This window comes from Glandiceps talaboti, chromosome 12 (genome assembly GCF_964340395.1).
Source record: "Glandiceps talaboti chromosome 12, keGlaTala1.1, whole genome shotgun sequence".
In the NCBI taxonomy this organism is placed as follows: domain Eukaryota; kingdom Metazoa; phylum Hemichordata; class Enteropneusta; family Spengelidae; genus Glandiceps; species Glandiceps talaboti.
The window spans coordinates 5,194,503-5,316,398 of NC_135560.1; the positions used below are offsets into that span (position 1 = coordinate 5,194,503).

Consider the following 121,896-nt stretch of genomic DNA (forward strand, 5'->3'; position numbering starts at 1 on the left):
AAATATGGATATATTCAGATTAAAGCAGAGCCGTCAGAAACAAATAATACACAGCTCAAAAGAAAGTCTGTCAAAAAAAACAAGAAACGAAAGTTAGAAATACGTGTAACAAGTATTGACAGTGTAGCCAAAAAATTAAAAGAAAAACAGAAAACAGATGAGGCTGCAAATGTAGAAGATGGTACAGATTACTGTGGAAGGATGCATCGGAGAAAACGTAAAACTACTGAGAGAGTTGTTGGTATTGTTGATACACACAAAAGTGGAAAAAAACAGAAAATGGTTGAAGAGGACGAGTCAAGTGATGAATCCGGGGATTCCGAAGAATTAGAAGAAACAGATGGAGAAGAAAGTGAAGGGAATAATGAAGATGAAACCATGGAAAACATTGGGAATGCAGTTGATGCTGAAAGGGGAAAAGATTTGGACAGTCTCTCTGACAATACTCAGGATGATATTTCCAAGACTTGTGGGAATGAATTGGATAATATTCCAACCATAACTCACCTGTCTGGTGATAAATGGATTGCTGCCCATGACGTGTACAAAAGATTCTTTCACAGTGTCTGCAGTTATAAAGTCTTCCTTGATGTGCTGTTAAATGTACTGTGTGTTGCCATGGACAACCAACTAACCAGCATGACTGGTCTGACAATGATCAGCGTGTCAAATATGAAAGAAAACATGCCCAGATTAATGTATATGTTAAAAAGTAATCATAACAAGGAAGGAATCAGTCACGAGTTAGGAACAGAAAACCGTATCAAAGGTAATGAACTTGTAGGCCATCCTCAGTCACCTGGTAAAGACATAGAAGGGCGAATTGACACATCCAGAATTGCAGCAATTGAGGAGATGAACGATGGCAAACAGATGCATGATGATACAGAGAAGCAATTCCAACATGATCAGACAAAGGACAGGGACTCTGTACCAACTATTCGTAGCATATTGCACAAAACCATCGATAGTGAATTTCGCAAACAATACAACTCTCCATCTACAGGGCTACGAGAGCTATTGATTAGAGGGAGGGTAGGTGGACACCAACAGAGATTTGAACAGGGCATCGCTAAGGATGACAGGAATCTTGAAAAGAATGAAGATAATGGAAATGTCTTGGATGCCAACAGGCATACTTCTAGTAAGTACTAAAGAATATATTGTATGTGGTACTTTAAGATGATTCTGCACTATTATGATTGATATTCAAATTTTCCATTCTTTCATCACATTTTAAGTATAACTGTAATACATTGAGTTGTAGGGATCACAGCTGATTGGTATGTCTGTCTGTCTGTCTGTCTGTCTGTCTGTCTGTCTGTCTGTCTGTCTGTCTGTCTGTCTGTCTCTGTCTCTCTCTGTCCAACTGTGTGTCCAGCAGTCTGTCTCTCTCTCTCTGTCCAGCTGTACATTGTATGTCTGTCTGTTTCTATCTGTTTGTCTGTCGTCCAATGTGTTTGTCTGTTTCTGTTTGTTTGTCTATCCTTCTGCCCATTTGTTTGGCTGTCTGTCTCTGTCTGTCTGCCTGTCTGTTCATCAGCATAACTGAAATGCATATACATTAACAAATACATTGAGTTGTAGGGATCACAGCTGATTGGTCTGTCTGTCTGTCTCTGTCTGTCTGTCTGTCCATCCTTCTGTCAGTCCAGCTGTCTGTCTGGGTGTCTCTGTCTGTATGTGTGTCTATCTGCCCATTTGTCTGTGTCTCTGTCCATCCATCCTGTCTGTCCAGCTGTCTATCTGTCTCTGTCTGTCTGTCTGTCTGTCTGTCTGTCTGTCTGTCTGTCTGTCGGTCTGTCTGTCTGCCGATTCGTTTGTCAGCCTGTCAGTCCATCAGCATAACTGTAATACATTTAACAAATACATTGAGTTGTAGGGATCACAGCTGATTGGTCTGTCAGTCTGTCTCTGTCCGTCCGTCTTTGACCGTCCGTCTGAGCCATCCATCTGTCTGTCTCTGTCTGTTTGTCCGTCGATCCATCCATCCATCTGTCTGTCTATTTGTCTGTCTGGTTGGCTGGATGACTGTTGATGTGTCATCTAAAAGAGCATCTAAAGTGTCAGACACTAAATTATTGTTCTGTTCAATGACTCTGGAAATGTCCTTACATTGTATGTCTAGAGGGAGGGAATTTGAAAGTCTGGAAGTTTGTAAAACCACAGATATGACACATTTGTAAACAAGCACAAGACAATCTGACAACAGTTATGCATATAATAGTGTATACTTGTGTGTATTTGACAAGTTTTCTGAATATGTTCACATTTGTTTTTTTCAGAAACTGCCAACCATGAAAGACCTGTGGGGGTTTATCAAACAGCGCTATCCGAAACTGCCAATCGTGAAAGACCTGTTGGGGTTTATCAAACAGCACTATCAGAAACTGCCAACCATGAAAAACCTGTGGCGGTTTATCAAACAGCCCTATCAGCACTACAACAGTTAGAAAGAATGCATTGTATGCAAACACTTGAACCACAAAATCAAAGACAGTTTAACAGACCATCAACTGAACTACCCAGAATGAATCCAGCGGAGAGATATAGGCACCCTCGTCACTCACAAATGGAACAACCCCCAGTTTCTCAGTATCAGCAAGCACCATTACACAAAACTGGTCACACTGCGTACTCTCAGTACCCAGTTTATGGAACATTACCAAATCTCACACACGCTGAACAAGATGGTGTTGATAAAATTGGACCATGGCCATCGCATCATCCACATAGTGAAAACAATCTTCAATATCAACAAGCTATGCACCAACAACGAGGGAATCCTATGGGCCAGCAGCAGCAACAACAACAACAACAGAGAATGCACCAGCCACCACAACAACTTACTCAGCCACCACAACAACTTACTCAACAACCACAAGTCCTAAATCAACAAAAACAAACTCATCAACAGCTGAGACAATCTAGAGAGCAAAGACACAACCCTAATAAAAAGAGCGAACAAACTGAACACAACCCTAACCAACAAACTACTAATCAGTATAAACAACAGTATACTCACCATCAAAGTGTACAACAACAACAACAACAACAACAACAACATCATCAACAACAACAATATCATCAACAACAACAACAACAACAACAGTATGCTACAGGTCAAAGAAACCAACCATCTAGACAACAACAAGACCAACACGCACTGCATCAACCATATCCACATGTTGAGTTGAATCACATGCACAGACATCCAGCACATCACAATATTCAATATCCTCCAAACACTGCTGCATTTCATAGATTTCGATGTCCTCCTCCCAACTATTATGAAAGTCAACGTTATGGTGCTCAGCATTTCTCTTCTGAAAATATCCCACCTTTCATACAAAGGCACTTAGAACCACCAATCATTACTGGTGGTAGAGAAGCTGATTTCCAAAGGATGTCAGGTCAGCCAGACTACTCAGGTATTCCTGGAAAATCACAGAATTGGGACAGAAAAACACACTGGAGACATGAATGGCTCAACAAATTTGATAGAAAGGAACAACCGACAGGTGTACACTTTGAATTTGACCGTTCCCACAAACCTGATAACATCAACCAGAATAGGACTGGTCTCAATGAGACAACTATGGACAAAGTAAAACTTCCAGAAAACAGTCAGTCTTCTAGTACTGAATTAAAAATTGGTGCAGTATTTTCATTGATGGATTTGGTGCCAGAAATCCAAGCCAAACTAATTAGTCCGACAAGAGATGCTTTGCAAAGTGAAAGTAACCCTAGTGAAAGAAAGTCAGACAGTGGTAATATTGACACTACAGGAAAACCTGGTGATTCATTCAGTTCGTACAGTGCAGAATCAAGCCTTCCCTCTGCTATGGTTAATGAGTCAACGCCTCACATTAAAACCAATGATTCAACTAACACTGCATCAGTTCATGGGTCAGATGGTGTGGTCAATTCTGACAATAGCAATACACTTTGTTCTGTACCAACTTTCAGAAACAATGCAAATGTTTCTAGTCATAGTGATAGCTTGATCACTCAGAGAAGATACTCTAATGATATGGCCAATGTTCCACCAACAAGAATCAATGATTTACCAGTAACTGAACCAGTTAGTTTGCAAGGAGTGGCAAATAGTGGCAACAAGGTAATGGAACCAGTTGGGATGGCAAGAGTTGGTAATAGTACAGACAACATAATTGAACCAGTAGTTATTGTGCAAGGAGTGACTGATAGCACCAATATTGTAACCAGACCAGTTAGTGTGCCAGGAGAAACAAAGATTGCCAACAATGTGATTGCACCAGTTGGTGTGGAAAGAGTTGCAGACAGTGGTAACAGTGTACTTGAACCATCAGTTAGTGTGCAAAGGATGGCAAATAGTGTCAACATGACAACTTCACCAGTTTGGGTGCCAGGAACAATAACCAATATTTACAGCATGGCTGGACAAGCTGATATGCTAGGGATTGTGAACAGTAACAGTACCAACTTAACAGAACCATCAACAGTAATAGTAGCAAGTGCATTAAATACAACAGTACCATATGGTGTACCAGCCAACAATCTCCCTGTGAGTAACTATTTGAATGGAGCCAATGTGTATGGTGGCGTATCACCCCTGAATGTAGACTGTGGAAACATGCCAACTATCACTTCATCACAAAGTGGAACCACAGGTACCATTTCCACTAAAGCTACTACAGTAAAAACTCTACTTTCATCTATGCCTACTGCTATGAGGAATTCTAAACGTATCCGGGGAAGTACAAATGAAATTATCCGTTCACTGTTACTACAAAGAGCATCTCCAAATGATAGACCACTGCAAACTGACTCTAGAGGGCGATCTATTGATACTTGTTCATCAAATGACAGTACTGGATTGAGAATCGAGTCTGTATGCTCTCTTAGCGAGTCAGACAAGTTGGCATCTGAGTTATGGCCTGGTGATACCAAGTCAGGAACAGACATGCTTGATAATTGTGAAATAGCAAGAAATATACCAGTCCATTCTGTGAACAATTCTGCAAAAGACCCTTGTAGTGAAAACACTCAAAAATTGAATGCCAGTGCACCAAAGGAGGATTCAGGCCAGGGACTTAAAATCGACTTTGTCTGCTCTTTGTCAGATATATTCAGAAAAACAACAGAGAATTTAGGGAAACCCCCACATGAAGTATGGAATAGTTGCCAAGATAATCCACAGAATGTTAACAGTTTACCACAAGGTGCAACAGTAGAAGTGACTTCAAATGACATCAACCCAGAAAAACTAACAATACCAAGAAGTGTTAGTACCAGTCAAAATGATACGATTGTGGCTAACCTTAGTACCAAGGGACAGGTTGCTGTGAGTGAGAGCCTTCCTCAAAAACTTACATTACCACAAAATGTCAGAAACAACACAGAATTGTTGTCAAACTCTGAGACAGAAAAAAACAGATGTTCCGTATTAGCTACAGAGGAAGATTTGCCTAGTCCAGGGTTTATGATGCAAAATATTCAGTTTGTATCTAAAACAATTTCTTCTGTTATGAATGATACAAGTTATATGAATGTTACCGATGTTAGGAGTTCTATAACTGAATCATGTTCTACAACTCAGTGTGAGGATACAGATGGTCCTGGCAGTACATCACAAAAGATTCAAGAAACCAGACAAAATTCATCCGTTAAATTTCAGGATTTATTACATGAAACCATCTCAAGGTGTTCAGGTAAGGTTTGCATACTGTAAATGTTATGTATTTAGGGACGGTCGCACAATGTCGCACAAGCTCAATAAATGAACTTCGTTCGTTTAGGACAAAATGACACCCCCCCCCCCCCCCCCCCCCCCCAATCCCCTAAATAAACATTCAAAATTCAACATCGACATGTTATACTATGTAAACCACGATGAAAATTGTAATGGTCACACCAGCACAAACCCAGCACTGTATATCACATTAGAACTAAATTTTAATCAACATATCAACATTACACTAGTAAATACAAAACCTGTTATCATCAAAGACGGGAAAGTTTTCAACATTCGGTTAGGACATTGATGTTGGAGAGAAAGTGCAAAAATGAAGTTCAGCAATCACATTGACATCAAATCCCCTCCCCGAACGAAGTTCATTTGAGCTTGTGTGACATTGTGTGATCATCCCTACAGTTCTAAACTTATTTTGGCTTATTTAGAAGAAATAAATTTATGCCATAAAATGTAAATTTTAAAATATATTCATTTTCATGGGTAACTTTTTTGTAACTATGGTAATAAAGACAAATTAGTTTGATTAAGTGAGAATCAGAACAGTATCTTACTATAGTTATGTAGTGCGTGGTAGTCAAAATGTATTTATCCACCAAAGTAAAGTTGAGTTTAAACCATGAAAACTTCTCATCACTTTTATTTTTGTGTGCTTAAATCATGATGAATCAATATCCCATTTGTTGAGCATTCAGTTTTAACTTTTAGCAAATAAACCTTGATTTGTTGATAGAATTATTATATTTTTTATACTTTCAGGACACATAATTACACTTGATGTTGAACCATAATGCCATTTTCATTTATTGCAGCTCGTGTTGAAAGAATTAAAGGGTTGAAAAAGAAGTTGTCGAGGAAGACACAAGTCCTGAATCCGCCAAAGATGTAACAGAGTAGTTGCCAAAGAAGTTTACAGTGTTAGCCAACTACAGTATGCTGTATTAGCCAGTACAGTGACAGTAAACTGTGGTGAAGTTATGACGTGGTATCTGAATTATGACTTGCATTGTTGACGTGTGTTATAACAGTATTTTATATAACTATATCATTGACATACTGTGTAAAGTAGATTACCTAGTATAAATTTGTAGCAATACTCACACGTTGGTAGAATGAATAATGTGTCGACAGCCTTGCAATCATGTGTTGGTTGAGTGTCTATCATGTGTTGGTAGAGTGTCTGTCGTGTGTTGGTAGAGTGCCTGTCATGTGTTGGTAGAGTGCCTGTCATGTGTTGATAGAGTGCCTGTCATGTATTGGTAGAGTGCCTGTCATGTGTTGGTAGAGCGCCTGTCATGTGTTGGTAGAGCGCCTGTCATGTGTTGGTAGAGTGCCTGTCATGTGTTGAGGCATGGCCACGTTTAATAGAGTTTTCAAAAGCCAATGTAGTTATGCAGTTGTTGATGACAGAACAACGCTGTGGTGTCTCACTCATCATGAGCTGAAAGGAATTCAAAATGAGACTGACATGATTGTAAATGCTACTCTGGTAATCAGGGTCTAAATTTACTAATATAGACACACATTAAACTATTGTAGCAACATGTTGATATAAGGTATTGAATGGATGTTGGTTTAATTATACTCACAGTAGGGTGGCATTTCTGATGACTTCCATGATCTTACAGGGTGTATTTTTAGGGACTTCCAATGTTTACACTAATTTAATCACAGGATGATTACATTCACACCACAGAGGAACCACTATCACCCACTTGTGTAATCTAGACTAGTTATAGTTTGTGACCAAGACCCCGATTGCCAGGTAAGCTGTTGTTCAAATCAAAGGAGAAGGCTAATAACTGATGTGTATACAAATACTTCGAATGTATCTATTTTTGCCCTTTTACTTAATTTATTCTAGTCTTTAAGGTATGCTGTTACGGAGCCAGCACCACACATCGGTCAACCCCTCTCAGGAGAAAGGAGGCTGATGAGGGCGGAACGACACAATGTATCGTAGTCTAATTTTAGTCTATTTACCAGAAACAAAGATTGTGCCAAAATAAATCACTAACACTGAGTAACTACAAATAGTAGAGGCAAATTTATTTATAATTAGGCGTGAGTCAGTGCATTGATTTGCAAGACTGAGTTAGATATAGATATACTGAAGTCAGTATTCTTTTAACTATCTGTCAAAATAAAGTGGGGCTAACGTGAAAAATATTCCTAGTACTGAAAGATTTAAAAGCCAAAATATATGCATTTATAGTGTGTGAAATAAAATGAATCAAGTCGCTGTTCCATCATAGTTTAGCCCAAACAAAAAAATTATGTGTTTCTCGATAACCTGACTAACCCTAGTTTAAGCCACCGACCCTAAACATTTTTTTTAAACATTTAAAACAAAAAGATAAATTCTTTGTCTTCTTGACCTTCGTGTATGTCTGTTTTCTTTCACCAGTGATGTCTGTACAGATTTCATCAAACTATCACAGACATTTCGTTTGTATTTGGGTTGAAGCAATATTTTTCAAAAATAATAAACAATGCAATTTAAAAGATAAAATAAAATGAAATAAAATCACAACCTACCTACCCTATTTTCTGAGGCCATGTTATCGGAGACACACAATTATGTTGTTTTTTTCACCTTACTAAGATCATAAAATGCCAGTAAACAGGAAATAAATTAATTTGGTTTAATGTTCAAAGGTTCAAACTGTTGTATGGTGAAACATTCATCATTTTAGCCCCCCCCCCCCCCCCCCCTCTGTCTATCTTAGAAAATGATTACTTAAATATAATTGTACCCCTTAGTATAGCAGATATTTAAAATACAAATTGTATCCCTTTGTATGGCGGCAGATATTTAAAGGACAAATTGTACCCCTTAGTCTGGCAGATATTTGAAGTACAAATTTGTACCCCTTAGTATGGCAGATATTTGAAGTACAAATTTGTACCCCTTAGTATGGCAGATATTTGAACTACAAATTTGTTCCCCATTTGTATGGCAGATATTTGAAGTACAAATTGTACCCCTTAGTATGCTAGATATTTGAAGTACAAATTGTACCCCTTAGTATGATAGATATTTGAAGTACAAATTTGTAGCTATAGCATACAGTAGAACAGACTTTGTGTCTATTTATGATATTTTAATATATTTACATGTATACTCTTTCATATCTGATATATTTTCAATTTATACATTATTTTGTTATTTTTCATGTGGCAGTATGCTATATGAACTGCTATGTTGCTTTCAAATTGTTACATTTCATGTGGCAGTATATGAACTGCTATCATTGCTTTGTTATTTTTCATGTGGCAGTATATGAACTGCTATCATTGCTTTGTTATTTTTCATGTGGCAGTATATGAACTGCTATCATTGCTTTGTTATTTTTCATATGGCAGTATATGAACTGCTATCATTATTTTGTTATTTTTCATGTGGCAGTATATGAACTGCTATCATTATTTTGTTATTTTTCATGTGGCAGTATATGAACTGCTATCATTATTTTGTTATTTTTCATGTGGCAGTATATGAACTGCTATGTTGCTTTCAAATTGTTATTTTTCATGTAGCAGTATATGAACTGCTATCATTGCTTTGTTATTTTTCATATGGCAGTATATGAACTGCTTTGTTGCTTTATTTTCATATGGCAGTATATGAACTGCTATGTTGCTTTGTTATTTTTCATATGGCAGTATTATATGAACTGATATGTGCTGTTATTTTTCATATGGCAGTGTATTAACTGCTATGTTGCTTTATTTTCCATGTGGCAGTATATGAACTGCTATGTTGCTTTATTATTTTTTATGTGGCAGTATATGAACTGCTATGTTGCTTTCAAATTGTTAGTTTTCATATGGTAGTATATGAAGTATGTGAACTGCTATCATTGCTTTGTTATTTTTCATATGGCAGTATTATATGATCTGCTATGTTGCTTTATTTTTCATGTGGCAGTATATGAACTGCAGTGTGGCTTTGTTATTTTTCATGTGGCAGTGTAAATATTTGAGATGTTCAGTTGTCGTACTTATAGCACATGTATTCTAGACTATAAGCCAAACTAAGTGTCATTTGATAACTGTGTCTAGAGGAGTGAAAAACTGCAAACACGCTTAACCAGAAAACCTGTACAGGGTAAGTGTAGTCATTCAAAAATTCTCAGACTATACACATATGAAAGCTGTGGCATTTTGATTATCTATTGGCAAAAAAAATTGAACATTCCAAAATTAAAACATCAGTTCTTTACCAGCCATGGCTACCTTACAGCAAGTCGGAACCTGGTGTGTGTGTTTAGCTTACAGAAATTGAGTCATAGGTGTCCAAGAAAGTAAACATTCCATGACACATAAAATTGGTGATAGTAACCATGGAATAACCATAGCTACCATAGAATAGCCATGGCTACTATAGATATAGCCATAGCAACCCTGAAAATATCCATAGCAATGATAAAATAGCCCTAGGTACAATGAAAATAACCATAGCAACTTTGAGTGTATGAGTTTGCAACTTTGCTCATTCACGATTTTTTTCAATAAACTAACCCGAGAGAGCACATCCAGAGCACATCCATGTCACGTCTCACTGTACAACATTTTACCCACAACTCTCTCTGATTTGTAGTGTTGGACATCATCTCCTTGAAGTCAGACAAATCTCACCAGTGTATAGGGTTTTCTAAAAACATTTTTTCCATTTGGCAAGCGTAGAATTGCCACTGATGAGTTTCCGAATACCCATTTTCATCGGTTCTGGTATCAGTGATTTATTGTAGAAGGAGTAGCAATTTTAGGAATTTGTCAGCAGATTTTCTTGAAAGACATGCAGAATATTTGCGACCAAACTAAGGAAAATATATGCACCTGTTATGTCTTTGCCAAAGATATAGATTTATTTGAATAGGTATGACAAAAGAAATTTACATACTAAAACTCATCATACACACTGACTACCCAAGTTATTGACACTTTGACAGTGAAAAGTGTTTTATTCACAGCACATGCTTAATTTAGTTGTTAGTTCATTTTTATCCAAAATTTAGAACTTTATTTTTGATTCCTAAGCGTTCTTTTGCTACATATTAATTAAACTTAATTACTATGCTTAAAATGTTGAAAAGTATGGATTATTGAAAAAGTTATAAAATAAGGAACCTCCAAGCATACCAATCAGAGAGAGTTGTGGGTAAGATATTGTACAGTGCGTCTGGTGATCTTGTTTATCTACTTTATGTTTATATACATTTGTACACCACTATTTATAGATATATATATATAGATGCAGATATTTGTAAGATGTTTATGAAAAAAATAAATATTTTTTAGCACAACTGAACTCTTCAGTAGTTCAGTAGGGCTATAGGTATCGCAAAAATGTCTGTGTGTGTGTGTGTGTGTGTGTGTGTGTGTGTGTGTGTGTGTGTGTGTGTGTGTGTGTAAAGTCAATAACCGCTTGATCAATTGTATTTGGTAGGAAGATTACTTAAATCATGTGGATGGACAATTGTTCAAATGAAAATGATTGCAGCAGAGATGTGTTTTTTAGGTTAAAATGATTAAACTCCTAAACTACAGTGCTGGTTGACCAGGTATTTAGTTTGGATGTTCTGTGTGACGGGTAGATGAAGGGTCATTCAGGGCATGGTGATTCTGTCAGTGATATGCAAATTAGGTATCAAAATGTGACTTTTTGGTCAAAAAACTTTAATTCCAAAACTAATGGGCAGATTGGGCTGAAATTTAATGGGGATGCATTTGGGGATGTGTGGATGAACACACTGACACAACTGGCCCTAGCAACCATGGCTATGCCTTTAGCAACAGCCAAATGCTAGTATTCTTTGCAGAGATAACAACATTGTTGGGTGGGCAAGTGAAGAATTAGCAGCAGCCAGATGCAGAGGTAAAAACAGGGATGGGTAGGCAAATGAGTAAACATTCATTAAATGTATGCAAATATGCCTAGCAACAAGAATATTCCCATAACAACAGCCAATTGATGGTAACTCATTGATAACAAGAGGTTTATAGATAAGGGAATAAACATTCAAATAATGTATGCAGATATACCGAGCCCGTAGACCATGCCCGTAGCAACTACCAAATGATGGTGTTTACGGCAAAGGTAACAACAGGGCTGGACAAGCAAATGGATAAACAATTGGCAATGAACACATATATGCCAAGAAACTAGCCCATGCCCATAGCAACAGTAAAATGATACATATTGCAAAATAACAACATCGATGGTTAGGCATTTGGATAAATATTTGTTTAACAAATTATGCAGTTGTGATACAATGCCATTGTCTCTATTTTGTCCCAAACAGTTACATGTAAATATCTTTTGTCCCTTTTTATATTGTGTTCATATTTGATTTCAAATTATCAAAAGAGTTGCGTGTTATGTAGTCTTTTAACAAGAAATCACAAATAGTGAATTTGTTAATGTAAAGGTACAGTGGTCAGTGTCATTCCAAGTTGTCGACTTTCACTTTCTTGTTTTTCTGTTACTAATACTTGCAACAAGATGCAACTATAGAAATAAAACTTATAGAAATGTTTTGTTTTGATTTTCAAAGTTTGCATTGTTTGTTGTGTGTTCTTTTCTCCAGTGTTAAGCATGTTTTCTATTTGAAGGGAAACAAAACAAGAGACTTGTTTTACCTATCAACTTTTTCACCCATATGAAACCATGAAAAGTAATTGACACCAATCTTGGCTCACTTTCTGGTGACCCACATTACAGTCATTTCAAAGGAGAAAATATGAGTTAGAATTATTGCTGATTGCCAAGGAACACTATATTGAAACTCTATGTCACCTAGATATTGCTCTCCCACAGGTCTACCTCTTTCATTAGCAGACAGAATGTAAACAAACAAAGGATATAGAGGCAAATATAGAAATCGAGCTGTATTCACCATATCAGACTTTAATCAGATTACATATTTATTAGATGCACACTGAATATTCGTGACTTTATCTAAATGTAATCAGCATGTATGAGTCAAGCAATTTCAGTGTGAATCTAATAAACATGCAATCTGATTAAAGTCTGATGTGGTGAATATGGCTGTATTTCTTTATGTACCTCAATTTCCTTTATTTACGTTTTGTTGTTCTAGGAGTGGTCACTGCCTTCCCATGGCGATCACCGGGAACAACACAAGTAAAAAAATATGTGAGATGGAAATAGAGGCAAATAAAGAAATCAAGCCACTTTTATCATATCAGATTTTAATCAGATTGATAAATATGTATGTCTTCAAGGTCCTGCGAGGCAACAGTAGAGAAATATGGGAACAATAGTGGTGAAATAGAATTTTAATTTGATGTTTATTGGCAATCGCGCAAATTCTATATGATGTTAAATCATGAAATGACTCCCTTTATTTCCTTGAGTGATGTTACCCTTTAACTGCTATGAAAGGACAAAGAACACTTTGTATTACACAATATTTGCTGGCTCCAGCCGTTGGTCCACTTATGTACGAGTAACACTGAAGTAAAGCACATTCTATATATGCTACACTCATTTATAGCATTCATATTACAACCCATAACACCAAAGTAAGGCATTTTCTGTATGCACCAAAATCGTTTATAGCATCCATATCAAGTGTAAAAGTATACTGTTTCATTTGCTCATTGACCACATTAGAAAGGCCACATGCTAGGCTTGTAAATAGACCAATTGAAACAGTATAATTTTGCACTTGATATGAATGCTATAAATGAGTGTAACACATAGAGAAAGTGCTTTACTTCAGTGTTACTGGTTGTAATATGAATGCTATAAACTAGTGTAGCACATACAGAAAGTGCTTTACTTCAGTGTTACTGGTTGTAATCACTCGCTACCCTAGAGAGAGAGAGCATTATATAAGCAGAAAAAATGCCTGGATCTTTCAGATTATGATGGCCCCACTTTTGATAGGAAACAGAACGATTACTGGCCAAACTACACCTTGAGATTTCAGAATGTCATACTGTATGCATGCTATATAGCTGAAGAAACTATGAAATATATATGTTACACTTTATAAATTTATCACAATATCTTGATGTGGGTTACATGTCTATGAGGCCTTGTTAATGTCACTTTTCTGGGTGGTTGGTCCATTGCTGTTAAGATGTATTTTGTGAACAAAATATATCAAGCTTAGTAAACTGTAATAGGATATATGTTGCCCCTGACAACTGACTGCTGTGACTTAGTTTGAATATAAAATGTGGGTGGATATATGAAAGTAAGTGAGAGATGAGGATGCACTTTAATGGTGAATATCATCAAGTCATCACCACAAAGAAAGACAAGGTAGGAAATACAACTAGGCACTAACTTGCCCCAGTTATTATAGCTTTCAAAACAGGGCCAGTTCCGTTATTCAGCTGTGAATTGCAAAATATATGATTAATTGTCTAGTACTACCAAGTGCCACACCTCCCCACTTCAAGAATTTCCCTAATTTAATATTAATTTTGATAATCATTTTAGTGTTTTTATTTAAAGTCAAGGACATAAAATAGCAAGTTGAACTAAGATCACCATGGGCCACCCCCACCCCCCAAACAAACAACAAAACAAACATGCACAATTTTCTGTAGCAAGTAAGTTTAATTTTTGAATATAGTTATTTTTCAGCTCTCATTCTATGGTTGCTGTTCAGCTAGAGGCAATGCATCACATCTAACATGCAGGTATTGCTATGTATCTGTTATCTTACGACACATTTTTATTCTACTTATGATGATTTATACACATTTGTATGTATCATATCAATCATATGATGAGAAGGATTTGTAAATTATGACATCTCATTACAAGCACAATTTTAAAATAATGACTTTGTATAGACTCATTCTAATGTAATAACCATTCTACTCTGTCAGACGTTAACATATGACCTATCACGATAGCTCATCATTTTCACATGAATTATGACCTAGCAACACAAAATCAAACGCTCCTTCATTGGTTCGAACTTCTGTCACCTGACAACGTAAAATGTATAGGCGCCTAGGGGTATCAGACTACGCATCTTCGTTTTAAAACTCGCACAAGCCTCGTTGTGGATGTAAAATGGTGGCCGTCGAGTTTTACCGGTCTGCTGATCGCGTTCTTGATTTCTGTGTTGTAAATAATTCACAGCTGTTCATTTATGAGGAGAATTGATGTAGCCAGGTCTTCGGAGCATCTAGACTACGACCCTGGTTGACATGGTATGTATTAGTTAACTATTCAGTGACTTTTTTATTGAAAATATATGAACTTGTACGGCTCGTGATAACACGCGACACGTTCAGGCAGCTGAAATCGAAAGCGTATGTAGTGGCTGAATAGCATGGCAAGACGGTATAGTACCTAGTACTAGTACATAATATATCCGTTTTCCGTGACAGATTTAGTCGTAGTGATATTTTGATGGTATACCGGCATGAGCGTCATTGGGAGCGACGATCTTAATTTATTGCTACTACTAGCCAAGTGTACACATCAATATTAGTGAAGTCTTTTCCGGGAGTCGTGTAATATTATCGAACGTAGAGGCGGAACGTAACACTCTGCAGACTGCAGCGAACTCAGTTTCCTTGCCTTGACATGACAGTCCAAAGTGTTCATAGGAAGTCAAAAATCAGATATTGGTATTATTAGATAGTTATAGTTAACATCAAATTTAAACTGGAATTATGAAATACAAATGAGGGGGATATGATTGTCAGATGAGTTGCTATTCAAAATATTATGTAGAAAATGTTAGTCACATTGATTGATCAACCATGTCAAAATACATTACTGGATACTGAAAGTCATGGTGACATTCAATATATATATATACAAAATCAATGTCAAATTGATATTATGACATAAATATTTGATGGAAATTAACTGCAGTAACTGTAGCGGTTTTGCTCCGTCACTCTCCGTTTGCAAACCCCGTAAGAAAGGCAAAACAAAAATGTTGAGTAACACAAAATATAATATGAAAAAGAATAAACAAGTATTGCAAATAAAAGAAAGCTACAATTATTGAAGATAGAGGGAAATACGCCTAATTGAGTCAATGATGCATGCAGTAATTGAGACTTGTTAAAAAATTTCTAATTTGAATATTGAATTATACACTCATCTCAAGTCACAGTTCTAATGGCAATTGAATTCAAAACATGTAAGTCAAGATCACCTTGACATTATAATGTCAAAATTGAAATGTCAATTTTTGATGTTAAAACACAGTGCAGCAAGCATGTAACTGATTGACTGAACGATTGATCAATTTAATGATTATCTTTGTGATGAAAGAAAACTTATTTTTTTGTGTGATATTGATCAATGGACTGATTGATTTTTGCGGTGATACAAAACTTTTTATCTTCTTTCCTTCCCCTTAGCTAGTTTTCTCTCTTCCACCTGTGTATAATTCACTCTTTATTGACTATTTAGAATTAAAATAAAGACACCTTGTTCATTACCTCCCTTAAACACCCATAATCTTATAATTACCAGGGGATCAGCTACACCAACAGTTTGCTTTATCTCATACTAGTATCTTCTGGGAGATTATCACACCAAATAAACACTCAATCATGTTAGTCCTGTGCAAATTTAATTTTACTGTACTGGTTCCCAGACACTGAACTGTGTCAGTGATGTAACTAAATTGTAAAAGTAGGTGGTGATATCTACAAATATGACTTATAAATCGACCTAATAATGGAACTATATTGGTTGAAACAACAAATTTTAAAAAACATTCTTAAAAAAGTAGCTGGCAAACTGTTGTAGAGTAGCTGCTTGTTTTCACCTGCTACCAGCCCTTATCTACATTTACCTGTGGGTAGTGAGTCTGGTCCATTGCATTCGTGTACAGAAGGGATTACAATATATGAAAGATAATTGTAAAACATGTCAACAACAAACAGATTATCTTTCCTCTGGGTAATAAGAAAACAGATTATCTTTGACTACAATTTGCATGTGTACAGTATACTGTTTTGTAAATTGTAGGACAATGTATACATGTAGTAAGCCCCCCCCCCCCCCCCCCCCCCCCAAGAAAAAAAAGAAAAAAAAAGAAGAATATTTGTTTCTGGCCAGTGCATGCATCACTTGTGTCAGTCTCTTTTTTGTGTGTTTGTGTGGCCCATGCAGTCTGCAGATCCATAGGGAAACACACAGATAACCCTCTCATCTTCAGTGAAGACAACTGCAGAGCCAATCATGAACAAGCAAATGACATCTACCCCACATACACATTTGCTCTAAAGTAGTAAATAAAAAGAACAATAACTGTCATAAATAGTAGACTGAGTGACAGGTTTGTTGAGAATAAAAATAAATAAAATGAAATAAAAAATCTGTCATCGCACCATTACAGACAGACTGTTCTGACCAGAAACAATCCTTTTTTTTTTTTTTGCATAAATTAGTAAGTTTATGATTGGTTCTCATACCCATTTGATGTACTTGTACCTACTATAAATATTGAATGTCCTTTTTTAGGCACAGAGAGGCTGGATAGAGAAGACTTTTAATAAGAAAGAATGTGCCAAATTTATTGGTCAAGTTGGAGAATTACGAAGGTAAGTTTGATAACACTGTCAACTCCAAGTTACAACTTGTGTGTACTAGCTGTACATCTGTAAAGATGCCTGTCATTGATGTCAATACAAATATCTCCAAATACATCACAATGGCAATCTGATTAAAATCCTATGTAGAAAGAGGCACTCATTCCTGGAATAAAAAATGGAAAACAAACGACAATATATGAAGAAAATAGGAGTAAATAAAACAATCTAGCGATATTCCTACATCAGATTGTAATCAGATTGATCAATATGGTAAAAGATTACATTTCTTTGCTGTGCCAAAATATTTGTCTTTTACACCAAATTCCAAAATGATCTGATGTAGTAACATAAAAATTGTTATCATAAATGGTGAAGTCACTGCAATTGCAGAAGTCTACCATACTAAACTGTGAATTTTGATAATTTTTCATTAAAGTATGCAACCTCAAATTAGAACATGTATTATTACATATGTACCAGAGATTACTTGCACCTGTGCACTCACATACTAGTGGTATTTACACTGCAGTGCAATACCGAAAACATTATTGCATTTTTGCATGCAAATGATATGTAAATGTGGATGCAATTGTTCGCTCTCCACGAAAGCCCATGATTGATAGCGTAATTTTTACGGAAATTTGTTGTTTTGGATAAACGTATGTAATAATAACAGAAACCAATGCCGCATGAGTGCCAGTGTGGGTACTCAGGGGTATTTGCACTCGAGCTTGCAGTGTTTTCTGCTGCAGAGAACACTGCAAGCACTCATGCAAATATGCAGAGTATGCCACACTTGCAATTTTGCGTCACGAGGTTCTGTCATAGTATTTAATCCCATATATATTTCAAAATGTTGAAGAAACATGCAGCCATTGATTGAATTGAAGTGAAGTACTGTAGCCTTAATGTAAATACCAGATAGTTGCCATGACAACATTTCTATTGATGGTGTCTTTTCACTTTTGTTGATAAGATGTGGATGTGGGAGACTGTTTGGAAATCATGCACACTTGACTCAAACCACACATCTCAGGGCACCATCTACAGAGAAATGGAATACAGATAAACATACAGTCAGTTCTCCTACGGATAGTTACGGTTTCCTAGAGTTTCAAGGTGCTGGACAAGCTAACAAAGCACAGGTAAGTGAAAGAATGAACTCATTACACCAGATGAAAAAGTGGTGAATTCTGATGAGGACTGTGGATAGAGTTCACTGAAAACTATGAATAATTGAATCCCTAGTCTTGACTTATTTAATTCTTATGTCACAAGTCACACAATACTAATAGACAAATTGTAAATTAAATATCTGATCTACATGTCTTCACATGAAATGCATGTCAAAACTATTTGCAAACAAAATCCTAATGCAATTTAATACAATTTACAAAACATATCTGCTTTTGTTTAAGAATTTGGTTTGCAACTTTATTTGGTTTGAATTTTTGTCTTTAGCGTTTAAATTATGTTTATGAGGAAGAATAACTATAACTCAGAAAATTTTCACTTGGGACTTATTTTCACTTTAAATATTTCTGTGGAAAACAGTATGTATAAACATAGACCCTACATTTAGGGTCTATGGTGTAAGTAAGTGTTGACTATTACTTATTGTACATAAAAATAGAGTGTACAAGTAGGATCAGTAATTCTTAAACATTAAAATTGGTACAGCTTGAAGACTGTTACTTGTAGTTGTATATGTCAAAATGTCTAGTCTTGATAATTGGTTTTCAGTATTTCTCTTCAGTAACAGTGACGTATTTGAATGTATGTAGATAACGTGGTGAATAGAAGGTTCTAGACTTTGTAGTCTTATCATTCTCCAATTTTACTACCTACCTAATCTTTATGTGTACTGAACCAGACTTTATCAATGTCTTGATCTTTTAAAACATACGGTGGCAGTATCAAAGTGTTCTACTTTATACCAGCTTTATTGAGCTTCAGATATAAACACTACTTGACCATTTATATAGAATTGAATATTAAATATATGTCAATATCATAATCTATAAAGTAATAAAATAAAGAAGGTTATTAGCACTGTATGACTTTCATAACAGGTAAATAATGTAATTACATATCAATATCATATCAATATCGTAAAGACCAGGGTTTCAATCCCAATTTCGTGCAAGGGTGCATTTGTTATTGGGTCAAAACAGTAAATAAATAGGTTATCTGTGATGTGAGGCCCCACAAGAGATAGGGGAACACCAAATTTTGTAGACTTTAAATAACACATGATGGGTCCAGGCTTATCAGCCTGTCCTAATTGTAGAGAAAGGGCGACGAGACCTGTCCACAACGGCTGATCTGTCAGTCTGCAAGTTTTGATATATGGTGTATTGTTGTGTAGCAATGGCATTTCAGATTGGCTTAGAGGGAACACTGTTTTCACATCTGATTCTCAACTGCGCTATAAGGGTTTAGGAAATTACAAATTCACATTATAATATCGAGCCCCGCTAACACTTAGATCGATCTCCCATTCTGAGTGCATGGAATTTTTATATTTGGCAAGTTAGCAAAAAAAAAATATGAGGCGACACAATCTGTGCAAATTCCTCTATCATTACCTATTGTCTGTTTTTGTCTCATTGCAGTATATTCGTCTTTCGGGTGATACACCACCAGATGCTATTCTCCAGTTACTACAGAAAGAATGGAAACTAGAACTACCCAAACTAGTCATCTCAATACATGGTGGTATACAGAACTTTGATCTACAACCTAAGCTAGCTAGAGTATTTAGAAAAGGTCTTCAGAAAGCAGCCAAGACAACTGGTGCTTGGGTTTTAACTGGGGGCACCAATACAGGTACTGTTCTACTCTAAATATCAGTTTATCATGAATGCTAAGAGTGGCCTTGTGTATGTTTCTGTTTTGTATGACCCAACTGACCGTGTGTTTCTTAAATCTGACCATCTACCCCCTCCATCACACCAAAAAAAATTAAAATTAAAAAATTAAATATTAAAAAAATTAAAAAATTAAAAAAAAATTGAAGAAAAATAGCATACCACCGATAATGGTCAGATGACAATACTTCAAGAGTGTATCTGGATGAAAATTATAGAACATTGTTAAAATTTGGGACTTTTAGAAGTCAAACAGTTCATCGGCAATACAATATAGTTACAAACAGTTCATAGATTCCTTCTGACTTTAGTGGTAATTTCTAAGACATCCAGATTGTTAACAGTATTACTATGAATTGAAAGAATCATGAACATGGCCACGATGTCTTTTTTGAAACTCTCCCCCCCCCCCCCCCCCCAAAAAAAAAAAAAAAAAAGTAAACAAATAAATAAAATAAATAAATAACAAGGGTCATAAAAAATTAGGCAAAAGTAAAAAAAAATGTTTGTTTCTAATAACATGACTTCATGGAATATGGTGGGTAGGTCAGGATTTTATTTCATTTCATACATTTTATTTTTTTTCAAAGACAAGATACTCATTTGTCACAATACTTCCTTAACAGTTGATGAGGTGTAAAAGAAGTAAGACAATTATATGATTTAGAAGTAGACAAACACAATAATATGCAGACTGTGCTGTTATAGGCTGAAATGATGTATAATTTCTCTCTGGAATGTGATTTTAAACAAAATTAACCAAAGATACTTTAGCAAGAAAATCTACAGGGAAATAGAAGTAAATTGTCATTTTACATGTAAAAAAATGTAAAATGTTTAGTGTGTGTGTGTGTGTGGGGGGGGGGGGGGGGGGGGGGGGCTTAAACTAGGGTCGGTCAGGTTACCAGAAACACACTATTTTTTTTATTTGGCCTTAAGAGTCTAAGACGGTTGTACTTGTTAAGAACATTTTATTTCTGTGTCAGAGTTGTTGTTTATATTGCATACTGTGACAAGAAACATACAGTTGAGTGTAACAAGGTCATATTCCACTTTATATCTGCTATGTTGTAATGAAAGATTGTTGTCCCATGGATAATAAGGTCACATCACACACACACTGCCTACTTGCAATAAGAAAACCATTGACCTCAGCATAAAGAGGTTGTCAGGTCAAATCATGTCAGTGACCTTGTTACAGTGGTAAATTGTTATATATAATCCCATGAAAACAATGTTAGTTTTACGTCATAATGCTCCGAGTATGATTCCGCGGACTAATACAAATTCGAGCCGGTAGGCGAGAATTTGTAGTCCGCGGAATCATACTCGGAGCATTATGACGTAAAACTAACATTGATTTCATGGAATTATATATTTATCACATAACTAAGTATTTACCCGTATTTTTCTAAAATTTTAAATTGTATTTTACGAATACTGCATCATTTCATCGCACTATATTCTTCATCGCATATTTAAAAATGGCGCCCGATGGTTATGCAAATTACATAATCGCGTGACCTGTCGCGAGGTCAAGCTTACCATATGTATGGTATCAGTCATACTGTTGTGTGGTTTCTCAACCAAAATTGTCGGGTTATAACCTTGCGATGTACATGTAATATCGAATTTAGTTTGAAACGTAAGTAGAATTGTCTGAATACGATTTTGTGCCGTCATTTTATTCATATTTTCTCGGGTTGTGGAAGTTCGGAGATCGGAGCTCGATGAAAAATCGGAAGTAAGCTTGCTGGCTGCTACATCGATAACCTACGTGATTTTTAAATAGAATAAAATGTATCAAATAAAATAAAAGGACTTCTACGTATCAAACTCATGCCATCCAAGGATATATGTAACGTAATGTATGCATTTACGTTTTGAAAGCACATAATTATTACGATAAACTTGATCATAGCGTAGGATTGACATGAACACTCGACTCAACAGTACGGAGAAAAAATAGTTCGGTAGAACAGGGGTGATATGCTCTGAAATCACCCCTGTTTGACGTCACACAGTAGAAGATATGCACGTATTTATGTGATAATAATAATAATCCCATACAAATTATGAAATAAAAATATGAATATAGCATTTTTTATTATCCTATTTATACAATTTAAATTATTGATGGTTTCAATGAGGCATGCTTTGTCTTTTTCAAACGTGATGAAGTATGACAAACATGAATGTTTTAGTAACATGAGGAGTCAATATAGTGCAGAAATCCACTTACATTGCGTGGTTGATCCATCTCATGCCGTTGATCACATTTAGATGGCTTATACTTGTCTAAGGCTTAAAGTCACTTTGTTTGGAGCCTGCAAGCTGCTGCTAATGGCTTTGATGTGATTTGGTTTGATTACAATTTACAGGTCTAACATCTAACAGTACATGTTCGTGATGTATTGAACTTTGTTTTCGTTTGGAGCCTGTAAACTACTAATGGCTTTGATGTGATTTGATTTTATTACACAGGTCTAACTGTACATATTGAGTAATGTATTGAACTTTGTTTTCGTTTTGAGCCTGTAAACTGCTAATGGCTTTGATATGATTTGATCTGATTACAGGTCTTACAGTACATGTGGGTGATGCATTGAACAATAGATCAGTTACTATGAGAGGAAGAACAGTTACCATAGGAATAGCACCTTGGGGTGTATTACTCAATCGAGACAATTTGTGTGGTAGAGATGTAAGTTCATAATTATTAGTCTTGTAATTTAATATGAAAACAGTGAATTTCTGACTAATTTCACACTTATTACTTCATTATCTATATTCCCATGCTATTTGATTTCAATACCTTGTAGAATAGTTTTGGTAAACACCCTGGTAAAATACCTCAGGAATGTCAGTAGATTTTACTAACGTTGAATACTGCTCTTGAAGTGGCATAAACTGAGTTTATAAACTTTTTTATATGAGTGAAAATACTTAAATAAGACATCGATTAAAGTGTTCAAGTATAATGTTAATGTCAGTGTATGTCTTTGATGTCTTTTGACATTGTTATCGCATTTGAGGGCATAAGAAAGACTTCCATCACATTTAGTATACATACCGTATGATAAATTATTACATATGTACCAGAGATTACTTGCACCGGTACATGCGCATACTAGTGGTATTTTCACTGCAGTGCAATACCGAAAATGTTATTGCATATCTGCATGTAAATAATATGCAAATGAGGATGCGATAGTTCATTCTACACAAAAGCATGTGATCGTATAGTGTCATTTTGATGGAAATTTGTTTATTGATAAACATATGTAATGATAACAGAGCGCCAAAGCCATGTAAGTGCAAGTGTGGGTACTCAGGGGTATTTGTACTTGTGTTTGCAGTGTTTTCTGCTGCACTTTCACTTGCTACGTTTATGAAAATACTGCCACAGAGAAAACACTGCAAGCACTCATGCAAATACCCTGTAAACACCACACTTACACTCTCTTGTTATGGGGTTCTGTCATACCAGGTTTATTAAGTTTTCCCAATATTAGTGAAATCTGAAGTATACTTCAGTAGGTAGGATAATAGAAGTGTATTTGTTGTATGCCAGTGTGCCAAAACATGTAGACTTGGTGTATGCCCCTAATGGACTGACAAGGTAAAACTGAGTTGAAATGATGTGATAGCCCTTATTTTATTTCTGTACAAACTGTAAATTACAAACAAATGTATTTATTTACAAAAGCAAAAAAAAAAAGGATACAAACATGAGAGATAAAGCAAGAAACAAGACTGCAACATAAAGGCAAAGGAGTAGGAAAAGTGTGACACTGCTCAAAATCGGACATTAGTCAATGTCAAAAAAGTATTATAACAGTCATCAAGAATGCTGTGATGTAGGTGGTGAGGTCACGGAACTTGACTGTCATCACCTTCCTAGGGGGTCAGTTAAAGTCTATGGTTGAGGTCATAAGTAATGTGAGTGAGTATGCTTGTGATGTGGCCCTTCAGGGAGAATTTTACATTCTTGTCATTCATCATGTATCAGAATTACATTGAGAAATGTTAGCACATTGATAAAATATTTAGCCATCAAGTTTCTAAATAATGAATCTATAACAATTATAAATCGATAGAATTTCACTTTTCCCTAAATACACTGTTTGTTATTTGACCAAGGTTTTACAATAGTTATTACTTTCCTATGACATGTTTTCAATGTTTTAGAATTCTAATTCTTATCAAATGACAGGTCACCTTGCAAGTTGCACTTATTAGCTCTTATTCTAAATGACATGTATGCTTATTTTCATGAATTGTTTGGTTCCAGTTACCCAACCCCACCTAGTTTTTCACTGCCGACCCTAAACTTTTTTTCAACATATTCGAGAAAAAGAAATTGCAAAAAATTGTGATTCAGAAGAAATAGTGGATGTAGAAACTGACATCAACTTAAAAAGACAATATAAAACTGTTCTTCCAATCTATAATGGCTGTACATCTGATGTGAAGAAACCAATAACATAGAGACCATATTTAAAACAATGGAAAACATAACTTATTTAATTATCTGAACTAGACACGCACATGAAAAAAATAATTCTACCTACCCCACCTATTCTAAAAATGAGTGTAATCGGAACCACACAGTTTTTCAGGGCTTATTCCTTCGAAATGCTATGATATGAGTTGAAGTTGTCTATACAGTAAACCATGGAAAGACACTATTATTCATTCACTGGTAAAACCAGTAACATTTATTCAGTTCAAATAAGGCAACAATATGGATGAATGCAGATAGAAGTAGTGGTTTGAAATATGCAGGAGTTGTGTGATATTTATAGATATGCAGTATGAAATCTATACCAGACATTTTATGGAGTTGTAGTTATACTCTGCAACTCTAGAGGAATTGATTTATTTTGATAAATCAGTGGGTACACCTGACATTTATATGATGAACTCAATTTGAGGTAATGAATACTTTACTGGAAGCAGTGTGTGGTCAGATGAATCATGTAATGACAGATTGACCTAAAATATAACTAGTATGACACCATGCATCAGCAAAGTTGTACACATTCAATGAATAAAATGAGATTTATACCCAAGTGGTTCTACAGCATGACAATATCTGTCTACGTCATTGTGATGCTTGAAAATGAAATAGGAGTCAAAACATTCACGATCGTGTTACTTCCTCATTTTTTCTTGAATCAAGCTTGCATAGGTAGAATTGTATTTATTCCCTTGGTATTTTTCTTCATTCATTTGGAAAATACTCCTGACTTAAGTGTTACTTCATCACTTCAACTTGTAGCATAACAAGGCTCCTGTTGCCACTTGAAATTTCCCTGGCTGAATAAAGAGAACTAACATGGAATTATATCTAAGTATAATGTATACCGACTAGGTTACTCAGGGAAATAGTTATACTACTTAGGTTAGTCTTGATATATAATTGGACTACTTAGGTTAGTCTTGATATATAATTGGACTACTTAGGTTAGTCTTGATATATAATTGTGCTACTAATTAAGGTTAGTCTGAAATATAATTGTGCTACCTAGGTTAGTCTGACATATATATTACTGTACTATCCTATTACCAAACCAGAGTGACTATACATGTAGTTTCAATTAGGCAGCACAATGGTGTATGTCTCATACAAGGTATTTTGTTACAAATCACATAAAACAAATTAAAGATACTAATACCATGCAAGTATATAGGCCCTATAAAAATGTTACATTTTGTCTCAATGTGAACTGATTCAACCCAAAACTGTTTATTTGTGTTCACAGTGAGAGAACATGTTACAGTAACATTTCATTGGCCGTGTGCGTTGTCAGTCCATGCATTTTGTTTATGTTATTCATAACAAAAAAAAAATGTGAGATATAAAAAACATGTTGTCTAATTCAAACTCTATACTATAGTCTTTCCTTATTTGGTAGTAAGTTAGTCTGAAATATATATTACTGTACCACCTAGGTTAGTCTGAAATATGACTCCACCAGTCTGGTAATTTTACTTCATACGTAGGCTAGTCAGAAATATAATTTTACCACCTAAGTTAGTTAAGAAAATCACAACTTTTCACTTCTTATCACTTGAGTACCTTCACAAGTCTGTTTACTGAAAAAAATATGTGTTTCCGGTAACATGACCGACCCTAGTTTAAGCCACTGACCCTAAACATTTTTTTTAAACATTTAAAACAAAGCTATTAGAAATTCTTTGTCTTCATGATCTTTATACACATCTGTTTTCTTTCCCTAGCGATGCCTGTAAATATTTCATCTAACTAGCACAGAAGGGGTACTCTGACCAAATTTTGTTTGGTTTTGGGTCGAAGCTATTTTTTTCAAAAATAAAAACAATTAAAAAGGCAAAATAAAATAAAATAAAATCCCAACCTCCCTACCCTATTATCTGAGGCCATGTTATCAGAAACAGATGTATGAAATTTGAATAATTATGATTTTGAACAATTCAAGAGTGTTTGATCTCCTCCATCTTGAATTATACTCTATAGGTTATTTATTTTATTATGGACTTCTTATATTACAGGTAGTCCAACCATATTACACTGTACCATGTCCAACATCAAAAGGTGCCATACTGAATAGTAGTCATACACATTTTTTACTGGTTGATAATGGGACAGTGGGAACATATGGTGCTGAAATTATGCTGCGTAGAAGACTAGAAAAATACATATCTCAACAAAGAATTAGTTTACGTAAGTATTCAACGATTCTTGCTGAAATCTAGAGAAATTACAAATTTCAGTAAAGAAATCAATACTTCTCACTGAAATCTAGAAAAATACATAATCTAAGCAAAGAATAAGTCAGGGCTCGAAATTCCCGCCGTCCCAGCGGCCCAGGGCAGGTGATAAGTGGTGATGGGCCGGTAAAATTTATGCACACCTGCCCAGTTGGGCCGGCGCTTTTTTTTGGAATACTTTATTATAAACTGCTTATTCTAATTTGGTCAATAATTGTTACCGCAATCGTTTTGGGGTTTTATTTTTTGTCGATTTGTCTCTTGTAACTTAGCTTGTTTCGGTCAAACCTAAGTTTCTTCATTTCCGCATTGCCTAATGCCAGAATGCAATGACCTTTCAACCTCTCCATATATGGACATTCGCGTCATAGGTACATATTGGTTTGATTTGCATATCAATAGCAACCATGTGTTTCACTCATGAGCCATGTCATGTCACATGTGTTCATGAAGTAGTATTTACCTCAGTGGGCCCTGACCTCGAAGTAACGTTACGTATACTATTAAATGAAAGCTGTTGAATAAACATGAGCTTATTAAAGTTTGGATTTACGAAGTCTTCAAACAATGATACTCCAAATGAAAAGAAGAAGAAGCAAGAAAGAAAAGAAAGTGAGGGTGGTGACGGCGAGAAAGCTGGGAAGTTGCGTATGGAGAGTGATAATTTAGTGGCAATACCAAGTACATCGAAAGAGACTGAAAAGTCACACAAAGATGATGACGGAGATAGCAAATCGACAACGTTTTGGAAGCAGGATGAAAGGAAAAGAAAGTGAAAATTCCGTGAAGAATGGGAGAAAGAATATAAATGGTTGAAAAGAGAAGAGAAATATTGGCGCAGTTCACTGAGTATCGACTCATTAGATGCGTTACTACGTATTGTATTGGATGGGCCAGATAGTGAGGCTATGTTGCGATCAGGGCATTAGACAGGTGGCTCAATAGTGGTACTTTAATGGCCGTACTTTAATACCGTAGAAGACTTGATCTAAAGGACTAGTAACAAAATTAGTGAAAGGTGAATTGGGCAGGTAAAATTTTGGTTGGGCAGGTAAACTTTTCAACCACCTGCCCAATGGGCAGGTGGGGAAAAAAACGAATTTCGAGGCCTGCAAGTATGCAACACTTTTCACTGGAGTATTTGATACCATCAACATTTCCATGTTAATCAAGAGTGAATTTATAGTCCACTTGGATCCCAACTGCAGTAAAACAGCATAAAATAACAATGTGACAATATCTATTACATTTACAGGTAGTCGTCGCTGTGTACCTGTTGTCTGTGTAGTAGTAAAACAGCATCAAGTTACAATTTGACTGTACATTACATTTACAGGGAGTCGTCGCTGTGTACCTGTTGTCTGTGTAGTAGTAGAAGGTGGACCTAATACAATCCGTTCAGTTCTTACCATGGTCTCTGATATGCCACCTATTCCCATAGTAGTTTGTGATGGTAGTGGTAGAGCTGCTGATCTGTTGGCTTTTGTACATAAATTTGCAGGGGATGATGGGTAAGTATACATGTTTTTTGCATAATTTATGTACAAGGTTGGAGTAATGGTAGTATATAAGATTTGAGCAGTGGTTTACTTTGAATGAATGCACTTCGAATGTACAAATAATAAGAATTGAACAAGTGGAATCATGATGGTTGAATAGTTTGAGTGGCTGGCTTGTAATCCGCAAGTTGTCTGTTTGCTAAAAAAAATCCTCAGAAATAAGTGAAAATTTGTGACCATAGTGAAAAGGTAAATTTGAACTTTGACCTTTGATTTTTGTACACGAAACTGTATTTTACCCCCTCGGTGTGTCATGAAAATAACAATCGTTTAATTTCTTTGTTGACACCATGACTTCTGTTACACATGCATGTAAAGGTGTATGCGAGAGTAAGTTGACCTTGTTCTCTTTTGACCCTCTAGCATGAGGGAAAATGCCAGTTCATGTGCCAAGAATTTATGTTTGATTTGTTTGTGTTTTGTAGAACCATGCTAGACACTCTGAGAGATCAACTCCTTGTTATCATACAGCAGACATTCCTGTTTACCAGAGAACAAGCTGAGAGATTGTTTGTAGAATTGATGTTGTGTGTTAGGAGGAGAGATTTGGTAAGTTTTTCTTGTTGTCAGTGTCAATTGCATGTATACAACTTACAAGTATGAATTGTCAAAAGAGATTCTGATTTTTCTATAGAAGATTAATTTCCTAGAATTTTGGTTTCGTTTGCTCTTATGAAGTCATCCTTAAAGTCATGGAATTTCAAACCACCCTTGGAAAAGCATGGAAAACTGTTATTTACTTGAGGAATCTCTTTGAAAACTTTTAGCAAAACTACTGAATTTTGACTGTAAGTGGGGCTTTGATTAATGTTTGAAATTCTGTTTTATTGGTTTCTATGACAACAGATCACTGTGTTTCGACTTGGTGACAATGAAAGTGAAGATATTGACTTAGCCATCTTGACAGCATTACTGAAGTCACAGAATTCATCACCTGTAGATCAACTCCAACTCGCACTGGCATGGGACAGAGAAGACATTGCCAAGAAACAAGTATTTGTCTATGGTGTAGAATGGCCTGTAAGTTCAATTGTTAGCATGTCAAGTTCTCTCTAGGCTTCATCTTGAAGTGCACAAACCCTTGAAGAAGTTAGAAGTATTTTTTAGATCGTGTAGCAAGCTTAATTTGTGCCAAACAAGATTGTATCAATCAATAGTCCCAGGGTGATATGTTACTTGGACTTTCATAAGAATTCATGTCATTATGAGTGAATGTTTACTCCATAACCATACAGATTGTTACTTCATTTTTAGCTGTAAAGAAGTACTTGTTTTACACCCTACTTCATTGCTACATTATTGTACCACTAGAAAGCACTGTTGTAAATCTTCATCCACCAGAGGGCGCTGTTCATTTAAAAGGTCCCTCATATCTGTAATTGTGCATTGTCTCTTACAGGAAGGTGCATTGGAACAAGCTATGATGGATGCCTTGACATTTGACCGTGTTGAGTTTGTGAAATTATTGATGGACAATGGTGTCAACATGCAGAGGTTTTTAACGTTTGCTAGACTTGAGGATCTCTTCAATACAGTAAGTCATTCTAACTGCTTTGTCAGAAACTTTCAAAAAAATGTTTCAACAGTTATTTTGACCTTATAGGTTTGCATACAGTGTTTTTTAGGTAAGGTTTGTGACCCACTGTTACAGAGGAATTTGGTGAATTTCAGTACCTTGTACTATAAGTTCAGCACAAAACCTTGATAACATATCCTGGGAGTTCACGTAGCTTCGATCAACTTACCACACTTGACAGAAATATTGGCAGGTATGATGGAATATCAACATTTCAGTGATGGCAGAAATCAGCTATCCTCCTTAAATTAGATTTCATTTTTACTTGTTTCAAATAGTCACACTATAAAACTGTCATGAGGAAAATATTTTCACTACGAGTTTGATTACGCAAAAAAAAGGACTAGAGGAGAGAGAAAAGTGAGAATAAATACAAATGTAGAACATAATATTTCACATATAAATAGAGACAGTGTGCCAAAGTCTTAGTAATAAAACTTGGGGTTTCTTTTGAGTCACCACATAGTAAGGGGTGGAGCAAAATCAATTTTTTTTGTGGGTCACAAGAAATTGCTGTGCATTAGTGACATATCAAAGTGACTGAGATCACACTGTATACAGGTTTCTTGACACAGCATGTAAACTGATAATGTGATTTATACTGCAATAGTCTAATAAAGTATATCATATATAACGTATATGTATCTATACATTTACAGGTTGGTCCTACTTCCACATTACACTACCTGGCAAGGGATTTACAAAAGGTAAGTTGTCACATCCAACAGAGCTTTTATGTTTGAGTACACAAACAGCTTGAATTACAACTACTGAACATCATGAAAAAATCCGTTGTGGTGCAGAACAGGTAAACAATTCAATGCTGTTTTTTGTGCTCTTAGACTGCAGACTGGGTTCTGTATTGACTTTTTCACAGTTATACTTTTGAACCAAAAATAGTTTACATATGAATTGTGTTTTTAAGTGATAACTTATAAAAGGAAACAGAACTCAGTTGTTACTGAAAGTTTTATGCTTTTGTGATAGACGACGACTGAAAATTTGACTAAATATTATCTTGTCACTTGATATTTTGATCTTATGAAGTTACTTTATATTCTCAGAGTGTTAATAACCATCAGAGCTACACACTGGTTGATATTGGATTTGTTGTGGAACATCTAATGGGTGGAGCCTACCGATCTCTTTACACTAAAAAGAAATTCAGGAGTATTTATCAGAATTCACTTCGGAACCAAACAGTTAGGGTGAGTTGTGGATATTATATCCCTAAATCCATCAAAGTGCACTGGGCACTTTAATCCTGACCTTGTGGACCTTAGCAAATAAAGATTTACCTAAGGGGCCTTGCCACTACGAGTCCAAAACCGAATGGTGATTTGAATGTTTTGAGTCATATTTTGAGTATTGCAGAACCACTGAGAATGGGTTGGAGTTTTCTTGAACAGAGTAACAGCAAAAAGTGTAAAAAAAAATTATTTCTGAGACCCAAACTATGTTAACATAACCTTATATTTTCAAATTCCACAGGCAGCGTTGTCACATGTGTCTCTAGCTGACCCTACAGAAATCAGAGTGAACAGAAAGACTGAAACATTTACTTATCCCTTCCATGAATTGATGGTGTGGGCAGTGTTAATGAAAAGGCACAAGATGGCATTGTTTATGTGGCAGCATGGGGAGGAAGCCCTAGCTAAGGCCTTGGCAGCTAGTAAACTATACAAAGCAATGGCTCATGATGCTGAACAAGATGAAATAGAAGTAGATACAGCAGAAGAACTCAGGGCACACTCATCGTAAGTACAAATCTGTACTTCATTTCTCTGTGGTTTAGTTTTCTTTTGTCTTTTAGTTTTCTTGTGCTGATATTAGTGTTTGTTCTAAATTTTGATTTTTGTTATATTGTACGTAGATATCAGTGTTTATGATGTCATATCAGTCTTTATGATGTCATCACATCAGTGTTTATGATGTCATCAAATAATGTTTACAATGTCATCACATTCAGTTTTAATGATGTTTTTACATCAGTGTTGATGATGTCATCATATCAGTGTTTATGATGCCACCATATCAGTGTTTATGATGTCACCATATCAGTGTTTATGATGTCATTATATCAGTGGTTATGATGTCACCATATCAGTGTTTATGATGTCATTATATCAGTGGTTATGATGTCATTATATCAGTGTTTATGATGTCCTTATATCAGCATTTATGATGTCATTATATCAGTGTTTATGATGTCCTTATATCAGCATTTATGATGTCATTATATCAGTGGTTATGATGTCATTATATCAGTGTTTATGATGTCATTATATCAGTGTTTATGATGTCATTATATCAGTGTTTATGATGTCCTTATATCAGCATTTATGATGTCATTATATCAGTGGTTATGATGTCATTATATCAGTGGTTATGATGTCATTATATCAGTGGTTATGATGTCATTATATCAGTGTTTATGATGTCACCATATCAGTGTTTATGATGTCATTATATCAGTGTTTATGATGTCATTATATCAGTGTTTATGATGTCACCATATCAGTGGTTATGATGTCATTATATCAGTGGTTATGATGTCATTATATCAGTGGTTATGATGTCATTATATCAGTGGTTATGATGTCACCATATCAGTGGTTATGATGTCATTATATCAGTGGTTATGATGTCATTATATCAGTGTTTATGATGTCATTATATCAGTGTTTATGATGTCACCATATCAGTGTTTATGATGTCATTATATCAGTGTTTATGATGTCATTATATCAGTGTTTATGATGTCACCATATCAGTGGTTATGATGTCATTATATCAGTGGTTATGATGTCATTATATCAGTGTTTATGATGTCACCATATCAGTGGTTATGATGTCATTATATCAGCATTTATGATGTCATTATATCAGTGGTTATGATGTCATTATATCAGTGTTTATGATGTCACCATATCAGCATTTATGATGTCACCATATCAGTATCTATGATGTCATCAGTACACATTACCATAACCAATCATCTGATGAAAACTTACGATACTTGCATACAGCAAAGGTTTACTCATCGGTTCAAACCAAATGTTCAGTTTTTGAGATACCAACAAATTACAAGAATAGTGACTAAATGATTGTTATGGGTTTTTAACTATCATGCTAGCTTTTGACGTAATATAAAATGTCCTTCTATTTGCCTTGCAGTGAATTTCAGAATTTAGCCTTGCATCTACTGGATCAATGCTACCATTGTAACAACTTAGTGACTCAACAGTTGCTGACATATGAGTTGAAGAACTGGAGTAAATTGACGTGTCTAAGTTTAGCTGTGGCTGCTAATCATAAAGAATTTATTGCACACCCTTGTTGTCAAACTTTACTTAATGACATGTGGATGGGTGGTTTACAGATGAGAAAGAATACAAGTCTTAAGGTATGCAGCATCTCACTTTTCCCCAAAAAAGGAACATTTTTATAACAAATCTCAACAGAGGGAAAGATTTTGTTTGAGCACACCTGGTTTCATCGAATCCATTATGCATATTGTGCTCTAGTATGCCTATTCTGTTAAGGTAAGAGGTGTCAAATTCGAATTACGTCAACAATGCAACTTTCGGCGCAGACTGAAATGGGCGCTCTTGTAATTGTCAACATTTGAACGCAAAACAAACCCGTGTTTGGAAGTGAAGTGAAGTGTTATATGTTTTTCGATCGCTGTATGTACTCTTGAATTGGAGATTTAGGGTGAACGGAAGGTAATTTCGTATGAGTTTCAGAAGTCCTAGAATTAGCTTTACTACCATGACTTAAAGAGGAACTGTCTTATAAACTGTCTTATAAATGTTAGACTTGATGAAATGTATCAACAACCACACTCCCTATATTACCGGTCAAGCAAAAACATTCATGTGCGAAACAGAAAAATTGGAGTCGGCCATATCAAAAAGATAACACTATGCCCAGTGTCTGACGCTAGAATTTCATCTCTCATGCTACTAAATGTCATTGTTTAAGGCGGGTTGAGGTAGCATGTGGCATGCTAAGGAGTTACCAGAATAGAACACCAACAAGGGAAAAACCATTTAAAACATTGAACATTCGGAACTTCTGAAGTACATCGAGGCCATAAAAAGGGCTGATTACACGAGTTTGCTAACTATTGCACAATTAACCGAATACATCTGAATACATCCAAAACTTTCTACCTGAGATATCCCCAGGTCATAAATGTGTGTGCTTCTACACATTGACGTCATCCAAGTTGAGTACCCCCCCACAAACAAGCAAAAACATTTTCTTTTAATTTCCTCCTTAGTTGCTTTGATTTCGCCTGCTCAAAATGAAACATGACACTTGGAAACTTTAATTGCATTATTTCAAAACAACGACTCGTATGGTATTCACATGAATTTACATACTGACCATAATTCCATATCACCATTAAATGAAGTACAGTGTACTTTGTTTGGGTTTTTGCTTTGTTACTATGGGAACCAGATTTGCTATTCATCGTTTTGGAAGCATATCGCTCGATAGGTCAGCAGTGTCACCAGAGCTAGAGGGTGATTGATGGGGTCAAAGCACTAGGTCAATCATTTGATTGTTTGTGCGCGTTTTCTCAAACCATTGATGTCTTATCGATGCTAAACCCATGTTTGTCATTACAAGTAAAACAACAATGATAATTATTAGAAACCGTATGACCGATCGTGGAGAAAAAAAAGGTGAAAAAGCTACTTCTCGTATTTAAAAATGGGGCTACGACCGTATGACCAATTGTGGACAATAGACAGTGAAAAAAATACTTCTTCTTCACTGGGCTGTGACCATGCGACTGGTCATGGACAATAGACAGTTAAAATTTTCTTCTTCACTGGGCCAAGACTGTACGACATACCACCTAGTGCACCTTAATTATGAAGAGGCATTGGTACATTATATATATGTAAAAAGTTAAACAAGCTCATTTTAATTTTTGTCAAAATTCAACAATATTTCATAAAAAATTTCTGTCAAAAATGTCTAAATTTAGATGGGGTGTGGGGTCACAATTTCAATTCTAGAATTTAAACGGACATGGTTACCCACTATTATTTTGTCACTGATAAATAGCTGGAATAATACATTGTACACATACAGCATAAAAAAATAATCTATCACAGACTTTTATCCTTTTTTGCAGTTTTCTTATATTTTTCTTTAAAAATCGTAAAGCAGCTGGGGATAAAATAACATAGTATTTTATGAAATAATGAAAAGAAATTACAAACAAATACGTCTGGACATAATACACATTGCACTAAAATGTGTAAGTTCATTAAGTGCTCCAGGGATAATCTTTAACTGTCAAAAATTATGATGGAGTTAGTTGTTGTAAATCTACTTATTTCGACCCAAAACAATATGTGTAGATACAAGAAATGGTCATTATCTTGAAATCAAAGGTGGTGACATAGTATTTTCTTTGCATTTTTTACATATTCAGTTATCACTGCTTAGGTATGCAAAGTATAAGAAAAATCTATCGACTTTTTTTGAATTTGACACCTCTCCCCTTAAGGATCTGGCTCTGTAGAAATGCAATGGATTATGCCATGGTGTTATTTATATAATGAAATAATTATGTAAACTGTGTGTATTTGAAAACATGATGAGAACTTTGACGGAAGATGGTGCAAGTATTGTTTGCTGCTACAAAAAAAAGGGGGAAGTGTGAAGCTATTACAAGGTTGTCACTGATAGGAACATTGACAAGTCATATATTTTATTACTTATTAACAATACAGCCAACAGATGTGATTGTTTCCTTTCTTTTATAACCAATCACAATGAACCTGAACATATTAAGATCATTGACATTTCAAGGAAAGACTTGTTTTCATAAGGTAGAGCATACATTATACCTACATCGTGAGTGGGAATAAGATGCCATGTACAAGACCATCATGGAAACTTAGACAAAATAAGGCCTCAGTTACAAACTTTAACACTTCCTGATTGTTTTCACTCTGCAGGTCATCATGGGTATACTACTTCCACCATCCATTGTAACATTAGAGTTTAAAAGTAAAGAAGAGTTAGAATTGATGCCACAGACCATAGAGGAACATTTCCAAGATTTACAGGATGCAGATGATAAGTCATCAGTCCATGATGAAGAAATGGAGATGGAGGTACAGTAACTTTGATTCAAATGTCAAATCTCTAACCATGAATTATTTAATTGGATCATCATTGCTTTTGATAAAGGAAAGTTCTCCACTCTAACTTGAATAGTCATGTAGTGAATAAAAGTTCTTGTTAGTCTGTTGATAATGTTGACATGGCGATCACAATCATGGTGACCATAAAGCACAGAACACAATTTACGTGTTCAAAGGAAGCATACAGTGGAACCCTATGGAACGTGATAGAACCCTATGATGCATGAGAGCAAGTGTGGTGTACTCTGGGTAATTTCATGAGTTCTCTCTGCAGCAATACATTCACAAGCAAAATAAGTGAAAATGAAGCAGTGGTGGTGATGGTGGTGGGGTGGAGTTGTGTTGGGGTATGTATGTGTGTGTGGGAGGAAGTGGGGTATATATGTGTGTGTGTGTGTGTGTGTGTGTGTGTGTGTGTGTGTGTGTGTGTTTTCTGATTAATTTGAACATTTGGTGACAAAGCAAAATCTTGTCTTACCTTATCCTAGCTTGACCAACCTTACTCTTACATATATGGTACATATAAGACTTTTATTGTGCATTGTGTTTGTACATAGGATTTACTGAATGAAGAAGGCAGTAAAGCAATGTCTAGTGGTATTGTCAACGTAGGGCAGAAGGCAGCTATCATCCTTGGGGTACAAAATGATGGAGGAGACAAAGAAGCTATCAAGAAAAGTTCACTAAAGTTGGGAAAGAAGATTTATGAATTCTACAATGCACCTGTGTCCAAGTTTTGGTCTCACACTGTAAGTACCACTACAATGCACCTGTGTCCAAGTTTGTGTCTCGCACTGTAAGTACCACTACAATGCACCTGTGTCCAAGTTTTGGTCTCCCACTGTAAGTACCACTACAATGCACCTGTGTCCAAGTTTTGGTCTCCCACTGTAAGTACCACTACATGTAATTTGTAATCATAAACCCAAACAGCCACTGTTTGGAGGAGAGCTGTTACAATGGTTCTGTCTGTCTGTCTGTCTGTCTGTCTGTCTGTCTGTCTGTCTGTCTGTCTGTCTGTCTGGTTCTTTCTGTCTGTCGGTTTGTCTGTCTGTCTGTCTCTCTGTCTCTCTGTCTGTCGGTCGGTTTGTCTGTGTCTGGTTCTTTCTGTCGGTTTGTCTGTCTGTTAGTCTGTCTGTTTGTCTGTCAGTCAGTCAGTCTGTCTGTCTCTATCTGGTTCTTTCTGTCTGTCTGTCTCTGTCAGTCAGTCTGTCTGTCTGTCTGTCTGTCTGTCTGTCAGTCAGTCAGTCAGTGTGTCTGTCTCTGTCTCTGTCTGTGGAAGTCTGTCAGTACATCTATTTGTCTTATCAGCACAGTCTTGTGTTCATTAGTTCACACCTATTTGTCTGATATGTATTGACTGTCACTGTTACAGTAACTAATCATTCATTTGTTTCTAGTTGGCCAATATTGCATTCTTTGTCATCTTCAACCTTTGACCTCTTCATTTCTAGATGGCCAATGTAGTGTTCTTTGTCATCTTCAAATCTGACCTTTGACCTCATCATTTCCAGATGGCCTATATACGAGTGTGAAGCTACCATCATATTCATATTCATATTCATATTCACTTTCAAAAGTTGACCTCTAGCTCAATGTGAATATGATGATAGCTTCACACGTTCATCATCAGATTCGAAGTCTTCCGAATGGGTACGAACAAGCGTTCGGCAAATCACATAAATTTTTATTTTTTATTATTTATTTTTAATGAGGGCAAAAATAGTTGACGAAACAACTAATCGAGTTTTGTCCTCAGAGAAAAAACAAAAACAACAACAACAAAGCAAAACAAAACAAAACAAAAACATACATATCACACAAATCCGGAGAAGTATTTAACTAAATTCGGAAACAATGACAAATCTTAAAAGAAAGAACAAAATGGTATACATCAACTAATACTGGCTAAGAAGATGGCTTTTGAAATTAGCTTTGAATGTACTCCGACTTCGAGTGTCTCTTATATGGGAAGGGATAGAGTTCCAAATTTTGGCCCCAGTGAACTTTGTGCTAAATTGACCGTAATTATTGTTGTATTTTGGGATGCTTAGATCATTTCGCTTCTGTTGCCTGGTGTCGTAACAATGACCTATCTTGGAAAAGAAATTTGAGAAGTATGGCGGAACATTGCCATTGATCACATCGTGAACAAAAATTCCTATTTGCTAATCACGTTGCTTGTATACATCTAGCATTAGGAGGCGTTTAAATAAGGGGGGAGAGTGGGTGTTGTAACTACTGAAGGTAATTATGCGAGCAATTTTCTTTTGGATGATTAGTATATCTTTGAGGTAAGACTGATATGTACAGCCCCATACTTCAAGTCCATATGACAGATGGGGAAGAACAAGTGTATTATATATCATCAAAAGAATATGCTGAGGAACTGTATAACGAAGTCTGTACAAAATACCAGTTAGCTTACTCATTTTTTTCTTCACTTCTAAAATGTGGCAATTCCATAACATTTTACTATCCAAATATACTCCAACATAAGAGGTATTACTGACAAAGTTAATAGCCATATCATTCAACTGAACTGAACCTTGTGCATTATGAGGTTTGTGTCTACCACCAATGAGTAATGCGTGTGATTTAGCAGAATTTACTGTTAATTTGTTCACATCACACCAGTTTGTAACATTTGCAAGGGCTGAGTTTATATTGCTGGTGTTTGTTGATGAGGAACACTTCTCAGGTGAATGAAACAGGTTCGAATCATCGGCGTAAAGCCTAAAATTGAAAATATCTGAAGAGTTTGGTAAATCATTTATGTAAATGAGGAAAATCCTTCATTGGCAGGTTGAAATCATGTGATTGTAGTTACTTTTCACTTGATTTGCGTGGATTTGCCAGAGTATCCAATTTGCACCATGAATTATTGTTGTCATATAAAAAACTAATTTGGATGTTTAGTATGCCTTTCCCATATCTTTGAAAATGAAATATCAATATTTGGGTGTACAAAAAACCTGTATGAGTAATGTAATAAAATACGGCTTGGCTGGGTGTGTTTTGATTTCCAGCAGTGTCGCTATCTTTGAAACCCTACTTAACCCTTACACTGGTGAAATTTACACAAAATAGTGTTGTCAAGACCACAATTATCACAATGTATGTAGTTCCCTTGATCGGGGAGGGTCAACGCAATCGATTGTAAAAATTATGGTCCATGACAACAATAATTCATGGTGCAAATTGGATACTCTGGCAAAAATAAGAAAAAAGCATGCAAATCCAAGAAAATCAAGTGAAAAGTAATTACAATCACATGATTTCAACCTACCAATGAAGGATATGTGATTTACCGAACGTGTGTTCGTACCCATTCGGAAGACTTCGAATCTGATGATGAACGTGTGAAGCTATCATCATATCCACATTGAGCTAGAGGTCAACTTTTGAAAGTGAAGATGAATATGAATATCATGGTAGCTTCACACTCGTGGCCTATATAGTGTTCCAAGTCATCTTCAAATCTGACCTTTGACCTTTTCTTTATTTCCAGATGGCCTATATAGTGTTTCTAGTCATCTTCAACTATGTAGTATTGGTTCATATGGATTCCATGCCACATTGGCAAGAATGGTACATCATAGCTTATGTTGTCACGTTTGCTGTGGAGAAAGTCAGAGAGGTGAGTGAGTTCATATCTGTTGTGAAGTAGAAATGAATTGAGAGATTGTCCACATGCTCTATGCTTGTCTCTCCTTCACTCCAAAAGTGTCTATTTTTTCATCCGTGTCTGGCTGAATGATGATTACATACTCTGTTCTAACAATGACAACAAAAAGTTGAATGATGACAGCATATACTCATAACCATGACAACAAAATATGACTGAAAGTGACTGCATTCTCTGTTGTAACTATGACAATGAAGCTCCTGAATAGTGATTGCATACTCTATTGTAACCATGACAACAAAAACTATTGAATAGTGAATGCATTCTTCTTTGTAACTATGACAACAAAGAACAACTGAATGGTGATTGCATTCGTTGCCATTACCATGACAACAAAAAACACATCAATGACTAAAAACTACTTCATTATATTTTACAGTTATTCATCACAGAGACTGGTGGTAGTTTTGGTACAAAGCTGAAAGTGTTTTACAACGATTATTGGAACATTGTGGATACACTAGCAATAGCATTTTTCATAGCTGGGGTTGTTCTTCGCTTTATTCCAACTACGTTAGCTCAAAGTAAAGTTGTATACTGTGTAGCTATTATCTTTTGGTATATCAGACTTCTAGATCTCTTCAGTGTCAACAAATACCTTGGTCCGTACGTCACTATGATGTCTAAAATGGTAAGTACCTTGGTCCGTACATCACTATTTGACGTCTAAAATAATGAGGGTTCTTTCAACCACTACAAGTCAACTATTATCTACTTCAGCTCTTTACGAAAGAGGAAATTTCAGTGAAATACTATTCCAAAATGTTTTCCTTATTATAATTCAAAATGGCCTACAAACTGTGGCACTGTCACTCTCTATTGAACAATGATAGATTGACTATTTCCAGGATGCTAAACAACCTAATATCTGCAATGGTTTTAAAAGGACACAGAACAAGCTTTCATAGGCAAAGGTTTGGGTGATTCAGGCTACTTTGATATTTAAAAAAGTATAGTCTTCGGGGTGCATATTGCCATGAAAATGTTTTCACTCCAACATTCATAATTCATTCATACATGTAATAGAAATGAACTTCAGATGTTCATCATTTGATATCTCAGATGTTCACCATTTGATATAAGTTTTTGACCAGTCATTAAACTTTGTCTCATACAAAAACATTTTTGTGTTATTTTTTTTCTCGTGTAAACATAGACTGGAACCTACAAGTGTTTGTAAATGTGGTGCTTTTAGGGAAATTTAATGAGGTATATGAAATTGCCTAAAACTACCATTCTTGGCTTGACATGTTGTATTTTATTACGTAGCACAGAGAAAGCATTCTTTAATCCAACATCCTTTCCTTTTCTAAGACATGAACTGACAAGTGTTCATTTCTGGCTTATCATATTCAACAAACCACCACATTTCTTATCACATGATGTGACCACTCTTCTTATCTTGGATTGATCACTTTGTTCATGCTTATCACATCGACTGGCCATTGCTTAGTTCCACACAATTGATTTTATCTTACTTATCACACTGTTCTTATCACCTGGTATGACCACTCTTCTTATCACATGGTGTGATCACTGTTCTTATCACATGGTGTGACCACTCCTCTTATCACATGGTGTGACCACTCTTCTTATCACATGATGTGACCACTCTCTTTATCACATAGTGTGACCACTCTTCTTATCACATGGTGTGACCACTCTTCTTATCACATGATGTGATCACTCTTCTTATCACATGATGTGACCACTCTCCTTATCACATAGTGTGACCACTCTCCTTATCACATGATGTGACCACTGTTCTTATCACATAGTGTGACCACTCTTCTTATCACATGATGTGACCACTCTCCTTATCACATAGTGTGACCACTCATCTTATCTAATACATTTCACATGGACTATAAAACCTTGTTTGTTGCTCACCTTCTTCCAAGTACTTACTTATCCCAACTGTATCCATGTATACCACAGGTTATTGATATGCTGTACATATGTGTGATATTAACGGTGATTTTAATGAGTTTTGGTGTCGCAAGACAAGCTATCAAACATCCCAATGAACAATTTTACTGGACCTCTGTCAAGAAAATCTTTTTAGAACCATATTTCATGTTATATGGTGAAGTGTATGCACCAGATATAGATCGTAAGTGTACGCTTTGGTTGTTAATGAAATTATTAAATTTATGTATTTTTAAATGAAAATGTTTGCATGTTAATATTATAATTGAAATCCTAAATTTACAAAAATGTGTATGTTATCCTCTGATAACTAGTATAAGTGAATGGAAATGTTATGAAAGTTGCAAGCAATTTATACTGTCATGTAATTTAAGCAACAAATAACTCAAACAGTAAATATAACTTGCAATCTTTGGACCAAATCTTCTGTGTATGGCTTGATGTTAATAAATCATTTTCTGGAGGAAAACTATATTTGAATATGTGTGTGTGTGTGTGTGTGTGTGTGTGTGTGTGTGTGTGTGTGTGTGTGTGTGTGTGTGTGTGTGTGTGTGTGTGTGTGTGTGCACGCGCATGTGCATGTATTTTCATGGACATGTTACATTTGCATACATACATACATACATACATGTGTATGTTTGTATGTGAATGATATACGTTAAGTGAATCCATGTGAGTGTCACTGTAGGTGTGCGTGTTTATGATTGTGTCTGGAATGAATGAGACTTCTAAGGATATCATTGGAGTGAATTATACCGTAGTGTAACATGTGTTTTCAGGATAAACTATCTGACTCAGTGATAAGCTATCAGTCACTTTGATGTGTATAACCTTGTTTTCTTTTTTCAGCACCCTGTACAGAAGATGACCCCTTAGCACCACAGTGTTCTACTGGTCACTGGATTACACCTTTGATTATGACAATCTATTTATTAGTTGCAAATATCTTGTTGATAAATCTACTCATTGCTGTATTCAAGTAAGTACATTCAAAATTAGTCACACCCTAGTTAGCTCAGTAATGTTGAATCTATTTCATGTCACCCTAGTTTATTAAAATTTTATATTAAAATTTGGTTCTTTGCCACCCCTAGCTTACTCACAAATGTTGTATCTGCTACCAACATGTCACTCTAGTTCAAAAACAAATTTGTGGCACAGCTGAACTAAAAGAACAAGAATGCTAAGAAATGATAAAGAATATTTTAGGTTGTGTGTGTGTGTGTGTGTGTGTGTGTGTGTGTGTGTGTGTGTGTGTGTGTGTGTGTGTGTGTGTGTGTGTGTGTGTGTGTGTGTGTGTGTGTGTGTGTGTGTGTGTGTGTGTGTGTGTGTGTGTGTGTGTGTGTGTGTGTGTGTCATCAACTTCAAAGGGCAACAGTCAAAGGGCTCTAGGCTGATTACATTACAATGATACATGGCGGGAATATTACTACATATATTGGGTAACCACTCAAAACAAAATGATTCCAATATGCAGATTTGTTGAGAAAACATTTTCTTTTTAGTAAAATGACTACAAAAGTAAAATAAACTTACAAGGCAGATTAGCCTTATTGTGTACATATTGCCATTATCTACCAGATTTCATTATGTCATATACTTCATCATACATTTCTCTTCTATTGTTTCTCAGTAACACATTTGCCGCAGTCAATGCAATATCCCGACAGGTGTGGAAATTTCAACGTTACCGTCTTGTCATGGAATATGAACAGATGGCCGTACTTTCACCACCTATCATCATTATTAGTCATTCATACATGTTTATCCGATATCTGTTTCGTCGTTGTCGTAAATTCCGTCCAACAACACTAGACAAAGGACTTAGTGAGTATTTTTCTGATTTCTCAGTTGTTACTTTTAAACCCCAATGTCTGAATTCTGTGTTCTTGCTGTACAATTACTTTATTAATGGAGCCATAAGGATTACTTAGGATTAATATTTTGTTCTGGGTCAATTTTTTCTATATCTCTGCTAAACAACTGTTTTCTCATCAATCTCAATGCGACATAGACCTTTAAATTTCTGTGACTCCCTCCAAAATTACACACCAAGTATCATCTGTCATCATGTGATATGCCATCACCTGACGGGTGAGTGGATTAGATTGGAGAGTGGGTGAGTGTGTTGGTTGTTTGGTTTGTTGAAAGTCAGCTTTAGCTCCTTGGTAAAGTTTACAATATTCATAGAAATATATCCACATGAGTCCAAACTTCCAAATGTTATTAGTGTTTACAAAAACAGATCATATTTATTTCGACAGAGTTATTCTTGTCTGATGATGATGTGGAGAAGTTGTTTGATTTTGAAGAAGAGTGTATGGAGCATTATTTCCGTGATACGGAAGATAAACGAAGGTGTTGTAATGAAGTGATGGTGACAGAGACACATGAAAGGTAGATGTAATTACAGACATTTGTAGACCAATGTATTAACTGATGACCATGTACTGACTGTTATAGACCAATATATGGATTGATGTAGTCTATTGCACAAACTGATGTAGTCTAGTTATTATACATGTAGTTGTTTTCCATGATCTCTCTCTATCCATGTATTGTCAAACAGACAAATTCTTCTGAAAATCTAGCTATTAAAATCTCCTGCTGGGGAAAGGGTGAACAGTGCATGCGTCAGTAGTAATCCATGACATGCCGACAGGCAGTTGTAATTGGTTAGTTCATTCAGTTTACTACAAACTCAAGCTCCAGTCTTAAAGTAAGTCATGTGAGGACATGATTAATATCATCATGTTTATATCAACGCTCCAAGTCCAATAGCATTAAACTACCGCTGTCGGTGGTAAGAACGGCATGCTGTGCTCGAGATATCCAATTGACTATATGGTGGAGATGATCATAACATGAATAGTTACTAGACTCAGACAGATGTAGATAGTGCATAGACTGATAACCAATGCACAAAGGCTGCCATTCTGTGTAATTCATTCACTTGATCAAATGATAACAGTTGTGTCAATTTGTCAAAAGATGGAGGATTATAGAAATGATGTGGAATGCATTTTGACTTAAGGTATGCAAAGAATAGATGACATTTCAAAAGAAAATGGTATTCATCCTGAATTTCATTTGAAATGCCCTGCTGTTTTGTATCCTAGTTGAGTAAATATTTGTACACAAAATAATTCTTGACAGTTTGAACAATTTAGTTTTTTGTTTTTTGTTAAAGAACTGAGGCAATGGAACTGAAACTAGAGGAAGTGAATGAGAAGAACAACAGAACCAGACTATCTCTACAAAATATGGACCAAAGATTAGTTAGACTTGAAGAAGTGGCTGTACAGACAATGTCAGCTGTACAATCTATACAACTTTTAATGCAGGAACAAACCTCACGAACTCTACAGATTATGACTTTGGCTTTTGATCAAAGTGAAATCAATAATGCTGTAGAGGTTGCTATGACAGCACAATCTACAACTCAACCAGGCCAGAGTACAGTAATTGCAACACAGAGTGGTGTAAACATGCAGCAAGGCCAGGTTAATAGAAGTGATGTAGTGCCAACTCACTCTTCCAGTACAAAGCATAAAACTGATAATCCTGCAAAAGTTGTAACGGGTGAATGCTCAGGAAAGACAACATCAGCAGATAGTGATGATACACCAACTATGAAACAGATGGAGAAAGATGACACTGTGAAGAAAGATGAAGAGAAGAGGAGTGAACTTGTCAGACTACCAACCATGAAAAGTAAACTGGAAAGACAACAAACTGTGCAATCAGACCAAACACTGTCACCGGAAGACCGCGAACCAGTCAAACCAACCAACTCTAGGAAACACTGCAGTACATTTGTACGCTGGGCATCTATGCAAGAGTCGGCTCATTCCTTTGATTCACATTCATCCTCTGATGACGACGATGACTTCCGTCCTCCAAGGAGACAGATTTCTAAGTTTGGACCAAATATACCATCAACTACACTACCAAGGGTAAGAACACCTTATGAAAGTGATAGACCAAGTACAAGCAGAGGTGGATATTCAAATCTTGGTAGACAAATGTTGCTGAATACAACAACTGCTGGACTGATGCCAAGACAGACTGATAGTAGGAGAAGTTCAGACAGTACAATGTCACAGTTCAGTTACTCTCATGAAGAGATGGGCAGACTACAGATCCCTACACCTAAACCTTACACAAGTATTCCTACATATTCCAGTATTACAGATGCAATTGATACTAGTATAATGGATGGCTTGCCGAGTAACAGTCGCGACACCCGCCATCCTTTCTATAACACTATCACAGACTCCATCGATACAACAGGTAGTGAGCGGCCAAGCCCGCCCGTCAGTCCAGCTTATCGCAGCAAGTCACCTGAGTATGACATTGATAGGTATAGTTCACGATATATGATACACCGATTCTCACAGGACGAGTCGGCACATTTAAAGATGGCTGAACAGAGAGACTACGACTTGATGGAGAATGAAGTTCACGATACAATACACCAGTATAAGTCAGATAATTCTACAGAGATTCCAACTCAAGGCCAAAATCAGGTCGAGTTCAAAATTGGTGGAAAGAAATTAGTGAAGAGATCGAAAAATAATAGTCAATCTTAAGAATACAAAGAGACTTATATAAAGAACTGTAAATATACTTTTCTGTGTGATTGTCGTGCTGTAAACCTAGATATTTTCGCTAGAAAATTTTACGATTTTACAGTCTTCAGCTAATTCTCAAAGACTAATTTTTACTAATTACCAGATTGGTACATTGTTTTCAAATGTAAGAAGGCATTTTAGTCACTATTTTAAATAGTATTTATTTTTGTGACTTTGTTTTCTAGTGAAATTAGCGAAAATAAGTCTTTAGTGAAAATGTCCAGGTTTACAGTACATTATGTTCAAGAGAATTTCATTTTGATTCTGCCAGCCAAAGGGTGAATGAGCCTCAGGGACAAATTGCCCTGAAAATCAAAAGTTATTCAATTCTCTCCAAACTTTTCCATATGAAAGTTGTTCCTGTTCCTTTTGAAAAAATAAAAATAAATTTGAGAGTACTCTTTGTTGTTTTGAAGGAAATCACCATTCTGTTATTTCCCCATAGAGTTTATAGTACTTGGCGGCCATATTGGATTCTAAAATGACTAAACTTTGATATCATTTTTGAGCTCTTGTTTCAAAAATGATTTGGGCCCAGATTATTTTTATTTGATTTCAGTTGAGAATAGGTTGGTGTGTTGCTGAACAGAGTAACAGTAAAAGTTTAAAAGAGTTTATTTCTGAGGCGCATTTCACTTTAAGTGAAGTCTTCTCGTAACTATCCTACTACCATCAGCATTGGTTCATACAACTTGCATTGTTCATACTGATGGTCAGATATCATCCATACTTACTTAGTTACCAGGCTTTCACCAAACTCCTATGTTCTATGGTTTCTTTGATCCCAGATTATTGTTATTTATTTTAATTTGAGAGTAGGTTGGTGTTTCCTTGAATGAATTAACAACAAAAGTTTGAGTTTGAGTTGGCTTAGAGTTGAAGGAACAAGGTGCACATTTTGGTCTTGTTTTCACTGCACTGGAAATTCATTTGTTGACATTACTGTATGTTGTGACTATGGAAAAATAACACTTACAGGGTAGGAAAAATCTGCCTCCAGTAAGAAATTGGAAACAAGGCAAATTGATCTAAAACAATAATTCTAATAACCAATATTTTCAAGACAGGTTTACAGCTTATTAGACTGATACATTTGTCATTGGTTGTGTTCCTGTTAACCATTAGTTAAACACAACTAAAAATTGCAAATATGGAACAAAATTTATAATTTACTACAACAAAAGCAAGAATGTTTAAGGAGTGTACACAACAATAAATCATTAAGTCTAACATCTCATGTGTATTAAATACACTATAATATTTTTAGCAATATAATAGTACTGAAACATAGCACATAAGTTTTTTATCTCAAGATATCACTGGTGACAGGGTAGACTTACTTCTTCCTTTTTGTGTTTACTGTGTCATACTTATTATGGTATTTTTCCCTCTCTTTGTCGGTGCACATTTTTGGCTGAAATAAAGTTCCAATATAATAGTTTACCAAGGCTTAGATTTGAAGGAATAAGGTACAAATTTTGAAGATGTTTTCACTGAAAATTCATTTATTTGAAATTACTGTATGTTGTGACTACAGAAAAATAACATTTACAGGGTAGGAAAAAAATTGAAAATTTCTACCTCTGGTAAGAAAGTGGAAACTGGGCAAATGCTTTCCAAGGTTGTCATTTTCCACTGTTGAGTCATAGAAAAGCAATCTAGGCAATCAGGGACACCATTTTTAATATGTTACTCAATGTTAATATGTTGTTAATCTGTTTGAAAACTGTTCTGAGCTTGACAGATACTGTAAGTGTTGTCCACAAGATATTTTAACGTATTTGACTAGTTCTAAAAGACTACTTTTTGTACATTATTGAGCTTTGTACTCTTTAGTATGTGCAGAAGACATTTTCGCTACTACATATTAGTGCATTTTTCATTCTTAGCAAAATAAATGAAAATAAGTCTTTAGAGAAAATGTCCAGATTTTCAGTATATCACATAGGTATATCATCATGTCAATCTGTTTTATCAAAATGTCAGCTGGTTACATATGTCTGTCAGTGAGTTATATTTACATGTATATCAGCTTTTCATTGAGCTATATCAATATGATTATGAACTGTATCAGCATGTTATGTAGCTATATCAGTGTGACAATGATCTATATCAGTATGTCATGTAGCTATATCAATATGATTATAATCTATATCAGCATGCCATGTAGCTTTAGCTCTATCAATGTAATAATGAACTATATCAGCATGTCATGTAGCTATATCAATATGATTATAATCTATATCAGCATGCCATGTAGCTATCAATGTAGCCATCATGTATCTATCAATGTAATAATGAATTATATCAGCATGTCATGTAGCTATATCAATATGATTATAATCTATATCAGCATGCCATGTAGCTATATCAATATGATTATAATCTATATCAGCATGTCATGTAGCTGTAGCTCTATCAATGTAATAATGAACTATATCAGCATGTTAAGTAGCTATATCAATATGATTATAATCTATATCAGCATGCCATGTAGCTCTATCAATGTAATAATGAACTATATCAGCATGCCATGTAGCTATATCAATATGATTATAATCTATATCAGCATGCCACATAGCTCTATCAATGTAATAATGAACTATATCAGCATGCCATGTAGCTATATCAATATTATTATGATCTATATCAGCATGCTTTGTAGCTCTTTCAATGTAATAGTGAACTATATCAGCATTCCATGTAGCTATTTCAATATGATAATGAACTATATCAGCATGCCATGTAGCCATATCAATATGATAATGAACTTATCTGTATCTTTGTCAGCTATACCAATGTGTGCCATTTAGCGTTATCAGTACATGACAATGAGATCAGTGCTGGTAATTGAAGCATATAAATCTGTAATCCTCGGTATATCAGCATGCTACTTTAAAATCGATGTGCCAATAGAATATATTGAGATATAATAATAAATAAGCCATATCAGTGTGTGATTGAGCTATATTGAACTGTCAGTAAGCCATATCAGTGTGCCAATGAACTAATATCAGTATGTCAGTGAACTGTTGTGATTGGTAAATGAGTCATATCGGTATGTTAGTGAACTATATTGCTATGTAAATTAACCATATCAGTGTGTACATTAGCTATAATATTAGTATGTAAATTAGCTATATCAGTATATAAATTAGCTATATCAATTTGTAAATGAGCTGTATCAAACAAGTATGGTAACTATATAATAAAGCACTGCACATTTGCACCACAAGTAACACTAAAGGCATGGTGCATGCAATATTGAGGGGAAGAAAACAATTTTGTACATAGTTTGTAGGCAATAGACTTGTTCACCTTGAAATGAATGAATCAGTAATAACTTGAACAAAAATAGTAAAATGCATATTGTATTTACAGAGAAACAGAGTGTAAGACACTTGTATCATTTACTATGTATTCTATATATATATGTATTCACTGTCACTATGACTTTAGGATAAAACTGTTGTCCATTACAAGTTGTTGAATTATCACTAAGTAGGAAATGCTTGTAGTTACAGCCATTAGGGCTTTCATGATTAAAAACATCAGTTTGCGTCCTGTATAAAAGGTGAAGGTTTAGCATAATTTATAATTTTGTACGTCGATGTCATCTACTTGTTATACTTTAATTTGGAATTGATAATGGAAAATCAAGGTGGCACAAGCTGAGTTTGTAAGATGTTTTACTCGACTTTTAACGTACTTTAAGTTTCAATTAAAGTATTCTACTATAATGTTAATGATGGTGCATACCTTTGAAGGCATGATCATCTTCTAGCATCATTAGTATAGTTCTAGGCATAATAGGGTTTTCCTCAAAATTTTAGTCCTGGCATACTGAATTATTACTGTAGTCTGTAAGATACATTATGCCATGCCTATCAGCTAGTGCTGATGTGAAAGGGATTGACTGATGCACGAGGGCGTCCTGTCACAGCGTAGCTTACAGACTTACTAAAGTACGTCATCAAATTGTTTGGTTTGACTTCTGCCAACAGCAAGTGATGGTTAAGTATGCTTTGACAAGTAGAATACTACAGGTTCCATTTTAATCTGCCGCAAGAATTACCCAAAGAATGTACAAACTCAGTTTATGTCCCAACCTTACATGCACACCAACCCCTGGGCAGGATTGGTATGTTGTTAAAATAACATAAACTTATAGTCAAAGTGCCAATGAAAGGAGCAAAATGAAGATCTTTATCAAATCGTACAATTCATATAATTTTCTTTGGAGAGTCAACAGATCAAAGTAGTGTAATTTTTGTACAAATCCAGAAAAAGAGTGCAATACTATTATTATATGTATATATAGCAATTGTTGGCATTTAGTTGAGATCCACTAGATAGTCCTGCTAGTGTCTTATCTATGCACTGCCTTAGAAATATTTTTGTAAAATGCAGAGTATGCACCATATACAGAGGAATGTATCTCTATATTATGTGTGTTGTTTTGGAATGTTGTTGGTTGACATAGTAACAGTGTACTGTTGATGTTGTTGGTTGGCATGGTAACAGTGTACTGTTTTGACTAAAACACTTTTTTCTTGCCACAGTATGTACTGCACATTTACTGGAGATCTCGATTTCAAAGTTTTACTCCTTACATGACAGGGTTTTTAAATTTTCTTGTTCTATGCACTTGTTTGTCTGTCTGTCTGTCTGTCTGTCTGTGTGTCTGTCTGTGGTTTTGTCATACAGTGCATGATCCAAGGTCAGTGGTTATTACATACCTTCACATACTTTGCCATAGTTTCAGATAGCAACATCTGTGATACTTGCCAGACAGGTAAAACTTATATTGACAACATGCAAGATGAGGAAAATATTGCAATTCTTACATCAGACTCCAATATTGGCATTCTATCAGAATGAAATTTACAATAACCAAAATCAACACGTATTTCCCAGTATATAAAAACATTCACTTGGCATGTAATAAAAATATTACAGCAGCTGCTCTGATATGAACTTTTGCATCAGGATATTATCAATTCTCCTTGCATTGGACAGATTACTATCAGATCCTCAGGGCTAGGCTCAAATACCCATATTTGGGAAGGGATATATGCTAATAACCTCTATGATTGAATTTGCATATGGTAATACTGATTGATATATATATATATCTTGAATAGATGCATATGAATGGGCCTTGGCTTGTGCACTAGATAGTTTCACTGTTGTAGAAGACACCTACCTCATGAACTGTTAATGCATTAGATTTTTTGTCTCTCATTTCAGAATCTGACATTTTACTATATCGATTATAATATGCAAAGTAAGACATGTTGTTTGTATGTGCGTATGTTAATCATTTACTCTGTAATCACTTTTCTCAGATTCCAGTCTTCAACTGTTGTCATCGACTGTAAGGTACATCATGTCGTTCTGCCCTCACTGGCCGCCTCTCTCAAACGGGGTTGACTAATGTGTGAGGGCACCTCGTCACAGTGTACCGTACAGACTACTGTTGTCACTACTTGTTTTGTTATAAAGTATACTTATACATTTCTGGCTGTTTTCAAAAATAAATAAACTTCACATCAAACTTCTATGTATATGTAAATCCTCTCTGTAGACAACACTTGAAAATTGTAAGTCAAATCATACCTATTTCTTGAAAGGATTGGTATTAGTTGATAAATTTCAATTTTCATGTTTATATTGTTTTTCTTGGCACCTTATATTGGACTATCTCAGCATTTTCATTTTTGTTTATGATTTTCAGAAAAAATATGTTTATTAAACACTGAAAAAAAAAAGAAAAATTATATATACTTTTACAAATGAAAATTTCTACTCCCAGAACCAAACATTTCTTGGTAGTGAATCTCAAATTTTCAGTGATGTCTCGTCATCTCTTGTCAAGCGATTCACTACAATGGGCTACTGTCCATTTGGGATATCAAGTGCTTCTGAGAAATTTTTGGCTGTGACTAGAGATTTTCGGGTGTAACTATGAACTCAGAGTCCATTCATTCTCATATTATGCTTTTATCGATGTATGAGTTGTATAAGTAATTTGATTATTTTAAGTAGTCAAGTATATTGAGATTTTTAAATAGATGATACTGTGTGCTAAAATAGTGTAGTGTAGGTATAAATTGAGTACATAAATGGCTGAAAATTCAAAACTTTTCACACCTAAATTTGATTTTTTTTTCAAGGAAATTATAACATGTGACTCTAAATGCCAAGCATTCAAGATTCCATATTTGCATTAAATATGTATTTTAAAATGGCACAAGCTGAGTTTATGAAACAATTCTAATATAATGCTAATGTTGATGTGTGCCTTCAAGGCATTCAAACTTGTCTTTCTGACATTGTTAGCACCGTGAATGGTACTGTAGGGATTTTTGTTATATTATAGTATGTGTATACTTACTTGTGTTTGTGAAATTGCCTGTATGTTATGCCTGAATACAAGGTATGGTGGTGTTCTGCCTATACCATTTAATGATGGTTAAAAATATGCCAGTAAATGGAATACTAGAAGTAACATATACAGCAACAATTACCCCAGTAAACATGTGAACTCAGCTTCAGACTCTCTCATCAGTCCTCGGGAGCATCGCTATTAGGTGTTTTGTATGTACAGATATTTACCGCATAATTGTACTAGAATATCCTTGTACTGTGGACCTTCATTGACTACATAGGGCTAATCATTTGTTGACGTGTTACTTCTATGCTCTGTGTTATTCCAATATCGCAGTAACATGTCAACAAATTCTTAGCCCTATGTTGTCAATGAAGGCCCACAGTACAAGGGTATTCGACTATACAGTAGATATTGGTATATAGAAAACAGTCCTTTTACCAATGCGATGCTCCAAGGACTGTGAGAGAGTCTACCTCAGCTTGTGCCACTTTAAATCATCTAGGTAGACAAGTGTTCGGTCAACCAAAAAGCAACACTTCTCACTAAACTGTTACAACGCTTGCTTGTATTGTACCGAATGTTTCAGTTTATGGAATACTATTTGACACGGTCGGCTATGTGGACGTCAACATTCATAAGCAGCCTTGCTAGCTTATATCTCAATTAGATCAATACATGTTGAATCCCTCAAATTTATTCACTTTAATGATGCACTGTTTGATCTTTAACTTTCAAAAAAAGGTTGCTGATAAAGTCTGTTGTTAATATCGCCCCACACAAAATTACGACTTGATAATATTTCTAATGGTTATTTGACAATTTGTCACTGCAATAAATTTTGTTCTCAGATTTTCATCAAGTTGTAATAGTTTAGTGAGAGTGTTATCAATTCTGAACTGAAGAAATGGAATTTTTACTTTCAAAGAGAAAATCAAAACTATAATATACAAAGGCAATAGTGGATGTGGAAAGGCAGGGATATTTATATTTATACCAATTTCATGTGCCAAGCTGAACAAAAACACATCTGTGTCATGACAATGCTTGTTTACATCACTGGTTCTGCTGTGTTCAAAATATTAGTCAAAACATTCAAGATTGCCATTACTTTCCCCATTTTTCTTTAATATTATTTTTCTTTAGTCAGTAGGAAAATACTGTGACCTAAAGGGTTGTCACAGACAAAGCCCCCTTAGGCCACTCGTATTTTCCTTGGCTGAATGAAGAAAAATATAGGGGAATATTATCTAAGTACAATAGAGTTTAAATGTTTTATGATGTGTCTGAGCTAACAAATATGAATTGGGATATGTTTTTTTTGTTTTTGTTTGATTTATATACCATACATATATTTCTTTTAGAAATGTGTATGCAATTTCAGTTAAATAATTTATCCAGCAACGTATCCTAGTCCATTTTACATTTTAGAACTGAAACTAATTGAATGAGAAAAGTTACATTAGGGTTAGGGATTTTAAGATCCAGAATTGTGTTGATGAAGTGAGTGTAAGAAGCATTACTATGAAAGGTTTTGTCCTCATTTGGGTTCAGTGTCCTTCAGGTATGCCTCAATAACTTACCATTCACAAACTTTCTATGTTTGAGTTTTATGGAATGTTCGTTTCAAGTTTATTATTATCATTTTTCATGAAATGAATACAGAGTTGCATTTTTTTTGTCATTTCAGCAGAAATATTATAAAAGACTATGTCATATTTCTTCTCATTTTGCTTGATTGTGTTGTTTACTGTAACCAAGAGGTGCTATTTTGCAAACAAGTTTCATGTCACTTAGAAGTATATACACACACGTATGTGTGTATACTCTCTAGACAACAATCTAAATAAAGGTTTGTGTATTCTACCAGAGAACATGTATGAGGAATCCATTATTGGCTATAGTCATACTGTTGATTACTACTATATATAAACACTTTTGACCCTACACATTTTTTACACCAAAATTGATTTTGCCCCGTACTACTCGAATTACAGATCTTGTCTTGTGGTCTCGTGTAGAGTGAGATGTCATAGTATGAACTAAATCAAGTGCAGCCTGAATAATGATCGTCATAGCGGAAGTTTCTGTCAGAACTTAACGTTTGCATCAATCGACCATTGCCAACTACCTGGATAGGCTGGTAACTGGTGAATTATCAAATACACGGATATATTTCACACAAAACCAGACTATGTTGAATGTGTAGTAACTATCAGTATATTGACATTGACTAAAAGAGCGCCCTCAATGACATCTTTTTTTCGGTCAACATCCAGTGACACTTTGATAGTTCTGTTTGCAAACAAATACCAAATATCAACAACTATTCAACCTATGTACAAATAAAGACGATTAACATTTTTTTCATCAAATAACCAAAGATATGTTCAAAGATATCATATAGATAGTTTAATAATTATCAAAGTATGAGGTAGAGTACAACTGAAAACTACAGCAGGGGCATCCCCGTGTTACAAAGAAACAAAACAAACATATACAATATACTGTATGTTTCTATAAGATATATTCATCCATACAAAGTGTGGTTTGTATGGATGAGATATATTATTACCCATGCATTTATTTGCTTACTTGTTTGTAACACGGTTTTCCTGCCGTCACGTGCCAAATTGTACCGTGTCGATATCAGTGCTTTCAAAACCGACACAACTAAAATCATGTTTGATAGCTTTAGTATCATCTGATCTTTCGTACAAATACTTGAGAAAATGTTGACGAGTCGGTATTTGTCCGAAAACTTCAACAGCGCGCAAGCGGAGCTAGCAAGAGTAGACTATGGCGCCACCACTCGGTACATTTCAAAGGTCTCGTAAGTCTATCTCGTAATTTGCGAGATTTCAAAAGCCGGAAACTAGCTGTGGTTGACGAACACCACGTATCCTGTTGGCAACCTCCGCTCGACCAGGAACTACATACGTAAACTTTTCTGTGTTTTCAGTGACTAGTGACATTTGTTTAGCCTGTCTCAGTTTTCCGTGTGCTGTAACTTCCAGAGGACATCAAAAATATGTGCGCAGCAAGGTAACATCATCGTAGGCTGTCCCCGTGGTGTGTACATTTATTTATCATTTGCTGCAACTTACGAAGTGCCCGGCATCATGGAACTTTCACTGAAATTTCTCCTGCTTCTAACAACGTTACTTGTTTCGTGTATCTTTGAATTTGTAAGATGTGCCCATTACACAAATGAATGGGCTGTACATATAATTGGAGGCAAGGAAGAAGCTGACCGACTTGCTCACAAATATAATTTCATAAATTTAGAAAAGGTAGGTGATATGGCATCATTTTATAATTAATGTGTATGAAATCATATGACACGCGTTGATAATAACATTGATGATTTCATTTGACATTTATTATTGATGAGTGTAATAAGAAATTTTAGTTCCGCCAGTAAAGTTTAATACATACGTAGTGATGGATACTTTTTCGAAAAATGTGCTTTCACTAATTCATTATATAATACATATACACATGTATACATTTTTTATTTATTTCTAACATATGGTGGAACTGATTTTAAAAGGTAACCTTCTAGTTATGAGTTTATTTCCAAGTACAAAGTTCTGTTATAACTTAAGATCATTAATAGCCAATAACATCCCAGAAATATATGCCATACATGTACATGTATATAGAGCAAAACTACATGTAAACATGTACCAATGTTAATAAAGTATGGATCAGTTTGTTTAATATGCATACATTTGTTTTTTTGGCACAAGTATTCAAAGTATGGGATAAGATAAAAGTACTTTCTATGAATAAAAGTACTTTCTATAAATAAATGTAATCAGAACCACACAATTTTTTTTACGCCGACATCGGTTAATATCAGTATGTCCTCTAAGACACACCAGTCAGTCACGGAAAAAGCAATTTCTTGTGACTTACCAAATACAGTGTTCCCCTTAGTCCTTACTATGTGGTGACTTTCCAAGAAAAATAAGTATTTGTCACTTTTTACTCCCATCAATTAGTTGAAAGGCACACCCTGTTTAGCATCACACTTTTAAAATGCTAATTTATATTCAATAAGTCAGTTAGTAACCTTGAGAATATATTTTTAAGTTTCCACTGCTCAGTCATTCAGATAATTCCTTCAAGGTTTAGCCATGTTTAATGTGTTAATAGAGTACACACATGTTTGTACACTCCACAACTGTCAAATTTGTTGCTGGTACTGTAGACGCTTAAAACAAAATACATACAAACAAGAACAACAACCATGACAGAAGTTACAGAGAGAAAGACTTTGAATCTTATTATTTAGTATCCAGATACATACATTTATAAGTGTACATGTACAGTGTGATGTATATAAACGAGCTGAAGGCCCTATTTAGTCTACTGAATTTCATAACCTAACTACCATAGAATCTGACCTTAAAAATGATAACAGATAATATGTACAATCGCCAGATCAGAAACCAGCCAAAATGTCACTGATTGTAAGGTGGTGACATCATGAATCTCAGAGTACATATCTGAGTATAACTACGATATCTGAAATTATGGGACCTATATAGTAAATAAAATGGTTTTATAGTAGCCTCCTTACTACTATGATTATAAGGCACCTATACTCTTGAAAGTTGGGATTGTGAAGTAAAACCAACACAGACATGTATCATACACGTGGACACTTTCTTCTTCTACCAACCAAACAACTGACCCATCATTTTTACGATGTTGGAATGAGAAACAGAGAATTCAAAAGTGTAACCCTAAACCCGCATGTAGAAATATCCTGAAGGCTTATTTTAGGTTTTGTGCTTGTGCATTGTACCACAGACAAGTAAGAAGACAGATTGACAACAAGCCTTCTCCCATTGTTCGAACGTAGTCTCGGGTAAACATTAATCTATTGTCATGGAAATAACTTTCCAACATGTGAATCTGCCCGCATTCAATATAGTCTCGCATAAATAAACAAACCACACGATACTATGCGATATTTCAATGGGAAAGTTTGCTATCCTACGGACAGAATCATCATCAAATGTAATAGATGACTTGCAATATCGGCACTTGAACTCTTGTGAACTTGAAGCCGACTCAGATCAAATATCGTTGACATGTAAACACATACCGTCTCGTGTTGTTGACTGACACTATATACATAAACATATGTTTGGCATGATGCAGGTAATTTTCCAGGTCACAGTAGACACAACACTATTGGCGTATTGCAACAAAAGTTAGTGTTGTGTCTTTTTACGTTGATTGCGACAGGGGTACATGCATGTTATGAATCAAAAAATAACAATCGACTCTCAGTACCATGCTGGAAAGCAAAACACAGAATAAGACGACGCATTGTTTTCCAAGAAAAATTACAATCATACTGAAGATATTTTATGATGTAAAGCTAGCTTGCTGCCTTTATTAGATAAAACATCTTTTTCAAAGCATTTTGTATATTTTCCGTTGTACAGTTTCACTTTGATCATGGCCTCACTTGTACCACTGTTGGGTCGATGGGAACTCCGCTCCGGTAAATTGATCGGGGAACCCCGTTAACAGCTTGTGTGTTCATTTGACATGGATGATGAATGCATAGACCCTCATGTAAACGTCGGAAATGTTACGACTATTGAATAAAGAATGTACTTTTCTGACAAAAATCCCAGTGGATAGGACGAAAATCACAGAGTGTAACTTACTATAGAGCCATTAGAACACAACTTGCCCTATCGTCAGAATTTGTCGTACAGTGTGTAACAAATTCCATATTTCTGCATTTTTAAATCAAATATGTTCATTATATATCCATAATTTTGACCGTGCCAAACAAGAAAATTTTACAAGGCAATAACTCAGCTAAATCTTGCTCGATTTTCAAGCTGTTTCTGCAGAAATTGTTGGCTTTTGGTTGAAAATAACGCTATCGGACCTTTGACCCTTAGCGATGACGCAGTGCTGTTTAAACAACAAAACACCGATAGTACCCAAAGAGGGACTTCGGTAGCTTTCGGTGTAACATTGAAAGTGTGAGAAACCCTTGTAGCATTTCCAAGGCCCTCAAACAATATCCATTACCAATCTATCTTCTTGTCTGTGATTGTACACATTTCCTTTTGGCTCTCCTACCATTAAAGTGTATTTATTGTTAATCCTACTTGACAGTGACAAGGCCACAATAGCACAGACAGAATTGATCTAATAAGTTTTGGAAAAAAATGTGGCATTCATATTCAAGTTAGGAAACCCTACATTAATAAAGCGTCAGTAAATTCCCTCATCACAGATTTTAGTCCGATGCAGTTGTGTACACAAGTGATGAAAATACTTCATGAAGGTCACTTTTGTCATTATTTTCAAATCATAAATGTATTTTTGTTTTCTCCATTTAGATTATAGATGATCATTATCACTTTATAGACAGACGAGTTCAAAAACGATCTGTGCAAGCTACAAAGAAATTACACCATATTTTACTCGAGAAAGAACCATCGGTAAGTAAAAGTAACGAGATACAAGAAGCTTTGCAAAGTTCATACTGACTGTGCTGTGAGCTATCTAATCTATACACAAAGTAAAGTTAAGTCATTTTTCACCATTCACTTTTTGTGCATCAAAAAAATACCGGTTACACGGAATATCAAAATATCACTAACACACTGTCAGAAGATATTGTCATATGATAGAGCTACATGCATTACTTTATGTAGTTACCATTAAAATGTGCAATATACAGTTACTTTATATACCATAGACTTGTAGATCTCATGGTCAGTGTGTTATACTGATGTTCTTATACCCTTGGTTATTATATAATGGGGTAGATCTGATGTCTCTCCTATTGCTTCCCTTTTACTGCACTGCAACATAGTATACTAAATTTATGATGGGAAGGTATCTTTGTTAGATTTTGATTAAATGTTTGCTCTTGAGGATTTTTATAGAAACTTTCCATAAAAAAATGACAACAAAAAGGAAAAATTACAGTGGGAATCTTGATAAAATAATTTGTGAGTTCGAATAAATGTTTGCCAACTTGTCCTTGAAAAATACTGCCTGACACTCCATAATATCACCTACTAGGTAGTAATTGGTGATTTGCAAGAATTACTGGATAATGATCATATTGAGTCAACAAAAGTTTGAAAACCACTTTTATCATTTTATGAACAGCAACCTAAATATTTGCTGTATCTTGAAATACTGTCAATTGCTCAACTCTTTTCAATTTGCCACTGTAATTTTATTTATGTATGTATGTAAGAGGTTATGCTTATTAGTATTACATATTCTTATTTTACTATGTTTCATTGTTGCTAGATCCAATGAGTTTCTGTGTATTTATTTATTTTTACCACCAACATATCTTTATCTCTTTATTTACATTACATGATATTTTCTGTTGTTATTGTGAAACTTAATTGTACCCCCAAAAAATCTGTCTTAATTTATATGCATGTCTGTGGTCTATGGACCTTGATTAGTTTCTAGGGATCTATTTCCATGGCCCTCACCAGAAATATTCTTTCTGTTGCTTTCAAAGATTTTTCTTCTCTGGTGGAGTAAATTTCAATTCAGTTCAATATGCGCTGTCTTTTACCAGACGTGTGTCCATAGTACAAAGATAAGATTCAAAAAATGGGCTTGTATACAAATATATTGAAATGTTATCTGTACAGCTGAAAACTAGTATTGACTCATGTATATCAGTTTATTTTCTGGTACTACAGTAGTAATATCATGTCATGAAGTATTCACAGTCATGTTTTTACCCATTCACCCATCCACCCACTCACCTATCCACCCACCTTGTTAGCCACTACTCACAGTAAATATTATTTTTGCTCCTAGCTGTGTGAATGTCAAATTATGATGCTTCACACAGATAATTTAAATAATAATTTTTTTTAGAATTCAGTGAAAGGCTATGAAAGATGAATGATAACAATCAATCAATTAAGCTGTATCTTTGTATTAATAGGGTTGATTGCAATCATTAGTTTGTTACTATCGGGTAAATTTTAATAGAGTATTTTTGCATGTAATGTTGTTTCTCCAGTGTCACTGAGACAAATGTATGGTTGCAGACATGATGATCAGAGCAATGTTTTGTCTACAAATCATGTTACATGTGAAACTTAAATTTTGTTGACTTTTTAATCTTTGGTAAAAGAACACTAGCAGCATATGTGAACTATGACCCTTGACCCCATTCAGGTCATATACAGCAAGTGATAAATTGAGTTTTTCTTGAGCCTTGACAGAGTAATGGGTTTCACGTAATGATTTCTTGGAAAATAATGGAAAAAAAGAAGGAAAAACGGCCATTTGTAAAATTACTGAGAAATTGTAATGTTATTTGTGATTTTAATGCTATTGCCATCAGAATTCTTGAATGATCATTTTATTCATGTGTTTGAACTTTAACCCCCATACTTAATAGGAAGATATCGATACCACAAACCAAGTAAAATGTTCTGTTTTACTTTTATAATTCTAAAACCAAATTTTAACACCAAAGAATTCAATCCTTTCTAGCAATCCTGTCCAAAATAAGATTGAGATGTTGAAAAAATTATGAACAAAACACAAAAATGTGTTCACAAAATTATGGGGGGGGGGGGGGGGGGGGGCAGATTTGACTTGTGTAGAACAAAGGAATTGTTGTGCAATTTATTTTTATTTGTATTGTAGACATATTTTTTTTTTTGAATTTGTAGATACATGATCACATATTAATGTAAGTCTACTGACAAATGTCAACAGTGTGCCACGTCATGCATAACGTGTACTTTTTTCTACTCACAGGTCAGGTGGATTGAACAACAAGTTGCAAAGAAACGAGTAAAAAGAGATGTCGATACAAATTTTAATGACCCAAAATGGCCAATGTGGTATCTGGTACGTGGTTATTACTAAACTAGTCACACACACCCACACAAAAACACCCCAGGGATCCCAAATTCCATTATTCATTGCCATGACAACCTGTATGTGCGTCATCAATTTTATGTCACTTGAACTGAGTATACTAAAATGTCAAAAGCACCCAGTATTTTTTTTTAAAGATATCATTAAGTTAGCATAACTATACAACTAATGTTTCACCTTGTTAGTATTCATTTGAGCACATAAAACATTGCAGCATTAGATATTATTGCCTAACATTCAATTGAGGAAATTATGAGTAGCATAAGGGGCCTTGTCACTATGAGTCGAAGCCTAGCAGTGACCAAACCCTTATGTTATGAGTATTTTTCAACTGAATAAAGAAAAATATTGGACAATAATGTTATAATGTACAAGCCTTATACAAGAAAAAACATTGAATAATGGTGATTTTGAATGTTTTCAGTCATCAAGCACAGCTAGCCATGATGTAGATGTACATTGTCAAGATGTATGTGTAGAACAACCAGGGTATAAATCCAGTATTTTCTGATCAAACATATACAACTTGGCATGCAAAAGTTATAATAGTTGTGTTATATCACCACTCACCTATAATTATAATATTATATTTGTTTGGCTTTATGATAATGGAGAATTAATTTTGGAATGAGTTGTCATAATTTTAGTAATTTTGGAGAACATTCCTGTGTATTTTGCTATGTAATAGAATGCAATAAAAATTATATTACGTAACTTTGAAAAATATATATTGTGGTCTTCTGTTGTTTCAAAGTAATTTTTCGTTAGATTTTGAAAACTCTAGTTACAAGATGAACAAACTCTAGATGAAAGGAGTCTGATATTTTGTTAAATGGATATTAATTTTGAAAGGAAACCATGACAACTATATGGTAGAATTCATCAGCATTGTAACGTAACAAACACACTTGTTGATTTTCAGAAAAGGAGCAATGGTCAGGATATGAATATAGAGGGTGCGTGGAAAAAAGGTTATTCAGGGAAAGGTGTGGTTGTATCCATTCTAGATGATGGTATCGAGAAAGATCATCCAGATCTGAAGAAGAACTATGTAAGTTCAAAGTTTGAGAAATATACAGCACAATACAGTACTCTGAATTGTAAGGGACTTTATCTAAGATTGTTAAATAACCCTAGAAATAAAATTCATTCATTCATTCATTCATTTAAATAAAACCTTCTCACACCTGTACAAAAATTTGAAAGTGCAAAATGAGAATGGATCATTTTGATAGCTGTTAAATTATTTCTTACCAAAGCAGTTGGTTTGATTGATTGTAGGATATATTATTTCTTACAATTTATTTGCTGTCAAGCAAGGCGAGGTCTTTAAAGTGGCCATATATGGATGAGGATTTGGTATTTATTTTTTATTTTTTATTTACAAAACAATTTTATCATGCTTCCCTCTTGAAAAATCAATGTGAAATAACATTGACCATGTTTTAAAGTCAGTACATTGCAAAAAGCCTAAAACTGTGTAAAAAGTTTGTTATTGTATGTATGATAACAAACATTTTGTGCATTTACATGTATTAATGTTCTGCAATTTATTGAGTTACAAAAAAGGACTTGACATATGTTGTTTCACATTGATTTTTCAAGTATGAAGCCATGATAAAATTGTTCTATAAATAAAAAATCCAAAATAAATATCCAATCCTCATCCATATGGCCACTTTAATTCAATTCAATAAACTTTATTTAAATAGTGTAGCCCAGTTTGCCAAAGCCCATCTTCTCCAGGGCCCTCAGCCTTTAGTTATCCTGTGTTTACTTTCAATGTTTTCATTCTAGTAGATGAAATGAAATTAGAGAAGAAAGACAAGAGTATTTTAGGTAGATGATTATTTTGTGACAACTTTCTTGCGGAAAAAAAGGCTGGATACAAAGGGGGAATATGAAAATAAAGTTTGGTATAAGATAGAATTGTTAAGGTTATGCAACAGTCAGAGAAAGTCCCTAACAATAAATTGTACAGTCCTGGCACAATGTTCATCATCTCCTATATCCTGCATAAAAGTTTTACACAAAGAACATGGAATTTACATTTGCTTCTTTTTTTGGAGATTATGAAGTAGATGCAAAAGTGATACATAATTCTGAAAGTTATTGGTAAAATATTAGTATACCGGAGTTGTCAAAGTTTGAGTGGAAATCAGGGATTCTTTTTCGTATTGCTCTGACATTGAGGAAAGCAGCAGTGTTCTATGATTAACTGAGCAACCTGTACCATGTATACCCCCAAGGTATTCACAGACAGGAAGTAGAGTGCCACTGTGGCAAATTTCATTCTGTTCACTCCCGATGTACTTGCAAAAACCCATGGTGGCGGTTGTGATTCTTTTTTTTTTTTGCAAAAAACGTTTTCTTTTAATTTCCTTAGTTTTCTTGTATATAGTTTTGTATATTGATTACTGGCTAGTTTTAATACTATTCTATATTTTGTTTGCTGTTCCTTCTTAGTTTCATATTTTGTATGCTTGTAGTTTTTATGTTCTGCACTTTGTTTGTATGTTTGGTCATTTATTTACTCCAGGACCAGGCTGCTAGTACTGATGTGAACGGTAATGATAACGATCCCACACCTCGTTATAATCCATCCAATGAAAATAGGTAGGGTAATAATAGCGGCACAGAGTCTCTCAGAAAAAGAGAAAGAGAGAGAGAATACTCAGACACCATCAATAACATAGCAACATAACTCACCATTCCATATTGTTATTATTCTATGGCACTGGACAGGTTTCGCCAAAGGCTATTCGAGATTTGTGAGAAAAATTTGTTTTGAAAATATTTCGGGATTACCATAAGAATGTAATCTTACATTGTGTAAATTTCACAGGACAGTGTCATCAATTATGACTTAGTTGAAATGTAATTCTGCGATTAATAATGGCACAGCAAGGACTTTATATTTCGTGGGAGTTGAGGCAATAAGGATTGTATACTAGCAATACTCCTTTGGGCAGAGGAAGTATAAAGGGCTGTACTATTTTAGGTCTGTGCCAGGGGTAATAATTGTACAATACTTTGGGCATTGTGGGTGGTATTTCAGTTATTAGAAAGTACTAAATAAATATGTACTTTGTTATCAGTATATATTATTATAACAATTATGGCGTGAGAATTCTCTCTCTTTCTTACTGAGACAGTACAAATCACGATTTGAAGTGTGAAAAACTCTATGAGGATGATCTACCTGTATTTTAGCACTGGAAAAGAAATTTTGAAAGCTATACAGGCGATTTCGTCTAAGATTGTAAATGCTATTAAACAATATATCAAGATCGGTGAGACTGATCACCAGGTTTCATGTTGAGATAGACACAATAAAGATAGCATACAGACATCTCTTACACAGTGTCTGCTCTCTATTTTGTGAATGATAAGAAAAACAAATACAAATGGAACAAAATACAGAGCAGACACTTTTTAAGTGATGTTTGTGTTATCTGTATTGTGTCTATCTCAACATGAAACCTGGTGATCAGTCTCACTGATCTTGATACATTGTTTAATAGCATTTGCAAGCTGAGATGAAATCTCCTGTAAAACCAACCAGAAAGTGGCGTCAGATTAAGATCAAACTACCTTTTTTGGCCAGTTTCCTTTCTCTTGTTCACAGCATTATGAAAATTCATAACATATTTTGAAAATAAAGAACATGGCATAAATAGAAAGGTGCATTATAAAATGATAGCCTAGATATTTCAAAGAGTGTATATATATAGTTAGAAATACAGATCTCATGACATCTGGTTGGCCATTTTTGTGTACAACAGCTGCTCTCTCAAAACTGGTAACATGTGGCCAAGAAATTCGATTTAAACAAACAATAGTTGATTAGCTTCTAGCTATAGAAGTATATCATCCCTATAGAGTTTTACACCAGTGTATCCTTTAGAGGATAAATGTAAGATACACTGACTATTTTAAGTATCGTTACTGACTCTATCTAGATACTAGGGCAGATCTGTGTTTCAGTCACCATGTACCAGAGACAGGATTAACTTTATTTTTTACTCTGTACATTTCTAAAAATATGTTTACTAACAAAAATGAGTTTGCATACTTCAACTCTGTATATTTTAAAATGTCTTGGTTTTTAAAACAAACAAGTTGGCATATCAATTCAACCAAAAAAAAAATCATTAAATCGACATGTACAAGATTCATTAAAATGAGGAGTGGGGAGTCAGGGGGAGGGGCTAACAATCACAGGTACATGTGTTGTTATACAGACTGCCTTGTGTTTAGATAAAAGTAGATATTTCTTCATGTGGTGATAAGGTGTTCTGGTTTTAATTACATGCATCCTAGGACGGTCGTGCTAGTTTTGATCTAAATGGAAACGATCGTGACCCACAACCTCGCTATACAACCACCAATGAAAACAGGTTGGAAAACGGATATACCGTACTACAAAATGTCATAATCTCGATGTTCCATGTGTTGTTGATCACTTCATACACCATTCTTTTGAATTCATCATGTTGTTGGATTTACTTTAAATTTACATTTTAAAACAAACATGTTTATGTTGACACACAAAATTCAGTGTTTCATCCAACCTGGTATTCACCGTATCCCTTCTGCATGATTTGATTTTGTTGTTTCACTGATAATATTTATTTTATTTACATTTATAGTTCAGTGCCACACCAAAGTAATAATCGTCACCAAAGTACAATGCAACCTAGGAAGTTAACTCTTTGAGCAAGATTTTTCAGATCAATTTGCTCCTGAATTTTAAAGTTTGGGAGCAAAATGCTCCTAAAATTTAGAATTTCGAAGCAAAGTAATAATATATAATAGAGATCTTTAATTTTTATGAAACATTCATTTTGACAAATGCTGTGTTTATCTGTTGAATACAAATTATTATCAATGCTGTTGACTGACAATATTCATATTAATGCAAATAAAAAGTTTCCAAATTATCATCATGAAAATAGTCAATATACAAGTGGGCTTCAAATTGTGTCTGTCAAATGCAGCTAAAGTTGAAATTTCACCTTTCAAATGCCAGTAAATTTAAAATGTCACCTGCTGAATTCATGTATTGACAGAAATTCCCCTGCATTGGACCATTTTTCACCTGCAAATGCCAGTAATTACTGGCAACTTCCTTGGCTGTTACAATAATCAATCAATTTTATTTGCAATCCTTGATTTACATTTTTAAAAATGCCATATGAGTTATCTTGACTAGTAATGAAATCACTTATCACAAGACAGTGAATTGATGTTCACATACTATCTTGCCATCATTTAACATAGGAACATCTGTTGCTACTTGCCAAACAAGTGAAGCTCATATTGACCATGGACAGTATTCAGGAGAAAGTTGTACATTTTACCTTGTCAGCATTCTAATTTGTGTGAGATACTCTCATTTTGGCAAAATTTAACTGAATGAAAATCATCATGACAACACATCAATATCAATATACATATCATAACATTCACTTGGCATGCTATTACAAGTATGTACTAGTATAACAGACACAATATGGGTGTTTTTTCTCATTTTGTTACCAGTCCTGAGGCCAATTTACCACCCAGTCCCAAGGCAAAAACTTCCATATTGGGGCAGCAATATGTACATGTACTACATATTGCTTGATTAATTGCTACCTCTAATCCCCTAGTGCTGATATCAAATAATTCATCACTACATAGTTGATTTTTCTGGGAATAAATGAATATATATGTGTATATATATAGTTTTGATAGTTCTGGAACTCTTTCTTGGTTGTAACTCGGAGTTTCACGCATAGTGCGATCATCAGACAAAACAAAATTTAGATGGGGTGTGGGGTAACATTTTCAATTCTAGAATTTAAACGGACATGGTTACCCACTATTATTTTGTCATTGATAAATAGCTGGAATAATACATCGTACACTTACAGCATATAAAAATAATCTATCACAGACTTTTATCGTTTTTTACAATTTTCTTACATTTTTCTTTAAAAATCGTAAAGCAGCTGGGGATAAAATAACATAGTATATTATGAAATAATGAAAAGAAATTACAAACAAATATATCTGGACATAATATACATTGCACTAAAATATGTAAGTTCATTAAGTGCTCCAGGGATAATCTTAACTGTCAAAAATTGTGATGTAGTTAATTATTGTAAATCTACTTATTTTGACCGAAAAAAATATGTGTAGATACAAGAAATGGTCATTATCTTGAAAACAAAGGTGGTGACAGTATTTTCTCTGCACTTTTTACATATTCAGATATCACTGCTTAGGTATGCAAAAGTATAAGAAAAATCTATCGACTTTTTTGAATTTGACACCTCCCCCCTTAAAACAGTCCCTTGATGTCAACAAGTCCAAATTTCAAGGTGTTTTGTACTCATAGACTTCAGTTCCTAGTATAAGCATGCATTATTGGTCTTGCATTGTACTATTGTGTTAATGGTGGTCATTATATCACTGTAAGTGGTCTGTAATGTGATGTCTTATCAACTACTTACTGCTGCTACACCAGAAGAGGCATATGTGCAGTGTGTATGTTCTGATATGATTTGTATTGATATGTTGGTAGACATGGCACACGATGTGCTGGAGAAGTGGCAGCATCAGCTGGTAATGGTATTTGTAGTGTTGGAGCTGCATTTAATGCAAACATTGGAGGTGAGTAATTTTATGCTCACCATTCACAAATCATACATCGTAATTGTAAAGAACTCTACCACCCTGTCTTGTTCTCATATCAAAGACTATTCCCCTTTGACTTTCTCCTTATAAATTGTTCTTTTGACAGTACCATTCTGTAAAATAGGCGACCCCCCCCCCCTCATGGTTGCTATACAATATTTTCATATACCCGACAATTCAAAAAAATTGTATCATCTATTCCAGTTCTCCTATAAAAAGGCTATTTCTGCCTTAGATGTTTTCTATACAAACTGGTCTTTTAATGGCTAAAAATGCAAACCGTCTGCATTTATATTTTTAGATATGAAAATATCTGAGGGTGAGACCTGTCATTGTAGAAATGCAATTACTAGTAGATTCTATTGTGATCTGTTGAACATGTCGTGCAATTGAAGCAGATTTTTATACCACAATACAAAGCCTTGTGGGCCGTAAATATCAAGATACAAAGTATTTAATCATAAAAACCATATGGAGTGTTGACAAGTACGACCTATGACCTAGTTGAAACTTGTGTGTATATAAATCCTTAACAATTCACAGTACATGTATGTGAAAATATTGTATAGAAACCTGGAATGGTGAATAGCCATGTATTTGAATAGGAAATCATAAATATAGAGTGTTCTTTTTGTCTCTCCTGATATGCCATAAGTAGTGGTATCTCTTCCAGTTCTCATTATGTCATGTTCGCTAGTTTTTCATATATTTCTACCAGGGTGTTTTCATGCAATGATATTAATGTATAATTTGCCATTAATAATAGTTAATACCCACATACATCTTGGCCTTTTTTGTAAAGAATATTAATTTGAAACGTCAGCAATTGTACTTACTGATAAGGACTGTTTTACTCATTACTTCATCAGTAATTTGCCATTTATAGGTTTTAAATGATATTATGCATGGATTACTAGACGACAATCTGATTAAAATCTGACGTGTGAAAGCGGCTAGATGTCTTTATTTACCTCTATTTCCATTGCTTTGTGTCATTTGTTTTGTTTTGAGCAATTCGCCAGAAGGTGGTGAATCACCCAGAACAAAACAAATAAAAACTAAACAAACAACACAAAGCGATGGAAAATAGAGGTAAATAAAGACATCGAGCTGCTTTCACCACGTCAGATTTTAATCAGAATGACTAGTAGATGAATACATTAATAATTACTTGATTTGATTTGATTCTAGGTGTTCGTATGTTAGATGGTGATGTAACTGATGTTGTAGAAGCCAAATCTCTAAGTCTCAATCCACAACACATTGATATTTACAGTGCCAGTTGGGGTCCAGATGATGATGGCAAAACAGTGGATGGACCAGCAAAACTGGCTAAAAAGGCTTTCATTGATGGTGTTACCAAGGTAACAACATCCTGCTGGGTTCTAATTTCATCTTTGATATGTTTATCAAATTATTAACTTACAAACTGTAACGGGTATGAACCTGTTGCTTTATGAAATTAGTATAATTTTCTGTAAATTCGTCAGTAAAAAATGTAACATTTACAGAATAGAGTACAATACTAGACATTTACTGTTGTAAATATTATATGACAGAACCCCAAGTATGGTGTACTCTTATATCACAATCTATATCCATGTCATGCCAGATCAAACCCAGGTCAATTCTCTATTTCTTTTTCTGACACAAAACTTTGGAATGACATGATCACTGTAAACATAAAATGTATTAATTCTTTATTGTTTCAAACAAATCTCCAAGCAACATCCACTGATGCGGTATAACTGATCAACTGTATAGTTGTAATTTTAATCATGTGTACATAATACATTATATATTTTGAGTCATATTGAGTACCTTGCTGTGAATTTCTGTATATAAATATGTAAGGGGACAGGCTCAGACTAGCTGGAAGCTATTTCCTGACTCCCCATTGACCCACTGTTATATTTATTTGGGGTAAATAAATAAACCAATAAACTGATTTACATGTTTTCTAGGCAATAGTTTCATGAGTATAGTGAGTAATAGTCCAGCAGAAAACAACCCAAGTACAAATACCCCAAGTAAACACACTGGCACTCACATGGCTTGGGGTTCTGTTATGTTTATCTGGAACAGCAAATTTCCATAAAAATGACACTGTGATCACATGATTTTTGTGTAGAACGAATAATTGCATCCTCATTTGCATATCATTTGCATGCAGATATTTTGGTTATGGAATGAGAAAGGGGTCATTAATCTCAAATATGTTGCCAGGACAATTTTCTCATTTCATTACTCATTTGATTGATTATTTGAAATTATGTAATAATTTGCATACTTGATTGATGGTGTATTAATTAGGTGATATTTAGCAAGAAGTGAGCTAATTAGAACATTCATATTCAGATTGTGGAATTTCATATTTAGATTTTGAAATGGTGTCAGATGGTGTGTAACCAACCTGTTACAATGTTTGTTTTCTTGAATTACAGGGACGTGGTGGTCTTGGTTCTATCTTTGTATGGGCGTCCGGTAACGGTGGTCGTTCACACGATAGTTGTAACTGTGATGGCTATACTAATAGTATTTATACACTGTCTATTAGTAGTACTACAGAACATGGTGCTATTCCATGGTATTCTGAGAACTGTTCATCTACACTGGCTACAACATATAGCAGTGGTAGTGGAAGTGAAAGACAAATTGTGAGTTGCAAGAATGAATGTTCATGAACTCTGGTTTCATAGTTAGTTACATTTTACAAGTAAAAATGTCTACTCACCTCTCATGAAAAAAATGAAAATCTTAGAAAAGGAAGCCAAATTAAATCAAGATGGAGGCATCAAACTGTGAACCCCCACCCCATGATGCAAACAAGATGTATGCAAAACTTTGGGGTTATCTTCCAAAATTGTTTGACTCTGATACTATGATAGTAGAAATTTTTATTTTTTCATTTCTAATTGAATTTAAGTTATTTTTGTATTGTTATATAAACAAATCTCAATGTATAGTTTATAGATTTATATTGTGAGGTTTTAGGATTAAGGCTTATTGTATTATTGGTAACTATTAAAACATCTTAATGTGGCCATATGGATGAGGATTGGGTACTTATTTTGGATTTGTAATTTATAAAACAACTTTATCATGGCTTCCTACTTGATTAAAGGTCAACATGAAACAACATATGTCAAGTCTGTGTTTGTAACTCAATAAATTGCAAAAGATTTATAAGTGTGTAATATGTTTGTTATTGTATGTATGTATGTACAATAACAAACTTTTTACACATTTTTTAGCTTTTTTCAATTTATTGAGTTACAAACACTGACTCGGTCTATGTTGTTTCACATTGATTTTTCAAGTAGGAAGCCGTGATAAAATTGTTTTATAAATTAAAAATCCTAATCCTCATCCATATGGCTACATTAATATAAGTGGTTTATGCAAATATCCACTATGTTTGATTTTCTGGAGAGAATGTTGATCAGTTTATTTGCAAAGAGACTGTCCTGTCTTTCATATGATGGAAAACATTCAGACAATCATGTCATGTTTAAGACTAATCTGTGAATGTCTTTTGAATGTATATCACTCATGTTATTTTTAATGAAAGTAATAAGTGGTTTATTTACCCACATACAAATGATAACAAACCGTTGGAAAATAAAGGGATGGTAGCACAAAGAGAGAAGGGTAAATTGGGGAATAAGCAAATAGCTTACAGCTAGTCTGGCCTGACCCCCTCAACATTGTGAATGTAGATAACAAAACGAGTTGAAATTCATCAGTGGGAATGAAATACAAACCCATATAAATACACACACAAAAAGTGTGCTTAGTACACAGAAAGTCTATACTGTACAGAGTTTACTTTTAAATCATTCACACAGCTATACTAAATATTATTTCACAGGTAATAAAAACATAATTAGTTTTTGGTCATATTAAGTTGAGTTTTCTTCTGTTGTTCAGATATCTACACCCGGCCCTAGTATTACTCTCTAGCAAGAGATCACTTTTGGCAGTTATTAAATAACAGAATAATACCATAGGTTTTTAGTATGACTATTAACTGTAATAGTTTAAGTTTAATAATTGACGTAACTCTGTATGTTACTGTTCACAGATAACAACAGATTTAAGGAAAGGTTGTACAGACAGACACAGTGGTACATCAGCATCGGCACCATTAGCTGCTGGGATCTGTGCACTAGCACTGGAAGCTAAGTAAGTCACCCATTGGTTATCTGTTTTGTGCAGTGTTGGTGTTTTATGTTACATGTGTTTATTTTGTGGTATATTCTTTGGTATATTCTTTGTGTTGTTAGTGAAGGTGTTCTGTACAGAGTAAGGCGATGATATTGTAATAAAACTAAGTTGAAGTGGAATACATAATGATGTAAGTTTATTTCAAGAAATTTAGTTTTCACTGTATTCCAGTGTCCTACAAGAAGAGCCCAAATGATCGCATTCCTGACCACTGGACATCTGGGTATTTAGATTTGCCAAGCCATATTAGTTCCCAAAATGCTGTTCAAATACATAGTGGTTTGAAAATCAAATAAACCACAATTCAGTCTTGCTAAAATGTAAGAACAATAGTCTGTAGATATTGGGTTGCATCACAGCTGGGTTTGTTTTCCCCAAATAAACATACTAGGAGCTACCTGATTGTGACATCTGTCTTCAGTCAAGTATACTTTGAATTGATCATTTGAAATTACAAACTGAGATATTACCAGTGACATGTCAAAAAACACTGACAAAGACAAAATATGAAAGCAAAGTGTCAAACTGCCTTAGTTCTTACATTTTATAGCTTTTTTAAGCCGTTATTTTTCCAAGACAAAACAATTCAATTTGTTTACATTGACTCCTTTTCTTTAGCAAAGACTTGACATGGCGTGATTTGCAATACATCGTGGTGATAACATCTCGGCCTGAGAATCTACAGGCACCAGATTGGACCGTCAATGGTGCAGGCTACAAAGTCAGTCATTCCTATGGGTTTGGTTTGATGGATGCCACTGCTATGGTGGAGTATGCTGAGAACTGGAACCTTGTACCAGAACAACATATTTGTAAAGAAAATGGAATAATTAAACCAGTGTGAGTACACAAAATATTATGATATCATTTTTATTTTAAAATGACGCACAGGCAACACCATTGTATAACACTGGTAATCCAGCCACCAGTTTACTAAGATAGACACAAACTAAATCTATTGTTCTTTAATGTGGTAGACTACACAAGTGGGTGATAGCATTCCTCTGTTGTGTGATTCTAATCACCCTATGATCAACATAGTGTAAACATTGGAAGTCCCAAAACAGCACTTCAAGTCCATGGAATTCTAAAATAAACTAGTTTTCAGTGACGCCCCCCTACTTAGACTATAATTAAACCAACATCCATTCAATAGTTTATCACTGTTGTATCAACATGTTGTGACAATAGTTTTAGTTTGTGAATATCTTAGCAAACCAAATGTTCAGTTACCAGACTAATAGTACTTTGGTGGTTGTTTAACGTTTTACTTGTTTCACCACTGGACCAAACACAAAAATATATAGCCACTAAAACATGTATTTCCCTGGCAGTACTTCCAAAATGACTACGCCTTTTTCATTACACGGCATGGAACATTTGTATTTATCTGTTAAATTCATGTGAATTTACGTGTTTCTTTCTATGTTTTCAAAATGAGAAACTAAGTTTCATACAGTCTTTTCTGAACTGTATATTGTATGGTATGTAAGCCCTTTGTGCATGTCGTCTTCTTTGCAAATAAAGTTACTCATACATTGAACCAAACTAAGTTAGACTGATTACCTTACAGGGCTATGTCAAGCAGTCAACCTAATGATAATAATAATGATGATAATAATAATATATACCAAATTATATTTTGAAATTCAAATATGGTCACCATTCATACCGCCACCATTTGTGTAATACTCTAGTGCCCCATTGTCAAAGCAGAAATAAAGCAGAGAGGACCCTGGGAAAATATCAGCAGGGTCAAACCAAGCATCACCCATCTTACATACAGATCTTGTTTGTTTGTTTGTTTGTTTGTAATCAAACTTAGTCTGTGGTTGGCTGGTTCAAACCCACACTGCAGTGGTAAGAGGCATACAAGCTAACTGCTAGCTAGACCACTAACAACCCATTAACCTAACTAGGTTATACTTATAGATTGACGGTGGTAGATCAAATGATTTACATAAGTCATAACTAATTCTAAAAAACATTTTGAATCGCTTGAGTGTGTGTTATAACCTGTGGTAAATCACAAGTTACAGATTGATGACATTAACCCTGTGGACCTAACTAAATTGTGATTTGGTTATATTACAGAGCTATACCAAGTACTGGGTTGAAACTAACCAAGACCACTGCAGGTTGTGAAAATACTAGTAACCATGTCTTGTACCTAGAACACGTTCAAGCTACGTTGACGTTGTCTCACCATGTACGTGGTGATCTAGAAATCTACCTTACATCGCCATCGGGGACTAGATCAATGCTACTACCAAGGAGGAGTCGAGATAGTGACACACATGATGGATTCAAGTCATGGCCATTTATGACTACACATTGCTGGGGTGAAAGAACAAGGGGTACATGGACATTGGAAATACTCAACAAAGGCAGCAATCACAATACAGGTATTGTCATTTATTGCCAAGGATACAACTTGATGCTCAAAGTCATGATGTCCATTGGGGGCCTTGTCACTATGAGTTGATGCTCAAAGTCATGTCCATTGGGGGCCTTGCCACAATGAGTTGATGCTCAAAGTCATGTCCATTGGGGGCCTTGTCACTATGACTTGATGCTCAAAGTCATGTCCATTGGGGGCCTTGCCACAATGAGTTGATGCTCAAAGTCATATCCATTGGGGGCCTTGTCAGTATGAGTTGATGCTCAAAGTCATGTCCATTGGGGGCCTTGTCAGTATGAGTTGATGCTCAAAGTCATGTCCATTGGGGGCCTTGTCAGTATGAGTTGATGCTCAAAGTCATGTCCATTGGGGGCCTTGTCAGTATGACTTGATGCTCAAAGTCATGTCCATTGGGGGCCTTGTCAGTACGAGTCAAAATCTGTGATGAAAAAAATTGAGAATAATAGTACAATTATACCTGCACAAGCGTAATTGTAAAAAAAACAAGGGGAAACAGAGCTGATTTTGAATGTCTTGACTCATATTTCTAGCATCACAAAATCTATAATGTTGATTTTTTTGTGTTGTAGTGACATATGTTAACCAGGGTGTAAATTCTGTATGTTCTGTTTGAATACATACAACTTGGTTTGTATCATATTGGGTAATATTTCAGTACTTTTTTTAACATTCTTTCTTAGGCATGCTAACAGAATGGCAACTGGTATTACATGGAACCAGTGTGGATCCGTTACATCAATACCGGTCTGTGAACAATGACACAGAGGAACAACCAATGTTGCAGTGTCCAATGGGATTCTACACAGGTCGGAAAACAAACAACGACACTGTAGATTATGAATGCGTTCCGTGTCATTCAACTTGTCGGACTTGTTCAGGGGGAGGACCATACAGTTGCCTTAGTTGTCATTTCTTCTATCGAAAACGTGACACATCTTGTATTTTCATAGAACAGCTTTCATTTATGGCCAAGGGCACATACATGTATTACATCACAGCGATAGCACTGTGTATCGCAGCTATGTTACTTTTCTTTATCATCTTTGGGTGTTTACAAGTGCACAGTCACGGTTTGTTTTGTTGTACCGGTAAAGTAAACGTCAGTTTAGACATGGGTAACTACAGTGGTATCGACATATCGGATAAAGACTTCTTAGAAAGCAGTGAAGAGGAAGAGGAGGAATTTTCAACAGAGAAGACATCGTACACAGACCAAGACGTGACACAGTGACACATGTAAGAAATGATTACACCTGTGTTTTATGCAATTCACTGACAATACAGGTGTACCATACCAAAGTATACAGAATCTTATAATAGCTTTGTACAACTATTTTACAAATGGTACAAATTAACTATACACTTCAAAGATCATAAAACCTTTATATAAAGTTGACATTCAGCACATGAACGTTATCAACTTCTTTTCTATCCCACCAAAAATAGATAGGCTTAAAACAATTCCTCTATATAAAGCTAACACAAAATTGTCTAGCCTCTCCCCCTTTAATGGCAAATGGTGATATGGGCTTTGTTAGATTTTACTTTCAACATTTTGAGACAAAGTTTTGATGTTGTAACCCAGAATCAACTACAGCTCCATCTGTATCAAATGTGTTCATATGTCAAGGGTTTAAAACCCCCGTAACAAAATGTGAGAATTCTGGTGTTGCACAGTTTCCAGTGTGTTGTATTATAATTTGGTTTGTAACCAAGGTAACATGTCAGATTATCTTGGATAGATATCATGTACTTAACACCATCTTAAATAACTCTACAGAAATATGTTAAAAGTGAAAGTCACTAGTACAAGTATTGTACAAGTAGATTGATGTGATGTAGTAAATGCCCAATAGAGGAGATGTATCATGAAAGAAAAATTATGTTTAAAGTTGAATTTATGAGGTGCTGGTCATTACTGATCAGGGCTTACCAATACAGGAAAACCCCTTTCATGTCACTGACCAGTGGCATTGCTTAATTACCAATACAGGGAGAACTTAGGGATGTAGTCAGGATATACATTGCAATACTATTCAGTTTTATTTTTATTGTTTTATTTGAAATGTGTGGAGCAGCTATACAGTTTATAATGTGATTAAAAGACCACTTTATCACAAGCTTATGTTTTAGATTAGTTCTTATAGATAAGTCTTGGGTGCAATCTGTGAAAAAGATTTGAACGTACTCTGAAGCCCTTTTGTCAAACACTTGTCAGTAGTCTACCACTGTCTAATATCAGTTTACCGGTATCACCTACAAACATAAAGTTATATTTAGCCTCAAAGTCAAACTTAATAAACAAACTTAGTAGACCAGTTTGTTTAGTTCTTGTGTGCTGTCATCAGATGACATGCATGCTGTTTATGTGTATATTACTTCAAAGAGAGTATGGTCATACACCAAATATATTATAGCTTTTTATGTACTCAGGACCACTTATTACTGTGGAAAACATTCTATTGGCAAACTAAGATTGATACAAACTAAACCTATTGTCGTTGCTTGTGGTATATTTTATAAGGTGGCAATAGTGGTTATGTGGATATAATCACCCTGTAATCAAGATAAATACTGTATGAGTTTGAATATGCAGCCATTTGAGGAAAACATGATATCAGAGATGGCACGCCTACTGTGAGTGTAATTATTCCAACATGTTGCAATAATAGTTTTGGTTTGTATCTGTGTTACTATGCCGATAGTTTATCAGCCATTGTTGTATAACAATAGTGGCAGTGGGATTGTAATAACTTGTAAAGCAGACACGTAGTAGCTCAATGACTATTACGCATGCACGTCCTATATACTATGCGATGTTTTTTTGGGTGATTTTACCAAAGGATGCATTGCGGCGCAATGACTACGCATGCATGTTATATATACTATGCGCATTCACCACACGGAGGGCGCTATGTACAAGATCATCGTGAGGCAGCTAGTCACAAATGAATCTACCCTGCGCAAGCTTATGGGCTTTGTCTAGTTATGATATTACAGAAACAATAATGATGAATAAAATCTGTGTAGCTGATTTTGGTTTTGATTTCAGATGTGTTTGAAGTTATTTTGCTTATTTTATCATGGTACCCATACCTTTGCATTTCAAACTTATCATTTATGTGTGCAATAACTAACAACATATTACTCTAACGTTAGCTGTATATACTAGATTCATGGAATAGGATGTCTCCTGTATGTCACCTCTCTGGCAATCCAGTCTTCAGTTTACTAAGATAGACACAAACTAAATATATTGTTCTTCAATGTTCAAGATTACACAAATAGGTGATAGCTGTTCCTCTGTTGTGTGATTATAATCAACCTGTGATCAAGATAGTGTAGACATTGGAAGTCAAAAAACAGTGCACTGCAAGTTCATGAAACTCTGTCAGTAAAACTCTGCGATGCCTCCCTACTGAGGCTATAATTAAACCAGCATTCATTCAGTAGCTTATCGCTGTTGTATCAACATGTTGCGAGTCTATCTTAGTAAACCAAAGGTACTTAGTAATATCAAATTTGACATTTTTTTTGTTTCTCTTCCAAAAAAGGCCTGGGTCTTAGTGACGATCACATAATGTCGCACAAGTACAAACAAATGAACATTGTTCATTTAGGTACAAAAAACCAAAAAACTCTCCCTAAATGAACATTCACAAGTGTGACATCGACACATTATGATGTAAACCATGGTGAAAGCTGTAGCAGTCACATCACTATGATTGATGTAATGTAAAAACATGATTGTCAACACATTAAAATACTATGACAAACCCAGCACCATATCTTACATTAGAAGTAAATTTTAATCAACTTATCAACATCTCAGTAGTAAATACAGAACCTGTTATCATTGAAGGAGTTAAAGATTTCGAAATTTGGTGCGAAAATGAAGTTCAGTAATCTCATTGATACCAGACCCCCAATCTCCTAAACGAATGAAGTTCACTTGTTGAGATTGTGTGACATTGTGTGATAGTCCTTTATAATGTTGAATGTCAGACCATAGATTAAACCTCTTGTTGCATACTGATTATCTGTTTCCAGACTATGTTACAGTAACAGTGAATTTGAGAATTAGAGACTACTAGAGTGATAATTAGTTAAGAAACTGAATCACAGTGTGAGATTTAGAATTTGTGAACTTTGAACTTGTATAAAGATTATTTTGTTTAATGAAATTTTTATTTGCATATTACAGTGTTTTCCTTAGAACATTTTCACAAGAGGGGGTCAGTCATTTTGTTTGGTGAATTTTTTTTTTTATTTGTGTATCACAGTGGTCTCCCTACGATATTTTCACAAGTTGGTTCAGTTTTTAATCAGGAAAGGAGTATTGGGGTCTGATGACTATACTCGTACCAATGGAGAATATATTGTTCATGGTTCCAAGAGCCAATAGGACAGTACAATTTACTAGTAGTTACTTTGGTATGGTAAATGGTAAGAGAAACATAAACACTGAATAATTAAATCATTGCATGATCAAGATCTGTAATAGACAGATTGAAATGTCGCATTCTTTTCCAATATTTACCATTCCAAAGTAACTATATTGTACTGTCCTATACTCATACCATTTTGGAATAAGATGGACAGGTTTTGGAGTACAATTTTCACCATGCAAAGAGGATTTTCAGAACTTGTTACATTGTTTAAGAAGAACACAGCTATTAGAACTGTGTATTTTGTATTGCAGTAGTGTAACATGACCCCATGACACATGAGTGACAGTTTGCACTTACTCAGGGTATTTTGCATAAGTGTCTGCAGTGCTCATTCTGTACAGCTGTATTTTCATGAGTGAAGTATGCAAATATCCTGAGTAACCATGTTTGATGATTGGATCATACACTGAGTTATAACAGTGCAGTGAGAAGTGTTGAAATGCAATAATGAAAACTTGCCCAGTATGTGTGTAGTTTCTCTGTGTCAATGCAAGGTGTGTAAAACAGTATAGGATAGTGCCACAATCATTCCAGTATTAGAATTATTTTGTGTGTTAAAAAAAGTAGATTGCGAAAATGCTATAAAAAATTACTACATTTGCAGTTCAAACAGTTGGCTCATACCTAATTGCCAGTATCAATGTACATATTTCATATACATAGCCAGACATAGCAGTTCAAACTATTTACTTCCCTGTTTTCACTGACAAATCAGAAGTATCCCCATTTGCAAATATCTTGGGCGCCCTCAATGTTTAAAGTGGCATAGCCTTTTGTTTTTGTATTACACACCTTGTATAACTACATATTGACGGCTAGCATCAATACTTTTGGTGTGTCAGTCACAAATTAAGTCACAATAAGTATATCTGAAATTATGTAATCATGCAAAAGCAAGACCTGAAAGTGTACAGTAAAAATGTTTTTTACATCGATCACAAGAAGACTGATTTGATTGCAGTGAATTATAGTCAGTTTGTAGAGGGACGATCAGACAGCTATGTAGTTATATTCACCTCTGTCTAAGGTGATGAATATAAAATGGCAATCCCAATCTGAAAAAATCTTTCTGATTTGATATGTAAATTAGGTAAACATGGGACAATTTTGTTTGTATTCACATCATTCCTGAAAGTACAAACATGGGTATGCAAGAGTAGAAATACCTTGCTGTGTACCCAAGTTTTTCTATTCCACATTTTGGTTTGATCGAAGTGGCCATATGGATGAGGATTGTGTATATAATTTGAATTTTTTAATTGAATAAAACAAGTTTATCATGGCGTCCTACTTGAAAAATCAATGTGAAACAACATCAACCAAGTCTGTGTTTGTAACTCAATACATCGCAAAAGCTAAAAAAAAAAAAAAAAAAAAAAAAAAAGTGGAAAAAGTTTGTTATTGGTATGTACAATAACAAAGTTTTTTGCACATTTTTACACCTTTTGTAATCTTTTGCGATTCATTGAGTTACAAACAAGAACTTGGCATATATTGTTTCAGATTGATTTTTCAAGTAGGAAGCCATGATCCAATCTCAATCCTGATCCATATGGCCACTGAATATGATTGTTTATATTTTCAATTTGATGATACTAACAATACACACACACATATCAATATAACATGGACTGCTGACAACAAGAGACTATGTTAACTTTATAGAACTAAGAATTACATATGTACCATAAAACACAAACACATACACACACAACTACATAATGAAGCCCACACTTGTGTATAGATCAATTCTTACTTATTGGGTTTACAATTCTTGTACACATTGTAATATAGATGTATTCAGATTCTAATAAACAATACATTTAACTATTCTACGACAAAGTGTTATGGTTTATATTGTACTCTGTACTTCCTTTTAAGGCACCCCAAATTACTTTTCTGTTTTCTAGTTTCCAACTAATCAATATCTTGGTAGAATGTATTGTTTATTGCTGAAATTTTGGATCTTTAATGAAATGAAAATGCTGGGTTCATTGTATCCTGATGTTAAAGCTGCCCTAACTGCAAATAGAATGTGTTTTTTTTTTCAAAATGCTTTTGTTAGGTACGACTTGTTCGTAATATCGTACACCCAGAATAGTACTGAATTACCTATGGGTAAACATAGTTTTTGTACCTGTCTACACAATAAATCAAATCAAATTGATTTTTGGGTCTACACCCAAAAATTAGCACCCTCAACGGCAATCACGATTTCAACCTGTTTCTGTACTGCTTATGGATAATATCGACCCTAGATTAACATGTATAATGTCTGATCATTGATATTTTAACAATTTTCAGTGAATAAATTGTGGTTGTCTGATCGAAAATTGATACTCCAGTTATAACTAGTACAGTAGTAAACATGGTGACATTCAAAACCTAGCTTTTGCTCAAGATTCAAACTTGCCGCTATACTACCTACAGATCAGATAGTATTGACCACTAATTAATAGATACAAGGTCTTTTTATAAGTAATTGACTAATTTTTAATGAATGTATCTTTGGTTACTTGATGAAACAAAAAATGTCCCAGTTGCAGCTAGTGTAGGTTTGATACATGTTGTGATGAAACATAGGAATATGGTCACCTAAGATACAAACACTAGATTTTCACACTTGTGTAAGGACACAGACACACACCCAAATTATGGACACTGCTATTTAATATTTAATTATCTTTACTCATCTTTAAAATCAAATACAGTACACATGGTTTACTAACATCACAAAAACATCTAGATTCACAGCAATATGACACGTCCTTCAATATCTTGACTGGTACTCTATCTACCACACGAGGGCGCTAAACAGGGCTGAGCAGTCTACACAACAATATGTTTCAGTCTATGTGAAGGCTGCAGAGTACTACAACCATATGTCATACAGTGAAGATTGTTGATCCACAAAATTAGTAAAAAAAAAAGAATATGTGATACCGTATTTCATTGTTAATATTCAGTTAAGTGTTCCCTCTAAGGTTTTTTTTCCCAATACACAATTACATATATATACAAGGTATGAAAATGCCCCTTGTCCATTCCCCATAAATATTTACCAAAATTGAGTCTGGGAGGTTGCATAAAAAGGATTTGCCTTGTACATCGAGAAAATAAATGTTATACCTTTTACAAAAGTCTTCCATAAATTCTCTTCACCATATTATCTAGCAATTCATCTTTTTAATAAAAATTAACTAATTTTGGTCCTTCCAACTATACAAAACATCATCACTTTCTATGCATTACAGCTAAACCTAACACTCTACAGATAAAGAGAAGGATATTTGTCTGAAAATGTGAAAGTTTTTTCTCGTAAGGCCAAATAAAAAAAAAGTGTGTTTCCGTTAACCCAACTGACCCTAGTTTAAGCCTCCGACCTTAAACATTTTTTTTAAACATTTAAGAGAAGAAATTCGTTGTCTTCCTGACCTTCGTGCGTATCTGTTTTCTTTCCCCAGTGATGTCTGGTACATATTTCATCAAACTATCACAGAAGGGGTGACCAACATTTTGTTTGTTTTTACTTTTCAAAAAATACTTTTCAAAATAAAAACAATTAAAAATATAAAAGATAAAATAAAATACACTACTTTCTGAAGCCATGTTATCAGAAACACAATAATTTTTTTTCACCTAAGGTTACTAATCCAAAGTCAAGTAAAGTCATGAATATAGAAATCTGATAAAATTGACCATATTCTGTAAACTTAATAATCATTCGTTCTTCACCAAATAGAAAGCCTGGAATATTTGTATTGTACCCATTAATAAATACCACCATACACCTACAGTTTGCTGGATTGCCATTCTGGCAGTTTTCATAAAATACAAAAATCACTTAGTGAAATAGCAAATTGTTAACTCCATGTGTGTTTTGTTGACAGTCCTACAAGATACCTTATAGTGAACTGACACACTGTAGAGTTGTAATAAGGGTCCCTAACTCACTGGTACCACATATATGCTTTCTTAGCAGCTCTACGTGCCACCTTATATGGCATATATTTCATGAAAAAGAATCTCACAGAATCCTCCCCTTCTGAGAATATTTGCATTTCATGTTGGACTTCCCTTGGTTTTCGGTAACAAGTATACTTAGGGTAATAAGGCACCTTAAGGTCTGTAATAACTTCCTTGACGTCATCATCATCAGCTGGTTTACGGATATGTAGTGGTGATTTCACCTCCTCATAGGATTCTTTAGGCAGTTCTCCTCTAGATGTATCCACTGTAGATAGAGAAAGAAAAGAATTGTTAATTGTAGTTGAGAAACTTCAAACATCCATACCAGAATGACATCACAGGTCAACTGAATGACATCACAGGTCAAGTATGCCAGGACTGAATGTTTCTTTTGCCTTCTGTCAATCACTCACTCTCATTGTCAAACAATCTGATTAAAATCTGATGTGGTGAAAGCGGCTAAATGCTTTATGTACCTCTATTTCCATCGTTTTGTGTCATTTGTTTTGATCACTGCCTTTATGAATATATCTTTGGTTACTTGATCCAAAAAATGTCCCAGTTGCAGATAGTGTAGGTTTAAGTATGCTACAGTAGGTAGAAAACCACAGGTTTCCTTTAATATGCAGCAAACATTACCCTGATGAAATGTATAAACTCAGTTTGAACTATATCTCACACATTCCATGACACTATGTCCTTACCTGGTATTCCTGTGATACATTCCATGACACTATGTCCTTACCTGGTATTCCAGTGATACGTTCCATGACACTATGTCCTTACCTGGTATTCCAGTGATACATTCCATGACACTATGTCCTTACCTGGTATTCCAGTGATACATTCCATGACACTATGTCCTTACCTGGTATTCCAGTGATACATTCCATGACACTATGTCCTTACCTGGTATTCCAGTGATACATTCCATGACACTATGTCCTTACCTGGTATTCCGGTGATACATTCCATGACACTATGTCCTTACCTGGTATTCCGGTGATACATTCCATGACACTATGTCCTTACCTGGTATTCCAGTGATACATTCCATGACACTATGTCCTTACCTGGTATTCCTGTGATACATTCCATGACACTATGTCCTTACCTGGTATTCCTGTGATACATTCCATGACACTATGTCCTTACCTGGTATTCCTGTGATACATTCCATGACACTATGTCCTTACCTGGTATTCCGGTGATACATTCCATGACACTATGTCCTTACCTGGTATTCCTGTGATACATTCATGGCTATAGAGGGATACTTCTGTACGAGCAGCTGGTTTCCATGTGTACACTTCATCACATGGTATATTACCAATAAGGACTGGTACTACCACTTTTATGATAGTTTTGGCCAAATTTGCAACTTTCACAGTAAACTGTAACATGACAAAAACAAAAACAAATTTAACTCTGTAATTATCGATATCGATGACCTTTCCAATAGTGCAACTTTTGTTTGTGACCTTTTTACCTATTTCTGAGAGAAAATGTGAAGTTTAAATTCAAATGGATCTGCATCTGTAATCATTGCAACCGAGTTTCAATTTCTGCTGTATTTAGCTCCCCTAACTTACCTCTAATTGATACCTGATATCAATATTATCAAAACCTTCAAGTCCTGTAGGGGGTAGTGGTGGTATTTCTATGTCACCTTCAATTCTCCTGGTGACCTCTGCTTCAAGGCCAGGACCTTTGACCTTGGCCAATTCAATAGTTTCTTCTCTAAGACACAACTTTTTGGACGAATCTCGTCTCTGACCGTAACAGGATGCTATCTACAAATAACAAAGTATTACATTTATGATTTGAATTTAAATTTAAGGTTGAGATACAGGTTTTGCCAGGTTATACATTCTAGGTTCTAAAGTTTATAAGATATAGTACTGATAGAGTTGAACTTTTGTTCAAAACACAAACTTGAAAATTTTACCTGAAATATTTGACTGCCCACTTCAGTTTTGTCAACAGATTCAGTACATGTGAAGCTTATGGACATGTGAGCCTACTATGGGGTGATGGGTTCCTGGAAGTTTATATCACCCTTCGTCTCTGTTCAATCATAGACCCTTTGTTGGTGGTGGAGGTTCTATGGTTCAATGATAGTTTAAGTGCTTATCAGACAGTTTTAGACATGGTGACTTCGATGATCTTGCAGTATACATTTTGGGGGACTTCCAATGTTTACACTATCTTGATCACAGGGTGATTAGATTTGCACAACAGAGGCACTGCCATCACCCACTTGTATAATCTACCACATCGAACTATAATAGTTTTAGTTTGTAATTTCCTTGACCTAAGTTTCCAGAGTAGTAGTACATAAAATGTTGTACCTGTACTAGAAAAGCTTTCATCTTCTTCACCCTATGACGACTATGATTTATGATATATGTTTTATAATGAATCACTTCTCCTGGTACATAGCCACTTCTATCAGTTTGAACTTTGACCTGGATAGTTTTTAATGTGATACATCCTTGGGCCACTTCAACTTCAAGACTTGAACCAACAGGATTCTGAAAATAAACGGACGAGAGAAAAAACATCTAATTATTTCAGTTAATTTCAGTGATGTCTTTGACTGCCCCATTTTTTTCAAGCAAGACTTACAATACAATAAAAGGATTTGATTTTCACATTTGACCTTGTCCTAGGAGGTCAAGGTCAAATCTAAGGACTGGCAACTGAAGGATATTGAAATGGGTTAAGACACTTGAATTGAGTCTATATATAATAGTTAAAGTTGAGATGCACTTTTGTCAGCTTGTGTTTTCTACTTTGCCATAGAATGCAATTCAGGGAGGTCTGCACTATAAAGGGTTCGTTCTTAACTGCTCTCAGATTTGAGCAAGGGTATACATTTCATGCTAAAACTTAAACCATAGTTTTTATCACAGTGATTAAAGTTCTCCTATACAATTACATTGTTATACATTGTATAAATAATTCTAACCATATTTTTTTATGTGTCTGTTAGGTAGTATTATGAAACTAACGTATAAGTAATGTATCTAAGCCAAAATTGTATGACCTTGTCAGAATATACAAGATGTTACGTTTTTGTATTATTAGAAATGCTCTCCTTTTTATCGTAAAGTGTGGGTGTAACGACACTTTTAGGTTGCAGGTCTTCACAAAGCCTTCCTATCATACATACGATTACCAATGACGTTCCCCCCCCCCCCCACTCAATTCCATGAGAATTCATGTAGCCTTACTGAGGCTGGGTCAAAATGCCATACTCCAGTTAGCAACTTGCTGTTATATTTAAAAGAAGCATCACATGAAGGGTGCTCCGGGTTAAGGAAAATGGAAGTGCCAACAGAAGGACAGTACGTGTAAAAAAATTCACATAAAATGAACTTTAAGAGATTCTAAATTTCAGATCATTGATAGCAAAGAGAGCAAATCCATTTTAATTAAGCCAGAATTCCATAATCTTTGACTGTCAAACATTGAAACAGGACAATTTTCAATGTATGCCACAGTACTCCTGGATTCTTGCCTTCACATCCAACAACTGCAAACTTTTGCTTCCAAACAGCGCCCCCAGTGGCCAAACAATAAAATAGTTTCTTTTTTTCAATAACTCGAATATTTGGGTCCTAGAATGACACTAAACAAATACCTTACCCTGATACCAAGCCTTTCATTTAAATTAACTGGAACACCTCTGAGTGAGAATCCACGAATTTGAAAATGTTCATCTTTCCAAGTTCTATCCATTCGTGCTTCAATGTAGTACCGCACATAGCCATATTGACCCTCATAGGATGCAGGTAAGGGTTTCTCCGGTATTTGGAATTTGAATGGGAAGAGGTATCTTCCAGTGCTCACTGATGGTGGCAAACCATCCTTGGTTACTGGTCTTTCATTCCCTGATGATTCAAATCAGTAGTCAATATTACTAAGTATTTGTCATCTTGGCGGGAAAAACAGGAAATGGAAAGAAGTACCACAACTGTTCTATAACTGTCACTCCTATATCCAATTTCTGAGACGATGGACAATAACATGTAACTAGTTTGTACAATTGTGTACATCATCAAACATTTATAGTAATTCATACCTTTCATTTGATGGTCATGGATGAAATAACTGTACTGACAAAGTTTATGAATGAAAAAAAAATTGACATGCAAAAATTCAACACAGTAAACTAAACGAAAATTAATGACCAAGAAACCATGTACATCGAAGAACAAGTATCAAAGACTTACCCTGAATGAACTGAGAGAATACCAACTGAGATAATATTATCAACCTGTATGATGTACAAAGAATGCATAACCATGCATTGTAATTTGTAGCTATACCAGATCTGTGGAACCCACATGCAAAAAATAGAGTACCTTGTTATAACATAACCATAATACAGTCCAATAATTTTGATGGTGTTACGTGTAATGCATAGAAAGATGAAAGATAGATAGATAACAGACCCATTCAAATTTTGTTATCGGTCAGAGACAGACAGACAGTTTTCCTAGGGATCTCTCATATAATCACATAAGACCAGGTAGAGAGTGTAAAGTAAAGACATGCATCTGTCCAAGTGGTCATTTCATATTTCACATACACTCAACAAGATATTATGCTAGGGGATGTCTAATAATTATCCTATAAACTCAGGAAGATACGGCACATATGATCACATTTACACAAAGATATTGATAGATATTATGTATAAGCAATGTTAAAGGAATAAATTTCCTTTTTTGCTAAGAATATAAAAAGATTAATTGCATGAATTAGCCCATAGGAAACAATACTTTCTTCAGGGTCAGAGGTCAAGGGTTAGATTGCATTGCATAATTTATATACTTCAGGGTCAAAGATCAGCAGTTAAGCTTACACACATGGTACAGTTTACTATGACATGATTACAATGCAGCTATATATATACCTGCAGATTTCATGTAACATCTATATTAGTACAGATATAGGCATAATATATTTACATGCTAAGAGGTTACAGCTGGTCCATTTCATTATTTCCAGTGTCTGTTTCATTACAAACTGTGGTGGTTTGAGATCACAACTTTCTATTCGTAACTAAATGGTATATTATAGCAGAAGAGCAGATATCACTTGACAATTTTTATAATAGGCCAACAACATCTAACAACATGTTTGTGTCTCTTGAATTACTACATCAAATAATCAAACTGAGTATACCATTTCAATATGATAATCAACAAGGAAGTTCTCATTATGGAAAGCAACCCGCTTGTGGGTTTTAGGATTTTTTTTATTGATCATTAAAGATTGATTGATTGATTGATTGATTGATTGATTGATTGATTGATTGATTGATTATTTGACTGACTGACTGACTGACTGACTGACTGACTGACTGACTGACTGACTGACTGACTGATTGATTGATTGATTGATTAATCAAAGATAATACTGTATGTAATGAGATCAGTCTGTGGGGATTAGGGTCAGAAACATGTAAATTGTACTACAACTGTTCAGTTTTATAAATGTTATATATAGGTAGTATGATGTCATTGAATGCTAAATACCAATGGTACCATTGTAGATTGAATCTAATAAATGAACTCTCAATAAATGCTAAGGCTAAATCAATTAAATACATTGTTTACTGTCCTTAAATATCTCTATAACCTACCAGGCACACAGGGGAAAAAACATACACAGAAAAAACAAAATGCTAGCATGTCATGTAAAATTCACTTCCTGTTGATTCTTTTTCTGATTGTATCTAAATCTACTACACTGGTGAAATGTCAATGTCAAAGTTCAAAGTTAGAAATATGTGTAGTTGTTCTGACGATATTTAAATGGTCTTTAAATTTACAATAATATAAAACACTGCCTTCAGCAGATATTTTGAGCAAAACAAAATTTGTTTGTTTCTTCTAAATCTACTGACAAACCTACCTGCATGTGAATGGCAAACAACGAATTTAATTGATGGCGTCAAATACTGCGATAGGAAAGTGTATTTTGTATTGATTCAGATTCTAGGCAAAGTATGAATGACACTTTATGAAACATTAGTGAGTTGACAACGCAAACGACTTAACAATCAATGAAAAATATGCATAGTTGGGTGGAGGTTAGGTGACTATGGTGTGTTGTGTTGTGTGTTGTGTGGTGCATTGTGGGGATGGACAAGGGGTGTGCATTGGGTAGGGTTTAATGATCGCTCCAAAGTCTAGAGAATTAGTACATGCAGATTTATGATAATGGTACTTGGAAAATAAGGCACTTTAGCATTAAGCCCTATTAAGCGGTGACGGATCACTTCATCCAATTTCAACTCGTCCAATTTTAACTCTTCTCATTCAACTCACTCCAATTTCAACTCGCCATGTTGTCAACTCGCCTCAATTTCAACTCGCCCCAATTTAAGTGCGGATTTGTGAGCTGATTGTATGTGTTTTATTTTTCATTATGTTCGGATCAAAAGTCTGGGTTTTTTTTCTTTCCAAAATGATGGAGGGATAAACCAAATTGGAAGTCAATATAATGGACACACAATGTTTTTACATTTACCATCTTATAAACGCAATCGTGACCACATCACAATATTCTTAATTCCACTTCCAGGAATTGTCAGTGACTAAGGTAATCATACCAAACTTTGTACTTTATTGCAAATTACTTTACTAATACGACTATACATGATTTTGAAAGAGTGGGAAGAGTTTACAATGGGATTAGTTGAAAATGGGGCGAGTTGAAACAGGACGAGTTAAAATTGGAACAATGTGAATTGTAATCCTATGAAGCCATGCCTATTACTGTATTTAGAACTATTAGAATATGGTCCTAAATACTGTCAATAATATGGACTGGATCGGTAATATTATCTGACAGTGTGATCATAAGTGGAGAGAGAGTTTATATTCAGATCTGACTGTTGCTCATACCCATCTTTACAAAATAAATAATGAACATCTGGTTCACTACAGGTCATTTCACTGATGAGTTCAAACTTGTCAAGAAAAACAAAGCAGATATGAATAATTTGAATACCAAACACTCATACTATTATGCAAATTTACAATGAGTAACATCATTGGGGAGAACCCCCAGAGGGTATCTGTGATCAGTATTGGCAGGGGTGTGTCATCCGTGCCTTTAAACCCTGCATACTGCCCTCTATGTTGACTGTATGATAACTTCAGACATACCTGTTATTGATGACATAGTTCTATGTACAAACCATGTGTCATGTCCAACATAGCCTGTCATTTCATGTCGAAATAATGTCTTGTAAGCTTCATGGACTACTTTCCTATAGTGTCTGCTCACATATTCTCTCCACTTCACACAGGCTTCACCAGTAAACTTGATATAAAACCCTATAAAAAAACAAAAACTGATTTAAGATGTTTTAACGTGATTGCCATGGTTGTAAATTAACCATGGTAAGACAGGGAAGAGAGCCTCAAAGGCTCATATAATCCCTAGTAGTGTTCATGTACTGGTCTAGTCTAATTTTAAAGTCCACAACAGTTTGGCTTGGATGATGTGCTTTGGTAAATTGTTCCATTGAGATATGATGTGCTGAGAGATGAAATATTTCCTAATATCCATATCTGGCTGTAGATTGTTTAAGTTTTAGTGAGTGTCCTCTTGTCCTGTTGGTTTGGTGAAGCTTGAATAAGAGTCCCTGGTCACTTTTGTCAAATATGACTTTGTTTGCCTGATTGACATTCATGTCTGTTAGTAGTCATATTATGGCCATTCATAATCTTAGCTTTAGTGTTCTTTTGGGAACCTCCATTACAGAGAGACCATCAGGTAAAAAATTTGTACCGTGGTACCATAATTTTGGAGGGTTAAAATAGCCTGGTCACCTGTGAAATGCGAGTGGATTTTTACCAAACATCTACCCCTGACTTGATCACTTTTACTTTTATCTCTGATTCAACAACACTCACAGCCAAGAACACAAGAATTTATTAGAGTCTTAAAAGAGACAAAACTACACTATACAAATATTTACTACAGCATGGTACTAATAGGAACCAGTCAATGGAAATATGAAGTACTATACTTGGTTGCCACAACTTTTTTTCCCCATAATTTTTGTTATTATTTTTTTTATCTTTCACATGTTATTGTAGTCCCTAAAGTCTGTCTGATCACCTTGTGTCCATGCTCTATTAGCATCCCATATGACTTTAATACTCATTCTCAATTGTTTACATACAGACATCAAGCTAGTGTACATATGATACCACCAATAACTAGCAGAGAGGTATATATTCAGCTAATCAGAATAAATTGTAAGTTTTGGAGTATTTTTTTAATGGGTATAACTTGTAAAGAGATAAATGTTATAGCTATAAGGACTTTAATCACAATGCATTTATTAAAATCCTTGAGTGAGGCCAATAAAAAAAATTACATGTTTCCGACAACCCAACCAACCTAAGTTTAAGCCACCAACCATAATATTTTTTAAAAACATTTAAAATAAAAAGATAAGAATTATCCTTTAGTCTTCTTGACCTTCTTACATGTCTGTTTTTTCCCCCAGCGATGATGTCTGTACATATTTCATCAAACTCTCACAGAAGGGGTATTCTGACCGACATTTTGTTTGTTTTGGGGTCAAAGCAATATTTTTCAAAAATAAACACAATAAAAGATAAAATAAAATGAAATAAATTCCTGACCTAACCCTATTTTCTGAGGCCATGTTATTGGAAACAGATTTTTTTTTTTTTGCCTGGTTAACCAGTAGTGAATGGTAGTGTATAAAATAGTGTAACTCAATCTACTCTCTCCCTTCCTTCCAATGCTAAGTTACAAATCATTGCTAATGTGTAAACATGAACCTAAACACATTATATAGTCTTTAGGAGTCACTTGCTGGCTGGGCCTAATACAGGAAACTTATCATTTAGGCCTATCTGGAAAGCAACTCATCTTTAGAGACGGCAGGAGATATGATTGTTATAGTGTATTTCACTTTTCTTGTCATTATCCTGACTGTATTTGATATTAATTCAAAGTATCTTGTGAGTATTGAGTCTACCATTCATCCATTCATTCACTCACTCACTCACTCACTCACTCACTCTACTCACTCTACTCAGTCACTCACTCTACTCCCTCCCTCCCTCCCTCCCTCACTCACTCACTCCCTCCCCATCCCTCCCTCACTCACTCAAATAACAAAATTATGAAAAATGATTAAAATGATGACAATCAAAATCATCAATAACCATCATAATAATAATAATAATAATAATCATCTACATTATTATCATCATCATCATCATCATCATCTTCATCATCATCATCATCGTCATCGTCGTCATCATCATCATCATCATTTTAAAAATGCAGCCACTATACCAATGCATAAAATTTCCTATGAATCGTGTGTGTAACGGTGTTGTTTCTAAGTATAGCCATAAACTATGTTGTACGGATTTACCTCGTATGGAGGTTGCGGGGTCGACTTCGACGTGCAGCCAACCCGATAACGTTTCGCCAGATGCATACACCTCTTTATCGTTGTCGAATTCTATGCGAAACAATTTCACTTTCATCTTGTGGGTTCCTTATCCTTCCAATGGTGATGTTCCTTACCGAACCTCAATCTAATGGCCTTGTTTCCTGCAGAAAACCACAAAGGGTAACATATGTCGGCGTAAAATAACCACTACAGAATATTAATATTAATATAATATTATTAGAATGAACGGGTTTAAAGTTTACAAGTCATGAACCGCGTGAGGGCGCTCTGCTTTCTGCGCATGCTCATAATTATTTTTTAAGTGCACTGCACCAAACTGAATCAAAACGTACTGTTGACGTCTTGGCAAAGAAAGTGTTCTCTTATTTCACGTAAGCCAAAACAATGAGTGTACGCACGTTTGACAGAAACAGATACCAAGATAGTATTAGAATTAAGGAAGAGAGAGACTATGATAGAGAGAAGCGATCAAGAAGGCAAAGGTATGTATATGCACTGTTTAGTTTTCTGTACATTTCAACGACGTGACTTTTCAAAACTACAACTTCCCATTAAATTGAGTGAACCCCTAATATACTAGTAGCTAATTTGATTAGTCCACCACGATATTCACTAGGCAACTTGAGTTCAGAGATGAGATTGTAGTTTTGCATTGCTTACAGACCTACCTAAATACAAACCTTGGAGCCTGGAGTGGAAGTAAGCATGCATGCATGTACACATCCACCATTCATGTTATGAATCCCATATTGCACTATCTGCAAACAGTGCTTGAGTTGGCAGAGATATCCTTAATATTGTCAAGAAACCTGTACAGGAAACAGCTGAAGGATTGTGAATCATTATATTTTGGTGATCAGATAAAGAATGTACACAGATGTTAGTCAATCAACTTGTCCAGAACATGGAGGTAGAAACACAGTCCTTCCTACCTCCAAGTTCGTTCCTGAACATCTTGTAAATGTAAATTTAAATGAATAATGATCAATCAATCAAAAGAATGATGTATAATGATTATCATCAGTTAGTTTTTATATATCACTTTACAAATGTAAGTCCCACACTGTGCTGAGCTCAAGTTTGGAACTTTACCATTATTACCCCCTGGTATGGACCCATATAAGCACAACATTATATTTCCTGAATTACCTAGGGAACATACAATCCATTGCAGCCTCTGAAAGCACATATGATTAAAGTATTCACATTGCAACCTCTCTCCTATCAGATACCAAAAATGTACACTATTGTACATGTATCTATGATTAAAGCATTCACATAACGACTTCTATCCTACCAAGTCCCCAATTATACAGCTGTGCTGACTAGGGCACAATCAATGGTTCAAATCTTACCCTAGGACTTTAGTTATTCAAAATGAATGACTGTAGCAAGGCTCAAACCAGCAACTAGCAGATTCCAAGGAAGCCATTCTAACTGCATAAAGGTCCAATTGACCACCATGACTGTACAGACCATGCAAGTCAAAATGGAGTTATGATAGTCTACAGTTTGTCTATCACTGACTCTATAGAGGGACTGTGAATGGTCCTATGATTAGAGGGGCTGGTTCATAATGAATCTTGCAACACATTGCTGGTTTGACCCTCATTGTTGACATCAAATTGTTTCTGATTTGCTGAAGTCTGTGGGCAAGATATGATATGATATGAACAGCAAGGGCAGAGTCTATTTTAATAGCTGAATAAATAGGGACATGGTTTAGACAGTGATTGTTATGTCCAGGAGTCAATCCTATGTACTTAGTGGTAGTAGAGATTATATAATGTATGGTCCCCTGGCAGGGATTTGAGAAAGTGTGATTATCGTAAGTAAAAACAAGACAGTCTATGGTAAAACTTAAAAGTCAGATCCCAACAAGTAGCATGAATGGCACACACAGTGTACTAGGTTGTCATAAACATGACAGGCTTCTGATTACTTGTTGCTGTTGTCATCCACGATAACAAATCAGTCCAAAAAAGTCAAGTTTTTTTCAGGCAAGGTCAACATATTTTTACAGGTATACAGTGTATTTCTAGACTAGAGTTTGAATGAAATCAATAGTTCTTTGCATCTAGCAAGTGATATGATTTATATTAAAACCAGTAGCACTGTCATGTCCAAGCTATTTATTGACATCTCAAGTTTACGATAATACTATCAAATTAGTTTTATTTGAACGTCTTGCAGTCTTTTGTTTAGACTAAAACCAATGTTGTAAACTGCAGACCTCTTTACAGCACTGTACAGCTGAAATACATCTACAGTGTATGTACTCTGGCTAAAACTGAAAGATCAGCCATTGTGGGCTCTCTCTCCTAATCCCTTTCCTTTAATACCCACTGTATTATCCTACAGTTGTAAGGAGAGTGATAATAAGGATACTCTCGGTGATGTATTTTAGTCATTTATTTACCCAACTAAAAACTATAAATACAGAATAGTGTAATAACATGATAAGGAGTTACAGATTCAACAAGTGTTGACAGTCCTTTAATTTGTAAACAATTATGTTTTGCAGATCTAGGTCAAGAGAAAAGTACAAATCAAGGCAAAAAGATGACAGACATCAGTCAAGGTCAAGATCACCTGGGAGGAGATATGTGTCACGATCAAGGTCAAGCTCATCAGAGAAGAGCTACAGGTCACGGTCAAGATCATCACAAAGGTATGAGAGACATCGGTCAAGGTCAAGATCACCAGAGATAAGACAACACGGGCATCAATCGAGGTCACAGTCATCAGAAAGCTATAGGTCATGGTCAAGATCAACTTCCTCAGAAAGATATGACAAGTTCAAGACAAGGTCAAGGTCAAGGTCTCTGGAAAGAAGATATGATAAAGAACAAAAACAATTTAGATCACAAGTATATAAAACTGAAAATAGGAAACAACAAAATGAGAGTCATCGTGACAGGTCTCCAGACAGGAGGAAAAGAGACAGGTCTCCAAGGAGGATGAGAGACAGGTCTCCAGACAGTAGGAAGAGAGACAGGTCTCCAGACAGATGGAAGAGAGACAGGTCTCCAGACAGGAGGGAGAGAGACAGGTCTCCACACAGATGGAAGAGAGACAGGTCTCCAGACAGGAGGGAGAGAGACAGGTCTCCAGATAGGAGGGAGAGAGACAGGCCTCCAGACAGATGGAAGAGAGACAGGTCTCCAGACAGGAGGGAGAGAGACAGGTCTCCAGATAGGAGGGAGAGAGACAGGTCTCCAGACCGGAGGAAGAGAGACAGGTCTCCAGATAGGAGGGAAAGAGACAGGTCTCCAGATAGGAGGGAGAGAGACAGGTCTCCAGACAGGAGGAAGAGAGACAGGTCTCCAGACAGTAGGAAGAGAGACAGGTCTCCAGACAGGAGGGAAAGAGACAGGTCTCCAGATAGGAGGGAGAGAGACAAGTCTCCAGACAGGAGGAAGAGAGACAGGTCTCCAGACAGGAGGGAGAGAGACAGCTCTCCAGACTGGAGGGAGAGAGACAGCTCTCCAGACTGGAGGGAGAGAGACAGCTCTCCAGACTGGAGGGAGAGAGACAGGTCTCCAGACTGGAGGGAACATAAGTTAAGGGGGCATAAACACAGAATGTTGGACTCACCTAAACACAGTAAAAATAAAGACAAGTACAGTAGTGAGGAATCATCTTCCTCATCAGAATCATCTGACGACACTTCTTCGGACTCAGACAGGGATGAAAAACTTGATCGGAAAGAAAACGAAAAACGTCAGAAAAAAAGAAAAGCTGAGAAACGGAAACTTCGCGAGAAGAGAGGAAAAACAAAAGCAGAGAAAATGTAAGAATCTTATGTTATAACATTATATTGTGTTAAATGTAATCTACAACTCCATACACAATTGTATATTCTAAACACTTCATTGACATTTTTTTCATCATTCAACACACACACATACATACACTCACTCCCATACAGACACATACACAGACACACAAACACACAGACAGACAGACAGACACACACACAGACCCATAAACACACACACACACACTCACTCACACACACACACAGACAGACACACATGCAGAAACACACACTCACACACAGACAGACACAGACGCACACACAGATGCACAAACATGCACACACACAAAACAAACACACATACATACATACATACATACATACAGACAGACAGACAGACAGACAGACACACACACACACAAACACGCACACACACACACACACGCACACACACACACACACACACACACACACACACGCACACACACACACACACACACACACACACACACACACACACACACACACACACATGAGGACAAGTAAATCAAAACCAATGAAGTAAATAGATAACAAGAAAATACAAATATAATCTCTAAGGTCATATGCTAATGGGAAGTCCTAGGGTGAAAGTGTAAAATCAGTAGAAAGTTTGTTGGTGTGTTTTGTAAGTATAATGTAGAAATACTAGTTTTTGACCATAAATATTATTTGAAACTGAAGGAAATGTTTTTTCAAGTGTAATGTTTGAAGAATCTCAGGTTGTTTTTATAATGTACATCAATCAAATCATAGGGACCCAAATCCGACACTGACAAAATTTCAGAAGTCAGCAAAATTCAGGCAAACAGTGGCTGGTAGTTAGATCCATCAAGATTGTTTACAAGCATTTGAAATTGTGTATCATTACGTTGTGTTCATTTAAAGTTTTCTACTGTTAACAGCAAGGATAAAGAAACAATGAAGTCTCTGGAAACACCGGAAGAGAAACGAGCCAGAAGATTGGCAAAGAAAGCAGCCAAGGAGAGGAAAAGGAAGGAGAGAATGGGATGGGATCGGGAAATGATGGTAGGTTTATTTATAATTGGATGGTGACTGTGTATCAGCTTGATGTATTGTCTATTTCTAAGTATGTAGTATTATTACCTTAAATACTCCATTGCATTGATGGTTTGTTGTTTCTTTCCTAGGGTTACACCAATGCTGATAATCCATTTGGTGATCCAAACTTACTGGAGACGTTTGTTTGGGATAAGGTAAGAATAAAATGTTATCAAGTATTGAATAGTTTGTCAAATGATAATATCAAGTTAGTGTATCACATTGAGTAGTAAGTAACATAGAACTGAATTAAGGAGTCTTATGGAGACATGTGTACATGTTTCAAATGTTTATATGTCATTATGACAGACAGAATGGCTGGAACATGGATTACATGTACATGAATATGTGTGTGTGTGTGTGTGTGTGTGTGTGTGTGTGTGTGTGTGTGTGTGTGTCTCTCTCTCTCTCTCTCTCGCTATTCTGGTATGTGTTACTCTATACTGGTGTGTGTCTATGTCTGTCTGTCTGTCTGTCTGACTGACTGACTGTAGTGTATGTGTATATACCTGTGTGTTGTACATATACATGTCTGTGCCTTTGTGTGTCCCTACATATGCCATGATAATAATTAAGGATAGTAAATGTGTAAAACCACTTAAGTTACTGTATTCTTACTGGTTTCCCAAAACAAATAATCATTAAATGCATACAACAGTGTTCATTTTACCAGATTTGGTCTAATCAGTCATAAATATTCTATCATAGTGTATGAAGCTGTGTTTTATTTGAATTCATACATGAGTGGTTATTTATAAATACCCACTATACCCTAACTGTAAAACCATCAATTTCATGTACGTCCATGTGTCTTTTGTAGAAAAATCAGAAGATGGGATTATCACACATCGACAAAGAAGAATTAAAGAGAAAAAGTCGACAGAAACAAATAGAAAACAGAGTAAGTACAAACCTATATAATGTTATATTCAAACATGATGTTTGTGTCTTACACAGTTATCTTAACTTCATCTATTATATACCAAAAGTCTTCACCCCTAAACATTAATAATTTTTTGCCTTATCTTGACAAATAAATGCCCAATCATCATCCATATGGGCCACTTTCAATACCTATGTAAATGTTTGTTTGTATGAATGCATGATATCGTAATTACCCACACTGCAACACTTCTATGATATGAACACAATGTCCTACAAGCCCAACGTCATGATGCTAATACACCCCATCCTCCTGCGGTGCTAATGTGGTGTTGTTTACGTTTGTTACCCACAGCTGGAGTTACAGAAAGTCAAACAGAGAAGATTGGAAAGGGAAAGAGAAAAAGAGGAGAGAGAAAAGGAGTTGGAATATTTACAGAGAGAAAAAGAATCAGAACAGTTCAAAGAATGGGAAAAAGAAGAAGACAGTGTATGTCTGATATTTTTTGTTTTTTGGTTCATTGAAAATTTGGTATAGAAGCTAAAATATATTTATTTTTCATACTTTGGTCAAAGATTGTGTAACGCTAGTGTGCAATTTCTTAACAATCCCAAGATTTGTGAAATTTCTCTTTGATTTTAAACTATAAAATTGTAACTTATGCAAAAAAATGTAAAAGTTATGATTCTGTTTATATTACATGCACAATCACTTGTTGAAGTATGATGTCAGTCTCTATATTTTATGTAGAATTCTTTCAATTTTATCAGACCTTTAATTTTGAAATTTTTTGACTCAGTGAGAAGAAATTCATTACTAAGTATTTTTTTTAAAATGTAGTTGTAGTTCAGCTCAACTTTTACCTGGATTTTCTTAGGACATCAAGCAAGTTAAGCAATCTTGTTATTCACACAAATGTTATAATATACATACAAAACAGATATGACACACACACTAAAAATATATGTTGACCAACTTTTATTGTTGTGTGTTTTTTCTTAGTTTCATCTCCACCAAGCCAAGATGAGATCCAAGATAAGAATACAAGATGGCAGAGGTTTGTATTCATATATTTACATCATGTTTACTTCAGAATTCATTAAAGTGACCATAGGGGATGAGGATTTGGTATTTATTTTGGATTTGAATTTATAAAACAATTTTATCATGGCATCCTATTTGGAAAATGAATGTGAAACAACATTGACCAAGTCTGTGTTTGTAACTCAATATATTGGCAAAAGCTAAATATGTGTAAAAAAAACCAACTTTGTTATTGTACGTACAATAACAAACATATTACACATTTATCAGCCTTTTGTAATTCATTGAGTTATACAAACATGAACTTGGTCAGTATTGTTTGACACTTAACATAAATAAAATTGATTTATAAATTAAAAATCCAAAATAAATAACCAAACCTCATCCTTATGGCTACTTCAACCAAGTTTTAATTACATGTAATATGTAAATTTGTGGGTAGTTCAATCATATCAACGTTGATTTTTAAACAACTGGTCCTTGGGTGCATTTTCCAGTGATGGAATAGATGGAATCAACAGATCTGGTGTACCAATAATTAATATTTGCCATTTTCCCTTACTTCAGCCAAACCAATTGATTTACTTGCCCAGTATATCAGTGCTGAGGAGGAAGATGACTTGGCCGTTGAGATGCATGAACCATACAAAGTACTGAATGGATTGGCTATTACTGACTTAGAAGACTTACTGGAGGATATTAAGGTTTACATTGAACTGGAACAAGGAAAGAATGTGGATTTCTGGAAAGACATGACAGTTATCACAGAAGACGAATTGGTCAAGTTGAAGAAAATTGAACCCAAGACAGCAGGTTTGTTGATTTGTATTTAAATACTTAATGTACTTATAGAATTTGAAAGGGTACAATGGCTGCTTTCGCAAGGATTTTAAATAAAAAGCGATATATTGGTACAATGCAAGTATGCAGAAAATGTGTCCAGTATGGTAGCTGTGCTTGGTTGTAAAAATAGGGGACTCTGTTACCAGCCTCTTTCAAGGGTGAGGACTGAAACCCTCTATGTCGTCATTCTGTAAGTTCGAGAGCTGTGAAGCACCTAACTTTGTTTACTTTCCATGATGCTCTGCTTCAATGTACATCATGCCTCTCCTAAGCCAGATTTAATCAATTGTCATAACTATTGTGTGGCCTCATGGTGCAGGGTTGGCAGAATGACTTTCCTGTGATTCCTACATATAAGAAGTGTAGCTAAGATGAAATCAAACTCACTTGTGTTTTCCTGTAAGATAAAGGACCTTTATATTTGTATTGAATGATGTAGATAGGAAGCCCATTGCAGCCTCTTCCAAGGGTGAGAATAAGAAACCCTCTATGTCTACTTCCAAGGGTATACACATGGCGCCCTCTATGGTAGCTTCAAGAAATAAAAACTGGTACAGTTTCTTTGAAAATACTTGGCTTGTAAATTGTTGTAGTTTCTAAGTCTCAGACTTTCTATTTCCTATCTTTGAAACTATTTGTAGTGGTCTCGTCAAACATTTTTTTTTTTTTCTCTTCTCAGATGGAGTTGAAAGACGTGAAGGCATCAATGCATCAGTCAGTTATGAAGTAGCTGGGATATTTAAAGGCAAAACTGTAAGTATATATTGTTGGTTGGGAGTTACGTCAATTAACCACAAAAATACTTGGACGTAGAACACAGGTGTAGTAATCTTGGCTCAAATATATGACATAGGTCACACAAAGGTCATCCTTGGTCAAACAGAGATGTGATGTCATACAGAGGTCATCCTTGGTCAAACAGAGATGTGAGGTCATACAGAGGTCATCCTTGGTCAAACAGAAATGTGATGTCACACAGAGGTCATCCTTGGTCAAACAAGATGTGAGGTGACACAGAAGTCATTCTCAGTCACAGATTGTGAATGTAGTCCATTAATATGCTATTTTTGTCAGTGGAAAACATCAAATGATACATGTACTAAAATTTCACAGTCAATAAATCTATTTCAAAAACACTACAATATTGAAGTGAAATTAAAGGTTTTGAGTGGAGATATCAAAAATTCATCCAAATATCCAACAAATGCAGTGTCAATGCTATGTTAAAATAATATATTTATAGTTTCCATGGAAACAAGATGATGAAAAACCAAATTTCTGTGATGATTTCAAAATGGAGCAGGAGCAAATTTTCATTTGGCAGAGTTTTTGGGCTACGTTGATTTCAGATAAATTGATCCACAGGCACATTCTTGCTACAATAAATTTATAGCTGAGGAACTTGTGACTTCATCATCATTTAGAAATTTGACCTTTTTTTTTTATCTTTCAGTACAACCAACTGCTTGCCCTCCGAGACCAAATTATGAAGAAGATTAAGAGTGGTAGTAGTGTAGACATTGGTTATTGGGAATCACTACTACAACAATTGAAGGCTCATATGGCTAGGGCTAGGTTACGTGAACGACATCAAGAAAGACTAAAAAATAAACTGTTCAGACTCAGACAACAGGTAAGAATTTACATTCTAGATTTCAGTTTGTAGCAATGTGTTGATTTTTATCAAAACTGAACTGAACAGAAATAGTACTGAGTACCGATCAATCCACCCACTGCTGTCGTTTGTTTCTGAATGGCTGGCTAATGTCTTTGGGCAAGATTTGAACCGCCATGGTGTCCAGTCAACCAAAGTGTATAAATGGGGACCTGGTAGGATGAAGGACAACTGTAATCCTCTACACCTCACTATCTGTAGAGATTGTACACTCTCCAGGGATTTTAGAAAGTTAAAGGGCCATTGTCTGTGCAAGGTGTGATAACAAGTGTACAGTTGTGTCAACACTTTCTAGATCTTTGTGGCAGATATTATAATTATTTAGTAGTAGTAGTAGTAGTAGTAGTAGTAGTAGTAAACCCACAACTCGTTCACTTCACTCAAACAACAAAAGTTTACTTCATGTACCTCGTTGCAATACAAAGTCATATGGTGAATGTGCGTTCTCGCGAGCAGTGCCAGTCTTATGGAACAGTATACCACTTGAACTTCAATCTTCACCAACTGTTGATAAATTCAAGAAGGACATCAAGACACATCTATTTGTGAGAGCTTTCTAACGTTTTACAATGATCTACTATTGCTCCTGCTCAGCACTATAGAACATTACGTCATATTGCGTTATACAAATTCATTTCATTGATTGATTGATTGATTGATTGATTGATTGATTATTATTTAATTATTATTTACAGCAAGGAGTTGTACAGGAACCTTTGTTTCCATCTGCTATGACTGATGAGATACAAAAAAGACTTGCAGAGAAAGATAGCGGTGAAATACAGATACCAGATGATGAGGAGGAGGAAGAACCTAAACCAAGTACTTCAAAAGAGGAGGATGAGAAAGATGAACAAAAAGAGTAAGAGATTTTATCTTTCTTGGAGAAGATTTGATAATTTACTAAAATGCCACTTTATGCATGATTTGTAATTTGCATGGAATAAATTTTAATCTGGTATTATTTGTCGTCTTACAGTCAAACAATACATCAATGTATTGTATTGTAATTCATGTACATAGTAAATTAGAAGGGGAATATTCCACATGCACCTGTGAGCATAAATGATCACAGTCATGATGGCTCTGTACATAGTTTTAGGGAGCCACCTAAATGTGACCTCACTCCACAGTAGCACTGGCCCTGTACGAACATAGAGGGAGTTATCTGAATGTGACCTCACTCCACTGTAGCACTGGCCCTGTATGAACATAGAGGTGGCTGTCTGAATGTGTCCTCACTCCATAGTAGCACTGGCCCTGTATTAACATAGAGGGAGCTATCTGAATGTGACCTCACTCCACAGTAGCACTGACCCTGTATGAACATAGAGGGAGCTATCTGAATGTGATATCACTCCACAGTAGCACTGACCCGGTATGAACATAGAGGGAGCTATCTGAATGTGACATCACTCCACAGTTGACAATATGATTGAAGTATAGTGACAAGAACAGATTGAAAATATTACATTTTTGAGACACATTTAAAGTGACTTCCTCAATACATGATTTCCATGGTAACTGTTGACATATTCCGTACCAAATGTGTTATTCAGAAATGACAGTTAAGTACACTGAAATAAGTATTTCAAACCAGTGTTGTTTTGTAATACATATAAACAAGAATTATGGGTATATTTCTAGACTAAAATAAATGTGCCTAAAAGTTATGAGAACTGTAGAATATGTCACTTTTTTCTTGTCAAAATTGACTTGATAGTTAAAACAAAGTATTATTTTGTCTTACAGAGGAGAGTCAGTAATATCAGAACAAGATTTACTAAGTCAAAGTTATGATGATTACAACCTGGGTAAATATAGTCCAATGTTAGCAAGTGGTAAGGACCTACCACCGGACACTTTGTTATTTGATGCTGAGGAGGACGACATACGACTGCAACATGCCAGACAACAAGTACTTGGTACAGGAACAGCTAAGGTAAAACTGCTCTACTAATAAAGTTGCCATCACGATTACATAGGTTTTAAATCAAACTATTCTTTACTTGGCATTTTTTGTGTAACAGTATGTCTTCTAAGACAATTAGACGTTCCACTGATGCACACAATTTCTAGTGACGCACCAAATTTGGTGTTCCCCTATCTCTTACTATGTGGTAACCAGTATGCCCACTAAGCCAATTTGACATGGCACTGACACACACAATTTCTACTGATGCACCAAAATTTGGTGTTCCCCGAACACTTACTATGTGGTGACTCACAAGAAATGTCAATTTGCCTCACAACAACAAAATTAGGCTATCATTAGAGGGCACATGATTAAATGACATTTTGTAGTTTTTCAATGAAATTGTGTTTATACCATTATAGCACAATGTAGTAGAGTGTTCTTATTGTTTTTTTTATATCAGTGCAAATTAGTGCAAAACGGGAAGATAAACCTGTCAAGAGAAAAAACACATATTGAAAAGTAACAATTAATTAACTCAGACACAATCAGACTAGTATCTATTGTGCAGTCAGTCCACTGTTCTCCTTTTTTACCAAATTTAATACTAGTTATGTATAAATTATTTATCCCACAGGATTCTGCAGAGGCGGAGTTTGAGAAGAAAGCTCGTGAAGGAATGGGTCGTGATGAAGCCACCTTTGCTGTGGAAGTGCCGTCAGACAAGTTGTATCTGTGGTCTGATAAATACCGCCCTCGTAAGCCCAGATATTTCAACAGGGTCCATACAGTAAGTAGATGAAACTTTATTGTCTTTATTCATGTCACCAACCTCTGAAATAGATGTACAACATACAAATAAAGTGACTTGTCATGAAAATATCAAGATGAATAGGGAATTGGAAAATAGCTGGGTTTTAACAAGTCTGTGAGGTACGCTGTGGTGGGGCACCCTCCCACAAGATGAAGCCAGCCAGTAAGGGGAGAAACGACATGACATATCTTACAGTCTAAGCAGAAATATAGAGGTTTCAGAATTTCGTTTTTGGAATTCCAAAGATACACTGTGGTAAAGCGACAATTTTACTAAATGGATTTGCCCTTGAACTTGAACTCCATTAAAAGAATTATACCGTTTGAAGTAAAGCTGTTTGATGTGAACACCTCAGAGTGTACCATTCTCAAACTTTCTCCTTCTCGATCTCTCAATCTCAATTTCTTGATTTCTCGATCTCATTTTATCTCACTTTAGCCAGTAGCTATTCTACAAACTTAAGTTATTACCTGATCCTATCCTTCAGACAGTGCTTGAAGTGTAATCACAAAACTGATTTGTAGACAGTGCTTGAAGTGTTACCACAATACTGATTTATATACAGTGCTTGAAGTGTTACCACAATACTGATTTGTAGACAGTGCTTGAAGTGTAACCATAATACTGATTTGTAGACAGTGCTTGAAGTGTAACCATAATACTGATTTGTAGACAGTGCTTGAAGTGTTACCACAATACTGATTTCTATACAGTGCTTGAAGTGTAACCACAATACTGATTTGTAGACAGTGCTTGAAGTGTAACCATAATACTGATTTGTAGACAGTGCTTGAAGTGTAACCACAATACTGATTTGTAGACAGTGCTTGAAGTGTAACCATAATACTGATTTGTAGACAGTGCTTGAAGTGTAACCATAATACTGATTTGTAGACAGTGCTTGAAGTGTTACCACAATACTGATTTCTATACAGTGCTTGAAGTGTAACCACAATACTGATTTGTAGACAGTGCTTGAAGTGTAACCATAATACTGATTTGTAGACAGTGCTTGAAGTGTAACCACAATACTGATTTGTAGACAGTGCTTGAAGTGTAACCACAACACTGATTTGTATACAGTGCTTGAAGTGTAACCACAACACTGATTTGTATACAGTGCTTGAAGTGTAACCACAATACTGATTTGTATACAGTGCTTGAAGTGTAACCACAACACTGATTTGTAGACAGTGCTTGAAGTGTTACCACAACACTGATTTGTAGACAGTGCTTGAAGTGTTACCACAATACTGATTTGTAGACAGTGCTTGAAGTGTAACCACAACACTGATTTGTATACAGTGCTTGAAGTGTAACCACAATACTGATTTGTATACAGTGCTTGAAGTGTAACCACAATACTGATTTCTATACAGTGCTTGAAGTGTAACCACAATACTGATTTGTAGACAGTGCTTGAAGTGTAACCACAATACTGATTTCTATACAGTGCTTGAAGTGTAACCACAATACTGATTTCTATACAGTGCTTGAAGTGTAACCACAATACTGATTTGTATACAGTGCTTGAAGTGTAACCACAACACTGATTTGTATACAGTGCTTGAAGTGTAACCACAATACTGATTTCTATACAGTGCTTGAAGTGTAACCACAATACTGATTTCTATACAGTGCTTGAAGTGTAACCACAACACTGATTTGTATACAGTGCTTGAAGTGTAACCACAATACTGATTTCTATACAGTGCTTGAAGTGTAACCATAATACTGATTTGTAGACAGTGCTTGAAGTGTAACCACAATACTGATTTGTATACAGTGCTTGAAGTGTAACCACAACACTGATTTCTATATAAACTCTATTTTAGGGCTTTGAATGGAATAAATACAACCAGACCCATTATGACATGGACAATCCACCACCCAAGATAGTACAGGGGTATAAATTCAATGTAAGTATACTATCACTAGTAATTCATGTGTACACAAGTCATGTAGTTTAGGTAATGTTGTATAAGCCCATTGTATATAATAGTCTGGTGTATTGTGTGGTGACAATGGGTACTGCTATTGTACTGTGGTATGTTGTGTGCCCTGCAGTTTATACCAGAGTTATGTATTACAATGAAAACAGTGCAACAATTATATACATTATAATATACCATTGTATGAACTCCAGGGTACGCAGCGTACCACAGTACAATAGCATACCACAGTGTCTATACCAATGTTGTATTGTTTTGTGTGTAACTTATCACTCTGGTATGGTAATGCTAATACTATTATGTCAACATTCAACATTTAAATGCTAACATTACAATGTTTGGATGCTAAAATTACAGTGTCTGGATGCTAAAATTACAGTGTCTGGATGCTAAAATTACAGTGTCTGGATGCTAACATTAGAGTGTCTTGATGGTATGTCTGGTTGCTAACATTACAGTGTGTGGTTGCTAACATTAGTGTCTGGATGCTAACATGACTGTCTGGATGCTAACATTACAGTGTCTGGATGCTAAAATTACAGTGTTTGGATGCTAACATTAGAGTGTCTGGTTACTAACATTACAGTGTCTGAATGCTATGTCTGGTTACTAACATCACAGTATCTGGTTGCTAACGTTACAGTGTCTGGATGCCGACATTACAGTGTCTGGATGCTAACATTACAGTGTCTGAATACTGCTAAGATTACAGTGTCTGGATGTTAACATTACAGTGTTTTTATTCATTTTACTAGATTTTCTATCCTGATTTGATTGACAAAAGGAGAACTCCAGAGTATACATTAACACCATGTGATGATAAAACAGACTTTGGTTTTTTGAAGTTTCATGCTGGACCACCATATGAGGTAGGCCATCTATTCTGTCATTGTCATCTGTCTTGTTTGTGCCTCTTATGTTATTTGTGCCACAATCTTTGTTTCTGTCTGTCTGCCTGTGTGTCTTGCATTGTCTATGTGTCCTGCATTGTCTGTGTGTCCTGCATTGTCTGTGTGTCCTGCGTGTGTTATCATTCATTTAAACCTTAGTAACTGCATTAGGTAAAGTTGATATAGAAAGTAAATAATACCACACAAGCTAACAATTTATGCAACGACTTGTGTTCAAACCTTGATAAACAAACCGCAGATACACATGCACATACACACATGCACACACACACACACACATGCACACACACACACACACATGCACACATGCACATACACACATGCACACACACACACACACACACACACACACATGCACATACACACAGACACAGGCATACACAGACATACCCAGATACACACACACTCTCTCACACATATGCACATACTCACAGACACAGACATACACAGACATACCCAGATACACACATACACATACAAACACACACACACACACACACACACACACACACACACACATACAAACACACACACACACACAGACACACACACACACACACACACATACAAACACACACACACACACACACACATACAAACACACACACACACACACAAACACACACACACACACACACATACAAACACACACACACACACACACACACACACACACACACACACACACACACACACACTTGTAATGTAACATAAATGGGACTGTTGTTAATTTGTAATCCAAATGAATTTGATTGTATCAGAAGTCATTAGGAAAGGTGTAAAAATGTTGTATATTGACTTTCTATATACTAATCTGTCTTTTCAATAACCATGTCCCTTCCCATGTATACCTAGTATATCATTGCATAGATGCTACACACTATCCATGTAATAATATCTTTGTTCAGTAGCCTCATTGTTTTCATGTTCCTAGCTAAAGAGTTTTCAAAAATAAGTGTTGGATAGATTTGACCCCAGACTTTGTATCAATGCACAAGTGAAATCATGTTTTGTATACTTGTTGCTGATTGGTCAAATGTGTTTCATAGTCACAATGGGTATGTATAGATTGACGAATAGCGTGACATGTCTGATACAACTGGAGCTGCAAACTCCTACCTGTACCCACAAAGTGCACAACCTGTAATTTCAACAAAGTTGTTCACTCACAAAGTTTCCCTAAGATGAGCTTGAAAAGTTATGTTGCAGACTGTCAAATAAAAATAATTTATTCATGAAACTTTGTACTATTATCGTACTCTGTAGTGTATTTTACTCAGTTGTTGATTCTTTCAAATCCCTAGTTTTCATTTTTTTATGAATGCACATAGAAGCCAATTTTGCTTTACGCAAATAGACATCATTTATCATCATTATTATTACGAACATCATTAATAAGTTAATTATTATTATGTTTCATCATAAGGTGCCTACCAATTAAGTTCTTTGTTTGCTGTCCGTGTGTGGGTAGGGTTGTCAGTAGATTTAGAAAAAACAAACATTTCATTTTGCTCAATCACAGAAGGTCGTATTTCATACTGTTGTAAATGGAAAGACCATTCAAATATCGACCGAACTACTACACATATTTCTAAATAATTGTTTAAGACAATCAAACTTTGGATTTTTACATTTATTTTTCACCAGTGTAGTAGATTTAGGTACAAACAGAAAATGAATCCACAGGAAAGTGAATTTTACATGACATGTTAACTTTGTGTTATTTTTCTGTGTTTGTTATTTTCCCCGTCTGCCTGGTAGGGTTTGGGGAAATTTAAGGACGGCAAACAAAGAATTTAATTGTTGGAGCGTAAGTGGGAGAAACTATATTTTGATGCGAATCACAGAAAAAATAAACACGGATGCTATTTGTAGTACAGCCCAGAAGCCCAAACTCAACTTTGGAAAATGATGATAACATAAATAATTTATTTAGATGCCTATCAAATGGGAAAAACACTGATATACTGATAGCTGGAGATATGAACTTCCACAATATCAACTGGACAACATATTCAAATAAGTCTGATAGGGAGGACAGAGAGTTTTAATTCATAGAGGCAGTTGGTGACAGTTATCTTTATCAACTAGTAGACAAAATGTCATATGACTTTCATGAAGAAGCTGTACTTGCTATTCTGGGGAAGCTAAAGTAAAGATATCGAAATCACCAGGGCCGGATGGATTACATCCACGAGCTTTGTGACAAACTATGTATACCACTCTCCATTATATTTAGAACGTCATTTAGAACTGGTACTTTACCCACAGACTGGAAATGTGCCAATATAACTGCTATTTATAAAAAGGGCTGCAAGCAAGTAGCAGGGAACTACAGACCAGTTAGTCTGACATCTGTTGTATGTAAAATTATGGGAAACAATTGTTAGAAATTATTTGGTAGAGTATATGAAAGCAAATAATTTGTTTAGCACAAAGCAATTTGGGTTTATAAGTGGTTGATCTACAGTATTGCAATTACTTATAGTTTTGGACAGATGGACAGAGATTTTGGACATGGGAGGATGCATTGATGTAATATACTGTGATTTTGCAAAAGCTTTTGACAAGGTTCCTCACAATAGACTTATTGATAAACTAAAGTACTATGGTATAAATGACCTGGCTTTGAGCTGGATCAAGTCTTTTCTCTATGATAGAAAGCAGAGGGTAGTGGTTAATGGGGAATATTCAGAATGGCAGAATGTCCTTAGTGGAGTTCCCCAAGGTTCAGTCCTTGGTTCCATCCTTTTTGTAATTTACATAAATACACTTCCAGGGTCAGTTTCTGATTCTGAAGTATATATCTTTGTAGATGATACAAAGGTATTCAAGGGGATTTTCTGTGAGGCAGACTGTGATAAATTGCAAAACGATTTAGATGATATGTTTAACTGGACAGAAAATTCCCTGTTGAAATTTCATCCTGGGAAGTGTGGGGCAATGAGAATTGGAAGGTCAAATGTCAAGGAAAGGGTATATACCATGGGTCATGATAAACACATATTGAAGAACATTTCTGAAGAAAAAGATATTGGAGTTATAATTGATGAGAAACTTGCATTTGTTAATCATATGTCAACTAAAATAAATAAGGCAAATCAGATCATGAGACTAATCAGGAGAACATATGTTCATCTTGATAAAGAGACTTTTTGTTTATTGTATAAAACTTTGGTTAGACCCCACCTTGAGTACACTAACCAGGTGTGGGCTCCACATCATATCCAACATATCAAAGCTATAGAAAATGTGCAGAGACGGGCTACAAGGCTTTTACAGGGTTTCAAAGACTTACCCTATTATGAGGAAAGACTGAGATGTCTTGATCTACCTACCATAGGTTATCGTCGCTTAAGGGGAGATACGATTGAGTTATATAAAATTGCATCAAAGAAATGTGATTCAAGTGTAACTGATTTTATTAGGTTCGGTGTCGGTACAACTAGAGGGCACCAGTACAAACTTTTCAAGGAACATACAAGGCTTGACACATGAAAGTATTACTTTGTGAACAGAAGTGTAAATACGTGGAACAGTTTGCCACAGTCAGTGGTCTCTGCACCAAGTGTACAGTCCCAGTTTGAGCACCGACTTGATAAACTTTGGAAAAACTTACCATACAAATTTGACATTGACTCTCAACCATCAACTCTAGACATTAATACACAATCAGTGCTGTATATGGCTGACAGCGATCTGATTTAGAGGCTGAAAAGCCTAGTATCAGAATGTTTTCTGTGTATTCTTGTATATTAATTAACAATAACTTGTTTGGATACTAGAAAATTGAAGATTGAATATCCTCAACTAGTGGAGATTTTTTTTGTCTCACACTCAACTTCTGTGTTTTTTGTCTCTGTAGGACATAGCCTTCAAGATTGTCAACAGGGAATGGGAGTACTCTCATCGCCATGGTTTCCGTTGTCAGTACAGTAATGGTATATTCCAGCTATGGTTTCATTTCAAACGTTATCGGTACAGACGATAATTCCTGAATAGTTTCGTCATCAGTACAAATAGTAGATGATGAATGTAAACAACAGCAGTCTAAGAAACCGTACAGTCTGTGTCAGTCTATAACCATACAAAGAGATAACTTCCATGTGAACTTTGAACTTTGTACTGTGAAGTTGTATTGTCAACTTGAGGACAGTGAGGAATCAAGAGTCTGTGTATATAATTTGTAGTCACCTGCCCCAACACATTTAGTCAGAATTTCAACATCTCAAGATTAATATTGTAAATTGATTTAAACTATCAATTTTTTTGTGAATGTCATAAAAACATTATTTCCCTACATCTTCATGTTGTGGCATTGTGTTATGGGGTTTCTAGTTTACTGGAATTGGTTGTATAGTTTGTGTAAGCTATCAAAATCATGCCCTTATTACATTTTTGCCCATTGCAAAAATACATCAAACTTTACTGAAAACAGTTCACTCATTCTTATTAGCCATATTACTATTTTACTAATAATTGATGGTACTGACTTTATGTGTGTATGAAAACTTAACAGCCTGATGACTTGTTTGTCACCAATTTTGTAAATTCATGGGGTGTTCACAAGGTTTGATGACTAGATCTTATAGGTCTGAATATATTGTTCCAGTTACAGCCACTAGGTCTTTACATGTAAACATTATGTAATACTTATTATATACTGAGTCAGGATCAAGTCGATGCCTTGATGTCGTACCTTTGTTGTGATAAATTTTACTTTTGATTGATTTTGAAATTTAGAAGAAAAAAAGTCTGTTGTCCATGTCGAAATTATTATCTTAGGAACAAAGTGGACCATAGGAAATCTGGTACATCAATTGTATGTGTATTTCAGTTGACAGGCTGCACAAAGTTTGTGTAATTTAACTGCCAAAGTTTGCAACAGTTTTTTATGTTGTGTTTAATTTTGTAGTATCAGAGATAAATGGGGGAAGTATTGTTTTGCTTTGTAATGCCATTGATAAAAGGGGATATATTGTCCTCTTTCAGAGAAATAAATCATAAATTATTTTTTAAAACAGTACCAGTAGTAAATGTGAAGGTTTTTGTAGCAAAGAAATAACACATTGTATATTTATTTGGTATCAGAAATCAGAATGTAACACTTTGGGTATACAAGCAGCTATTTTGAGTTACTCTGGTGAGAACGTTTGCATGTGTATTTACAGAAAATTTTGTCAGAGCACATATTTCCGATGACACATTGAAAAAGTTGTTGATGGGTATGTCTTGGACAGTGATGTAAAGAGACGTGAGGTTTATGTCAGTGTGTGACACTCAATGACCCCAGGTGAAAACACAGACTGAACCAGGGAGAAAATGTAGAAGTGTTCACTTGTAAAAGAATACATTCAGAATGTTTACCACTCAGTGACTTACTATATCCTAGCCTGAATAGATCCCCAATACAACTCCTAAAATCAAACAAAGGTTTGTATTTTCCATAGTTTGACAATATCCAATACATTCACGAGGTCGTTAAAACATAGCAGTAAGTAAATCTTGTATCATAACCAAGTGTTGTATTTACTTACAACTGCTGACATCAGACCATAGACACCGGAACCTGTTACAAATAGAGAACATAAACAAACGACTTAGATTAATTAATAACATTTGGCTCAGTATGTTGGAAGTACAGAGACTTGTATTACACAACATGGTTTTATGGCGTCTTTGTGTACATGAAATGCCAGGGGAACTTCAAATTTGTTTGTGAACCTGAAATACTATGTAAAGTGTTCTTATCATAGCATGGCATGTAATACAAATCTCTGCTGTACCAACATGCTGTACCAAGTGTTATTAATCCAATTCAGTTGTTCTCTTTCCCTGTTTGTAACAGGTTCCATTCATCCACAGTCTGATGTCAGCAGTTGTATGAGTATGTTTTGCCTGTAATGTTTTACCTGTTAAGGTTGACAAAGGTGAAACATTACTCCTAAATAATGAGAACCCTTGGTCACAGCACTGTACAATACTTTACCCACAATTCCCTCTGATTTGTTCTTGCATACATAATCTTCAATTCAGACAAATCTCACCGATGTAGAGTTTTTTAAAAACATTTTTTGTCATTTTCGAATCATACTTTTGTCACTGAGACGTTTCTTGAATACCCATTTAGCATTCACGCAAACCAAAGCTGTTATTTATTCTGCAATAAAAACGGTGCATCTTGGACGGTGTCGTAAAAGAGGCTGTGGTTTATAACGATGTCATTTAGATGAGTTAAAATATCAAAGGTTTTCTGTAGGAGATAGCAATTTTGTAAATTGTCTTGAAAGTCATGGCACATGCGGAATATTTTACAAGGAAACTAAGGAAAATATTTCCACCTGTTATGACAAAAGAAACTTAGATATTAAAACTCGTGCAGAGTAATGGTCCAAGTAGGTGATTATTTGGCATTGAAAAGTGTTTTTAGTCAAAGCATTGTTTCATTAATTTGTAAAACTTTCTTTTTGATTCTTAATTATACTTTTCAATCAATCAATCAATCAATTAATGTTTATTTGCATAAACCAGGCCACTGGTCTTTCGGTACATTTCAATACCTCATACACTATACAGGTTCAAAGGTCACTTAACACAAATGAATTTCACTAATACGAGACACTGTACGAAACCCTTAAAGAACTATACAAAACAAAAGGAGTTTATATCACACTGTTATTTTGTCTTTTTACCACTTTTAAAAATAAATTTGGCGAGGCCAATGATTTCATATCTGTTTCTTGTTTGCATAAGTTTAATGAAAGTGTAATAGGTTTGCATAACAGGAACTGCTGTCACCCACTTATGTAATCTACCCACATGGAATAACAATTGGTTTGTGTCTGTCTAAGTAAACTGAGACTTTGATTGCTGCAGTAGTACAGTGTATGTCTATTGTCAGTATTGAATATATATAGACAATACACTTAGATAATCAGTCTGACAATAAAAGAATTTGTACAGTTCCAAACTCATGATAACGTAATGTAATGTGAACTGTTAATTTTAGGTACAAAATGTTTTGATAAAACAATACATTGCATTCCTGTGACATCACTACTTGTTTGGTTACACCTATTGTCCTTATATAATCAGTGCTCATCCGTCACTGTGAAAGACATCTGTCAATCATCCACACAGTTCACTCACCTTTAGGTCATTCACCCAGATTCAGTGTCAGAGATAGAAAATTAGTTTTTAAATAATGAATTTTATTGGTTTGACAGAATCAATACATCGAGTTGGATATTTCTATGTTGTACTCTTAGTACCACGTTTGCATCATGGACATATGGCCTTGGGCCAAATTGATCATGGTCATGTAAGTTTTATTGAATTTTCAATAATTTATTTTTAAAAGGCAGTCAATTGATATTAGTATTACTCCTCAAGGTAGCAAATGCTTGTCATAAAGCATACTCATTCAAAGTGTCTATAAAGAACATAGAAAAAAATTGCACTCATTTGCAATTAATATTGCACGCCACGTTACGTCCTTCACAATGGCTAAACATACCCAAGGCTGACTCTGAGTAAAATAGGTTCCACTTTCTGTTGCCTTGAAAATGCAAGAAGACATATTTCCATCACAAAATAATCGTTGTCATGCATATTTCATATGGTTTGATTTATGGAAAGTAAGAGTTTCTTTGCTCAGCCAAAACTTATACAAAAGTGTACAAATGTACATACACTGACTCAGAGTCTAAAAGTTTGAACTGAAGCCATTTTTCAAATTTGGCCATCTGAGGTCAGTTTGGTTCAAAAAAAAAATCTGTAAAATTATCAGCAAGTTAAAGCTCATTTCATAGAAACTGTCAAATATAAAATAGTGGTTTCCATAGTAATGTAATGTCTTTTACAAAAATACCTGCATTGAATATTGCAGTGAAAACCTCTTTCAACAATTGATGGTCTCTGTAAATTTCAAAGGTGTTCCATATTTCTTATAAAGTAAAATAAATAATCTTAAAATAGTGTACACCTGGCTTTGATTTGCACATTTTGATTTCCATGGAGAGTTTAGAATTAGGAAAAATTACATCTCTGCATATTCAGATTGATTTGTATAAAGTTTTATGCAAATCTTGGGTACATAAAACTACAGTGCTTCCATATTTGGTAAAAATCAAACATTGTATTGGGTTTACTGTACTATTTTAACTTTGGTGTGTTTTATTTTAACATTGGACTTGTTGGCGACATCTCTGTTCAGTTCAAATGTCCAAGATGTTTGAATAACAAGTCTATTGCACATAGTTCCGTTTTGTAGTTATCAGGCACCATCAGCGATATAAGCACCGCCGTAACTGCATCATACGGCAATATTATGTCTAATGATATCGTCACAAGTGCATCACATGGCAAGATGTGTCCATTGACAGCATCACAACTGTGTCATATCACAAGATTATGTTTAATGATACCATCACAAACCGTGATACACGGTGAAATTATGTCCATTAACACTGCCACAACTATGTCACATGGCAAGATTGCATCCAATGACAACATCACAACTGTGTCACATGGTAAGATTGCATCCAATGACAACATCACAACTATGTCACATGGTAAGATTGCATCCAATGACAACATCACAACTGTGTCATACAGTAAACTTTACACCCATTACTTCGTAGATGCAAAGGGCTGGACATCATTGGCCTTACGTCCATTGACTGCGTAGATGCAAAGGGCTGGACATCATTGGCCTTACGTCCATTGACTGCGTAGATGCAAAGGGCTGGACATCATTGGCCTGCCAATTCTGTTCAGCCTTTCTGGATTGGACTGGCTGTGTTTTTTGTGTAGTGACACCTATGAAATAAAAAAAAGAAAGAAATGTATTTAATTTGATTGCAACATTTGATGTTCTACAGAGAAGTACTGCGATCAACTTTGACTGGGCAATATATTCACAAGAACGTTTATGAACTGTGAACATATATCATTGTTGATCTTGTTTGCATGTTAATGAATTAATTTACATAAATGTTGCAGCAAAGCACATTGTTTGCATATTAATGAATTAATTTACATAAATGTCGCAGCAAAGCACATTGTTTACATATTAATATATTAATTGACATAAATGTTGCAGCAAAGCACATTGTTTGCATATTAATGAATTAATTTACATAAATGTTGCAGCAAAGGAGTTAGGCTAGATGCTTCCTATTTGAGATCGGAGCATGATAGTTGCTTTGATTTATTGGAGCAGTGTTCAGTGCTAGATGAGTTTTGCAATTCCTGTCAGTTAACTGACATATGTCAGTTGTCATGGCAATATTTTATACTTGACTTACGTTGTGTCGTAGTTCTTTGGCAATGTCTGTAAAACTAGGTCTATCCAGCGGTTCACCTGACCAGCAATCATTGATAAGACTTTTGATGTTAACAGGACAATCAACATGTGATAATGACTGCAGTTCCCCATTACATACTTTCCATATGATACTATGAGGATGTTCACCTTGGAATGGTCGACAACCGGATGATAATTCATACATCACAGTACTGGAAAATAAATAGATGAAAAAAGTTAGTAAGGGTGTGCTAGTGTTATTCTGGAAAATTGTTTTTATTGTTTTATATCCATGTCTTGCAGCAAAAACAGGGAGAAGCCCAAAAATGCTTCATTTCGATTTGAAAAACATTGCAAACAGTAAGAATTTCCAGATTTGAAAATTGGAAAAATTGTGTATTTTTAGTGTGAGTGCAGATTGGTATATCAGAAATACCACCATTTTAGACCCCCAAAGTCTTCCAGGATTCCTGAAAAGAGTTATCTTTATGGCTTGTTGACAATCAATTCATTACAATGAGCTTAATTAGGTACTTAGCAGGAGGTAGTTTTTAAAATATTGCAAATGATAATTAAGCTGTGAGTGATTGAGAGCGTTCAATGTTATCCACTCTGTCAAGGCTTTATCTATCTCTGTGGTGGTTTTGTGTTTGTATTGTTAATATATCTTGCCCCCTACTGAGCAAAGACTATTGTCAACTATGTACAGTATAGTACAAAAGTTACACCATATGGTCGTTGACATGGTTACTTTGAGCTGATCATGGGAGGGATGTACGCATGTAGAGGAATAGATAATATCTTGCGATATGTATAACAATGTAAAAAAAAAAATAAAAGCTGTTCAACTTACCCAAATGCATAGCTGTCAGTTTGTGCATTATAGAATGTTTCATTGAAGAGCTCCGAACCTTCTACATGCATTGTGCGTAGAATCTCTGGTGCCATGTATGTAAGATGACCTTGAGGAAGGCACACTGTGTCAGCTCTGGAATATGAACAGGAAAATGACATCAGGAACCATTTTTTGGCATGGGAGGTATCGGTATATACACATATGTAACTTTTGTTATTTTCTGGTGGCCATTGTGATCAATGGTGAGGATTGGTGGGAATAAATGACTTCAAAGTGAATGGGAATTTTGGAAAGGTCAAGCTCATAAATAAGATACATCACTTGTAACAAGGTAATCTGTCACCACACACACACACACACACACACACACAATAAGATTTAACGCTACGAGAACAAGTCATCATTTTCAAAATCAAAAGTCAGGTTTTTTTTGAGTCATTTTGTAACAACAATCCCCACCATGACCTGTGTGGCCATCCTGTCACACACTAGAGTCTAATCTTATATCTACCTATTTTACAGACGTTGATCATTTTACTACTATTTAAGCACTGCATCATCTATCATTTTTGCATCCTTGAAATATATGCTGATGTTTTCACTGTTAAAATATTAAACCTTTGATTAAGAGTAGTAGTCCAAAATACAAATGCAGTTGCTTAATTGTTGAAGACAGGCTATAACTATGAATAAATTAAGTGGAAGTGTTACAAATGAAATTATGATAAATTTACATAAATCTCTCTGTGTAATTTCATAGCATGAAATGTAAATACACCATTGAAGAATATGTAGATTATCTGATGAAAGTAAATTGAAAATTTTAATTAAGAGTCAAAATATGCAAAGAGGAATTTGGAAGAGGAATATTAGACCCGAACTCTTACATAATGTTTTTGTATTTTCAGTCTTTGAAATAGTAAATATAGTCAGCCTACATATTTAGTCTTACCTTAGAGCTTTTTTATACTTAGAAACATTTTATATTCATCTCTTCCTGCTGTTCCTATTATCATTCAATATCATTATTATTTTACTATTTTCTATGTTATTTTATTGTTCCTTTGTTCTAGCTTATACATTTACTAGACATCTGCGTATGATACAATATAGTATGTAACAAACACACATAAATTATGAAATAAAAACGTTTGAAATGACACTGCCGTGTACAATGACATTGACGTGTACATTTTCCTATAATTTATGTTTCACCTACCTCTTTGATTCCTGTTCCACGATATCAAATCCTAACAGGCACAGTTTGACCTTATTTTCCATGAAAATATTTCTGGAATTAAGTTTGCTGCCAACGACGACACCCATAGCATGTAGATAACCAATTCCCTAGATAAACAGATAAGAAAAATTATTTTTTAGATTATTTACTGCTATCAAATAACTTGAAATGAAAAATCCAGCTCTGAGTAGATTATATGGTAGTGTTTAAGATGAATATTAGAAATTGGTATCATGAATTTTCTCTGTTCATGTAATCAGACACACTATATAAAAAATTACCCCTTTTCCCTACCTCCATGAAATGTACACAAGTCACTAGACCCTAGTAATCATAAAATTTGTAAACTCACCCCCCCCACCTGCCCCACCCACCCTCTGAAATGTACAGAATTCAGTGTTCACTGTACCCCTGTAATAATATGCATTGAATTTGCATCCCCCTCCATCCTCTGAAATGTACATAATTAAAGTGGCACAAGCTGAGTTTATTGACCTTTTACTCAAGTGAAAATACCTTGATTAAACTCTTACAGTATAATATTACTGTAGATGCATATCTTCTATGACATCACAATTGTCTTCTGACATTGTTAGAACAGTTGGTTGCATAGTGTGGATTCCTCAACATTTTTTGATACATATAAAACGTAACATTGATATGTGTTATATCTTAATCCCAGGTTTGAGTTCAGTCAATTGCAAGTGATAGTTATGTATACTTCAGTAAATAGAATACTACCAGAGTAACTTTTAAATACGCAGCATATTAAAATATTGCCCATAACTGTATAAAACTCAGCTTGTGTCCCTTTAATATGTATTCACTGGACCCCTAGTAATCACAAAACATAGAATTTATAACTCACCTGTGCTATCTGTACAGCTACGTTGATTTTACTTCTTATTGACATAGGTTCACCTTTCAAATGTACATGTTCAAATAATGATGGACCTTTGTGTACACTGCAATGATAACAAAAAAGACATCAAATTAACTAAATGATCACAAACCAGCATATCACTTAAGTACTCATAAATATGGCACAGTATTAACTTTTAAAAAAGTGGAATTTTTGTTCACTTTCAAAATGTAATTTGTATGTATTTTTGTTTCAGTTCTAGTTTTTGGATAATGTGTGACGCAAATCAGCAGTTCAACAGAACAATGTGCTCCCAATTTTGAAAGTGGAAAAAATTGCCTAGTTCGTACCTTGTGACCACAGCTAGTCTTGGACCCTCAAGACACACGCCCATAAATAGTTCTATATTCTCATGTCGGATACGACTCAAAACACCAACTTCTTCAAGGAACTTTCCAACGTCTCCTTCAGATGTGTAGGTATGGATGACGACATCGCCATGCCAACGACCTCTGAAATGAGGAAACAAAACAGGTCACTACAAGTTCACTTTATATTTTGTTTTGTTTTTTGGGGGTTTTTTTAATGAGTAGAGGACATGTATTGTCAGTTTCATGGATATGTCTTTTGTGTCCTCTCCGTTGACTCAGTTTTAGTTTGGTACTGTCCCTGATGATATGATCACATCAATGAAGAGTCCTTCACCTACCAGATAACTGGTGTGAGCCGTAGGCAATGACAGAGTACTGACAACACATAACATGCAATTGTAAAACTTTTTTTTTCTAAACTAATAATGATGATGATCTCACCTGAAAATCATGGCATCTTTGCCTTTTCTAATACACTGACCAAATTCTAAATCTTCATAGTTTATCTTCCATTCCTGGAGTTTGTTGCGAATGCTGTCACTGTCACCACTGTAAAATACAGTAACACATAATACACCATATCAAATACTGCAATGTTAACATGTAACAACATGTGGTGCATATCGGTTTCAAATTTATAACCACCGATGGTATCTAGTGACAATAATGATGAAACACCAAGACTGACTGGCTTAAAATTCCAAGGAGAACAAAAAGAATGTAAGTTAGAAAACTGGCGACTGTACATATCAGACAATGACAATGACAAAGAAATATATGGCTTTATAACCAGATAACACTATAAAGTTAAACACTTTTATACAAATAAACCCAGTAAATAAATAAATATGAATACACAGGGACAATAGCTTTTATGGCCATTGCTAGAATAGAGTTAGAATTTAAATGGTGATACCTTACCTTGGTAAGTTCAAATTTTCTCTGTCTAATTCTTGTTGCCAGCAGTACCGTCCGTTATCGCACTCGTCTTCTAAGTCCACTGAAATAAGTAATGAAAAATTACATTTAATGTGTTGTCTTTTAAGCTTATCGAGTTAACTGTACCCAAATCTACTACACTACATTCCGATTGTGTGTAGCTCTACCCAAATCTACTACACATACATTCCGATTGTGTGTGCTAGTCTTCAACAATGTCTTTTAAAATATCACGATCTCCTTTGTTCGGTTTTAGATATATTTCAACAAAGCAGTCACCGTCTTAAGATGTTGAATTATTCATTAGGCACGTGGCAGGGATCATCTTATCATTGTGTTATCATCTCGGTCTATTATATCTATTGTGTGTGATCTCGTCGGGCACG

General features: G+C 35.2%; 5 protein-coding genes and 1 pseudogene across 6 annotated transcripts; 4 read left to right on the forward strand and 2 right to left on the reverse strand.

Annotated features, from left to right (window-relative positions):
* Positions 1-3,799: 3,799 nt before the first annotated feature.
* LOC144443674 (uncharacterized) lies at positions 3,800-6,718 on the forward strand. Its single transcript, XM_078133215.1, has 2 exons — positions 3,800-5,693; positions 6,547-6,718. The coding sequence occupies exons 1-2, from the start codon at positions 3,845-3,847 to the stop codon at positions 6,621-6,623; spliced, it is 1,926 nt and encodes a 641-aa protein (XP_077989341.1). The 5' UTR covers positions 3,800-3,844; the 3' UTR covers positions 6,624-6,718.
* An 8,081-nt stretch (positions 6,719-14,799) lies between these two features.
* Positions 14,800-46,936, forward strand: LOC144443454 (transient receptor potential cation channel subfamily M member 3-like). Its single transcript, XM_078132934.1, has 23 exons — positions 14,800-14,938; positions 17,220-17,299; positions 18,267-18,435; positions 19,906-20,119; positions 22,740-22,864; positions 26,698-26,869; positions 28,253-28,427; positions 28,901-29,024; positions 29,322-29,495; positions 29,875-30,009; positions 30,711-30,758; positions 31,116-31,266; positions 31,499-31,808; positions 33,229-33,457; positions 36,039-36,197; positions 36,785-36,976; positions 39,739-39,867; positions 40,295-40,546; positions 41,854-42,028; positions 42,694-42,823; positions 43,478-43,671; positions 44,109-44,241; positions 45,035-46,936. The coding sequence occupies exons 1-23, from the start codon at positions 14,936-14,938 to the stop codon at positions 46,434-46,436; spliced, it is 4,875 nt and encodes a 1,624-aa protein (XP_077989060.1). The 5' UTR covers positions 14,800-14,935; the 3' UTR covers positions 46,437-46,936.
* An 8,854-nt stretch (positions 46,937-55,790) lies between these two features.
* On the forward strand, positions 55,791-80,894 carry LOC144443176 (furin-1-like). The gene is made up of 12 exons (XM_078132554.1): positions 55,791-56,162; positions 59,253-59,354; positions 61,669-61,761; positions 62,714-62,842; positions 64,331-64,407; positions 68,366-68,454; positions 69,670-69,842; positions 70,923-71,135; positions 72,563-72,663; positions 73,324-73,545; positions 74,800-75,110; positions 75,808-80,894. Exons 1-12 carry the CDS (start codon positions 55,992-55,994, stop codon positions 76,356-76,358), a joined length of 2,232 nt encoding a protein of 743 aa, XP_077988680.1. The 5' UTR covers positions 55,791-55,991; the 3' UTR covers positions 76,359-80,894.
* Positions 80,895-83,227: 2,333 nt separating this feature from the next.
* On the reverse strand, positions 83,228-93,215 carry LOC144443780 (arrestin domain-containing protein 3-like; annotated as a pseudogene). Its single transcript, XR_013481701.1, has 7 exons — positions 92,996-93,215; positions 90,735-90,905; positions 87,199-87,443; positions 85,899-86,081; positions 85,140-85,340; positions 84,733-84,941; positions 83,228-83,799 (listed from the first exon to the last, which is right to left on the reverse strand). The product of XR_013481701.1 is annotated as an arrestin domain-containing protein 3-like (transcript).
* A 156-nt stretch (positions 93,216-93,371) lies between these two features.
* LOC144443639 (splicing factor Cactin-like) lies at positions 93,372-112,899 on the forward strand. The gene is made up of 16 exons (XM_078133181.1): positions 93,372-93,519; positions 95,562-96,830; positions 97,742-97,865; positions 97,988-98,053; positions 98,719-98,799; positions 99,136-99,270; positions 99,784-99,838; positions 100,393-100,638; positions 101,348-101,421; positions 102,122-102,301; positions 103,039-103,205; positions 104,096-104,285; positions 104,896-105,048; positions 106,908-106,991; positions 107,780-107,893; positions 111,801-112,899. The coding sequence occupies exons 1-16, from the start codon at positions 93,422-93,424 to the stop codon at positions 111,924-111,926; spliced, it is 3,162 nt and encodes a 1,053-aa protein (XP_077989307.1). The 5' UTR covers positions 93,372-93,421; the 3' UTR covers positions 111,927-112,899.
* A 3,470-nt stretch (positions 112,900-116,369) lies between these two features.
* LOC144443640 (kinase suppressor of Ras 2-like) lies at positions 116,370-121,453 on the reverse strand. Its single transcript, XM_078133183.1, has 8 exons — positions 121,428-121,453; positions 121,013-121,120; positions 120,551-120,712; positions 120,207-120,303; positions 119,318-119,445; positions 118,096-118,230; positions 117,244-117,454; positions 116,370-116,755 (listed from the first exon to the last, which is right to left on the reverse strand). Exons 1-8 carry the CDS (start codon positions 121,451-121,453, stop codon positions 116,651-116,653), a joined length of 972 nt encoding a protein of 323 aa, XP_077989309.1. The 3' UTR covers positions 116,370-116,650.
* Between the last annotated feature and the right edge of the window lie 443 nt (positions 121,454-121,896).

Bases quoted from the DNA above. Each gene is read 5' to 3' on its own strand.
- LOC144443674 (XM_078133215.1), top strand. From the start codon at position 3,845: ATGGTTAATGAGTCAACGCCTCACATTAAAACCAATGATTCAACTAAC. The intron at 5,694-6,546 runs GTAAGGTTTGCA...CATTTATTGCAG, and splicing joins AACCATCTCAAGGTGTTCAG to CTCGTGTTGAAAGAATTAAA.
- LOC144443454 (XM_078132934.1), top strand. The intron at 36,977-39,738 runs GTAAGTACCACT...CTTTATTTCCAG, and splicing joins CCAAGTTTTGGTCTCACACT to ATGGCCTATATAGTGTTTCT. The intron at 42,824-43,477 runs GTAAGTACATTC...ATTGTTTCTCAG, and splicing joins CTACTCATTGCTGTATTCAA to TAACACATTTGCCGCAGTCA.
- LOC144443176 (XM_078132554.1), top strand. From the start codon at position 55,992: ATGGAACTTTCACTGAAATTTCTCCTGCTTCTAACAACGTTACTTGTT. The intron at 69,843-70,922 runs GTAACAACATCC...CTTGAATTACAG, and splicing joins TCATTGATGGTGTTACCAAG to GGACGTGGTGGTCTTGGTTC. The intron at 73,546-74,799 runs GTGAGTACACAA...GTTATATTACAG, and splicing joins AATGGAATAATTAAACCAGT to AGCTATACCAAGTACTGGGT.
- LOC144443639 (XM_078133181.1), top strand. From the start codon at position 93,422: ATGAGTGTACGCACGTTTGACAGAAACAGATACCAAGATAGTATTAGA. The intron at 98,054-98,718 runs GTAAGAATAAAA...TGTCTTTTGTAG, and splicing joins AGACGTTTGTTTGGGATAAG to AAAAATCAGAAGATGGGATT. The intron at 105,049-106,907 runs GTAAGTAGATGA...ACTCTATTTTAG, and splicing joins ATTTCAACAGGGTCCATACA to GGCTTTGAATGGAATAAATA.
- LOC144443640 (XM_078133183.1), bottom strand. From the start codon at position 121,453: ATGGCCATAAAAGCTATTGTCCCTGT. The intron at 119,446-120,206 runs GTGAGTTATAAA...CTGTTTATCTAG, and splicing joins TAGCTGTACAGATAGCACAG to GGAATTGGTTATCTACATGC. The intron at 117,455-118,095 runs GTAAGTTGAACA...TTTATTTTCCAG, and splicing joins ACTGACAGCTATGCATTTGG to TACTGTGATGTATGAATTAT.